This window comes from Stenella coeruleoalba, assembly GCF_951394435.1.
Source record: "Stenella coeruleoalba genome assembly, chromosome: 3".
Classification (NCBI taxonomy): domain Eukaryota; kingdom Metazoa; phylum Chordata; class Mammalia; order Artiodactyla; family Delphinidae; genus Stenella; species Stenella coeruleoalba.
In genome coordinates this window covers 92,436,167-92,558,062 of record NC_137148.1, presented here as the reverse complement: position 1 = coordinate 92,558,062, position 121,896 = coordinate 92,436,167, and the positions used below count along the sequence as shown (strand labels likewise).

At 36.6% G+C, this 121,896-nt stretch overlaps 1 protein-coding gene across 7 annotated transcripts; it reads right to left on the bottom strand.

Moving 5' to 3' along the window:
• Positions 1-634: 634 nt before the first annotated feature.
• Positions 635-83,356, bottom strand: YTHDC2 (YTH N6-methyladenosine RNA binding protein C2). 7 transcript variants are annotated; one of them, XM_079915315.1, is made up of 30 exons: positions 66,468-66,820; positions 64,841-64,931; positions 58,014-58,210; positions 56,492-56,691; positions 51,233-51,399; positions 50,364-50,466; positions 48,980-49,136; positions 45,881-45,988; positions 44,614-44,762; positions 42,722-42,857; positions 38,812-38,938; positions 38,534-38,599; positions 33,346-33,524; positions 32,995-33,091; positions 32,829-32,916; positions 32,662-32,742; positions 30,880-30,962; positions 25,286-25,391; positions 23,707-23,826; positions 23,126-23,398; positions 20,508-20,634; positions 19,256-19,461; positions 18,706-18,901; positions 16,559-16,668; positions 14,900-15,192; positions 10,626-10,800; positions 4,695-4,898; positions 3,762-3,944; positions 2,450-2,537; positions 635-2,321 (listed from the first exon to the last, which is right to left on the bottom strand). In XM_079915315.1, the coding sequence occupies exons 1-29, from the start codon at positions 66,652-66,654 to the stop codon at positions 2,457-2,459; spliced, it is 4,290 nt and encodes a 1,429-aa protein (XP_079771441.1). In that variant the 5' UTR covers positions 66,655-66,820; the 3' UTR covers positions 635-2,321; positions 2,450-2,456. The 7 variants fall into 7 exon arrangements, with proteins under 7 accessions (XP_079771441.1, XP_079771440.1, XP_079771442.1 ...); XM_079915314.1 differs by having other exon boundaries at positions 635-2,537; XM_079915316.1 differs by having other exon boundaries at positions 635-2,537; positions 16,559-16,665.
• Positions 83,357-121,896: the final 38,540 nt, after the last annotated feature.

Below are 121,896 nucleotides of genomic sequence, written 5' to 3'. Positions count from 1 at the left end.
TGAGAGGTGTGGCCACTTGTGAATTATGTGTCCAGTTTTTCACCCTGGTGTTGATTCAGGGGTTAAGTTCATTTGACTTATTCCTTAACACTTTCTCTGTCTCAGGATATAAGGTTTTAAATGGTGAAGAATGAGTCTCTGAGCATAAATTCTTAAATGAACATGCCTTTTCTTGAAGTACTCATTTGAGATTATTCTTTCCTTATTGTCTATCTTTGCTGTAATTGGTAGAGTGAAGCTGGGTTGTTCAGTGGATGCAATAATGCAGTACCATCATGCAGTGTCCTGAGAACAAAAGGTCCACGGCTACATATTCTATTAATAAGCAAAGGATTTTATATAAAAACACGTCTTGGGATTTTACCCATTCCCCTATCGTAATAAGGCAATTTTTTTTTGAGGGGGAGGTATTGATATGAGGCCATCACCTTCTATTGCAATTTAGTATTCTTCAAAGTGTATGAAATTCATTAATATCTCAAGGGGTATTGTTGATCATTGTTACCTTAGTCCTACTATATAGTGTCAGAAATAACAAAATTTTAATGATTTAACAGAACTTCATTTAATAAGTATGTTTAAAGTTCATCTCTTCCAAAAAACAGCATTTTAATTACATTCAAATTGTGTTCATCTTAAATATCAACAAACTCATCATTTACATACAGGGATATATATTAGAAAACAGATGGAAATTAAAACAACTTCTATTTTTTAGAAGTTCTTACTTCCAAATTAGGACACTGTGAACTGCTAAATATGTACCTAAACAAAATGTATCCATTATCAGAAAACCACAACTTGCTCTAATAGGAAAAGAAGTGTAATACGCATATAGTGGAACATAATTCACATAGGCTTAATTTACAGTTATGTTTCAGAGTATAAAACAAACAAAAATCCTGTACCTACAAATACAGGCAAAAGTCACAGCCGACATTTTAAACTAATGCACCAACATATAATGCTCTCCCAGAGAAAGTAGAAGAGTTCCCAAGATTTTATGTTGACCCATGATTTTTCACTTCTTTGTTGTCAAATACAGAAGCAGAGGACTTAGAGTTTTCTTTTTGTCTTTAAATCATATTCATGTTGGTTTTTTGTTACATGGCAATGACCCAACTGCATCATGAGAAGTGCTATCAAACCTGTTCTATTTAGAACTCAGTAACCAAGACATTTCTTTGATTTCTCCCTGTACCTCTATTTCCCTTCAGAAAGCGTCTAAGGAAACTACATAGACAATTGTGGTAAAGAGAGCAAACCAAATAATTCTGAGATGGCAAAGAAATACATGAGAGTTGGCACTAACATGGGTTTACAAAAAGTTATCCACCATTTATTAAACCACAAATGCAAAAAAAGAGAAATCTTACCTGGAAACATAAGTAGAATAAAAAGTACTAGAAAACAAATAGAAGGCATTTAGAATTGTGGCGTTTGGAGGCTTCAGTTTGGAAGACATAGAGAAACCAAGCTACCAGTAACTGTTAAGAGCATTTCTTTTCAACTTGTATAATTTACTTAAATTTTTAACCTGTCTAAATCAACTTTCTCTAGCCAAAACAAAGAGATCATAATCACTGTTTTTATATCAGAGATGTGTGACGACTGTAATGTAGGAGAAAAGAATGTTTGGGACACATCAGGTTAAAAGAGGTAGCACCAGGAATAAAACTAAGCACTTAATCTGATCTGATCAAAGTCAGGGAGAAATTCTGCCTTTCTTCAATTTTTACTGCATTTCATAGTTGCAAAAAAAGAACATCCTTTTTTTTTCTTCCTTAATGTGCCTCAGGTTAAAAATGGCACAATGAATAGTCCTTAATCAGCACACATTATTTTTGAAAGGGACATTTTTAGATTTTGGTCATTTGCTTTTCTTTGCTTGTTTTTTAATGATAAATCTTTAGAGTTGACTCTTCTAAAATGTTGCTCAGATGGACAGATATAGTCAGACCTTTCTTAAAAGTAAACAATTTACTCTGCGTTAAAAAAAATCACCAATAAGAGTTCTAAGTCAGTGTTTCAAACAAATGAAATGTTTAACTTCAAATTAAGTATGTTTAACTGCTATTGTGTTAAATAATGAAACTAACTCTATTTCATTCAATTATAAACATATTAACAAACATATAATCATTCCCTATGATCACTATAAAAATTAAATTATCCTTTTCTCTTTGAAGATGGTGGTTCTAAAGCAACACTTTCAACCAGAAAAGCCCATTCAGAATAACACACAACCCCATTTCAGTTTTTGGAAGTCAGTGCATTCAGTGGTTATGAGCAGGCATGATGTTCTTCTGAAGCTAAGAAGTCTGGAAGGGTTAAAAAAAAAGAAGAAGAAGAGGAAGAAAAAGAAGAAAAAAAGAAAAGATAAATAATCTGAAAGATATCCTTAATGATCACAAATACTGCCAGTACTCAAAGTCAAGTATGGTATAACCTGAATGTCAATCAGTTGTGGTTTTTTCTCCCAATGAAAGGCGTTCCCATAACTGGAGCAACTGTTCACCAACCTGAGGTTCTAGTTCCTAGATAAACCAAAAGTCAGAATGAACATAAAAAGGACTAGACTGAATTTTTTATCATCAAAACCTATACTGATAAAAATGTAAGAAAATCAAATCAAATTCCATGTTTCTACAAGAACATGCTAAACTCCTATGTTATGCATTGCTCTAATTCTTTTCGTTAAGATTCAGAATTGACTTCCAGATTTCCAAGACTGTAGTTAACCTGCAAATATTGCAACTCTCTGTGACAAAATGGTGAGAAATTTCCAGGGAGTTCTTCTGCAATTTTTTCTATCTGGAAATAATGAATTTTGTTTTCATGGAGATTTAGCAAAAGCACTCAGCTTAAACTTCCAAAGGTTTATGGTGATACTTAGCATATTAGATGTTTGGGGTATTTTTCTCAAGAAACTATCTTGGATGACTATAAGGAATGTGACTTATTTCAAAATCATTATTATAGAATAAAAATGAAAATATTTTTATATATTTGAAAAGAGCATTTATAGTCCCCTTGTGACATCATGTGCACTTAAAAGGAACCCTAACACTTTTCATATGGTGATTTGAACTGAGTCACACTTGTTCAAATAAAGTATTAGATGTGACCTTAGGCAAGACTAGATAGATTCTCTGACTCTATTTTCTCCTATAAAATATTTGGCTAATAACTCATTTTAGGCCTAAGAATTGAACTACCTCATATAAAGAAGCTAGCCCAGTAGTCAATATATCAATATATGTTAATTCCCATCACCTTAACTAGTTTAAAATACATAGCAGCATCATGAAGGCAAAGCAAAGCATAATAAAAATAAAACAAGCCACAAAAATATTAAAAGGTTATTATTTATGTTATATCATTAGTTAAAGCCATAAAGAACTTAGATACTGTTGTTATCCTTAGACTTTAGTGAAATTACTTCAGAATTACACTAGGTTTTGATCATATCTTTAGTTAAACAGGAATCTCCAAGAATTGACTTATGAAAGATTTTATATATGCAATGACAGAGCAAAGTCAAATTTACAAAATGTTAAAAAAAACCAGTGAGCTCTGTCAGGCACATTTGAAAGTAGGCTTTTAACTAGCACTTTTACAAATCTGAACCATTATCTCCCCATGTGCACATAGAATATACAATTTGTATTCTTGCATTTGCTCCTCAAACAAATCACTGAATAACAGCCAAACAAAACAAAAAGAAGAGTGGAAGAAAAATATTAAATGCCATTGCATACCTGCCCATCTCTGCTTATCTGGACTTTCTTGTTGTCATTCCAAGGATTGAGTAAATGGTGTGCAAACTGAAAGGGAAGACTTTCTTTTCGTATCCACTCCACCTTAAACACTCCTCCTAGTCCAGCTGAACCCCAGTCCTGACTCTTCTCCCTTCCTATCTCAGAAGACATTCTAGAAAATCCCTGTGGGTAAAATGAGGGGAAATGGTGAAGGTGAGGATGACATTAAGACTCTGAATTCAATTTATCTGAGAAACTCTGAGTTGTTTTTTTTTTATTTTAAGGTAAAAATGTAATATAAAAATAATATATAACAAAAATCCAGAAAGCCACCCATTGTTTTTTATAAAAAGATGAATTAGCAAATTTTAGAGGAGAGACCAATTCCAGCCTTCTAATATAATTTCAAATACAAACAGATATTTTCTAAATAATATATCATAGTTCTAAACCCACATTTATCCATTACAAATGGATACAATCTAACTTCTGGGTTTTTAATTCCAAAAATGATAATATCAAATAATAATTCATTATTTTATAAATTCAGATATACATCAAATAAAGATGAGTTAAGAAACACACTCAGTTTCCTGACAGTCAAAACTAATCTCTTTGGCCTATTTAAAATAAACATTTTATCAAAAAGTCACGCTTCTCATTACTTTTAATCCACCTGAGAAATAGTAAATCTAAAGTTGTCTCAAAAGGAAAAATTGTTTATCTGGAAAAGCTCTGGTAAAACAAGGCAAAAGTAAAGGGATCCCTATACATCATTCCTTTGAAGAGGTGCAATATATTCCTCATCCAAGCACAATGCATTCTTGCATTCCAATGCAATAAAAAGCCAGCTTCTTTTTAACCTCTATGATTTAAATGATCTAATCTGCAAACAGAAGAACAATGCCCTTTTACTGCTTCAGGATGGCTCACCTGGAAATGTCCAGATCCTTGAACAGAAAATATCAAGTAAACCATGCTGCTTTCCCAAAAGGCTCGGTTTAGCTTCCTCTCATTACTAGAGGTTGTAGACCAGATACCCTTCTGTTGAGAAATTTCAAGGTTTCTCAGATTGCTACTCTTCATTATGAAGTATCGAATAGGCATGTTTGGTCTTGGTGAAGGAGATTTTGAGCCCTAAAAAAGGAAGTATAAATTCTTGAAAGGTAATTTGACCTTTCAAAATCAATAGGCTCCATTAAACATCTTCATAAATATATAAACCAAAATATTTTACCAAACAGTCAACAAATGCAAATAGCTCTATCATGCCTGAAAACCTACACAAGGCTCAATCAAAATGAGGTTAAAGAGCCAAAACCAAGCACTCATTTTCAGAGTATTCAAAATCCCTTATCAAGAAAGGATCCTGGGCTTCCCTGGTGGCGCAGTGGTTGAGAGTCCGCCTGCTGATGCAGGGGACACGGGTTTGTGCCCTGGTCCGAGAAGATCTCACATGCCACGGAGCGGCTGGGCCCGTGAGCCATGGCCGCTGAGCCTGCGCATCCAGAGCCTGTGCTCCACAACGGGAGAGGCCACAACAGTGAGAGGCCCACACACCACAAAAAAAGAAAGACAGAAAGAAAGAAAGGATCCTGGTTTGCCAACTTTGATTTACACTCCAAATGTACTTTCAGAAAATATTTTAATAAACTTGCGAAGTCTGAAAACAAAACAAAAATTGCTCCAGCTTACCGCCTTGATACAGTTTCCAGGCAATGCGGGAAGGGAAACACAAACAGAATCCAATGGTCTTACTGAATTGCAGACATAGACCTTAGAGTTTAAAGGCCAAGGTAACTAGATTTTCCATGGCAGTGTACTATATAGAAGGAAGCTTCATGGGAAGAGAACTCCCAGGGAACTGCAGAAGGGGTTCCCAGAAGTTTTTGGCTAAGTAGTGACCTGCACATAGGTAAGAAAAAATGACCCGAGGCCAGGAAAGATCCAAAGGAAAAGAGTTCTTAGAGCTCACACACGGTTGGGAATACTTCATCTTATTCCAGACAGAAAAGAAAGAACTTGTAATACATAGTGCATTAGCCCACAGAAGGATCATACCTTAGTACTGGAACTAAATTAGTATCAGAATAAAAACTGCCCTGGATCCACCCTAACACTGCGTAAAAGCAAATCCCGGAAGGATTACACTGATTGCAACTAACTTAACTGTGTATCAGAAAAATGTCTAACACTATTTAAAGAAATACAACAAAATATAGCAGCCAAACAAAATTTTAAGGAATGCAAACAACAGGAGAATACGACACACAACCAGAAAAAGATTAATCAACAGGAACAGAGTGAGATCTGACAGATGATGATATTAGGAGATAAGAATTTAAAGCAGCTATCCTAAATCTATGTGCTATGTTCAAGAAGGTGAAGGAAACATAAATGTGATGAGTGGGGAAATAGAAGGTATTTTTTTAAAGACCCAAAGGAAGTTCTGGAGATTAAAATATAATATATGAAGTAAAAATACACTAAAAAGAATGCACATCAGATTAAACATTACAAATAAAAATATCAGTGAATTTAAAGATGTAGCAATAGAAATGATCTCAAATGAAGGAAAGAGACAAAAACAACTGAAAAAAATGAAGAGAATATCAGTGACCCGTGGAACAATATCAAGTAGTCTTACATTTGTATACCTAGAGTTCCAGAGAAGAAGGGGAAGAGATGAGATATAAAAAAAATATGAAAAATAATGGTGTTAAATTTCCCAAAATTGACGGAAACTATAAATATACAGATTAAAGAGGAAATATAAAGAGAACCAGACCGAGTCATATCAAAATCAAATTGCTGAAAACCAGTGGAAAAAGAAAATCTTAAAAGCAGCTAGGGAAAAAAAGACAAATTATATATGGAGAAAGAAAGATAAGAATGATAGTAGACATCTCATGAGAAACTATGTAAACTACTAATATGATAGTATTATAATAATGAAAGAAAATCACTGTCAACCTAGAATTATATACACAGTAAAAATATCTTTCAAAAATAAAAGTGAAAAAGAATTTTCACACAAAAGCTAAAAGAATTCATTTCCTGCAGATCTGTACTTAAAGAAATGTTAAAAGAAGGTTTTCAGCCAGAAGAATATGATCCAAGACAGAAATTCGTGTCAATACAAAAGAATAAAAAGCACAGGAAACTGTAAATATTGAGTAAATATACAGGACATTTTCCTAACTTTTGATAAAAAGATAATTGACTATGTAAATAAAAAGCAATACATTGTGGCATTTATAACATATGCTGAAAAAAAATGTATGAAACCAATAACAGAATGGATTGAAGGGTAAAATAAAAGTACATTATTGCAAGGTTCTCAAACTGTAACTGAAAGGGCATAATACTGATTCAGGATACATTAGGGTAAAGTAAAAATGACTTAACTAGTGAATTCTATCCAACATTTAAGGAAGAAACAATACCAAATCTATACATCTCTTCCAAAAAATTGAAGTGGAAGGAACACTTCCCAACTAATCTTTAAGAGTACAGCATTATTCTGATACCAAAACTATCCAAAGATAACATAAAAAAGATAACTAGAGAATAATATCTCTCATAAACAAAGATTCCCTCATTTAACAAAATTTTTGATGGAACAAAATCAAATCTAGCAATATTTTAAAAGGATAATAGATTATGACCAAGAGAGGTATAAACATTAGAAAATCAATGAAATCCATTATATTAACAGACCAAAAAAAAAAAATTGTATTATCATTTCAATAGATGTAAAAAAAAACAAAACACTGAGTATAATTCAATGCTTATTCCTAACAAACCTTCTTATCAAACTAGATCCAAAAGAAAACATCCCACTAAATGGTGGAAGACTTAAGATTTACCCTCTAAGGTCAAGACAAAGAGGAGGGCTCTCAGCATCTTTATTAAATATTTTATTGCAGGTTCTAGCCATAGATATAAGGCAAGAAAAGAAATAAACGGCGTTCACTTTGGAAAGGAAAGAAGTAAAACTACCTTTATTAACAGCATGATTGTCCATGTAGAAAATCCTGAGAAATCTACATAAAAAGCTAATAGAATTAATAAGTGAAGTAAGGTCATAGGATATAGGATAAATATACAAAAATCAAATGTATTTCTATATGATACCAATGAACTGAAACTTAAAATTTAAAAAGAACAACAGCATCAAAAATATAAACTATTTAGGAATAAATGTAACAAAAAAACTGTAATATTTGAACTCTGAAATTCACAAAACACTGTTGAGAGAAATTAAAGACTATCTAAATAAATGCAGCTATGCTTATGGATTGGAAGACTAAAAATTGTTAATTGTAGATTTTCAAGTTGATCTATAGATTTAGTGCAATTCCACTCAAAATACCAAAAAGTTTTTCTGTAGCAATTGACAAGCTTCTTCTAAGTTTATACAAAAGCACAAAGATTGCAGAAGAGCGAAAACAATTTTGCAAAAGAAGAACAAATTTGGAGAAAAATCATTAACTGATTTCAAGACTTACTAGGAAGCTATTATATAATCAAGTCACTGTAGCACTGGCAAAGGAGAAGTATGCAGATCAATGAAATAGAGTCCAATAAGTAGAAAACATATTTATGGTCAATTGATTCTTGACAAAGGTGCCAAGGTAATTCAATGAAAAAAAGATCTTTTCAACAGATGGCTCTGGAACAACTGTATAGGCAAACACCAAAAAATTATCGTTCACCCACCCATATTATAAACAAAAATTAACTTGAAATTAATTAATTCAAGGTATATGAAATAGATCATATACCTATCAATACATGTAAAAGTTCCAACTGTAAAATCTCTAGAAGAAAGCACAGGAGAAAATCTTGGGTTAGGCAAGGACTTCTCAGGACACCAAAAATATGAACCCTAATACAAAAAACAGATGAAACCAAAATAGAAAAAAATAGATTAAATGGATTTCCATCAATATTTGTTCTTTAAAAGACAACTGAATTGCTTTGCTGTACACCTGAACCTAATACAATATTGTAAATCAACTATACTCCAACATATAATAAAAATTAAATTAAAAATATAAAAAAAAATAAAGTAAATAAGCAACAAGGATACATTGTACAGCACAGGGAAATACAGCCATTATTTTGTAACAACTTTAAGTGGAGTATGATCTATAAAAATATCGAATCACTATGTTGTACACATAAAACTAATATACTATTGTAAATCAAGCATACCTCAATAAAAAATTTTTAAAAACACTCATAAATAAATAAAGTGATGGGTTACATGAGAAAAAAAAAAGACACCATTAAGAAAATGTAAATGCAAGCACAGACTACTAGAAAAAATGTTCAAAACATAAAATTAAGACTTGTATCCAGAATATACTAAGAAACGCTTACAACTAAATAAAAAAAGACAACCAATAAACAATGTAAAGAGGTTAACAAAAATTTGCACAGATATTTCACCAAAGAAGATTCAGAAATGGCAAAAAAGCACATGAAATGATGCTCAACATCCTTAGTCACTGGGGAAATGCAAAGTAAAACTACAGTGGAGTATCACTATATACCCATGAGAATGGCTAAAATTAAGAGACTAGTAATGTTAAGTATTGTTATGAATACTGAACAAATGGAATTCTCATAGATTATTGAAGGGAATAGAAAATAGTACAGCTATTTCAGAAAACAGTTGAGTAGTTTCTTGTAAAGTTACACTTACCATACAACCCAACAAACCTACTCCTGGGTATGTACCCAAGATTAGAAAACATATCTACACGTAAAGATTTGTACCTGAATATTATTCATAATAGTCAAAAAGTAGAAATGATCCAAATGTCCATCAATGGTAAATAGATAAACATACTGTGGCATATCCATACAATGGAATACTACTCAGCAATAAAAAGTAATAAACTAATAATACACTCAATAATACAGATGAATTTCAAAAGTGAAATAGCCAGTCATAAAAAGCTATATACATTCCATTTACAGGAAGTTCCAAAAAAAGCAAAATTCCCAGAACAAAGAGTAGTTTAGTGGTTGCCAGAATCTAGGGGTGATGGGCATGTTCTCTACATGACTATAGTACAGTTACATGATTGTACACATTCGTCAAAATTCACTCAATTGTACAGTTTAAATCCGTGAATTTTATTGTGTAAATTATGCCTTAATAAAGGCACTTTAAAATTAAAAACAAAAAAACAAAAAAATCTTAAAACCTAAGAATGCAAATCTGCAAAAACACTGCTTTTCCTCTTACTTAACAAGAGTAGTTCAGCAGACATTTTCACCAGAACCACATCATATAGCTAACGAACACTAATCGAATACTCAGGTACTAACAATGCAGGAAAGTAAATGTAAACATATTCTAGACATTTGAAGTCATTCGTATTACAAATTTTTTAAAAGATACATAGTTCTCAATTCTTTATCAACATTTCCTATCTTCCTAACCCCATCCAGTCTTGTGTTTTTTAATATAACCATTGAATTGGAGAAATCAATTAAGAATTGAAAGAAACTATTGTTTTCAATTCTGAAGGTATGAACCAAAATTAATTTAAGAAAATCTTCTTGTCATTTGTTTTGAACAAAAAAAAGGTTCTAAAGATACAGAAAGGAAATCATGAACTGCCTAGCTACATGCCATCAGTGAATGACCTATTAGGTTTAAAACACCCCAAGATGATAATAACCTAAAATATCTGGCAAGCAGGAAAAAACTAAAATATTTACTCAGTTTGTCAGCTTCTATTTATATCTAGAACAGAGGCCATGATTAGTCACTTAAAAACAATTATTTTATAATTTTGTTTAAATATGTAACATCAGATTTGCTACAAATCCTTGATACTCTACCTTTCCTGAGGATGGAGGAGAAGGACTAGCACAAGGACTTTGATAATTATTGCTGTCTGTATTCACAGAAGACTGATCTGACCTGTCATCAGTGCTTCGTTTAGGATGTAAAATTCCTCTATCTTTGTACTTCTGAGGTGGGTGCAGTGCTGGAGATGGAGATTTCATCAATACTCTTGAGTGAAAATGAGAAAGCAAAGATCAGTTATACATAAGTTCATAATACAAAGCACAGTCCATTTCAAACCAAAGCTCCAATGACACTTTGATTTATGGAATAGTATTTAAAAAGGCAATTTCATTCTTCAATTACATTTAGATGAAAGAGTTGTATTATTACAGTATACTTACAAAAACAACATTTAAAATAATACAAAAATACATTTAAAACAACCTATAAAAATCTTTAACTTAATATTAAATACCCAAGTATTATTCCCTTACAAAACTCCTAATCTCTTTTAATGTCAGTCCAGGAGAAGTCCTTAACAATTATAATGTCTTATATTGATGTTTAATGTCTTTTAACATTATAAAATTAATTAAATATACCTGTGCTAATGGCCTTTCCTAGAATATCACTGACTCCGCTTCCATTCCACTTTCATATAATATCGTAAAGCCAAATACAATAGATTTCAAAAGCATACTAAAAATTACAGTATGGTAAAGTGGAAATAAGACAGGACTAGAGTCAGGAGAGAAGGTTTTTGGGACAGTACTAAATTTACAACTAACGAGGCAGGTGATCCTGGACAAGTCTTAATTTATCTGAGTTTTAATTTCCTTACCTGTTAGATAAAGGGAGTAAATTAGATAAACGCTAAGATTCTTCTGTTTTAAAATTCTATCAATAAATGCAGCAAAAACGGCAGTCAGGAATTTTATAATTTTTTAAAAAGTATACATCTTAGTGGAACAACCAGACATTAAAAAAAAGACATTAAGTACTTCCTAAAGTAGTGCAATATAAAGTTCATAGCACTACCTATAAAACATTCTTGCCAAAACACTGGATCTAATCAAGCCCTGAGAGCTAACCACCATTTTCCATGAAATACATAGGGTATAGCAATAAAAAGAAACCAGTACAGAATGTGGTACATCTAATACCACTGACCTCATTCCCTAAAAAAAGTCAGCAGAGGAACTAACTGCTCTAGATCACAAGAGATTCAAGAAACAAGACACCCTAATACAATGCATGAGTCCTCCCTAGATGTTGTTTCAAATAAATCTATAGTTTGAGAATTGGGGAAATGATTATTTTATTGGGACTGATAATTGGATTTTGATTATGTAGGAAAAATCCCTCTATTTTTAAGAGATGCATATTTAAATACAGAAGGGTAAAATGACATGATGTGTGAGACTGATTTTTGAAATATGTAAACAGAAAAAGAAAGGAAGCAAGAAAAACATAATTGGGGTAGATAAAGCAAATAGGTGAAAATCTTGGTAAACTACTGAAGCTGAAATATGGAATTCACCATGACATATCATTTACTTTGCTATGTTTAACAATATTTATAATAAACAAACAAAACAAAAAAGGCCAAGTCATCAATAGTACATAAACTTCCACTGAGTCTTGCAATTATAATTATTCTGCCTTCAAAACAAGTTAAAATAGCTTATCCCCACAATTTGCTTCTCTTTCAGTAAGTATCTTAGATCCAATACTATTTCGTTCAAAAATGAAATAAAATAGCTAAAACCTAAAAATATTAATGAAAATATATAATGAATAAACATCTGAATAATTAATAACAACTTGATAAATGTAAAGAACCAACTTTTCAGGTTTTTTTCCCTCTCATGAATTGACGTTCAATGAATTATCAAGTTACACCTCTAAAATTCCATCATTCTTTCCCTGGCACTTTATTTACCTAAAAATTAGGTAACAGAACTTAACTGAGTGTAATACCTTATTAAAATAAAAATGATGTTTTCAATAGAACTAAATGTCTACTTTCGTGGTTTTCAATTTGATCTTTGACTCTGTGCTGTATTCTAAGCTTTTCTCTCATACTTGGCTTCCCCCCCAAAATTTCATGCACGTAGAAACAAAACATTCGTGTAAACCCTTCCAACCTAAATTTTTATTTAAGAGGAACAAAGAGTTCTGATAACTCATTTATATCTCATTTTTCTTATAGAAAAGATATGTTTATTCCCTGTAAATGAGCAAGTTATTATTTAGAAAATGACAATAAAAATTGGTTTAATTTTAAGGTGGGATGTGGGTAACTTCTATTTTTAAATAGTTTCTTAAACTTTTAAAAAATAGTTTCAATAAAATGCTTTTATTAAAAGAAATTACCTAATCTATATCTTGCCATGCTAGCATGAAAACTCTAACTATAACTCCCTTTTCTCCAAGAAGTAATCCTAGAAAGATTATAACTTCTCCACTCAAAAATAAATCTTCCTAAGAGTCCTCATTCTATTCCTCAACAAGCTACATCAATTCCAGGCCTTATCTATTAATGCTACCAAAAGTCTAAAAGTGGATGAAATTCTGTATCTCACTGTTCAACAGACAAGAGAATGAAGAATGCAAGGCTACAACTTGTAAGGAAAGGAAAATGGTAGACACTGGTATCACAGGTGGAGAAATGAATTTATAAGATAATCAGTTTCTAAAGCATAACTAATATTACACTTTATAATTCTGATTTTCTTCTTCTGTATTTCCAAATTTTATTAAATGAGTATGTCTTACTTTTATAAAGAAAAAAAAAAATGAAGGGTTTTTTCCCCTAAAACTGTATGTGTGTAGTATGTGTGTATGTATATAGACACATATGTGTGTAAAAAGTCTCTGTGAATATAACAGGTTTTTTACACATTAGTCTATAAATAACTCTACCACATAATTTCTATGCAAATGTATTCTCACATTCTAAACAATCATTGTTCAAGTAAACTTTTAGAACACTCTTTTTAGAAAGTGAAGCGTGTCTAAGTAGAAGATGTGTTTTTTACTATTTTCCTTTCACTTGGCAGTGTCTACATCAGAGAAAAAGGTTCAGGGATGCATATTACGAGAAGGTTCTCTAAGCAATTGGTTAAATTATTCCTAAAATGTAATATATGAAGAACTTGGAAATCACCATGTATTATTCCTTTTCAACTGAAGTCTTAACTGATAACATGCTTTTATGCTTCATTCAAATAAGTAAAATCTGATCAAAAGAAGGCAGGTACTATATACTCCATCTGATCCTTGAAAAACAATAAGCACTACAAATCTTTTATGTTTCCATTGTTCCTATTTTCAGGTTTTTAACAATGAAATCATATTCTTATCACAGAGACTATCTATCATACTGCCAAAATTAGCATTCCAAGCAAGAATTTTGTCTCTGTTATCAATTCTAACCTGGTTTAAAAAAAAAAAATTAACTGATATAAAGAAATTTAAATTTGATTCTAACAAATATTTTTACAACCAGAAATATTTCTGCATCATGACCAACAATTCATTATAACCACTATTATACCACCAAATACATTTTTGGATAAATAATTCAATATAAGAGCTCTCATTATTATTACTAATCATATAATAAACAAAAAAATCACATCTAATTGCTAAATGCTAGAAAGGATAAAAGAAGTTAGCTAAACTAAAAAATTTTGCCAAGACAGTAAATTTATTTACTTTTTTAATATATGTATGCCTCCCCTCAATAAAATGTAAACTCTCTGAAGAAAGAGATTTTGTCTGTCTTACACATTGCCATATCCCTCACACTAAGAACAACAGGCATTCAATGTGTCCCTGTATGAATGAATGAATAAAGTATTTTTCTGTAGGAATACTAGTCAGTGTTATTAATATCTAGGTAAGGCTTGTGGGAAGGCTGTTCTTCTAAATGGCCACAGCCAACACTTCTCGTTGTGAAGTATCTAGGAAAGATATGGCTTGACATATATCAACTAAAATACATAATAAAAAATGTTGCTATCTTTTTCTCAGACCCTAAATTTGTAAATTCTGGAAATTAAACGTTTTAAGCTTTTCCTGACAAAAAAATTTCCTTGTTAAATAACTCAAGACCCCAGGAGCTTGAAATCCTTAATATTATCTAACACTTGAAAGAGTTATCTTTTGAAAGTAACTCTTCCTATTTTATTGCGACCTTTTTGTGTATCTTAGATTATAAGAAAGTAATTTTAAAATATTATAAAAGCATGTGATTCTATGATAAATAACTATTTTCCTAGAGAAAATATCTCGTTTTGATAAAATGTTATGAATTTACCTTTCTGCAGTAGTAGACTCATCAGAAAATTCAATATCTGCTGAAATTTTCCTACTATTATTTGACCTCCAAGATGATGCCAAAGGAAGTTCTTCTGAAGACATAGGCCTTGGCCTTTGGCCAATCCCAGATGGTTGTTGTAAACCTGCAGACTGTTCTTCAGTGCTTAAAACAGCTATAATTGCTCTTATGGTAGCATCATCAACTTGGGACCAAGGTTTGGATGGAGCTCTCATTCGGCGTAAAAATAAGCTATGCCACTTCTGTCTAAGCTGCAGCAATAAACTGGCTGCCTATAATAAAATGGTTTCTTCAGTTCAAATAGATACAAGCAAAATATCTATCACACTTGCAAGACAACTATTTGTTTATTAGTTAAGGTCTAAAACTGTTTCCAAAGAACATGTTTTACATTTCATATCATTTACTATCAATTTCAGTCTTTCTGTTGCATGAAAGAAAGAAAATTTATTTACCATTTTGAGGCACTAGAGACCCAAAATCAAATGAAACACTCCAATGAGAGAGAAAGTAAACAATGTGTGGTAGAGTGTGATTAATACTGGAAAAGTAACAGCAGGGTAAATAAAGAAAAATACATTTAGTTCCATTCATACTTTATTTTTACTGCCAAATGATGATGTCCATAAGGCAGCTGAATTCATAGGTCCAGAGAAAAGCTTAAGCTAGAGATACAGATAAGATGTACCTGGAAGTTATCAATGCATAAATGGTTACTAAATCTACACATAGAGGTAAGGTCCTTAGAGATTGTGCAGAGACAGAAGAACAGAGTAAAGAACAGACTACTAGAGAACATCTAACTAAGGCACAAACACATACAGAAGAGTTAGTAAAAGAACCTAAGACGGAATGACCTCTCTAGATAGAAGAATCAGGAAATAGTAATGTCATAGAAACTAGTGACAAAGAAGTTAGGACAGGGGTGAGGAAGAAAAATGGGGAAGGGCAGAATCAATAAAAACAAGGGTATGGACAATAGCTAAATATGAGAGAAAGGTCAAATTTATCAAGGACAGCAGGCTGGCTTTGATAACCTGGAGGAGACAATATTGACCTTGGCAAGCACAGTTTCAGTGAAGTGAAAGATCGATGGGAATGGAAATGAGACTGCAGTAGGTTGAAGTGATAAATGAATGTATGGCAAAAAAGTAAACCTAGCCAGTATTGACTTTTAACAGTTGATATTGTCCCAAAAAAGGATATAGAATGATCTTTAAAAGTAAAGATGGAATTAAGGGAAGGTTTTATCAAGAAAAATTTTAATTTGAAAAAAAACATTCATCTTTCCTACTCCAGAGAAATATGAAAAGAGAAAACAGGATGAACTCACACCTTTCCCTTATAAACAGAGTTACATAAAATGAAAGGATTTCTTGTGTACCCAATATTCAATATTTTCTTATATACACAAAAATATTCAAATATTACCATGCTCAAATACTGAGCCACACCTAGAGTTTTCAAATCCTCTAGAGAATAAACCCCAATATGGCAGAGAATGTATGAAAACTGAAAAACAAGCTGTATTCTCTCATACTAAGGGCTCAATTTTAAAGATATAATTTTCATCACACTGTGTATCAATTCATACAACTGAATAAAAGAAATCTATCACACTACTAAAAAGCAACTTACCTCTGGCTCTAGTTTGAAATTGAGCCACTCATCAAGTTTTAAAGCTGCCAAATTAGCAGTAGTTCTGTCTTCCATTTCACTATCACTACTGTCATTAGGAATACCATCTGCTGTTCACACATATTGAAAGGAAAAAAAATTCACTTTTACTATCTTATATCACAGACAAAATAGTAAGTCAATATAGATACTCTACATTTACACAAATCCTCCTGATATACTAACAATTTGTGTGGGGAGTTCTCCAAACACAACAGGTCACAAATTAAAACTCAGTATCTGGCCATTGTTTATTTCTCTACTCAAATTCTAAATAAAAGAATTTTTCAAATTTTGTCAAGAACCCTCTTCTTTTTAATATCATTTACTAGCTGATGATTTCCAAATTTGTATTGCTAGTCCAAACTTTTTCCCTGAGCTCCAGATATGGATAATAAATCCACTGACTCAAAAAGAAAAAAATCTTACTTAGGATTCCTTAGCCATCTCAAATTTAACATGTCTAAGAGGACCCCTGTGTAGGACTTCCCTACACAACCTGCTCCTCCCAGTTTTCTGAATCTCAAATAAGTGGCACCAATTATTCAACTAGCTATCACAGCCAAAAACCCAAGAATTAATGATTCCTCCCTTTCACTCACCACCCACATTCGATCCAGCCATTACTAGTACATCCAAAATAATTTTAGATCTATTTCTTTTCATATCAGATGCCATCACTGTAGTTCTGAGCCATCATTATCTATCATAAGACCACTGCAAAAGCCTCCTACCTGCCTCTTCTCTTCCGTCCTTGCTCCTTCAAGCAATCCATTCTCACAGCCAAAATGATTTTTTTTTAACATAAATCACACCATGTTACTCCCTTCTTAAAACCCTTCAACGGTTTCCCTTGCATTTTCCTTTACAAGTCCATGTCTTTCTTTCAACCTCAGATCATCCCACTCTCACCTTCATCACTATGGTCCCAATCACACAATCTTTCTGTCTGTTCCTATATCATTTCCTAGTGCAGAATCTTGGTCCTCGACATCTTCTCCTACCTAGAGCATATTTCTGCATCTTCACATGGCTGATTTCTTCTCATACTTTAGAGCTCAGCTTAAATCTCATCTCCTCAGAGAAACTTGTCTAAGGTCCCTTTCTAAAGTAGGTCACTCCTAAGGAGACCCTCTTCATTTTCTTCAAAGTACCATGCATGTTATTTACTTTTTTGCTATATGTCAACACCCACTAACAGGTGAACTCCTGAAGACAGAAATACTCTGTATATCTTGTTTTCTGTTATATCCTCAATGCCTAGCACAATAACTGACATGTAATAGTTGCCCAATAAATATTTGCTGAATCACCAAATGGCAAAAAATTGGAAACAATCTAGATGTCCGACTATAAAGGAACATTTCAAATGCATTGTCACTATAATGTGATAGAATATTTTCCAGCCATTAATATGAAATATTAAAAATGTTTTTTATATTTTGTGAAATGAAAATAGCAGAATATAAACAGTATGGGTAAAATAACCTAAAATATGTAAACATACAGAAAAAAATGTATAATATTAAAAAGTGTTTGCGTAAGGGTAGTGGGATTATGGGTAACATTTCCTTTAAACAACTACTTTTTTGTTTTCTTTTTAACATCTTTATTGGAGTATAATTGCTTTACATTGTTGTGTTAGTTTCTGCTGTATAACAGAGTGAATCAGCTATACATATACATATATCCCCATATTCCCTCCCTCTTTCGGCTCCCTCCCACCTTTCCTATCCACCCCTTTAGGTGGTCATAAAGCAAGGAGCTGATCTCCCTGTGCTAAGGGGCTGCTTCCCACTAGCTATCTATTTTATATTTGGTAGTTAAACAATTACCTGTTTTTTATGTTAAACTATCATTTAAATTCAAGTGGAAGAAAAAAACAGACTATCAACAAGTTTAATCAAAAATGCACAAATGAATATCAAGTTACCTTAGAAATCAATTTCAAGAACAATGGTACACTTTAGTAATTTTTAATTAGTCTTAATACATCAAAAGGGAGCTAGTACCACATAAATTTTTATAATTTCAAAATTTGTTTGGTTTAGTAAGAAGAAAAAATTTTATTTCAAATAGATTTGTATTTCCTTCAATAATATATTTACCTCGAAAAGATGAAAGTTCCTGAAGAGCATTACTTGCCAACCTAGCTGGTCCACAAAATATCAATACAGTGACAGGTGTCACTGCTGAACAACATCTAATATTAGCTATTCTATGAGCTCTGGTCATTTCATCATAAATAAGCCAATCTGTGGGCAGTGCCTGAATTGCTGCAGCTTGACCATTAGCTGGAGGAATCTATTAGGAAAATAAATTTTAAAACTGTTAAGTAAATTTATCACTTAATTTACTGGTAATACTTTTAAAATGTACAAAGTCCCTCAGCGAAATAGATGTTGTATATTAGTACCCAAACAAAAATTAAAGCAAGTCATTGGTCATGTAGTTTGTACAAAAGTCCTCAATACTTAACACATTACCTCTTCCAACTTTAAGACTCAACCAAAATATTGTTCCAATGTTGAATTATACATACATAACTAATTAATTTCTTAAAGCAGGTTGGCATTGGGAGCATTTTTTTATTGATCTTCAACTATCTAAATTAGATTAGTTTTACCTCAAGGCCTAAGAGCATTCAAAAAGTTTTACCTTTTTATAGTGAGACTGACTGAGAACTGAAGTGGGATGAAACCGTACTTTTTTCTCCTTTGGCCCTGTCAATACTACATTCTCTCTGTCCACGTGGACTAAATGAGGATACATGCCTGCAACCAATGCAGCTTTAACGACAGCCCAGTTCTCAGAATTTGTGTTAACATCTCGAATGTCACCACCACCTCGTGCTCTCACAAAACCTAGAAAGAGGAAACAAACCACACCAACTTTTTCTATTGCACAAAATATACTTTTAAATTTGGGTTTTTAACAAAAAATTGTATAATCCATACAAGTTTAATGATTCAAATGCCACAATAATTCATAAAATCTCCTCTGAAAAGTTTATAATATAGTCAATGTTCGAAGAAAGTTTAAGTTTGCTTAGGCTAAAGTAAGCAGAAGATTCATTGAGGAGTTAGGGACTTCAGAAACAAATACATATTCTTGCAATAAAGTTCTTCATAAGCTGCTATCAGAAACATACTAAAATCATAGCTGAAAACCTAAACTATTCTGCTGAATGGTATTAATAAATCTTGGTTGTGACAGAAACTAATCCTGGAAGTGAAGTCAAGTAAATATAAAGTACTCTTGCTTGAATTTCAAAAGTCCTTCATATTTCCCCATATTTGAGACAACTCTGAATCCTCTGGTTCATTCCTTATATTACTTTGGCACTTCAGCTATTCCATAAATCCAGGCTCAGGTACTTTTCTTCTGTTTCCTCAATGTACTATGCCACTCAAAAAGAAATTCAAAGGAGCAGTTCTAAAATGAAATAGCAAAACTGACATTCTCTTTAAAAAAAAAAAATCAAGTGCCTTCAAGTGATTACTAGTTGTTTTATGTTCCAAAAATATAAAGGCCAGCTTTCATATCAATCTACTTAAATTTTTGTAATTTCTCTTTCATAGAGCTAAATATTTATTAATAATGATAAAATATAACAAGTACAATCTCTAAATTGATTTTTGCCAACAAATATATTATAAATGGCTCATTGCCAACAGTATCAAAAAGCATTCATATATTTCTCAACTATAGCTTCTACAATATCATTTTTTTAATCAACAAACAAAAGTTGAGGTCATGCAGAAGTCTACAAAGCAGTTCATGAACATAAGATATACAACATGATAATGTCATAAAAATAATATAAGATGGTGTTAGTTAACACTAGAAATACTATAACGTATAGGCAACTCTCAGTAGTTTAAATAGGTTCTTTGGAAGAAAACTTTACCTGATGCTCTAAGTTGACCAAGCAACTGAGTTCTCATGCCTATGATTATTTCCAGAGTAGCTTGTGAAAGAAAATTCTTTTCACAAAAGGCTCGCTCCCACCCATCACTTCGAGCCTTCTGCCATGCCTATAAAAATATAATTACATAACAAGACACGTTTCTAATCACTTCTTAGGAACCAAAGTAACTGAAAATCACTACAATAACCACTCAAGGTCAATTCTCCTTTTTCTAATTACTTTATAAAATCTAAGACTATGAAAAACAAAAACAAACTCATAGATACAGAGAGCAGATTAATGGTTGCAAGAGGCGGGGGCTTAGAGGAGTGAGGAGGGTGGATGAAATAAGTGAAGGGGATCAGAAGGTACAAACTTTGAGCTATAAAAATAAATAAGTCCTGGAGACATAATATATAGCATAGTGACTATGGTTAATAACACTGTACTGTATACTGGAAAGTTGCTAAGAGAGTAATTTTTTTTCATTTTTCAACATCAACATTTATTTTTTTAATTAATTTTTATTGGAGTACAGTTGGTTTACAATGTTGTGTTAGTTACTGCTGCAGAGCAAAGTGAATCACTTATACATATACACATATCCACTTTTTTAGATTCTCTTCCCCTACAGGTCATTACAGAGTACTGAGTAGGGTTCCCTGTGCTATACAGTAGGTTCTTATTAGTTATCTATTTTATATATAGTAGTGAGTATATGTCAATCCCAATCTCCCAATTTACCCCTCCCCTCCCTCTTTCCCGCTTGGTAACCATAAGTTTGTTTTCTACATCTGTGACTCTATTTCTGTTTTGTAAAAAGTTCATTTGAGAGAAATATTTTTTTTTTTTGCCTCCACTGAGCGGCATGTCGGATCTTAGTTCTCCAGTGAGGGATTGCACCTGCACCCCCTGCACTGGAAGCGTGAAGTCTTAACCACTGGATCGCCAGGGAAGTCCCTGAGAGTAATTTTTTTAATAAATAATTTTATTGAGACATAATTGACATATAACATTAGTTTTAGGTGCATAACATAATGATTTGTATTGTGAAATCATCACAACTCTAATTAACAGACTAGAGAGTAGACCTTAAAAGTTCTCATCACAAGAAAAAATTTTTTAACTATGTGTGGTGATGGATGTTAACTAGACTTATTGTGGTGATCATTTCACAATATATATAAATACTGTCATTAGGTTGTACACCTAAAACTAACATAATGTTATATGTCAATAACATCTAATTTTTTAGAATAATTTTAAAATAAAATCTAAGACTTTATGACCAAATAGAATTTATCATTTTCAATTTATACTCAAATGCTACGAAAGCCATTGAGTTTATAAAATCCCAATGAGAACAAAGTATCAGGCAACCTAAATACCTAGCTATGTAAAAATATTTACCTTTACAAATGTGCCTGCTAACTTTCCTCCACTGAAGTATGGGAGATTTTCAATTAAGCCATCATAATACCATTTATATCTAAGAAACCTGCCACTTCAGGCCTCTAAAAATAATCTTTATATCACCCTCCTAATCTGTCTGAGAATGGAAAGTAGGATTCCTAGAAATCACCTATATGTAGCATAATGGAGCTCTCTTTGAAAATGAATTATCTTGCTTTGGAATATAACAGAAAGACAAAAGCAGTAATTTACCTTCTCTGTTTTTGAAGGAGCTGGGGAAAAAACAAAGAATAGATAGGAATTCTACTCCAAATCTCCCCCCAGTTATAATCACTCAACTGATCTACTATAATATATGGTATCTAATAGACCAAATTAATAGCAATGCATCAACCACTATTCAATAATGCCCACAAAAGACCTTATAATTACTTTTTTAATTGTATATATTGGAAAAATTCTGTATGCCTGGAAAAGAGTACTTTCTGCAAAAACACAATTTTTTAATGTATAGATACAGCCTACATTCAAGAGAATTGAAGGATAAATAACATGTCTACCTTTTCAAGAAATAACATATTCTTCCCCCACATAGCTGAATTTCTAAATTATATATCATTTCCTTTACTCAGGTTCACTATACTTATCTTTTCTTTCCCATTTATCACTTTCCTCAATTTCTCACTATTATTATCTTAAAATTTTTAAGTGATTTTTGGATTTTGTTTTATAAAATTAAATTCTTAACATAGTCTCTTGAGCACACAAGAAAGGAACCTACTGTAAAAAATCAATAAATGGATATTAAATTCAAGATAATTTTCTTCTAAGTTTTGTTCTATATACTTTGAATAATATACAATGTTTCTTAACTAAAATTTTAGAGCATTCCTAAACAAGATATGATTAAAGATAAGGAATTTGGGTTTATAAAAAAGAAATAAATATATAAGTATAAATAAAAATAAATATATACATAGTTTTACAAGGAGAAAACTGAGAAAATGAAAGAAAAAAGTAGAGAAAAACATGATAATTTTAACATATTAACAGTTTAGGAAGGTATTTTTCTGAGCAATTAATAAAATGTGACTTTATAATGAAACAAAATTAACAGAATCATATCTATTTTTTAATTTGTTACACTTACCCTAGAAATGTGTTTAACCAGCAACATTTCAAAAATAAAATGACAATAATAGTACCTGGAATGCTCTGAGAAGTGCCATGTGGTCACTGAAAGTCCCTGCAGTGAAACGTTTCCTACAAAGCATAGCTGCACGTTTTTGAGAGGCCTGTGTTGGCAGGACAAACGGATCTCGATAGGCTAGTGTGCAGGCAATTGTAAGGATGGGATCCAGACACTTTAACACCACAGCACATAGGACCATTTTACCAAGATGTGGTTCTACTGGCAAGTCAGCCAAATGATATCCAAGTTCAGTGAGATCTTCCCATGCATCCATTGCATCTATTGTCTAAATAAAAGGATATAAAATAGAACTTGACATGACCAAAAACTGTTTAATCAAACCACATACTTAAAAATCCATAAGTAAGATACAAGAACATAAATTTTCTTTTGCTACTGTACCTCATAAAAAATATATTTTGCTTCAAATATATTACGTAAAAATGAACTATACCTACTGTGTTACTATAATTACCACGAGAGTATTATTCAAAATACATAATACGAAGATAATTTTTTTAGGTAAAAAATTAGTTAAGACATATTCTCAATTGGTTTAAATTTCAGGTAAAATGAAACTATTAAGACACCAACCTTAAGCATGTGCACAGCATTTCTTACAATTAAAGTTGGTGGAGGTTCAGGAGCTTTCATAAGGAAATCAGCAATAGGACAATTAACTGGGGCTAAGAGTTTGGTATGTAAACAAAGTTCCTGTAAATAAGAAGAGCAAATAATTTTGAAATACTGACACTTATAATTGATATTTATTTTTCTAAAAATCCTGGGAACTATAGTTTCCCAACACAGACTAGTAGAGTCTCTGATTAAAATGAACAGCAGAGGGAACAATGTCTTTCTATGAAAGATGGGCTCATACTTTAGTGCGAGAATCTTAATAACCATCCTCCATCAACAGTGGGCAATGTCTCCTCACACAGTTCTTATATATAACAATAACAGTCACTGTCCAAAAATCTTTTTTTTCCCTTTATATTACATTCTAGAATCTTTTATCCATTCAACAAATATTTAAGTTTTTGCTAGGTGCCAGGCACCATGTATCAAGTTGGAGAAAAAGAAGAGGATAGGCAGACACTGCCCCCATGGATTTTCACTGTGTGTGAAAAACAGAATAATTATATAATTAACTACTTAATTACAACTGGGATAAGTGCTATGAAGGATACAGGGAACTAAAGACGTAAACACAAGTTCAAGAAAGAGTAGGAGGAGGCAGCCATGGGAAGTCAAAGACAATTTCTCTGAGGAAATGACACTTAAAGTAAGATGTACAGATTAATTAGGAATTAAACAGAAAAGGAATAAGGGGGTGGTTTCAATGGAGAGGGGATAGCACATATGAAGGCCCTAAGATAGAAGGAAACAAAATGTGCTTCAGAAACTGAAACTACTGGTATGAGCAGAGAGAAGAGGAAAGGCAAGAATTAAAAAATTAAAACTGGAGACACAAGCAGGAGAGATAATTTAGGCTTTTGTTAAGAACTTTGCATATCCTAAGAAGAACAGAAAATGGCACACAGGCATGGAGAAGTGGGAAGTCATCCAGGTACCTGGATGCCAAAAATATGACCCAGTGTCTCTTTAAGGTTTGGAAGCCAGCATCTAGCTCAGCACACCAGAGAATCAAATTAATGCACTTCTGACAGTTTTCCCTAGAAAGTACATAGTGTTTGGCTGTTCCATGAAGTCAGAAAACCAAAAGGAAAACAATTCATACAGGCCAGGAAATCTCAGTGAACTCAATTCCAAAACTACCAAGGTAAGATCAGCATCTTAAACTGAGATTTTGGTATTATCTTTTGTACTTTAAATGATTTGTTTTCTACTTCTCATTGAGAATTTAAAAGGTGAACACTCAGGTGGTTGACAGACTCCTAGAATGTTACATTAAAAAAACAATGTATCTATAAACCATACTAAAATTCAAATGCACTCAAGTAATTCTTTTAAATTTTGGAGGTTTTTGAGTTAAATTTTCTTATACAGAAAAAAATATTAGTTATATATAACCACCCTCCATAATATATATTTTATAATTTTATTTTATAAATTGATTTTTTAAAAGCCCAATCAGTATAAGTTGAAATGGTCCCTCTCCTCCCTCACCCACAAAAAATAGCCTTTTAGATAGAGTTAAGTAAATTTCCACCTGTAATGGCATTCTCAAAAGTTCTGGAGTCTGAAATTCCAACATATTCTGGAATCGAAGTCTACTGAACAGCCGGAAACAAATTCCAGGTCTGCATCGCCCTGCCCTTAAAATTGAAACACAAAATTAAGGCTCAAACAAGGAATAAAGACTATAATAAGGAAACTGTAAAAGCAATATGATTTAGGAGACAGAACAATGAACCAGTATCAGGACATGCGAGTCTGAACCTCTACTCTGATACTGATCCCCTAACCTTTGAAAAGGTACTTCACATTTGTTGGACTCAATTATTTCATTTATAAAGTGAGATTCATGAATGACAAGTAATACTACCTGACAAGTAATACTTCTAAGACAATGGTAAAAATTTATATACTCTCTCTCTCTCTCTCTCTCTCTCTATATATATATATATATATACACAAAAATAAAAGTGAGTAAAAAATAAGGCGTGAATAAATATATGGTAATTTAAATTTAATCAATTTTACAGAGCTGATACTAAGCACTGTGTTTAGGCCCACTAAACACAGAGTTGTGGAAGTTATGCATTACACAACTCTAAGGGAGTGTCATTTACCCCACGATCATAGAGACTTGCATAATTTTCTGGAAAGCACTAGAAATACATCTTGAGGAAAAGCAGTCACTTTTAATTTCATCCAAAGTCCCTGTATCAGCTAATAGCAAGGCTGAATATGCCAAGTGACAGAGATACAGAAATATCCCTACGTAGCCTCACAAAGCTCATAATCCAAAGAGACAAACCTAACTATAACACAGTGTGATACAAGTTAGAAAATCTGACATTGTTGGACCATTCCTTCCTTCATCAAATATTTCCCTCACTACATACCCATTAGCTTTCCCACCTATCCAGCCTCCTCTGAAAGATTTCTATCCTTCCCAGTTCTTAAATGTTGATGTTCCTCTGAGGTCAGACCTTAGCCCTTTGCTCTCCTTATTCTGCTCTCTCCCAAGTGATATTAATAATCCTCCTAATTTCAAGTTCCGAGCACCTAGGTCTCCTTATCCTAATTCTAGACCTATATTTCAGAAGGCTCTTAGCTCCATTTGGATTTTCCACAGTCAACTCAAACAACACAACCAAAAATTAATTCTCCCCACATAACCACGCTTCACATTTTCCCCGACAATAGCACCACCATCCACAAAATTTTCATAGAAACCTGTAAGACATCCTTCATTCCACTCTATTCCTTAACCCCCACCCCCTGGACATACAATCACCAATATTACTCTCCTGGATATCTCTTGAATTAGTTACTTACAGGCATACCTCAGAGATATTTCAGGTTCAGTTCCAGACCATGGCAATAAAGCAAACATTGCAATAAAGTGAATCACAAGAATGTTTTGGTTTCCTAATACACAGAAAAGTTATGTTTACACTATACTGTAGTACATTAAGCATGCAATAGCATTACGTCTAAATAAACAACGTGCATACCTTAATTTAAAAAATACTTTATTATTAAAAAACGTTAGCCATCATTTGAGACTTCAAAGTCATAGCCTCTTTGCTGGTGGAGAGTCATGCCTCAGTGTTGATGGCTGCTGACTGATCAGCTGAAGGCTGAAGGCTGTGGCAATTTGTTAAAATAAGACAATCATGAAGTTTGCCACATCAACGGCCTCTTCCTTTCATAAACTATTTCTCTGAAGCATTCCATGCTGTTGGATGGATAGCATTTTACCCACAGAACTTCTTTCAAAATCAGAGTCAATTCTCTCAAACCCTGCTGCTGCTTTATCAACTAAGTTTACGTAATATAATCCTTTGTTGTCATTTCAACAATCTTTACAGCAGCTCGACCAGGAGTAGATTCTATCTGAAGAAACCACTTTCTTTGCTCATCCATAAGAAGCAACTCCTCATCTGTTAAAGTTTCATCATGTGATTGCAGCAATTCAGTCACATCTTCAGGCTCTACTTCTAATTCTAGTTCTCCTGCTCTTTCCACCACATTTGCAGTTACTTCCTCCCTCAAAGTTATCCATGAGGGTTGGAGTCAACTTCTTCCAAACTCCTGTTTATGTTGATATTTTGACGTCTCCCCATGAATCACAAATGTTCCTAATGGCATCTAGAGTGGTGAATCCTTTCTAGAAAGTTTTCAATTTACTTTGCCCAGATCCATCAGAGGAATTACTATTTATGGCAATTATAACCTTACAAAATGTATTTCTTAACGAATAAGACTTGAAAGCTGAAGTTACTCTTTGATCTATGGGTTGAGGAATGAATGTTGTGTTAGCAGGCAAGAAAACAATATTAATCTCATTGCACATCTCCATTAGAGTTCTTGGGTGACCAGGTGCATTGTCAATGAGCAGTAGTATTTTGAAAGGAGTCACTTTTTCTGAGCAGCAGGTCTCAACAGTGGGCTTAAAATAGTCAGTAAACATATTGTAAACAAATGTGCTGTCATCCAGGCTTTGTTGTTCCATTTATAAAGCACAGGCAGAGTAAATATAACATAATTCTTAAGAACCTTAGGACTTTTAAAATGGTCAATGAGCATTGGCTTCAACTTCAAATCACCACTTGCATTAGCTCCTAACAAGAGAGTCAGCCTGTCCTAGTGGCATTTTCTTCCAAGAAATGGCTGCTTTCCAAGGAAAATCTGTTTAGTGTAGCCACCCTCATTATCTTAGCTAAATCTCCTGGATAACTTGCTGCAGCTTCTATATCAGCACTTGCTGCTTCACCTCCACTTTTATGTTATGAAGATGGCTTCTGTCCTTAAACCCCATGAAACAGCCTCTGCTAGCTTCAAACTTTTCTTCTGCAGCTTCCTCACCTCTCTCAGCCTTCACAGAATTGAATAGAGTTAGAACCTTGCTCTGGATTAGGCTTTGGCTTAAGGGAACGTTGTGGCTGATCTGATATTCTATCCAGACCACTAAAACTTTCTCCACATCAGCAATAAGGCTGTTTCGATTTCTTATCATTCATGTGTTCAATGGAGTAGCACTTTTTATTTCATTCAAGAACTTTTCCTCCACATTCACAACCTGGCTAACTGGTGCTAAGAGGCCTAGCTTTCGGCCTGTCTTACCTTTTGACATCCCCTCCTCACTAAGCTTATTCACTTCTAGCTTTTGATTTAAAGTGAGAAAAGTGCGACTCTTCCTTTTACTTGAACACTTAGGTGCCACTGTAGGGTTATTAATTGGCCTAATTTCAGTATTGTGTCTCAGGGAATAGGGAAGCCCAAGAACAAGGAGAGAGATGGGAAATGGCTGATCGGTGGAGCAGTCAGAACACACACAATATTTATGGATTAAGTTTGCCTTCTTATACGAGCACAGTTCGTGGTATCCCAAAACAATTACAATAATAACATCAAAGACCACTGATCAGAGATCACCATAACAAATATAGTAATAATGAAAAAGTTTGAAATATTTCAAGAATTACCAAAATGTGACACAGAGACAAGAATTGAGCAACGCCGTTGGAAAAATAGTGCTGATAGACTTGTTCAACACGGGGTGCACAAGATTGCCATAAACCTTCAATTTGTAAAAAATTCAGTATCTGAGAAGTGCAGTAAGGGGAGGTATGCCTATATTCCTCTTTATTTCAACCACCACTATAATAATTCAGGCTACTCTCATCTCTCCCTTATTGTAAATGACAGGATTAATGAAAAGAGTCTCCTACTGGGGTCCTCCTACCATCATTTTTGTCTCTACCTATTCATTCCTCAAAAAGATGAAAGAATACTATAGCCATGTTATTAAAAAGAAAAAGGAGAGAGAGAAAATACAAAATGGTCCTAAAGGACCAGTCTGCAACTTACCTCTTTCCACTCATTTTTCATTATTCTCCTCTAAACTAAACTCCATCCAAACAACTTTCTTTGTCACTCTTGCCTTTAGGCCTCTGTGAATGTTTTCCCTCTGCAATGCCTTCCCAAAATAACTATTTAATCATATTTGTCTCAGATTCTATCTTAACTCCTCTAGAAGCATTATCTAGTTACAGTGCAGATCACATAATATTAAAATTGCTTAATTTATTGGATTCCAAGATGGACTGCAACATTTCCCCATCTCAAACTTTACCCATCAGACCATAGTTTATTCATCATTGCACCCCTAACACTTGCACAGTGAAGGCTGCCAAAAAACATCTGTTGAAAAAGATGACAAAGAAAATTTCTATAATTTCTGATTTTTATCCCTGATAATATACTATTAACATGGTATAAGTCCAGCTCAATGTGCCAAGCCACACTTGTCATAAGAAGACAACTGACACAATAACAACAACAAATAACAACAACAAAGAGCATTCTATGAAGTTATAAAGTACAGAAATCAATGTATCCACCGTCTACAGTAGGCAGCACTCTTAAAGTCAGTATCTGATGTTTTCTTGTTAGTTAAAATGCAAGAAAAATTAGTCAAGTAATTACTGAAAAATACGACTCTTTTTAATCTTGCCTTTTTAAAAATGAAAAAGTAATGCAAGTATGTGCTAAATAACTGAAATACAAAAAATACAAAAATAAAAATTGTCTCCTTCCTCCAAGAGCCCCACAAATCCTCCTTCTCAGAGTCAACAATCATTGTTTTGTAATGTTTATCTCAGCCTCAACAACATATGTGTCTAAATATACATGCAAACATACACATGCATAGATATTTTTTAGAACAAGAAAATACTAGATACATGTTTTATACCTTACTTTTTTCAATTAATATGAGTTTCTGAAAACTCATTCCATATAAAACACATACATCTACATATTTCCTTTTAACAGTTACTTAGTATGACATTGTGTGACAATAATACAATTTGCTTAATCACTTCACTAGTTATGGATACTACAGTGTTCCTAGACTTTTCACTACTACAAATAATACTGCAAAAAACATTCTTAAACATACATCTTGGCACACATACTATGAGTGCCACATACTTGGCACACATTTATCCTGAGTACAAGTATGCTCAGGATAAATTATGAGAAGTAGAATCCACTGCTAAAGGGGAGATCTGGATAAACAGTTTCAAATCATCCTCTGAAGAAGTCACATCAATATAAACTCCCATCAGCAAACTGTGAAAGCCTATTGGCCCATTCTTTTGTCAACTCTTGTTGTGTGTGCTGTTAAAAATTTTCATTGATGCCAATCTGATAAGTAAAAAATAGTACCTCATTAATTCACATTTCTTTAGGTATATATGAGATATATGTGGTATATGTGAGGTTAATGTAGTGGTCTTTATTTAATTGATTTTCATGGAGCTTTTTATGTATTGTACAGAAATTAGTCCTACATCTTACACTGCTTTTATTTTTGTTTTTTAAGTTTCTTATGTCTTCTGAGTGTAGATCATACTAGACAAAAATTTTTATTTTTAACATAACCTAAATTCAACTTTTAAAATAAGTATTAAAATGGTATGCTTTGCAAAAATAATATAAAAATTAAGACTAACACGAAAGTTTTAACATTTTAGAGAAAGTAGAATATATATTAAATATGTAATACATATGAAAATGTTTCCATTTTATAGGCAATTGAATCAATGTCCATTAAATATACATTACCTGCCTTTTCGCTGTATGGCACTAGCTTTGGAAATCCACACCATTTTTAACATTGTAACAAAATTCAGTGCATCGAAGGATTTCTGTAATATTTAAATCACCTTCATGTTAATACATAAAAGGTATTTAAGAAGAAATAGCAGAAAACATTAGGAACATATTTTAGCACATCGAGTTTAATTCAAAGTCCCCTTTGATTAATTAAAACAGGATACTGATTTTAAAAAAAAATCCAGATTTCTGGTCACAAACATTCTAAGGAAAAAGAATGAAAACTAAACTTAGAAGAGCTGTAAAACTTCCTCATTCTGTGCCTTGCTAAGCTATCTGTTTTTCTCTGCTACACTTGGATAATGGCAGTCAGTTCTCATAAGGCATCAAGATTGGAGAGAACTGATCTATTCCTTGAGGTCATTTTCTATCAGATTTACATCACTGTGGGTAATAGGAGTGACCAGGGAAAGACGTTTTCTGAAATACTTTCCAGGAAGTTGATTGGAAGAATAACAATAATCACTAAAGTAATCCTATTCCCAACTGAATAATTTTTAACCCCTTCCATTTTACCTCCTGCTGAACTACTAATGCAGTTAGCCTATCCAGAATGTTACAAAAGAGAAGGTAAAAAAGAACCATTACTATCCCCATACTTTCACTTCTAAAGTGGAAACTTACGTAGAAAAATATTTTAAAAGAATTCATTGCTAGAATATATACATCAATCATTCAGTGACTTTACACCTTCCTTTTCATAAAATTACTACATAGAGCAAATACAAATGTGTTCTCATAATTGTTTAATTATGGGATTTTTAGAAAAGATGCTGCTTATTTTGTTTTTAATAAAATGTTACATTTAACAATTTTGTACATAAAATAACTTTGGCACTACCATCACAGTTTACTTGATAAATAACACCTAAAGGCAATTAATTTTTTCACATTAAAAATGATCATTCATATCCACTAGAACAGATATAATTTGCTTTCCCAACATGGATAGCATTGCTCTCCTTGAAAAATCAATTACCTCTATCACTTTCAATTATTTCAGTGAAAGGATCGACCAAAATTAAGGATGCTGAGAATTGCTGGGCATTCCAACACTAAAAGGAAATAAATGCTGCCTTTTATTTATATCAGGAATTGGCAGTAAATATTTTAGCCTTTGCAGAGGGGGTCTGTTGCAACTACTCAAATCTGCCACTGGAGTGTGAAAGCAGCCACAGACGATGGGTGAAAAGTAGACATGGCAGTATTCCAACAAAATTTATTTTTACAAAAGCAGGTGATGGGCCCAATTTTACTGCTAGCCATCATTTGCTGAAGCCTGGTTTTATGTTTGTTTGTTTCCTATCAGCATGGTTCTCTTGAACTAAGTATCTTTTGAATACCTACTATATGTGGAGCACTGGAGATATAACAATGAACAAGAGGGACACGGTCCATGACCATGAGTAGAAAGAAAACATACAAAATATGTAATCAAATTCCCACATTGACAAAATTTTCACTGTAACTAGCCAAATCCTTTATTTTATTCCTAATATTTAGTGAGCAGAGGCTAAATTTTTTTGTATAATTTGTTAAAATAAGACAGATCCTACAAACTGAATTGTTTAAGGCAGAATATTTACTTTAGTGAAACCAACATTTACTACGTTAAATTCATCTTAGAACCAGAAATTTTCCCATTAAAATGAATTCTGCTTATAAAAGCATTTACTGTTATGGAACTTAACCTTTGTCATTTAGGTAAAAATACAACTTATCCATACATACCTCTTTCACTTTACCAGAATCAATAACAAAGACAACGTCATTGACTGTGATGCTGGTTTCAGCAATATTGGTGGAAAGGATCTGCAATTGGATATTATGTTATCGTTAATATGAAAGCAAAACCAATGACTAATAAAATGGAAAAAAGAAGATTTTATGAAGCTTACTATTTTTCGAACACCTGCAGGTGGGTTTTTTAATATCTTCTTTTGATCGGATGTTTGCATATTTGAATGAAGCATAAAGACTTGGTACCTGTCGACAATTAAGAGAAATTATACTGTGGTACCTAACTGTTATTTAATGCAATAAATATAAAGCTTTAGCTTTTACCTATGAGTATTGTCAGCGAACCGCTTGTCATCAAACAGGATGCGATCCCTCAGACCAACAATTTCATCATATCCAGGCAGGAAAATCAATATTGCACCTTGAAGAAGAATGACTTTTTTTAAAACATTAAATCTCTTTGTAAAACCAAAATCAATCAAAACAACTAGCTATAATGAACTACATCATGTGTTTTCAAGTACTGATATATTCTAATACTTATAAAATGACACAAGAGATTATTTGTGCATTATTATCAACAAAATTGTATAAAAATTTGTACACACACAAAATACTAAATTTAAGTCAAAGAATATATTTTTGCTTCAGTTCTTTTAGACAATACTTATTTACCAGAATCACAACTATGGCAGATATTGTATAGAAGATGCATGATCAAATCCAAGTCTACTTTTTCATCATCAAAACTATGATGATAAGCTTTCAGGAGCTCTCTGTCTTCTGCACTGAGATCACTCCCATTTGTTTGAACCAAAGAACTTTCATCTAAATTTCCAAATTCCAATGAAGCACTAGAAAAGAAAAACACAGACCAAGTCAAATTTCATTAAAAAGAGTAACGCTTAAAGGCCAATGATTCCCATTATGTCCATGTTCAAATTTTCAATATACTCTAAAGAGGGTAAGTGACAATTAATACTCTATAATGTAATTCATATTTTGGTTTCAAGTATATTACTCAAAGTAAAATTTGGCAATATGTGTTTTTAAAAAAACTCTATCTGAAGACATTTCTCCAAAGGAAATATACAAATAGCCAATAAGCACATGAAAATACATTCAACATCATTAGTCATGAGAGAAATGAAATTCAAACCACAATGAGATACCACTTCACACCCACTAGGATGACTATAATAAAAAAGACAGATAATAATAAGTGTGAGAGAGGGTGTGAAGAAATTGGAACCCTAATACACTGCTAGTGGGAATGTAAAATGGTGCAACCACTTTGGAAAACAATGTGGCAGATCTTCAAAACTGTTAAACATAGTGTTACCATATGGCCCAGCAGTTAGACTCCTAGGTATATAGACAAGAAGAAATGAAAATATATGTCCACATAAAAATCTGTATACAAATGTTTATACCAGTACTATTTATAACATCCCAAAAGTGTAAACAACCAAAATGTTCATCAATTGATGAACAGATAGACAAACTATGGTCTATCCATAGAATGGAATATTACTCAGTCATTAGAAAGATGGTACAACATGTACAAACCTTGAAAACACTATGCTAAGTGAAAGAACCAATCACAGAAGATCACATATTATATGATTCCATTTACAGGAAATGTCCAGAACAGATAAATCTATAGAAATGGGAAGTAGATGAGTGGTTGCCTAGGGCTGCTAAAGTTGGGGAAAATTAGAAGTGACCTCTAATGAGCACAGATTTCTTTCTGGGGTGATGAAAATGTTCTCAGAATTGGCTGTGGTGATGACTGCATAACTCTTTGAACATACGTACTAAAAACCACTGGATTATACACTTAAGTAGGTGAATTATATGGTATGTGAATTTTATCCCAATAAAACTTAAAAAAACACAAACTTTTGCTCGTCATTTACCTTTTCTTAATAGGTTGTTTCTAATTGTTCATTATTATAAACAATATTCTGGAGAATAGTTCATACATAAAAAAAAAACAGTCTACAGGTATCAGCTTAAAATGACTAATTCAGTTATCCTATACTAAAAGCAGGTTGATTATGCTATTTCCCGAAAGCCAAAATCAGTAGAAATTACTGAAATAACCCCCTTGCTTCTTCATCCTGTAAGTGAAAATATAAAACTGCCATCACTAGTAATTATCAATATGATTTCTAGAAAGTTCAGTTCAGCCCAATCTTTCTTAAAGAGCTTAGCAGAAAAATAACATAAGACTGCTTTCAGGGACTTCCCTGGTGGCACAGTGGTTAAGAATCCGCCTGCCAATGCAGGGGACACGGGTTCAAGCCCTGATCCGGGAAGATCCCACATGCCACAGCGCAACTAAGCCTGTGTGCCACAACTACTGAGCCTGCGCTCTAGACCCCATGAGCCACAACTACTGAGCACACGAGCCACAACTACTGAAGCCCACAGGCCTATAGCCCGTGCTCCGCAATAAAAATAAGCCACAGCGATGAGAAGCCCATGCACCGCAACAAAGAACAGCCCCCGCTCGCCACAACTAGAGAAAGCCCATGTGCAGCAACAAAGACCCAACACAGCCAAAAATAAATATTTTTTTTAAAAAAAAGACTGCTTTCAATAGGAAAAATATGAAACTTCTGCAACATTATAATTGTAGTATTTGAAATTTTTAAATGCAATTTAAAACATTCCAAGTTTTTTGTTTTCTTATTTTTACCAGGTAAATTAAGGAGGTATTATGTTCTTTGTTTAATGCTATAAACTTTAGATATCAAGTATCAATAATCCAGCAAACATAATAAATTTAATTTAAATATTTGAAATTTATAGTTGATAACATCATGATCTGTGGAATAAAAAGAAAGCTGACTTAGCTGGGATAATTAAAATATTATCCAGATAACTGTTTTACATGGTAATCTGTAGTACATATTGAGCTACACCTAACACCGTAACAATATCTGGAACATTCGAAGTGTTAGCATTAAAAGGAAGTTCTGGTACAAGTTCTGGTGCTATTAATGAAATGATAATAAAACCCACCACACCAGAATTAGCATTTGGATCTGCCAAGACTTTGAGACTCTACATTATCATTTAATGAAATTAAAATGATAAAACTAATTTCATATTTCAAATGTTTACTTCATCTAATACCCGAGACTTCATCTACAGATTTAAATACAAAAACCCAAGTCAAATAAAACATTTTATATGTTCTTGAATAATAAATGTTTTAATATATTTTAACTTCATACTCTATTATTTTTTTGACAGTCTTATCGGTTGAAAATAGATAAAAGCTATCAGTGTACTATAAAATACATTTCCTTTAAATTTCTTTTAAATATATTTTTTCTTTAAATGTCTAATCTAAACTCTGTATAAACATCAAAATTTATCTAAAATAATTATCTAAAAGAAGAATTATAACAGTTTCATAGGATTTTGGAAGTATTGCCCTTTTTTTTTTGAAATCAAAGTAATACATGTACATAGTGTTAATAAACAAGGGTTTTATAGAAGTTCTAACAAAAACCCCTCTCCACTCCTAGTCACACTGCCTAGGACCTTTTTCAATTCTTTTAGCCATTACTTTTGGTATTTACTGCCGTATTTCTAAGCAACATGCATCTTCTGCTATTTATTGATTTAACAATTTAGTAATTATCTGTGAATCTCCAATTAATGAAAAATGAGGTCACCACCCCCACCCTCATATAGTTTCCACACACACAAACCCATACAATTTTCGTTAAATCTGCATTCAGCTTTACTTTGCTACGTAAACATTATTTACCCCTGAGCTAAATAGTAAACTATGATTACACTCCCTTTCTTCTGTAACTTTTTGGTTTTCCTTGAGTAATTACTGTCTAATTTTTATTTGCTTAGTTTTCTGTGTACTTAGCACTAATTCTTCCCAAAATGTCCAACAAATTCATAAAATCTTTTTAATATGATCAAAACCATCAGGTAATCCTTTTTACCCCAGAGGGACTTTCCTCCTGGAGCTCTCTATCTTCTGTTTCTATGAGACAAGGCCTACTGGGCAGCTGTCATAGGAATAGCCCTGTGCACCAACATACTAAGCATTTCTTTCACCTATCTCCTGTGCTGGATCTACTGTGTTCTTCTCTGTTTTACTTCACCTCCTCATTTTTGTAGGACACATTCTCTAACAGCTTCCTCATAAAAAAATACATAGGAAATAAATTTTCCTATCCTTTTTCTACTATTTTCTATTTTTTTGTCTTTTTTTCCTACTCTGTCAGCAATTTTTTTCAACTTTATCTTGCAACCCTTCTGAATTATTTTTCTGCTATCACATTTTAATTTTCAAGGGCTCTTTCTTGTTTATTCATTCTTTCAAAAATAATCACTGAACATCTATATCCAGACACTGTCCCTGAACAAAGGAGACAAGAAGCTTACTAAATTCCACTGGAGAGAAGAGACAGACAATAAACCAATAAATACAGTAAATAAGTAAATTATATAGTTTATTAGAGGATGGTAGGTCCTATGGACAAAAGAAAAAGTAGAACACGTTAAAGAGGATCAGCTGTGGGGGAGGCAGATTGCAATAGATAGGTAAATTTGGGTAGCCCTCATGAAGATGAAATTTGAACAAAGATTTGTGGTCTGTTCCTTTTTTTCTTTTTTTTAAGCACACTGTTTTCTGGTTCATGAATGTTATTTTCGATTACTATTTTTGAAGTTTTCTTCTGGTCACTGATGCTCAGTTTTATTCAACTTCTTGGGGTTTTTTGTTGTTACTGTTTATTTGATGTTTGAGTGCTTTTTCCACTCAAATGTCTGGTGATCAATCCTTGGCAGTTTGTTTATTTTTAAAGAGTAAAGCACAAAAACCTCCATGTGTACAAGTGGGGAAAATTGAGTTATCTGGTTTAAAGATGGTCATTTCATTGAAGGAATACCAAACCTCTTAAAGTTCTAAATCTTTTCTCTAGGCTTGGTCTGTTTTTCCAGGAAGGAATTCTCAAGTTTTCTGCCAAAGAACATAAGCTTCAAACAGGAAAAGGAGATAGGGACATCAGGGGAAGGGAGTGGATGGTATCTCAACTTTTAGTCTTTACGTAGACTTTCACTTAAACCCCTTTTCTGTTTGATACCTTACTCCCACTCTCCCACTGTACCTGGTCACCCTAAGTCCAAACTCTAAATGGTTTAATTTTTCAATAAACTTCCTACATCCTGCTAAAGTGGGAAAGAGATATCACCTGAGGGCAGGGGAGAAGGGAATCTGAAATTCCAAATATTCCTCATAGAGAATTTCAACTAACTCTGTTATTTTTTTAGCCCTTTCTTTCATTGCTTCATTCAGAAGTAGTTGAATGAGCCTCTAAGAAGTTCAAAGCTTAAAATGCGGTTGTTTCTCATTGGCACTTCCCTCTTTAGGTACTCAGGCTTCAGCTTTCTTAGCTTTGCTAAGTCAAACATCAGTAATCCATTAGCCATATATCATCCAAAAATTTACTAACATCTTTCATCAGTTGCATATCCTCTTCCATTCTCTTTGACTTTGTTAGTTTACACATTTTATATTCCTTCCTTACCATTTTAGTGAGGTTTTGGGGAAATGCAGAGAGACAAATACCAAGTTTAACTGGAGATTCCCCTTCTTCTCTTTTAAGATAAAATAAAAAATAAGGTAAATACTATAATACAGTGGATCTTACTAACAACCTACAAAATAACTGAAAGCTGTTATTAGAAAAACTCCTTAGAAACACACACAAAAAAATCTGGATAAGAGACTATAAATAGCCTTCATTTGTCACATTCTATGATTTATATGGCTAAGTTTTTTAAAAAGGAGTCAGGATTAATTAAAAATAGTATAAAGTGTTACCTGTAAGATTCTAGAAGATCCACAATTTCAGTCTGTCCAAAGTGTTTAGCCCAATCTAAAGCCATCCTGCCAAAATTCAAAGATATCGAATTAAGAAAAAGAAATAATATTCTCAAAATTATAAAACCAGTTACTCATATTTATTCATTCACCCATTAAAGTAGAGATGTATGAGCAATTATTACAAATAGCTTTTAATATAAAGACATATAAGAAATCAAAATAGATATGTGTAGTTATACAAAGATATACAAAGAATGAATGCAATTTAAAATTACCAGCCATTTGATGCTTTAATATGAACATTGGCTCCCATACTAATTAACTGTTCTACTTGACTTGAAAAACCTCGTCCTGCAGCAACCATCAAAGCTGTTGCACTGGTTTCACTATGTCTGTAATCCACTAAAAGAAGGAAAAGATACATAAATGTTACATTCCCAAATTACTTTGGAAAATCATTTTAATTTTCTTGAATGTTAGGAGAATTAACCTGGGACTTGCTCCTTTACCTAAGTATATAACAGCATTGTATAACCTTTAACTCAGTTGATCCAAGAAGACCTGATACTGATGTGTCCTTAGTATAAGCAGGATGAAATAGGTACTATCAGTTGGAAGGCAGGAGAAGGAAAGATAGTTGTTAATTAAAACAGAAAAGGAAAGCTACTAACTTTGTAGAATCCTTAAGTAATCTTCCTAGATATGCCTTGACCAAATGACAAGATATAATTAAAGAATTAAAAAGTTAATTTTCATCAGTATCTGGTAATGAATGCTTAAAAGGGCAAATGAAAAGTTCAAAATGATTTTCTGAGGTCCTTTTGTTTTGCTTTTATTACCCCATCATGTCAGGTTCTTATTATCTTAGATGCTTAATGAGAATAACACTGGCAGGAAGTTTACTTCCCACAAAACCCTTCCATGAGAAAAAAATTAAACTTTTATTGAATTTAAATTCATTCTTAGAATATATTTCAAGCAATGCAACATACTATAATTACTGAGAACTAATTTTCATAAATTATAAAATTAAAAAATTTCAGAAAGAAATCACCACTGAAAAAAAACCTCTGTAGTAAAATTTAAGATAATTACAAAAGGAAAAATTTAATTTTCCATATATACCCAATTATCCTCATAATTTAACAACCCTCTAAAACATGGTATCCGTTATTAATATAAGCCAACGGTTCTTAAGGTGGGGAGAGGAACCTATGGAGAGAATTACTTCAGGCTTTTTATTTCTGAAAACACAGATAGCTATGCCTTACTCCTAGATTAAGATTCAGTAGGTCTGGGATGGCCAGGAACATGCATTATTACAGAGGTCTGCAAAGATTATGATTTGTACTCAATATATGGGAATTACTGTTCAACGGAATATTCAATTAGGGGTATGGATAAGTGTGGGAGTTTGAAAACATCCAAAAATTCTTTAATACTCTTCCCTTCAAGGGGTGGAGCCTAATTCCCTTCTCCTTGAGTGTGAGCTGGACTAAGTGACTCATTCTAGCAAATAGAATAAAGTGGAAAAGATGGTGTGCAACTTTGGAGACTAGGTCACGAAAGGTACCTATAGCTTCCTGCTTGCCTTTTCTTCTTCTCTTCTGAATCACACACTCTGGGAGAAGCCAGCTGCCACATTCTGGGAAGAATAAGGCAATCCTATGGAGAGGTCCAGATGGCGAAGAACTGAGGCCTTCAACCAACAGCCAGAGACAAACTGAGGCCTCTAGCCAACAGCCATATGAGTGAGCCTTCTTGGAAGCAGATCCTCCAGCCCCAATAAACCTTAAGATGACTGAACCCCTGCCAACAGCTTAACTACTACTCCATGAGTGACTAGGAACCAGAACCACTCAGTTAAGCCACTCCCAGATTCTTGACTCTCAGAAACTATGTGAAATAATAGATGTTTCAGGTTGCTGAGTTTGGGAATCATTTGTTATGCAGCAATAGATGATTAGCATCCAGTGTTCCATAGAATGCCTAGTCTTACAAAACCAGCTAATTACTACCTGGTTATACAAGATCACAGAGGGAAATTGATATGATTAAAAAAAAATCTACCAAGCCCAAGGCTTCCTGGATCACATGAAGTATTCTCAACTCTGGTGCCAATTAAGAGTTGAGATTTTAGAAGAGAAATAAAAACATGGGAAGTAAATTACTGTTCATAGAGATACCATAACATTTTAGTTTACTACATACACATGGCCTAAGACATTAGAATACTGGGCTCCGGAAAATGTCCAATAAAACTATAAAGGAGAGGGACCTGGATGGTCATAATGGATGACCATTATCAAAGTAATAGTCTAGTACTCTCTAAAGAAATATCTAGGAAGAGGGTCAAAGATAATACAAAAATACTTTAAAATGTTTTATAAATATTTTAAAGCAACATGTCTCAGAGTTCAAATTTCCTAACTTATGGATAGAAACCTAAATGAAGTAGGCATTGGGCCATATGAGTATCTGTGGGGACCGCGTTCCAAGCACAGAAAACAACAAAAGCAAAGGCCCAAAGGCGGGAATGGGCCATATGAAGAGCATATATGAAGAGCAAGAAGACAAGAGTGGCTAAAGCACAGTGAACAAGGAAAAGAGTAGTAGAAAATGAGATAAAAAAGACTGTCAGAGACTAAATCAGGGAAAGAACTTTGATTTTTATTCAAAGTGTAATTGAAAGCCATGGGACAGCTAAGAGAAGAGAAGTGGCATGATCCAATTTCCTTGTCAAAAGGATCAATCTGATTGTTCTCTGGAGAACAGACTAGTAACATAAGAATAGAAGCAGTTAATTGTCCACTGTAATAGTCCAGGAAAAAATGTTGGCTTTGACTAGGATGGCAGCAGTAGAGGAAGTAAAACATGTGAGATTCGGGATTTATTTAGAAGGTAAAACTAACAAGATTTGCTAATGGATTATATGTGGGGTATGAGAGCAAAGTCAAAGATGATTTTATATTTTGTTGCCTTAGCAACTAGGTGAATGGTAGTACCCTAGAGTTAGATTCAGTGTGCCTGGGATGGCCAGGCACATGCATTTTTAAAGAGGTCTACAACTGATAATGATCACTAAGGGAACACTAAGGAAAAAGCAGGTTGAGAGAGAGGTAGAGAAACAGAGAATCAAGTTGTTTGGGGAATATCTAGTTTTATTCCCCTAACAGACTCCCAACCGGAGATGTCAAGTGGTGAGGTGTATTGAAGTGAGGGGGGAGTTCAGGATTGGAGACGTAAAATTAGGAATCATTTTAAATAAATATTTAAAGCTTCGACTAGATGAGATCCATCTAAGGAGTAAGTGTAAATAGAAGGAAGGTCTGAGGATTGAGGCCTGGGACATTCCATATTCAGAGGTCAAGAAAAAGAAAAAAATCCTGCCAAGGAAACCAAGACATACCAGCCAGGGTGATGAGAAGAAAATAAATCAAGTATGGAATATCAGAAGTTAACTGAAGAACATGTTTCAAGAAAGGAGTGATCAAGTATAGTAATAATAATGCTGAGAAGTTCAAGTGAGGGGATAAACTACTTGACATCTAAATCCCTTCCAGTAATGACCTTTTATTATCATCATTCTACCTTTTGCCTAAAAGCCTTCAGGGTCCTAAAACTCAACCGATTGCCAATATCCATTATAACCAACTAATGAAATCAGAATAAATCATTAGTGAAAATATGTCATGTGACATAACGCAGGTACATGTGAATCAGAACTTGAACCTATATAACTAAAGGTATACTAAAATTTTCCATTTATTGAATGAATAATCTAGAGTTAAAGTTATTAACATTTTTCCCCTGTTTTGAAATAACAAATCTCTTTGAAAACCCAAGATACTCCAGGGGTAAAGGTGATGCATAGGGGGGAGTATATTTATGTTACAAATTTTATACACATAAAAATACTTTTGCATATAACTGTCATATATTCACAGACCCCATGAAACTATTCTGGAGACATTAAGTTAAGAGTCCCTGATTTAATACAATACTTATCTATTCTACTATGCTAATAAGAAGATCCTGATTTGTACATTTGAAATAGTACTCCAAAAGAACAAAATATTGGTTGTGAACAAAAAGTGAATTTTGAATTTTATGAATTAAGCTACACTTCTATCATAATAAATAACTTCAAGAGTAATACAAAAAACTTAAATAAATTATACTTACCACTAACATTTTCAGTTAAAATAAGGTGAAAGACCTGAGCAAAGGCATCAACATCTTTACGCAGCCATATGTCAGAAAGACAAGCATCCATTTCCTTTATTAACCATGGTTCAAGGCAATTCACATCTTTTTCTGTCTTTAAAAAGAAGCAAAGATTATAAATTACTTAACAGCTTAACCTTTGCTTGCAAAGAACATGAGATGGCCATAACGGCCACAAGAACTACTAACCATTCGGTATTACAGCAAAGGCTTTGACATAAAAATTTCTCATCTCATCACAAACATAATCACTCACAATATTGTACCTTGTTTTCACATTCATCTTTTATCTGAGAATGAGCCTGTCAACAAAGGAGTATGATACAGTCACAATATTAACTGTGCTTCTGACAGAATGTTGCTAAATGTACCTGTCTATCAGTGGTCTTATGTCCCAACTGCACAACAGAGGAAACATCACCTGGAGCTTTTCAACACTGAAGCCACGTCCCACCCCAGAGCAAGTACTTCAGAATCTCTGGAATGGAGGACAGATTCCATAGGACTTTAAAAGTTCCTTAGGGGTTGTTACTGTGCAGCCAGGCTTAAGAATCACTAGTTTAGGGACTTCCCTGGTGGCACAGTGGTTAAGAATCAGCCTGCCAACACAGGGGACACAGGTTCGAGCCCTGGTCTGGGAAGATCCCACATGCCACGGAGCAACTAAGCCCGTGCACCACAACTACTGAGCCAGTGTTCTGGAGCCCGCGAGCCACAACAACTGAGCCCGTGTGCCACAACTACTGAAGCCCGCATGCCTAGAGCCCGTGCTCCACAACAAAGAGAAGCCACCACAATGAGAAGCCCGCGCACCACAAAACAAAAAGTAGCCCCCACTCGTTGCAACTAGAGAAAGCCCACACCCAGCAATGAAGACCCAATGCAGCCAAAAATAAACAAATAATTAAAAAAAAAAAGAATCACTAATTTAAATGGTCAAAATGCTGTTCACTGAACCAAATGGATGTTCCCTGCACTAAATAACAATTTTTAAACATTCTTTAAAAGTACACATTCTTTAAAACTATAGTTCATTTGGATGCATCAGAACTTTAAACACTGGGAGAAAACTGCAAGCATATCTGCATTATGTAGCTTCTCATGCTCAAAAGAGTTAAATTCTTTTTCTAAAAAGTGCATAGTCCCAGCCATCTCACTAATCACCAATGCCTTTTTAAGAATTCTAAACCAGAATCAAAGACCAGAAGGGGCCTAGGAAATCCGCTGGTTCCAGTTTTCAAACAGACTCCAAGGAATCCAAAGTAGCAGAAGCCCCGCTTAGGGGTGGGGATGGAGAGTGATGGATGAGCAGGCAGGATTTCTACAAAATATTTCATTTGTAAAAGATATTGTGGCAAAATAGAAGGGAGAAAAGCAGAGAGAAAAAGAAACTGAGGTCTATAGTGGGTAATTGATTTTACAGATTCACATGGCTTTGTGGCATAAACATCAGTCTTGATTACTTGCCCTAATACCAAGAGGCTTTTCTCAGTTTTTTACTAACTTAGCTTATCTTGCATTGCTTAGCTCATAGGTTCTTAAACTTCTGAGATGATAAAATATCTAGCAATAATAATGTATGTATATATACATAATATCTACAACTATTTTCTTCACAAAATTTATAGAAAATATTGAAATAGTTTTAACTCAGAATGAAACAATAAAAGATGTTGCATTATTTGAAAAAAAAAGTGTGCAGAAAATTATTCTGAAAAATGTGTTGTAGTCTAAGATAAACTAAGGGAATTATGCCTTGATAATGTAATAAAAAATATAATCTCATAAAATGTTCTTTAAATTACACAATTTTCCCTCAAAATAGCAGTGTGAAACCACTGAGGTCTTACCAACTGACTGAAGACGGCATCACCACCATCATCCAATAAATCATTTTCTTCAGTTACATTTGGGACAGCTCTCTGCCTCTGAGATTCAGGCTTGAAAGTATTCTCTTGAGCTGAGTACCATTCTGTAAGTGTGGTTTGTTGTCTTTCTTCTAAATTAATTACCAAAGAAAATAAGTAAATACTTTGCTTTTTGAAATATATTTCTTTGTTTAAAAAAATTAAGTGAATCTGAAAATACCTAAAAGTTGGCCTTATTTTAAAGTTACTTTTTAAAAATATATTAATTAGGAACATTCAATAAAATGTGTTATGCTGAACCAAAAGGAGACATGAAACTGTTTTATAAAACCTCATCTATTCATCTACTAGTAAGAAGTTTACTTCTGAATCAGGACATAATTTAATGAACAGTATTTTAGCCATATAACAAATACTGTTTAGATCAATGACTAATATTCATATAGCACTTTGTAGAAAATCATTTATTGAATTTCTACCACCATTCTGTTTGAGACACAAGTTATATTCAATTTTCATCTTCAAAAGTTTTGAGAACCAGAAGTTTTATAATTTACATATTAGTGATTCAGCACTGCACTGTGACACAGGCATTGCTAATTGCTTTTTTCAAGTGAAGAATCCAAAGAAGTTAAGATTATTTGTCCAAGGTTATACTAACTAAACAAAGGAATCAAAGCTTGAAGCCAAGTCTTCCATCATGAATAATGTAATTAAAAGTAAGCAAAAGGAACTTAACCTTAATTCAAAAGCTGAGATATAGTATAAATCATAAGAGCTGTATTAATAGGCAAGTAATGTTAAATTCAAAGTACTGATGCAATTCATAACAATATCAAGATTTGAAAAACTCAACAATTATACCAAAGATGAGCCTGTTATTACTCATATGCTACTCTTTTCACTTCCTCACCCACTCCCCACTCCCACTCTATAACATATGCTGGGGACAGCCAGCACAAATCTTCTGCCTCCTTAAAATAGTGGTTGAATATTTGGATACAGACACACTCAGCCTCCTCAACTCTGGCATCCCCTTTCAATTCCTCTCTATAGATTATAACTTCTAGACATAAACCAGAATGTAGAACTTCCATATGGGACAGTATTCTAATATAATATTCTACAACTATACACAGAGAGAAATACTTTCAAGTGTCCTTGTATCTGCGTAGCATAAGACTGGAGTACTCCAAAAAGTCAATATCAATAGTAATTTTCTTCTATATTTGTTTGATAAAAAGCTTACCTCGTTGTTTTTCCTTTTTGTATTTTAACATTTCTTTGTTTGTGTATCCAGTAGTTCTTAAAATGTCTTCCAGAAACATTTCTTTTACTTCAAATGGTCTTCCCTGTACTAAATAGGAATTTTTTTAAACAGTCAATTTGCATCTTAGAGATAATTCACATAAAAACATGAGATTCTCAAATTAATAAATCTGAATATTAATCCAAAGGCAATTCCATAGGTCAAGTGATCCTCATATTGTCCTTTAAATGTAACTCTGATCTATATTTTAGACAACTGTTCATTTGCATGTTTTTTTCCAGTGTTTACTATTTACTTGATTGTTTGGCATCATGCTAGGCACTAGGAATATAAATGGTAAGCAGAAACAGAGTTCCTCCTGCTCTCTTGAAGCTTGAAGCTTGTAATCTAGCAGGGGAATCTGACATTAATCCAATAATCCAAAACATCAATGTAAAAATAAAGTTGTAAAAAGTCCTGTGAGAGAGAAGTACAAGATACCATGACAGTACATAATAGGGGAATTTGAAGGAATCAAGAAAAGCATCTTCACTGAGAAAAATGAGAACCAAGAGAAGGGAGTAAACAAAATAGCTAAGCTACACAGAGAGGAAAGAGTATACTATGAAGAAAAAAACAGTATGTACAAAGCCCCTATGGTGGGAAAGAGTATGATGTTCTCAAGGAACTAAAAGGCCAAGCTAGTTGGAACATGATGTGAAGAGGGGTGTGAAGAAGGGATTGTAGTTCAAGATGAGGCAGAAGAAATAGATAAGTCTTATTAAGGGTTTAGGTCTTTATTCTGAGGTAAAGGTTGTTCAAAGTTTCAAGCTCATGAGAGTATTTAACATCATCAAAATTCCACTTCAGAAATCTGGCTGAAAATTCCACGTTGGCTGCAACATGGGGAATGGATTTAAAAGAAACCAGAGTGGATGAAACAGACCAGGTAGGAGCAATTACAATAGTTCACGATGAAGAGGACAATAACCTGAACAAGACTGGTGATAGTAAAAATGGAAGGAGACAGACAGACTAGATAGATGGGAAGTAAAATCCACAGAACTCAGCATTAGATTGGATATGGAAGAATGATAAGGAAGTGTCAACCACAGTTCTTGAAAGTCTGGCTTACAAAACTCAATGGATGATGTTGTCATTTTCTGAGGCTGACAAGGAAAGCTAAAAGAAAAACAGGTTGGCTTGTGGGAGCCGGGGTTTGGTCAAATGTTAGGTGCCAAAATGACCTTCAATTAGCAGATACATAAATTTTATGTGCCTTACCACCCAGTAATATTATGAGCAAAAAGTCTTACAGGTTTATGACTTAGGTGATTAGGTCAATGGTATGATTAACCAAAACAGGCAACACAAGAGAAGCAGATTTTTTAGAAAGGATTAAGTATTCAGTTTGGGCATATTAGAGGGGAACTGCTTATAAGCAACGAAGTCCAAAGCTCTGGAGAACAGTTTGAACTAGGAAATAAAGATTCAGGAGTCATCAGTGCAAGAGAAAGTAGAAGGCAAGGTCAAGAATGAGATCTTCCAGGAAAACTAACTGTGCACCCCCAGTACCTAGTAGAGAACAGCATAGAGCAGGAAAGAGAGAAAAAGCAAAGAAATCAAAGAAGGAAGAGAAAGGGGATGGGGAAGGGCGGGGAAGGGCAGGGAAGGGCAGGGAAGGGCAGGGAAGGGCAGGGAAGGGCAGGGAAGGGCAGGGAAGGGAAGGGAGGGGAAGGACGAAAGGGAAGGGGAGGGAAGGGAGGAAGAGGAAAAAAATGGGTCATGGGAAAAATCCTCAAAAATATCAATATTTAAGCACCATGCAAAAGAAGAGAAGCCCACAGAGGAGACCAAGAAAGTACAGGCTGTAATACAGAATGAGACTTAGGATGTAGTTCTGGCAAATAAATTATGGGATACGAGCATTTCACAAAAAAAGGGTAACGATTATGAGAAATACTACGGAAAATATAAGTAAGATTTTTATGTAAAATTAAATCAATTTCAAAACAATACTGGTAAGAATGCACAAATGAATAGCCCCATAAGCTGCAGAAATGTGAATCATTTCAGCCTTTTGAAAAAGTAAAATGACAAAACCATCTTACTGTTAAAATTAAAAATAGATACATTCTTTTACTCAACAATTTCACTTTCAGGAATCTATCCTTAGAAATAAGAGCACCAATATATAAGAATATATGTAGAAGGATGCTCATAACAACGATGTTTATAGTAGGGGAAAGGGAGAATCCAGGACCAATCTAATGTCCAAATATTAAGAAATGGTTAAATAAATCATGGTACATTCATACTAGGAAATATAAAAGCAGTTCTTCAATATAATGAACTACATCTAGAGCTTCTAAACTGGAGAACTGTTCATGATATACTGTCATATGAATAAAGCAAACTGCAAAACATTGTCTATGGCATGTGCCCATTTATGTAAAAACCATTTTCTATAAACCCAATATATATGTATATATTTACATATGTTGTATGAGCATGGACAAGGTGAGACAGGATATACACTAGGCTTCAACATCAAGTAATCTCAGGGAAGAAAAGATATGAAATGAAAGGAAGACAGGTGATTGTGAACTTTTTCCCTGAATGTCTGTACTATTTCACTGAGGTAAACACATACAACTTTTCCAATTTTTGAGGAGGAAATCAATAATTTTTTTAGAGATTGGTGGAAAAACCAGATTTGATTAAAGGATAAGGACAAAATTTAAGTGGCAACATATTTAGAAGTACATGGGAGGTAAACACGGGCATTAAGACTACTCTTTGAAAGAGTCTAGCAATAAAGGCAAAGCTATAGGACAGAATTTAAAGGGGAATACAAAATAAAGCATATCTCCTTTTAAGACTAGAGAACAGGCTCACTACACAATACCAAAGAGTTGTAGATGGAAAAGGAGAGGATGAAAATATATAGATATGACTGATTAAGCATATTTCAGAGAAAACATAAACAGATGCTCTATACATCAGAACATTCCCCAATTTCTATTATAATAAATAAAATCAAGCCAAAAAAGTATTCTTTCATACAAATCCTAGAAGAAATCTGACAGTTTAACTTACTGTATGTCACTGGACAACTCCCGAAATATCTCATAAAAAGATTTACATCTAAGGCAGCACTAGAAAGAACTAGTTTCAAAGTTGGGTACTTCTGCAACAAATCTCTTAACTTTGTAAGTAGAAAATCACTAAATCGATCCCTTTCATGTACTTCATCCTGCAATAAACAAAAACAAAACCATGGAACAGTTAAAATACAAAAATAAAGTCTTTAAAATTATGGAGCTGCTGGGTTTCACACTAATTCAAGTTAAATGTGGACACAGCCAATTAGTGAAAATGTTGTATTATGGACAATTTAGAAATAATCAGACATTAACGACCTACTGTGGGTAACAAAACACTGCCCTTTTTCCCACAAAAACTACAACAAATGCTGAATTAGTGGAGTCTAATTTAATGTAATTTTAATAAATACAAAATCTATTTTAATATGCTTCTGTTAGCATCAGGACCAGGTGCATCCTGTGGTTTGAATGCACAGAACTAATAAGTTTCCAAAAGCTGCTCTATCACAAGCTTATAAAACTTAATCTAAGTTTTCTGACACAAACTGGATAAAAGCTTAGAATTCTTTAACAAGGTGGTAATTCATCTACTTATTTCATCAGGAGCTAGTTAATTTAGCAGCTTAACCATGAAGTTAAATGACTTTAAAGTATGCCTCTAAGATTTGGAAGAGAAATCAGATGACTAAGCACAGAGAAAAAAGAAAACTTTCACCATTCTGGAGAACTCTTAAAATACATGTGCCATTTTCATATATAAAAAGCACTTTTTAAAAAACTATCTACTTATTTTATTCTCACTCATAAAACCTGATGGTAAGAATATCTTTATTTAATATAAAATATTTATTTCTAACAATTGTGGACAATAAAAAGTAACTTGAGGGACTTCCCTGGTGGTCCAGTGGTAAAGAATCCACCTTACAATGCAAGGGACACGGGTTCGTTCCCTGGTCAGGGAACTAAGATCCCACATGCCGCAGGACAACTAAGCCCGCACGCCACAACTACTGAGCTCCTGAGCCTCAACTAGAGCCCACATGCTCTGGAACCCGCACGCCACAACTACAGAGCCCACATGCCCTGGAGCCTGCACACCACAACTAGAGAAGAGAAAACCTGCAGGCCACAACTAGAGAGAAGCCTGCTCCACAACAAAAGATCCTGCATGTCTCAACGAAGATCCCGCATACTGCAACTAAGACCCTAAGATCCGACACAGCCAAAAATAAATTAAATAAATAAATCTTTAAAAATAAAAAATAAAAGTTTAAAAAAAAGTAACTTGATTAGAATAGCCTGTTTTAAAAAAATTGGTTCTCATTTATATCCTATTCTAAAAATTTAATTAGATATTTAAATTTAAATATTCTTACCACAATAACATGTGTCACAGTTGACAATGAACTATCTCCTGCCATCAGAGTACGAAGCAGTACCCCATTGGTGCAAAATGTCAGAAGTGTCTTTGGAGAAACCCTTTTTAAAAAATCAAAAAAGTTCACAATTACAAATCTTTTATGTAATTAAAACAAGGTCATATATTAAATGCTAGTGTCCTTTGTACTTTAATAAGTTACTAATATAACAGTGTACTAGTATATATGCTTTATTAGCAAAGTTATGTGAAATATGTATTTTATGCCTGATAATCTCACAAATTTATTATTACTAACAGCCTTTTATTAATTTAGTAATTATTTTGTTAAAGAACTTAAAAAGATTTTTTTTAAAGATCTTAAACATTTTTTACTTGGGGGAAAAAAGTGTATCATAAATGAGATTAGCTTTTTGAATCACTATATCCAAATAACTGTGAGCAAAGAAATGGTACTACTTCTCAAGAAGGTACTACTAGCATTACTACTACTAATAATAATAATCAATTCAGTCACAACATTTACTGAGTGCTTACTATAAACTTCACATCAAACCTGTGCTCTAGATGCTTTCATTAGCCCCATCTTATAGATGAGGAAACTAAGACTCAAAGAGGTGAAATAACTTGCACTTTATCATGAAACTATGAAACAGGATTTCTATCTACGGCCCAAACTCTTTTTCAAGCTATTTATTTATTCAAAACCTCACTAAGTTTAGACATGAGCTCAATGGCCTATTATAAACTTACTTGGAGCAAAATGATCATCTAACTTTTCAACTAACACATGCTCTATATTTAGTGAAATATAAATATTTAGTCTTTTCTGAGAATGATAAAAAGCTACAGGTGAATTGTCTTTACCTGCTTTCTAAACGGATCTGATACCCAATTGTCTGACCAATCCTTTCTCTTCTCTCTGCAGCAACTCTTTCAGCCACAGCAATAGCTGCTAATCGTCTTGGTTGAGTACAAAATATACGGCAGGGGATACCATTTTTAAAGCAATCATCTAAAAGGAACTGAGGAATCTGAAACAAATTTTAAAGTACTATAAGACAACATAATTGTATATCCAGAAAATCCATGTCAATCAACTGAAAAACCATCAGAACTAAAAAAGTTATGTAACATGTCCAAACATAAAATAATCATAAAACCAACAACTTTCATGTAACTGCTAATAATCAGCTAAAAAATGTAATTTAAAAAGATCTTGTTCACAATAGAAACTAAAACTAAAACACTTAAAAACAGAATTATAAAGAAATAGTTAAGGTTTACATGAAAAAGATTATAAAACACTACTGAAAAACCAAGATTATAAAACACTACTGAGAAACATAAAAGACGGGAATATACTAGAAAAATACAACATATTACTGGATAGGAATAATCAATATTGCAAAAATGTCAATTCTCCCCAAGTTATCCTATAAAGTCAATGAAACAACAATCAAAATTCCATTGGAATTTTTTAAATAGTGAAAAATATAAAGAAACCAGAAATAGCCTAATACCAGGATTGCAGACACTTTTCTATAATTAAATTTAAACAGGTCAGAAAGATTTAAAATAAAAAGTAAAAGTCTTCCCCACCCATACTACTACCAATAGTCCTCTCCATGAAAGTAACTACTGTTAATTTTCTTATAAACTCTTTTGGGGAAAAAAAAAGTTTATACAACTTAAATTATTTGTGTATATAAACAGGTTTTTATTCACACAAAGTCATTATTATACTTAATGTTTGTAATTTGCAGATGTCACTTAATAACACATCAGATCTACCTAATCCATTTTAATAGCTGCACATTCCATCTTATGGATGTGCTATAACTTAACAAATATGACTATACATTAAGTAATTTCCAGTTTGTTTAGGCTTGTTATTTTTGATGCTGTTGCTTACTATTAAAAAGAATGCTGCAGTGAACATCTATCTTCACATACTTACGCAAAGACAAATATATGTGGAGTCAAAGAGTATATGAATTTAAATTTTCATAGAAAAATTATCAATCTGCTCTTCAAAACAATTTATACTTTTACCAACAGAGCAGAAGATGCTGTTTTCCCAACACCTATGCAAATGCTGGATTTCATCAATTTTTAAATTTCAGCCAATCTAATAGTTGAAAAATATAATTATTGTTTTGATTTCATTTCTTTAACTATGAGTGAAAAGGACATCTTTTCATGCACGTCTTACCCTCCAGGATTTTTTAAAATTTGACCAGTTCATTCAGAAGCATAAATGCAAACAAACTGCTAAGAAATATCTAAAAAGAGAAGCTAATAATAATGAGGAATATTATGCTACATACTGTAAAACTACAAAATTCAAAAAGTGAGACCTTGGTGTAGGAACAGATAATTAAAAATACATAACAAAAATTCTAGAAATATACCCAGGTACTACAGAAATTTAGTATTTGATCAAAAGTAGTATGCACCCCAATGTTCACAGCAGCACTATTTACAATAGCCAAGACATGAAAGCAACCTAAGTGTCCATCAACAGATGAATGGATAAAGATGCGGTGGGTATATATGTGTGTGTATATATATATATATATATATATATATATGTATATACACACACATACATATACACACACACACACACACACACACACACACACACACACACACGTACACAATGGAATATTACTCAGCCATAAAAAAAGACTGAAATGTTGCCATTTGCAGCAATATGGATGGACCTAGAGAATATCATACTAAGTAAGTCAGACAGAGAAAGACAAATATTATATGATATCACTCATATGTGGAATCTAAAATATAATACAAATGAGTCTATTTACAAAACAGAAACAGACTCAAAGACATAGAAAACAAGCGTATGGTTACCAAAGGGAAAAGGGAAGAAGGGATAAGTTAGGAGTATGGGATCAATAGATACACACTACATAAAATAGATAAGCAACAAAGATTTACTATATAACACAGGGAACAATATTCAATATCTTGTAATAACCTATTATGAAAAATAATCTGAAAATATATATATATATATATATAACTGAATCACTTTGCTGTACACCTGAAACTAACACAATATTGTAAATCAACTATACTTCAATTTTTAAAAAGTAGTATCTTAAAATCGGGGGAAGGGATTATTAAATGAAAATTATATTGGAACACTAGATACTAACATATTGGAACACTAGATACTAACATAAGGAAAAAAGTTAGATTCCTATCTGATATATGACACAATAAAATAAACTCCAGATGGATTTTTAAAACTACAAATATAAAAGTATTAGAATAAAATATTTGTAGGAAAATGTTTTTTAATCTTGGGGTAGAAAGTGATTTTCTGAGTATGGCATGAAGCCCTAAAAAAAGGCTGACAGATTTGACTAAATAAAAATGTAAAACTACTAATCAAGATACCATAAGCAAAGCTAAAAAAGCAACCAAAAAATTGTGAGAAATTGTTTTTAAGATATATAACACATAACAGCCATGTATCCATAATGTACAAAGCATTATTAAAAATAAATCCAAAATGATTAAACCTAAAGAAAAATAAGATATAAATAAGTAACTCACAGAATATAAATAGATAATAAGCAAACGAAAAGATACTCAACTAAGAATCAGAGAAATGCAAATTAAAACATTATTTTTTGCTTATCAGATTGATAAAGGTAAAAAATAAATTATATCCATTGCTACCTAAGTTTTAGAGAAATGGGAACTTTCAATACATTCAATACTATTTTAATACGATAAGTCTTTTTTGAATTAACAGACAGTAACTAGTTAATCTAGCTACTAAAATTTTAAATGCAATATTTTTGATCCAGCATTTCCACTTCTAGGAATTTATCCTATTAAAACATTCCCACAAATTAGAAAAGAAATATTAGGAATCAATATAATAAAGTAAGTACAGAGTAAGATTCCTGCTCTGCCACTTCCTAGTTATGTGAATTTGGGTAGATTAACATCTGTAAGTTTTAGTTTTTATTCCACATCTGTAAAAAGAGATAATAACAAGCCTACATATCTTGGGTTAATAAGAGGTTTAATTAAGATAACTGTTGTAAAACTTCAGCACGCAGTAAACAGTCATTTATTTTATCACTGTTATTACAAAAATGCTCAGGAATGCTACTCAATTGTTTAAAAAATGAGGTCTATCGCTAGGTACTAACACAGAAAAATATCCAATATCTATTAAGTGAAAAAAGCAAGATGCAAAGCGTATACATATTATCCCATGTTTGTTTTAAAAATAATCTATATCAATACTGTAAAGAGAACAAAAACAAAACAAACAATCCCCCGAAAAACCCAGAAACATATACTCCAAGTTTCTGACAATAAACCAGGGAGAAATATAAAAACATTATATTTTCTATAATGTTTGAATTTTATATAATGAACATTCAAAAGGCAAATAGGGGTTTCCCTGGTGGCGCAGTGGTTGAGAGTCCGCCTGCCGATGCAGAGGACACGGGTTCTTGCCCCAGTCCAGGAAGATCCCACATGCCGCAGATCGGCTGGGCCCATGAGCCATGGCCGCTGGCCCTGCGCGTCCGGAGCCTGTGCTCCGCAACGGTAGAGGCCCGCGTAATGAAAAAAAAAAGGCAAATAACTTCCTAACGCTCCCAAAGGAAAGATGAAAATGGCTAATGATATTAACTTCAAACTGTCATATTTGTATTTCATAGGACAGGAACATTAGTAATTTTACTTGAACTCCTTGAACAAGATACAATTATTTCTTAGGTTTAAACCCATTTAGATTAATAGTTTCTTTTGAAAAGCAAAGAGAATAATATTTAATTCCTAACTAAATTCTCCAGATCTTTTCATACCTAGTAAAATGATACACATAATTGTGAAAATAGACATCCATAATTCCAGTATACAAATATCCTTAGGAAGAACACTCAAATAATTTAAATAAAACCATATTTGTTATATTTTATCAAAACTTTCATTATCTCTATTTGATATAATTAAAATGGCTACAATTAACATCAACTGGCAAAACTTTCTAATACTAAAACAATTATAACAATCTAAGACATCTGAACAGATTCTTTGGCATGACTCCATGGAATTTCACTTAATCATAATCATGTTGAAGAAAAATCTTATACATTGTCTTCATATAAAAATTTCATCACGTTTGTAATTAGTTTTATAGGCTCAAGTTTTAGGTATAACGAGTTGCACTTCTGTGCAAATGATTAAGTCCCACAAGTAAATAACTGATAAAGTTTATAGTCAACCTCTCCTACCACCTTGCCTTATTTACCTAACTTTATGAAACCAACCAATATAAGCATAGGAAATCTTAAGCAACTGTCAAAAGCAAAGCAAATTTATTTGTCCATAAAAGAGAAGAAGAAAATGTAAAATTATACTGACTATTCTATCTGCACCTCAATCAAAAGCAAAGTAATTTTACTGTTTCAACATGCTAACATGTTAAAGAATATAAACAAGAAAAGGTCATATCATTGTACCATGCTTACTTCCAACCTTGTCAGCCTATGAGTGAAACTTCATAACAATGAAGTACTATGATTCTAAACATCCAAGTCAAACATGTCATATTAATCCCACTTTATGTTAACTTTATATTAACACTTCTTGTTGTTATCAATATTACTTTTAATTTAGCTACGTAAAAACACTATGCTAGGCACTTCACAGACATTACCTCTAAACCCCACCTCGAATGGTAGCAACTGTTAGTACCATTTTATAAATGAGGACTCTGGCTTCAAGAGTTACAAGTCTAGCCTAAAATTTCACATTCAATAAATGTGGAAGCTGGAATCTGAACTGAAGGTCAAAGTCCATTTTCCTTTCATGATACCAAATCACAACCTCACCTCTGTTTAAATAAAGCCCTTATGTACTAATTTAAAAATAAATATTTTAAAATATTACCTTTCTACAAATTCTCAAAATGTACTTCCAGTAATAATTTATTTCTGAAATAACCATTAAAATAAACAAAAGTTCCTTTTTTGTTTTTTGTTAAAATACATGTAGTGTAAATTTGATATAAAACTATCACGAGATAAAATAATTTTTTCTTCTATAAACAACAAAGAAGAAACAAACCTGTGTAGTCTTTCCAGACCCAGTTTCTCCTACAATCAAAACTACTTTATTTTCCTTAATTATTTTAACAATTTCTTCTTGTTTCTCAAACACTGGCAGAGACTGCCTGAAAGAATCAAATTCAGATTCTCCTCTTTTCACTGGAATCTGAGATATGCCACTGTTGAGTCGCCCACTTGTCTTGCTCATTTCCCGGTTTTCTTTGAAAATGAATAAGAGAACAAAAAAATTTATGATCAACAATAAAAAGAGTTAAAAAGTAAGTAATTTCTAATGTAATTCCTTTCAAGTGCTTCTTCTCTACTCAGTCTAAAGTTAAAAAGCAATGCCTCAGCTGTTGTACTGCCACACAATATTCTTAGAGAATGTTACACATTTTTATATCAATCAGAAGGCAAATTTCCCAAAAGTATTTCTGGTGCACAATGTTTAAAAATGAACAAAAATCAATCATTCAAAAATCATTAAAAATAAAACCCAATTTTGATATCCTAAAATAATTTTCAGCCTGTTTCTATCAATTATAACACAGAAAATTATAATTTTAGAGTAGGAAACAATGTATATTATACTTATAAATTCTGTTACATACAGTATGAAAACACATGAAAAATAAAAAACCCTCTATGTTCAAAGTTAGCATGTAAGATCATGTGATCAAACAGAATAATATGTGTAAATATAAGGTCCTAATGCTTAACAAATCTCCTAATTGTGCATTTTAGCCAACATCTACATTTAAGCAGATAGGAATACAAAAGGCATGATGTGTTTTATACTCTTCACATAACTCAAAATATTTTTATGTGCATGTATTTTTAAAACTCCTTGATAGCTAGCACCATCCATTTCTACATTCTGCAAACATACTCCACCAATAGAAATTATGCAGATTCTTTCACTGGAGATAATAAAAGAAATAACTTTCTCATTAGAAAAGTTATTTTTCCAAATAGTAAAATTACTTCATTTTATAACCTAAATATATTTATTTATCTACCTTTGAGCAAGTTAATGTACTGAAGACTCTGTCCTGTCTCTTCCCAGAAGCTAAAGTCCCAATTCAAAATCCCACTCATTAGTATGTCACGGCAGCATAATATAGGAAAGTTCAGACTTTGGAGTCACATCCCAGCTTTGTGGTTTACTGGCTGGTTGAGTGGCCTTGAACAAATTTAACTGCTCTGAGCCCCAGTTTCTTCACCTGTGAAATAGGGGAAATTCTTACCTTGCAAGGGTTGCTATGAGGCTCTATGTAGAGTTTAGTATACTGTCTAGCACACAATAAGTGCTCAATAAATGTTTAGCTATTACTGTAACACTTTACAAAAAACCCGAACTTAATGACATGCCTTAACACTGCAATTCATTCCAAAATCTTCACAACTCTTAATCATTTCTAACCAACTATTCAAATTGAGAAATCATATTTCATGTTAGTTTTTAAAAATAAATTTTAAGTGGAAAAAGAACAGTCAAGAAATAATAGGATAAACAAGGAAGCTCCCCAGAAAATACATACCAGCTTCAACTGCAAACACATTTCCTCTTTCTGTTTTAGGCAGAAGTTCAGTACGCTCTTTACTGGTGACAGGAAATCTTTGAATTAGGCTCCTAACAGCATGTTTTGTATTATGAGTCAAATTACAGGTCATCATTGCATGAGCTGTTTCTGATCCATCTTTCTTCTTCACAGTTAGGTATCTACTTGCTCCCTTTCTGAATATTAATAAAAATCATTTATTTACTATATATAGTCAATTTGTTCACATATGATGTATGGCTACTTAGAAAACATGTCTCAAGCAAAACACTGAAAAAGATCAAAATGCTCTGGGATAAGATGCTGGAAATCCCAGAAAATTCAGTAAAGAGGGATTTAATGCTAAACTGTCCACAAGACCATTTTCAATTAAAATTTCAAAATGCTGCAAATCCAATTTTAAATCAGCAAAAAAAAAAAGGCTTACTTACCCTTAAGAGTTAAAGTTTGTCTTAGCAGGCTTCATGGTGGATGAAACATCACCAGTTAATACATGCTGGGAAACATATAGAGGGAGAAAATCAATTTGAACAATAGAATCTAAAATTGATAATGAAAACATTATGGTGGTCCAATTATAACAGTGGTCCAGACTAATATATCCCACTGAATGTTTCTCCAGTATGCTGGTAATGTCACACTCCCATGAAAACCTGTTAAGAAAGCCAAGTTTAGTGGTTGGACCAAAAAAACATAAATCAGCACTACTGATAAGTATTTTCAGATGTATACTGGGGAAAAAAAAAAGTTTTTCAAAGCTTCTGACTCTAGCCTTCAATTATAAGGTAATGATGATTTATAACTGTTCTCAAGTTACCTGATGTAGGTATATTTACTTCTTTAAATGGTCCTAATTATGTCTTTGATGACTTCTGTAGCTTTAGGAGTACTAAGTACAATGTTATACACACAGGAAGTCCTCAAATGTATTTTGAATGGTTTAATAATACATGTCTATAATCTAGTACAATGTAGTACTGTAAAAAGCTTGGGTTATGAAAGCAAACAGACTTGGATTTGAATCCTATCTCTACCACCTACTAGCTGTGGGACCACAAGCAAATTATTTAATAGCTCTGAGCCTAAGATGATGATGATGATAATAATAATAATAATAATAATAATAATAATAATACCTGCCTCAAAAGACTCTTCATATGATTAAATAAGATAATGCATGTAAAGGGCAGTATCTGCTACAAAGTACACATTAAATAAATGAAAGCTATTATTATAATTATAGCCAGGAAAAAATATCGTTTCTTGTACCAAAAAGAGTTACACAAAACATTTCATAAAATGTTTTGCCATTTGTTAATGCCACTATCATATTATAGAAATGAGCAACAAAGCCACAAATACAATGAAAATTATATATATAATTTTACTAATTATAAATTAAATTTTAGAATTTTCCTAATTCCTAAATCTAATTTAAATATTTTCAACAATATCTTCACTATAGAGTGACATGAAACTGAAGATTAACCTATACAGCCTTAGCTATCTAAGTGAGGCTTTCAATTTACCAAGATTTTTAATTTCTGGAAACTCCTCAATGAATTATACCCTATCTATGCCATCATCTACTCCTGGACAAGTGCTTAGTGATGCTTAAATGATGGCATAAAGATGAGCATATTAAAATCTAACTGATCTAGAAATTTTAGTCATTTCCATGGTAAATCAGAATTATTGGATTCTAGAGATGTTCTCTGTAGTAGGTTCTTTTCCCATGGACTTTTCTGAAACCTCAGTATAGTCATGATAGACTCAATCACTCATTCCCCTTCTGTTCCATGAACTTCATAAAATTTTAACTATAGAAGGCCAGAAGTGTGCTGAAATGAGCACTAGAGCAACAGTCAGGAGGCTTGTATTCAGCTAGTAATAATCTTTCAATTAACTAGCTATGTGATCAAAAATAAATCATTTTACTTCTCTGACACAGAATTTTAAAACCTCTAATATTTCTATCAGCTCCAAGATGCTTTAATTTTCGCAAAAATCATCTCAGGAAAGTTTTGCTATATTTCACCTTTAATTTTATTTTATTCATTCATTCAATCATAATCATTCATCATATATTGATTACATACTGTATGCCAGGCACTATGCTAGAAGCTACGATTACAAAGTTGAGGAAAATATACTCTTTCCTCAATAAGTTCACAACTAAAATAACAGGTCAGATTGAAACTTTCCTAACATAGGTTGCCTAATAATAATTCAGCATTAATCTATAACAATAACTCATACTAAGCAAGTGTGAGTACTTAGTCATTACCATTTACAATTTACTAAATTCAGTTTGAACCCAGATGGTGGGACAGAAAGAGAATATCAACTTGATAGTTTTTATGTTTTAGTAAAAAAATTCTACTATTAGTGCTGTTACGGCTCACTCCTACCCCATTCAGCACCACAGTGACACTGATATATAATTAAAAAATTAGTGAAATTTTGGCAAAATATTCACCTCATTATTGTGTGGATGAAAACATTCAATATAGTAGAGTTGTCCTACTATGTAAACTAACACACTGAAATCTCATCATCATGCTTTCATTCCAAGGTAACCAACACTATAATTTGATGAATATCTAGTAGTTCCCTTTACACAGCAAAATTGACTAGAAACTACCTGCACAACATGGAAAAGATTCTAGATAAATGAACTTCACAAGAATTTTTTTAAATAATAACATGTAAGCCCTATATGCCATATTTAAGTATAAAAGTAAATGGCCTACAAATACAGATAAGAACATCATAACTTCTAACTTTCAAAGGGAAAAGTAATCATGCATGTTATAATGAAGTTATGACATTTCAATAGCTTCTTCTTTTTAAAGAAAAATGATGATATAACTAATCAAATTTGATGCAATTTTAATATTAATAAATGTTTCATTTACACAGCATGTTACTGAGTAATCTACCTCAAATACAACCATACACCTTGCTATTCCCCACTTTACAAACCTGAGAACAGTTTAAAAATCTGCTAAAGAGCCAAAATCTGAAATCACTGCTTAAAAAGCTCACAGCCGCCAAGGAGCTAATGCCTCTAAAAAAATACACATTTGTTTGATGTCTAGTATATACTTAATTTCATATCCCTTTAATTTATACTTCCACTAAGCAGACAGATGCAAAGATCTAACTCCAACCCATTTTCTCCTCAATACTGTAATACAAAATTACAAATTTATTAAAGTTTGAATCATACAAATTTGTGCTTTATTATGATTACCTAGAAAATAATAAACCAAACGAGTTATTTTTGTCACTAAACACAATTATTTTCATGTGATGCTATGTTTGTGGTAAATTTTTTTCTTTTTGTGACTTAATGGACAATAAGCAACTTAGAGATGAGCTTTATCCAATATGTCTGTCTTAACTCCTCGCAGTTCCTAAAACACTGTTATGAACTCACTGTGAAAAACAAAAATTAATTAGCTAAACATTAACTAGGTCTGATTGCTGGCTCTGCCACCTGCTAGCTGTGTGATCTTGGGAAAACTATTTAATTCTCTAAGCTCGAATTGCCTCATCTGTTATACAGGCACCAGGTATTGAAAAAATAGAACCTACCATACAAGACTGTTGTGAGGATCAAATAGTCTACTTAAAGCACCTAGCACAATGCCTGTTGCACAAGAGCACTTAATAAATGTTAGCTACTGTTACTATTATTACTGCGCACTGTAGGGGTTTATTTAATGGATATCCAAAACTTCACTAACAGGGTTCATCACTTTTAACCCATTTTCTGTTTTAGCTAGGGGAAGAGAGGTGGAGTGCGGTATGCAATCTTCCATGGCAGGAGGTAAGGGAGGCAGTAACTCAGATCTGAAAGGGGGTCTTGTTGTACGGTAGAGCCTCCTGGTCAGGGTGAGTAGAATAACTGGATATCTATTAAGCAGCACCTTCAGCAATCACAGGATAAAAAACCTGTACTTGTAAAAACCTACTTTCATACACTTTATATTTTCTCTTTCCACAAGTTTTTAACAAAGTTCATCTTGTAAATTTCTTTTTGTCTAACTTGGACTAAGAAGAATAGGAAAGAATTTTGTTTTATTCATGAACAAATTAAAGACTCAAAAAAGTGTGCTCTTAGAACCAAAACACAGTGACATAGGTTGAGGAAAAACAGAACAAATTACAAGGAGGTGAAATTTTGGGTATGGGAAAACTTGACTGGAATGTCTAAGAAAACGTTAGGATATAGTGAAGAACACAAAATGGGGGTGTTACTCCAACAAGAGTATTTTTACCAAAAGATGAGCAATTATAAAGAAAATAATCAATTCAAAGTAAACCCAACTCTCTAAGAGGAGATGAAAAACAAAATCCAACACATGTGGCCTTCATTTTGAAAGAAAGGAGATTTAAAAAAATTAAAAAGTGATCAGAAAAAAAAAACTGTAAATTATCACACAGTAAGTCTGGAATCTGTTTTTTAAAAACCTTGTAAGAAACTCAAAATAAACTACGGGATCACAGAATCTTAACCAACACATAGAGATTAACTCCTTCATTTTTTACATTTAAGAAAACAGGCCTTTAAAGTTAAGGGACATGACCAAAGCTAAAGAACAAAGCAGTGACAGACTGGGATTAGAATCCAGGTTTCTTGTCCTTTCCTCCACACCTCTCAAAATGTATTAAATCATAATACCAGGCACACAAAAAAAAAACAAACACACAACAGAAAGACTAACTTAACAATTATTAACTAACTTAACTATCCTAAATTAACAAAGTTAATTCTAGGAGGTTAAAAATAAAAGATCTTTACTCAAGAGTGAACAGAAAAACCCATACAAGTCAGGTACAAATTCTCATATAAATGAAAAGAAAGGATTTAAGAAATATATTCAAAGTGATTTAGTTCTTTATATATGTAAAAAGAAGGAAAGGCATTTGAAAATGACAAGGACCACTAGAAAAACATTGTACTAAGTTTGCTCAAAGATAAAAAGGGATTGGGAAAGACCTAGGACATTTACTAAGAAGAGGATTTATGGAGCACTAGATATAGGGAGTAGGGATGAGATAATAGGTGGGGTTGCCTTGATTCCCTTAGCATCTCTTTCCTGTTTCCTCTTTCTGTCTCTTCAATGTTTCTTCATCCCCCTTCTTTTGTCCTGATAACTTGCTCTCCCCTTCCCCCCCAAACTTTTTTTCATCTCTGGACCATCCTTTAAAGGATCATGCTACTGAACAAAAGTAGAGGTAGTCTAGTCCAATGGACTCCTTTTCTAAGAGTAATTTCTAAAGGTCATTTCCAAGTTCACTGTTTAGAATTAAAAACCCATGTAACCACAGAAATGATGTAGCTGCAGAACAGTGTGTTTATAACAGATATTTTCTAGTGCAGGCCCACAATCTCTTATCTACTACCCTTAAATCTAAACAGCTCTGAAAAGTGGCAGACTTCTGAAAGTCTGCAGCAACTTCATTTGGCAGCAAAGCCTGGTTAAATTAACATGAAGCTATTTATGATCTTTATTTACCTTAGTGTCAATAGTCATACATTTTTCAGCAAGAAATATAACATACTGCTAATATACCCTACTGCCTTTCTGAAATCTGAAAATCTGCATCTCAAAACATATTTGGCCCAGGCCCTTTTGGACAAAGGATTGTGGCCCTGCGCCTTATTTTTATTTTCAAGTGCAATATTTTACCTATCCAGATGACTATAATATGGGTGGAACCTTCCCAGGATGCCAACACTGGTTTTAGTGATGTTCAAAGTGCACATGCACCTAAGCTACATCCCTTGTCTCAGTCAGTAACTGTATCATCACTATGGTGGACATTCATATGAAAGACATTGCAACCTCAGCTACTTTCACCTTAGGACCTTCTATTTAGTTATTAATATATTTACTTAATTAAGGCTTTGTTTTCCCTCTTCCTAACCTAAAAGCTGGAAGCTGAAATTTCATCTTTTTTTCCCCCAATCTCAGTGGTTCTCAACCAGGAGCAATATTGCTCCCAGGGAAGATCTTGGAAATGTCTAAAGACATTTTTGGTTGTCACAACTGGGGGTGGAAGTGTTACTGGCATGTAGTGGGTAAAGGCTAGGTATGCTACTAAACATCCTACAATGCACAAAATAGCCCTCCACAATAAAGAATTATACAGTCCAAAACATCAATAGCACCAATACTTAAGAACTCTATATCAATCCCATCACTCTTATTCCCAAAATGAAATAACTCCACAGAATTTTAGAGTTCTTCAATATGGATGGCTCAAATGACTTTTCCCCACTATGGATAAGTGATCTTCAAAAAATATTTAAGTTTCCTCTTGTTCAGTTTTATTTAATCAGTTCTAATCATCAGATTCGTGACTTGGTATGAAAAAAAACAACAAGCATGTGTTCTAAAAGCATACCATTATAGTACAGTAGCATTAAAAGAGATAAGTTCTGTAAATAATTGTACTTATTATTTTTAGTCCATCCATTCTTCAAGAAAAAAGTTTTGGTTTCCATACAAGAAGAGAATACCTTTCTCAATGCAATCAACTTGAACTTTTAAACCATTCTCTTTACATCTTAAAATTTACCTCTTCTCCCACTCTCCCCCAATCAGGGAAAACAAAAAAGGGGGACAGTAAGAAAAGCAAAGAGCTGAGTTTGGTACAGACATGAATCAGATCATCTACACACAATATAATTAAGGATGTGAATCTAACTAAAGCAGTAATAACTATTTAGTCAAAAACATTTCTCTTTTTCGGTAAATAATTTTTTCAATTAAGAAAACTTGTCAGCTTACCCTTTACTTTTAGAAACCAAACCAAGAGACTGACTCAATCGATGAATAAAGGCTCTTTCCGTACTGGTCAAAGAAGAAGGAAATTCCATTTCTACATGGAAAAAAACACAAAGCATCATTTGTGGATCGGCAATTTTCCTTCAAGGTACTTCAATACACATATATGTTTATAAAATATGAAAAATCATATAAACATATAATCAAATTATCATATTTTATGTGAAAAATAGATATAAGCATTCCTAGGAGATACTGTGGGTTTGATTCCAGACCCTTGTAATAAAGTGAATATCGTAATAAAGCAAGTCATACAAATTTTTTTGGTTTCCAGGGCCTATGTTGGTTTGTTGGTTTCCAGGGCCTATGTTAATGTTACACTACACTGTAGCCTATTAAGTGTGCAATAGCATTATGTCTTAAACAACAACATACACAATTAATTTAAAAATCCTTTATTGATAAAAAATGCTAACCATCATCTAACAACATGGAGTTGCCACAAACCTTCAATTTGTAAAAAAACACAGTATTTGCAAAGCACAATAAAGTGAAGTGCAATAATGAGATATGCCTGTACTAATTAACCACTGAATGTCTACCAGAATTCTGATATTAATAACATTTAAACCTAAATGTGATAAAGGACCCTGATGTTCACCAAAGATTAGTCCTCTTTTGCTGAAATCTTGAGCTCCTGATGAACATATTTTACTATCTTAACTTACTTGCTTAACCAACAAAATGTTTATTTCCTTCAAGGATGAGGTATGCTCAAGTATTATGAATGCTCAGTATCAGATTCCAGTGTCTTTGCCTTCAAAAACTGCAGAGAATCCCTATTTCACTGTCTCAGACTGGATATGATGCTGTATATTTCTGGGGCTTCACCCCTGTTTAATGAAAGTTCAGAATCACTCTGTCCAGGTCCTTTTTTGGGGGGAGAGGGAAAGACTCTAAGCTTCCAGAATAAGGGGTCCTCTACTTAGAGCAGCAAATCGGAATGAGCTCTCAATATACTGTACTGATCACAGGTCAGCTGCTGGTTCTGCACTGTGTGACCCAAGACAAGTAGCTTTCCAACCTTAAGAGGTATGGAAGACGTTTCGTCTAACAGAACGAGTTTCTTTTTTTTTTTTTAAGTGTTTAGAGTGATACTTCCAGGATGTAAACAAAGCACTACATATTGCCACTGCATTTATTCGTCGAATTTCCTTCTGTTCCTCTACTTCCGAAACTCAAACTAAACGTACCTCGATTAAGGCTACCACCACCTCCTTTTAAAAAAAAAAAAAAAAAGTAGAGGCTTAACAATACCTAAAAGTTGTGGCAAAGCTACCGAAAGGCCTCTCCCTGGGGAAAGAGATGCCTCCTGCAGTTGAGCAACCTGATTTTCGTGCCTTCGGACGCCAGACAAGTGCCCCGTAACCCGGCTGAGCCGCAGGACGCCACGGGGCTCTTCACATCCCCGGGCAAGGCTCACAACTCTGGCCCCAGCCCCGCGCCCGCTTCGCCCGGGCCCGGTGGACCGCCCCCGTCTCCCCTCCCTCCGGTGAGGCAACCCCTTCCCACGAGGGACCGGGCTTCCGGGAGGTGGGGCAGCCGGCGGGGTCCCTGTCGGGAACCTCACCTTTCTGGTCCCCGTATCGGAAACGCTCCAGAGCGATATTGACCGCGATCTTCACCTCCTCGTCTATACGAATGTCCTTCAGCCCCTTGGCCCGGCCGCCTCCCGCAGGGCCACACAGCGCCGGGCCGCTGCCGCCGCCCCCTCCAGGAGCCGACGGCCGGTGGGAGACGCTACTCGGCCTGGACATGGCCCTGAGGAGGTGTTCTCCTCGCGGTACAGCGGCCAGGCCTGCTGACTGACGGCCAACGACAGGGAAAGTGGGCCTCGGGGGCCTTGGCGGGTTCAAACGGCTCCACAGGCTACCTGCGCTGGATCGGGCTCACCGGAAAGCTCCCGGTGTCCACAACAGCCGATGAGGCGCCGGCGGCACTAGAGCGCCAGCCGGGCAGAGAGCGCGGGCGTGATGACGTCACCGGGGCCGGCGCCGGTGACCTCAGCACGCCGACTGTCCCTGGCGTCCTGCGCGCTGCGTCCAAATCTCCAGCTCCCTGTCGAGCTGGTTCTGCCTGTCGTCTCCTGTACCCACGCACCGCCCCCCCGCCCCGTCCCGAGGGCCTCTCGTTCAACCACTTATTCAGTCGCTCGCTATTTGGTTAAATCATTAATTCATTCAGTAAGCATGTGTGGGCTTCTACTATGTGCCCTAGATATACATTGGGGAACCAGACAGAAAGGGCTCCTGCCTTCGTGGATTTTACATTCTAGTGGGGGTAGAGTTGCCAGATTTAGTAAACAAAAATACAGGATGCCCAGTTTATTGGAATTTCAGATAAGGAACACAATTTCAGTATAGGTATTTCCCATGCAATATTTGGGAGCACACAGAGTAAAGAATTATTCGGTACCTGAAATGCAAATTCAACTGAGTGGCCTTATTTTATCTGGCAACCCTATATGGGAATAACAGACAGTAGACAAAAAAATGATTAAAGGTAGTTGTAAGTGCTATGTGAGATAATGGAATAGGAAGATGCAACCCTTTAGTTTGGGATGTCAAGGAAGATTATGAGAATGTCCATTTGCTTGTATACAATTCCACTAACATAAACCTCAACCCAGTCACCCTAATTGCTTCCACTCTAGTCTTCCTATTATCCATTCTCCAGAAAGCAACTAGAGTGATCTTTTTAAAAACACAGTTGGCTTTCAGTATCTTTGGGTTCCTTATCACTGCTTCAACCAACCACTAAACCAAAAAAAAAAATTTTTTAATTCCAGAAAGTTCCAAAAAGCAAAACTTGAATTTACTGTGCACTGCAACTATTTACATAGTATTTACATTGCATTAGGTATTATAAGTAATTTAGAGATTATTTTAAGTACATAAGAGGATGTGTATAGGTTATATACAAATATTACTGCCATTTTATACAAGGGACTTGAACATCCTTGCATTTTGGTATCCTCAAGGAGTCCTGGAACCAATCCCCACAGATAGAGAGACAACTGTACAAGCCAAGTAGGTTAACACCCCTACACAAGGCACTCCAATTGCTCCCCATTGCAACTATAAAACACCCTCAATTCCTTACCATGACCCTGAAGACCCTGCCTAATCTGGCCTCTGTCTACCTCCCACCATTCTCATCCTCACAGTGCTCAAATGCACTAATTTCTTTCTGTCCCTTGAACACAACAAGCTTATTACAGCAGGGGAACTTTCCACTTGCACAGTTTTCTCCTGCACATGACAATCTTCCTCCCAGTACTTCACATAGATGCCTCTTTCTCCTCATATAAGCCAGGATTCCATCCGTTACCTAGATAGGCTCTCCCACATCAACCCATTATCATTTACCACTGTTTGAAATTATTTTGTTTATTTATATATTTATTATTTGCTCTTTTCACTATAATATAAGCTTTTTAGGAGCAGGAACCTTATCTTGCTTGTCACTGTTTCAACAGTAGCTAGAACTGTATGGTCATACAATAAAAATTTATTGGTTTTCCATATTGTAGAATCTGGAATTAAGATTTGTCATCTCTATCCTCTGAAAACTTTCTTCATAATCCTTGGGATCCTAATCAATTTGATTTGCTACTAGAAAAAGTTCTGGATAAGCAGAAATAAGTCCTGTGTCCTGGTCCTGGCATGGTTACCAGTGAACTGTGTAAATATTTTCTACTATGTTGATCCTAATTTCCTTAGCTGTTCGTAATAATGCCTGCCATTTATTAAGTGCCCAGGGGCACTGTCTTTATTTTTCCAATCCTCACAAAACCATATGAAGTAGTTATATTACCTCATGATACAAATGAGTAAACAGGCTGGATGAGGTTAAAAACTGGTCCAAGGCCATGCTAGTGATAATTAATGAGGTAATAGAAAAAAAGCCCAGCTGATCATGAGGCCTAGCTTCATTCCAGGACAAATCATAAATAGAAGATAATACCTGGATGCATCAAATATATTGTGATAAAACTGAAAACATTTTATGTGGGGTAAGACACATATTGCTTTCAATTTCACTCGATAACCTCTTTGTTCCACACTTTATTGGCTCCATCATTTATTAGCTTTGTGACTTGACTACTTACTTTGCCTTCTGAGCTTCTGGTTTCCCATCTGTAAAATGGATATATTTAATATTCATTTTATAGTATTGTGAATTTGACATAATATGTAAGTATTAGGCATTGATCTAATGTGTGCTTCTTCTTTCCTTTATTTTGGAATAAATGCCAAAATATTTGTATTCCTAGTACCTAGTAAACATATGGAATATGTTCATTGAAATAAAAGAGAATATTTACTTAAGTTACATAGCAGTAAATTATAAAGTCAATCAGATTCTACATTATCTAATGTTTTTGCATACTCCTAGAAATTTCTGGTGCTTAGGGTGAACACTGCAATTCTACTTTTTATATGTGCTTCAGAAAAAAATTAAAAATAAGGAAGATATGGAATATTTACAAATGATTTCAAGTTGAACTTACTGTCAGATAGACCTAAAGTTTTTTGTTTTTTGTTTTCTGTTTTTTGCTGTACACGGGCCTCTCACTGTTGTGGCCTCTCCCGTTGCCGAGCATAGGCTCCGGACGCTCAGGTTCAGCGGCCATGGCTCATGGGCCCAGCTGCTCCGCGGCATATGGGATCTTCCCGGACCGGGGCACGAACCCGTGTCCCCTGCATCGGCAGGCGGACTCTCAACCACTGCGCCACTAGGGAAGTCCCAGACCTAAAGTTTTAATCTATGTTTTTGCCACTTTATAGTTATGGCCTTGTGCAAGGACTTAATCTCCCTATGCTTTAATTTACCCATCCATAAAATGTGTGTGATAAAAACACCTATATCACAGCATTATTATGGGAATTAAGTTAGACTGTATTACCTTTATGCAGATGAAGTACTTAGTACAATTCCTGGCTCATCCTTAGCATTCAGTACTAACTAGATGCTTTTGACTTCAAGTAACAGGAAACCAAAGATTAAAAAAAGGCCCAAAATAAGGACATTTATCATCTTACATAGCAAGAAGTCTTAGGATAGGGTGGTTCCAGGAATGATTAGTTCAACATTGTACATCAATGCCCTCAGTCATGCAGAATCTGTTCAGCTTAGCACTCTGCCTCCTAAGAGTGTTTGACACTCCCCTCTTGGTTGCAGATCCAAGTAAGCACATCATCACACAGAACCAGATAAAGGCAAGATAAGTGCCCCCATCTGATGTTTCTTTTTAAGGTAAAGAAAAACTTTCCTAGAAGTCCCAGACATAGACATCCTTATGTCTCCTAGCCAGAACATGGCTAACCCAATAACCAGCAAAGAAAAATGGGATTACCATGAAAGGTCTGGTCTTTTTTGAACGAGGTGGTCACCTAGAAGAGAATGGAGAAAATTGGGGTTCTCATAGCAAGTAAAAAGGGATGGAGAATGACTACTGGGTAGGCAACCAAAGATATTATGGTAGTCAGCAGTGATGTTTGTCAAATATTTCTGGTTTTCTTCCTTCCCAGGGATGTCCCAGAACTATACTTCCTGGCCCTGTTTCAGTTAGGTGGGAACATATGATTAGTTCTGGGCAAGGAGGAGTGAGTTGAAGTGCTATGTTTCACTTTCATGTTGACCTCACTTTTCGCTGCAGTTAGCTGCAAACAACTAACAAAACATGTCTAAGAAAGAAAAGTGAATTTATCTTATTACAAATTATTTAAAAACTACAAAAGAACATTGCTGAGAAAAACTTAAAGACAAACAAATTAAAACATATACTGTGTTCAGGGATCAGAAGACTCAGTAGTGTTAAGATATCAACTCTTCTCTCATTAGTCTATGAATTCAACATAATCCCAATCAAAATCCCAGCACATTTTTTTTCTAAAAAAGTAACAAGCTGATGCTTCATATGGAAATGCACTAAAATAGCCCAAACAACTTTGAAGCAGAAAAAAAGTTTGAGGGCTAACACAACCTGATTTAAAGACTTAGTATAAAGCTGCATTCAACAAGATAGTGTGGTACAGACATAAAGGTGAACAAATAGATCATTGGTACAGAATAGAGTGTCCAAAAATAGACCCACATATATTTGGACAACTGACTTTTGACAAAGGTATAAAGATAATTCACTGGAGAAAGGCTGGCCTTTTCAACAAGTTGTGCTGGAACTGAATGGCCAAATGCAAATAAGATTTTAAAAATAATCCCAAACCTTCCCTCACCCCATACACAAAAGTTAACTCAAAATGGATTATAGGCATCACCTAAATATAAGAGGTAAAACTACAGAACTTCTCGAAGAAAACATAAGAGAAAATCTTTGTGACCTTAGGTTAGACAAAGATCTTTTTAGATGTAACACCAAAAATACAAACCATTAAAGGAAAGAATTGATAAATTGGATTTCATCAAAGTTAAGAATTTTGCTCTTTGGGGGCTTCCCTGGTGGCGCAGTGGTTAACAGTCCGCCTGCCAATGCAGGGGACACGGGTTCGATCCCTGGCCCAGGAAGATCCCATATGCTGTGGAACAACTAAGCCTGTGTGCCACAACTACTGAGCCTGTGCTCTAGAGCCCACAAGCCACAACTACTGAGCCCATGTGCCACAACTACTGAAGCCCACACACCTAGAGCCCATGTTCTGCAACAAGAGAACCCATGACAATGGGAAGCCTGTGCACTGCAACGAAGAGTAGCCCCTGCTCGCCGTAGCTAGAGAAAGACTGCACATAGCCACGAAGACCCAACACGGCCAAAAGAATTTTGCTCTTTGAAAGACATTGTTAAAAGAATGAAAAGATAAAACACAGACTGGGGGGAAAAATTTGCAAATCATATATCTGATAAAAGCCATGTCCAGAATATATAAATAACTCTCAAATACCATAATAAGAAAACAAACAACCCAATGTTTTAAACTGGGCAAAGTTTGAACAGGCACTTCACCAAAGAAGATATATGGGTGGCAAATAAACACATTAAAAATGCTAAATATTATTCATCATTAGAAAAATGTAACTTAAATCCACAAAGGGATGCCACTACATACCTATCAGAATGTCTAAAATTAACTGATTTTACAAAGTATTAGAGAGCTAGTTGAGGAACTGGAATTCTCATACACTAGTGATGGGAAAGAAACCACTTTGGAAACAGTATGGCAGCTTCTTTAAAAAGTAAAACACACAGTTACCATAAAATCCAGCCATTCCATTCCTAGGTATTTATCCAAGAGAAATGGAAGCATATATCTGTACATAGACAAGAACACAAATGTTCATAGTAGCTTTGTTTGTAATAGCCCAAACACAGGAAAGAATCCAAATATTCATCAGCAGGTGAATGGATAAACAAATGGTGATACATGCATACAATGCAATACTGCTCAACTATAAAAAGAATGAACTATATATTGTTACACACAGTAACATGGATGAAGCTCAAAATAAGTATGCCAAATGAAGGAAGTCAGACAAAAAGAGTACATCTATATAATTTCATTCATGTCACACTTAGAAAGTGCAAACTAATCTATAGTGACAGCAGATCAGTGGTTGCCTAGGGATAACAATGGAGAGGAAGGAATTTCAAAGGGACATGAGGAAACTCTTTGGGGTGATGGATATATTCATTACCTTGATTTGGGTGATGGTTTCACTTATGTATACATATATCAAAGCTTTTAAAATTATACACTGTGAATATGTGCTATTGTATGTCAATTATACCTTAATAAATTTGTTTTTTAAAAAAATAACCTACAAGACTCTGAGTCTAGTACTATTTTTTCCTACACAATATCAGAAGGCATATTCCCTCCTTTATAAAAGTCATTCTTGGACCTCCAGATAAAGAGTTGTTGTGTGATCTTTTATGTTTTAAACTGACATATAATTTCAATCCAAATTGAATGATCAAATATTCTGTATTAATTAATATTCCCTTATACAAGGTACGAAATTGTAGGTCTGTTTAGCTCAGATAATTAATTTATCTAAAGTAAACATGTCTAATTATCCACAGAAAAATATCTCGGATATGGTTTTGCTAAAAGGGGAAGAACGGCTATCTTGGAAGGCAGAATATTTTAATTCCCAGAAGATACATTAAGACTTTATAAGAAATTAGAAAGTAAGCCACAGAGAACAGCCATCTCCTTCACTAAAGTAGAAAAGACCACACAACTGCTAATAGACCCATATAGAATTTGAATTAGCAACTCAGTATCAGTCAAAGAATAATTATTGTCCCACCATGTTAGTCATTTTCCTACAGTACCTCACAGGATGTCACAGAGTTACAAATAATGATAATTTAGAAACTAAAACCAAAAACCTAACCCAACAAAGAGACTTACATACATAAACACTCAGATTTTTATTTGTCTTAGAGATTAAGGTGAAGAAAATGTGTCCTGAATTGAAACCTTGAGTCTCCTTATTACACCCAAGTTTTGGTGTTTTCTCACTGACTTCATTATTTACATATCAAAAATATTCCCAAAAAATAATAAAATTGTTGTGCTCAGCCCTAGTTAGATAATATGATTTAATTGGAAGAAATCTAGCTGCTCCTTAATTTTGACAAGTTATTGAGTCTCTCTAGTACTTCTCAAATTTTTCACTTCATGGCACACATAGAAAATTACAATATTTTCATGGCACTGTAGCTATGGCAAAGATGCTAGTGCTCATAAATTTTCATGTTTTCCTCTTCTTTCTAAGCACACTAGACCACATTTCTTCCATATTCTCCCATGTTTCTGTCCCTATTTTTGCCGTGAAATTGTGACACTAAATAGCTAAGTGCCGGCCAGTGGAATGTGGACAGAAGTGATTTATCCTACCCCTCTTGTGATCCTCCCTCTTCTCTAGTCTGCAGCCAGATTTTGGAAGAAGGAATTACAAACAAGGAAAGGGGGAAAGCCAGAATGAGGTCTGTGGTGTTGGACTGGAATTAGCAGTATCAGTATGAAATTATGGCTTTTAATATATATACACAAAGGGATAGGTAAAGAAATAAAAATAACTATGTAAGAATGTATGTGTGAGTGTAAACACTGAGATGGCCTAGAAGCAGACATCCCAATATTATTGTGTACATCTAGCACTCAGATCCTAGTTTCCAAATTCCATTCTCCAATAAAAAGAACCAAGGCTCCCTAAAGAAATGGTTGACTCCAGGGCTGGAACAGGACAGAAACAAGATGAACCTGAAACATTTTTATGTGTCAGAAGGTAAGGAATTGCTCAAAACAGGATACAGGCTTATCAAAAGAACACAGGAGCCAACCTCAAGGAGCTCTTTCCTAGGGGCTAATGCTGGCACAATCTGACTAATAAAATAGAGATAGTATTGGAATATAACCCATAAAATAAAATAAACATCCATGAGCCCACGGTAATATTAATACATAACTGGATGTATGAGTGAAGGAGGGATAGGGCAGCTCTTCCTTACAGAAGGATTCTAATTATAAATGGTGATGGGAAAACTGGACATACACAAACAGAAGAATGAAACTGAACCCCTATCTTACACCATGCACAAAAATTAACTAAAGATGGACTAAAGATTCGCACATAAGACTTGAAACCATAAAACTCCTAGAATAAAACATAGGGAGTAAGCTTTTTGACATTGGCCTTGGCAATGACTTTTTTGGATTAGGCAACAAAAGCTCAAATAAACAAGTGGAACTACATCAATCTAAAAATCTTCTATTCTGCAAAGGAAACTATCAACAAAATGAAAAGGCAACCTATGAAATGGGAGAAAATATTTGCAAACCACATATCCCATAAGGGGTTCATAATCAAAATATATAAGGAACTCACACAATAGCAAAACGACAAATAACCCAAGTAAAAATGGGCAAAAGACCTGAATAAGTATTTCTTCATTTGTATGAAAACATACAAATGGCCAACAGGTACACGAATGGTGGAAATGTAAACTGGTACAGCCACTGTGGAAAAGAGAATTGTTACTTCTCAAGAAATTAAAAGTAGAACTACCATATGATCCAGCAATCCTCCTTCTGGGTAGAAATCCAAAGGAAACAAAACCACTATCTGGAAGAGATATGTTTATTCCCATGTTCATTGTAACCTCCTTCACGATAGGAAACAAAGTGTTTGTCAATGGATGAAAGGATTAAGAAAATATGGCATATACACACACACACACAATAAAATATTATTCACACTTTTTTAAAAAATAAGGAAATTCTATCATTTGCAGCAACATGGATGAACCTGGAGGACATGATGCTAAGTGAAATAAGCCAGACAGAGAAAGACAAACACTGCATGTGGAATTATAAGCACTTATATGTGGATTTGTTTTTTTTAAGAAAGAAAAAAATGTCAAACTCATCAAAACAGAGAATAGAAAGGTGCTTGTCAGGGGCTGGGAGGTGGAAGAAATGGGGAGACTCGGGGGGAGGAAGAAGTCATGTACTAACATGCTTGTGAGTCACTAAAAAGGATCCTGAGGGAGTTCCCTGGCGGTCCAGTGGTTAGGACTCCAAGCTTCCAGTACAGGGGACACAGATTCAATCCCTCGTTGGGGAACTAAGATCCCGCATGCTGCGCAGCATGGCCAAAAAATTTTTTTTAATTTTAATTAATTAATTTTTAAGAAGGATCCTGAGCCCTGCCCTCCTAGAGGAGAACAAAACAGAAACTCCAGATGGTCTGGGAGATCCTCTAAGAGCCTGACCTGTGCAGCTTTCCCAGGTGGATCCCCAAGGAGGCAGCCCGGAAAAGTGGTGGTGTGGCCTGTCTAGGCAGGTGGGGCTCAGTGTGGTGTAGAACAGCAGGGGATTCCTGGTGCCCAAAAGGGGCCCAGAATTGGCAGAGACATACACCAGACCTGAAGGTTTTGTGCAGCTGGGAACAAGGAATGAAAGACTTAGAAGTGACCAATGTTGTTTGACAACAAAAGAGAGAAACCCTTCCCACATTTCCTGATGCCTTGATACCCCTTAAGTCCTCCAGAGTTTAGAAGCAAGCCTAGGGGTGTATTAGGGGCCACTGAACTGACTGAGATTAAGTTAATTACAGAGAAATGAAGTCCTACATATCAGAATCTGTGCAGTGAAATTTGTCCCCACTACCTGAGTTAATTGTGAAATTTCTTCCAGCTCAATCATTTATTACATGTATAATTACACAGATATCAAAAATATATATTTTGCTAACACTCTGTATATCTATCTACATAAAGGTATATTAATAGGTTGGCCACAAGGTGGTACTAGAAAATGATCTTTTGCTCTAGGCCCTCCTTGACCATCACTGGTTTTAATATACAACTATGAACAACTATAATCGCAGTAATCAGAGTAGAGGTTGAGATGGCAGAGACTGGGTTCATGTGAGGCAGTGTGCATATTTAAAAACCATAAAAATAAACCCTTTCTATGATAGTTTCTATTAACTATTTTGTATTCTTCCTCTTTTTCTTATCCACTATCATGTCATCATAGACTATCCCAATTGTTACCTGAAACATCGAACACTATATATTCAGCACTCAGGGAAAAATTTAAATACACATGGTGTTTTAGATCCCAGAGTGTAAATTTTAAATGAATATTTTTACAGGATGTGCCTCAAACATATCTGGGACACCCTTAAACCTCTCCGAAATACTAAAGCTCAGCGCCAAAATGAGAACACAATAGACCAGCAAATGCACTGTGTAACTAAAACAGCACCTGCTATCTCATGCTGAGGATAACCAAGGAGAGGAGGAAGGTCACCTCTTCCAGGTGAAGTCTTGCTAGGTTTTTTTTTTTTAAGTAGATGTAATTTTAAAGAGATGCACAGTAAAAAAAAAAAAAGAGAAGAGGTATGGAAAAGCTCACAGTTAAGAACTTTCTAAGCAAAGGGGTGGTGTCGAAGACAAAGTACCATGTCACAACCCTGAAGACTACCCACTGGGAACAAGGCGAGGCAGGTTGAAGGAAGCAAGGAAGAAAGCAGTGACCTGAGGGGAGACGTGTAAGTCTAGTCTATGGTCTGGCAGAAGAGGAAATTGACTTTACAGGGAAGCAGAACCACTATGTGGCTTGAAGACAGGAGTGATAAAAATATGCCCACTGGCATACATCCCTGTAGAACTGTAAGGAAATGAAGCTGTTAGGAGGCCAGTCAAGAGTAGGCTGTAAAAATCAAGGATTTAGCTGTGATTGTAAGAAGAATCAGATAAGAATCTATGAGAGGAGATGCAGTAGGGTGAGGAGAATGAATGTCCCTAAGTTTCTCTCTCAGGAGAATGTTCGAAAGAACTCAGATATGAAGAGGGAGAACCTGTCTATTTGTGGAGCCCTCTCCTGGAAACCACTTTCTGGGACATTCTGAAGAGAAGAAAACATCAAAGAAACTACTGGCAGAAAAAAAATTTATCACTAAATATTTACTGTTTCCATTTTATTAAAGAATCTAGTTTTTAAAGCTTAGGCCAAATTTACCTTTACATGTAGTTGAAGAAGAATTAGACACATTTTTCTCTACCTTAACAGTATATTTACACTCCACAAAATAATGACTTTATTTTCCCCATGGCACACTTAGTACTTTGTAAATATAATACTTTGTCTCTCACTGATATTTTTCTTTAAAATCTTCACCAGCAAAATCCCGGTAATCACTGAATCTGGGTAATGAGTATAAGAGTTCTCTTTGTACCATTCTCTTTACTTTGGAACATGTTTGAAAATGCTGCTAATTTTTAAAAAAGTCTTTCCAGCTCCAACAGGTGTCAAGTTAATAAACCTACATCACATGTAGGACAGGTTAAGAGAGTAAAAATTGCTTTAAGAAATGCAACCACTTTGTTTGAATAGATCATCTGAAAGTAGTCAACTTCGTCCAAAAGTAGTCAACTTCAGCAACAGCTCCAGAAGAAAGACCAACCTGGTAACCTCTGGTTGAGGAATAATGTTTAAGAATAATGCTTTCAAATGTTTTGAGGATTTTTCTGTCATGCTTACTTTGGCAAACTGGCTCATGGCTAACACTGGAAGGGAAGGGGGCTACATGAGTAAAAGGAGATTGTATTAGTCAGCTCAGGCTGCTGAGACAAAATACCACAGGCTGAGGCTCAAACTAGAAATTAATTTTCTCATAGTGCTGGAGGCTGGAAAACCTAGAATCAACATCCAGCAGGATCCCGTTCTGGTGAGAGCTCTTTTCCTAGCTTGCAGACAGCCACCTTCTCACCACATGCTTACATGGCATTTCCTTGTTATGTGTGTGTGGAGAGAGAGCAAATTCTTTCAAGTCTCCTCTTATGCAGGCACTAATTCCATCGTGAGGGCCCCACCCTACATAGCCTCATTGAACCCTAATTACCTCGCAAATGCTCCATCCTCAGATACCACAGCATTAGGGATTAGAGCTTCAACATGTGAATTTGAGGGGATGCAAACATTCAGTCCATAACAGAGATGGAAGGAATTTCAGAGTCATGGCCTAAAATTCATGTTGACTCCAACTGATTCAACCCTCCCCAAACTATTGTCTATCCTTAATCTCTCTATATTACCTTTCCCATAACAACTAATCCATCACTCAGGGTAGTGGAGCCCAAGAAGTGCACTAGATTCACATTGGTGTTTGGACTCTTCTTCAGCCCCTTCCTCTCCTCCTGCCCACAAGATCTACCTAATGGACTACTTCCATAAAGTTTTAAATCAGTGCTAAGGACTGAATATTCTTCCAGGGACATTTCCATTTTAATAAGGGAGTCTTAAATAGAAATCTCCAAAGTGCAAAGACATAAATCTCTTTTGTGTAATTCAGGAAATGCTATAGCTAGTGAAGAGTTTGCAAATTTGGGATTCCATCTTATTATGCCCTAAATAATCACATAGAAGTAATTATTACTCTCCTTGTGAGACTGACTCTTATCTGAAATTAATACAGTATTGTAAATCAACTATACTTCAATTCAAAAAAAAAAGAATTAGGGTAATGCATGAGCAGAGAACAATTCTGTCTCATTGATAATTTGCCAATATAATGGGTATGGGTGAGTGAAACTTTAACTATGGCAAATGAATCATGGAATTTTAGAAATAAAAGGGACCTTTAGAATTCAACCGAATCATTTTACGTATGAGGAAAGGAAACTATAGCTTAGCTGGATGGATTGTCCAATATGTATGGTTACTTGAAGACTCAAGACTAGAATGCCTTTCTACTACACCATTTCACATCAGTGCTCCAGTTCTACCTCATATCATTAGACATCAAGATCAGCCTCTGGCAGCACAGAGGACCTGTTAATGAGGAGGTAGCTGAGGGGGAGCATTTCCTCACCAGCAAGGTTTTATATTCCTAGCCCTGAGCAAGCAATTCTGCAGGTTTCATGCTGTGTTGGGCCTCAAAGATTAGTTTGTGACTTCCTGTTAGAGCAAACCACATGTGTTGAATTGCCAGCTGTTGCCACCCACCTTCTCTAGTCATAATTCACAACATCGGGTACTTTCTAGGTAGTCATAGGTCTTATTGCCTCCTTAATTATCAATGCACAACTGAAATAATAAGCACAAGTCTCTTCTTACCTACATAGACTTCTGGACAGGTATAACATTAAAGAGATTTGTGGAGCCCATGGAGAAATGCTGGATTTACCAAATATTTCAGACACAAATCTACTGTCTCTCTTAGATCTCTTCTCATTACCCAATGTGACTATGGTTGATATGCCTCTCCTAGAGAGCTTGATCTCTCTTCACTTCAGGACTTGGCTATTGGGAGCAGTTAAGAATGTAGAAAAAGTGTAACCCATTCATTGCTTCCATGTTCGTTTGAGGTTATGGAGAAAAAGGTAATATCAGCCCTTGGATGGATTAATTACAAGGAAGACTATTAAAGGCATTTGAGGTATTATGGAAACTTTCAAACACAAAGTAAACAGAATAGTATAATGAATCCCCAAATCAGCCATTCTTGACCCATTTGTTCCTCCATACATTTCCCGCTCTTATTCAATTTTATATCTATATATAACAACAGAAATTTATTTCTCACAGTTCTGGAGGCTGGAAGTTCAAGATCAAGGCACCATCATGGTCTCCTTCTCTGGTGAGGACCTCCTCCCCAGTTTTTATAGCTGGAGCAGTCTCACTGTATCCTCCCATTGTGGGAGGGGCCTGTTGTTTTTTAAAGTAAAATGTATACATACTGAAATGCACAATTAGCTATATAATTTGGAAATGGATACGCCCATATAACAGACGCCCCTATTATCTCCTTCTGGTCACATTTAAAATATGTAAATGTATAGATAAGGAAACAACTTACAGGTTTTTAGCTTTTCTCATTTTCAGATCATGAAGCATTGCTGTGGATGTTCCTCATTTTGGGAATTCTTCCCTTTAGCCTCCCCTCCTCCTATTTCAACATTGCAAGATCAACCCTTCCAACTCCATTTTTGTTTCAAACACTGTTTGCCTCTGCACGTTGGCTCCAGATTTCTGTCTAGCAGCCTAGGTTTGAGGACCTAAATGAGATTTTCTGTAATTCCTTCATTGGCGTCACCTATCTCAGATAAGACAGCTGCTCCAACCCGCTCCCAGAACCCAGCAACCTAGCTCACTCTTGACTGTTTTGCCCCAGAGGAGAGAGAAATGGAGCAGTCCGGCCTTCTAGACCCATCTGGAAACCACCTGGAACTGAGAAGGGGCATAGGAGGAACAGAAATAAAAAGCATTCTTCCTTGATTAACCCAAGTGTGATGAACAGAAGGTGAATGAAATGGACAGGATTAAGAGAAATGTCTCAAGCCTTTCCTCATCAAAAGAAAGGAAAGAAAAGTAAGGCTTCCTGGCTCAGAGTGTCAGGGTAATTGTTCTTGCTACAAGTATCTTCTCCCTAAGGTTATGTATTTTGGCCAGATATACAACCAGATACACACTCTTTTTACATTGTATCCCCAAAAAAGCAATATATGCACAAAAGAAAAGGTTTTCTGAAACAATATATAAGACTACTAGGCTAAATACATTCAGATGTTTTCTATTTCTTTAGCTCATTTAAAAAAAAATAAACGCTGATCAGCATCCACTAAAATGATTTGGCATTTTATGGGTTGCAATCTAAAGTTTGAAAACCATCGCCCTAGGGGCTTTTCCTACGATGTTGGGTTGGGATGCTTCTCTCTGGGGCTCTTGGTCTCACTGTTTCCTTCACGGGGGGCCAGTTTGAGCCCTCACAAAGTATGGTGGCTCAGCTTAAATCCAGGATACCTAGGCTCCTTACAAGAGATGATATTTAGCTAGGAATTATTTAAAACTAACCAACATTGAGTAACTGCCAGATAGAAGGCTCCCCTTCACAGCCTGCCAGACTCGCCATAGCTGGGGTGGAGGTGGCTGGAGAGCCAGTCATCATCTGAGGTCAGGAGAGAGTGATGACAATGCACAGCCATCAACACACTCAGCCATGCTCCAAGATTCCATGTTGTGTTTGTCATACCCTTTAGCTGCAAGAAGAAATGCAAGCCTCTTACATACAAGAGGTGCTTTGTGTGCAAAGAAAATACCAGACTGCTTCTCCAGAGATTTGAATCTAAATACTGTATAGCTAATTTCCTGTACCTAAACACAGACAAAAAAAAATAGAAAACATTTTAAAGGAGAAGGTCTGATGGTAGCTATCCAACAATAAAGGTCCTGGTAATACTATGATGAATAGCCTGATCCAGTTTTCTAATAAAAAATAATCATAGTTAAGTTTCACTGGGCTCTTCCTAGTGATCCATATGACATGCTTTACATGAATTACGTCCTGGAATTTCACAATATCCCTAGGAAATAAATAACACTACGACCCCCATTTTACAGATGAGGAAACCGAAAGGCAAAACAGTTAAGTAATTTGTCCAAGATCACCCAGGAAGTAATCAGCACAGACAGGACTTGAACTCAGGCTATCTGATTCTGTGTGGACACAGAGATGTGCCACCTAATCCCCCTTCAAGAGAAGACTTGTTGTCCAGCTGCTGGGAGTGTCTTCAGTGGCAGCCTGCAGCTGTCAAACTGTTCAGGGGTTGACTCAGCCTCAAAGAAACTCCTTGACCAGAGTCACAACTTTCTCAGAGCAGCCGAAACCCAGTGACTGATTGAGGTGGAGATATGAAGGCCCAGCCATGACAGACCAACGTAGGACAACTCTAAAAGATCACTTTAACTCCAGAGCTTCCTATCAGATTGACATTAGGCCCACACCAAGCTATACTTCTCCTTTTACCTAATCTTGCTTCCTTTCTCTTTTTCCCACAGTCCTTTCAAGGACAGTCCTTAATAGATATCTTGCACACCATATTCTACCTCCAGGTATCTTCCCTGAGAACCAAAACTGTAGCAAGGAAAAAAATCTTCCCAATGGGCAGAGCTTCAAGTGGTCATCTACTATGTATAGAGAGAAATGGCCCAAGTTAGAATATATACAACTCATAGGTAGCGGCAAATGGTTTAGCCAGCTGGTCAGGAGCATGAAAGCAGGAAAATTGGAAAAACAGGGAGACAAGAAGGACTAGATAGAGACATATGAAAGGACACATGGGAGTGGGCAAAAGATGTGAAAACCTTTCTATCATATTTTATAGTCCACCAAAGAGGATCAACCACAGAAGAGGCACTAAGCAACAAAGTAGACAAAATAACTCAGCCAGATGACACCAGCCAGGCCCTGTCATCAGCCACCCCAGTGCCAGCACAATGGGCATATGAATGAAGCAGCCATGGAGACAGAAATGGAGGGTATGCCTGGGCCCAGCAATATAGGCACCCACTTAACAAAGGCTGATGTTGCTGCTACTGCTGCCAGATGTCTAGCCTGGCATTAACAGAGACTAATACTAGAGTTCCAATATGGCACCATTCCTTGAGGAGATGAACTGACCATCAGTTCACCTGTTGGTCAAGTTGACTACATTGGGCCACTATTAGTTTGAAAAGGCCTGAGATTCATGCTTACACTAGACACATATTCTTGGTATGGGTACGCCTTTCCTACCTGCAGGGCTTCAGCCAGCATTACTATCCAAGGGCTTACAGGTGTTTGCTCTACGGGCATGAGATCCCACATAACACTATGTCAAATCACTTAACTCACATTACTTGAAGCACAGGAAGGGGATCATGATCTTGGGATCCACTGGTCATATCACATACTGCACCACCAAGAAGCTTCTGGAAAGAGAAGTAGAACAGCTTCCTGGAAGTACAGCTAAAACACCCGCTTGAGGGTGATACTTTATGAGGATGGTGAACCCCCCTCCAGGACACAGGATATACCTTGAATCAAAGGCTTCATATAGTGCTGCATCCCCATTAGGAAGACTACATGGGTCTAGAAGCCAAGGGGTGGAAGCAGAAGTGACCACACTTACCTTGACTCCCCATGACCCCTTTGTGAAATGTGTGCCTCCTGTCCACAAAGCTCTTGCCTTTGCAGGGTTAGAAATCTTGGTCTTCAGTGGAAGAACTCTTCTACCAAGGGATACAGATATCAGCAGGCAAGAAGAAAAGTCAACATCTTTGCTGAGGTCATTGACCCCAGTCATTAAGAAGAGGCAGGGCTATAGTTATACAATAGGGGCAAAGAGGAATATGTTGTGTGATTCATTTGGGCACCACTTTCATACTCCCTTATTCAGTTATAATTAAATGAACAAGTGCACAATCAGAGATGAGGATCTGGGTTGTGCCATGAGGTAACCCACTGAGGCCAGCTCTCTGAGGGTAAGGGGAATCTAGACTTGCTAGTGGGGGAGGGGGACAATGAGTACCACTTGGGACCCCAAGACCTGCAGCAGTGGTCAGAATTGTACTTTTTCCCATCACTTCCTCTAAGACTCTCCCAGATTAAGAGACACACCAGAATCCAAGAGGAGCTGTTCCCCAAATAGCTATGAAGAAGTGGATCCAGATGGCTCAAAGAGTTAACTGTGATGAACATGGAGACGCACCACGCAGTTCTTCCTTCAAGAAAGGAGGTTACTGTCCCAGCTTCTAAGAGCTCTGTCAGTAGACAACATTCAGCTGTCAGCCCATCAGGAACCAACTCTGCCGCAGAGACCTCACCAAGGTCACAACCTTCCTGGGGTTTAGATCCAGTGGGATGTGGCTCTCCATCCAATAACTAATTGAGGCAGAGGTAGAAAGGTGCAGCCATTTCATTTTAGTATAGGACAATCTGATGGACCATGTGGTAAGCAGAATGATGCCCCTCAAGATATCTACATCCTAATCCCTAGAACCTATGAATATGTTATGTGCATGGCAAGGGGGCTCATAGAAGGTGGGAAGTGAGGGGCAGAGGGAGGCAAGGACTCTGGGGTTTCTGGCTTGGAAGACTGAGTGGATGATGGACATAATAAGAGGAAGCAGCTGTGGAGAAAGCAAATAAGTTTAGTTTGATGTGTGCAATATTCAAGTAAAGATGTGAACCTACCCAGTGGGAACCTAGATATATAGATCTAGAACTCAACTGAAAGTTATGAGCTGCTGATATATATTTGGGGATTATTAATATATGAAGATACCCAGGGATAATGGGTAAACGCATCAGAAAAAGTAGAAAAGAGGATCCTGGGAAGTGCCAACATTAAAGAGAAAGGCAAAGCAAGAAGGAGAGCTGGAAACCAGGAGAGAAATGTTCTCAAGCTGTGGGATGAAATGATTTTAAGAAAGAAGGTGTGGCTGTCCATGTTGAAAGGAATGGTTCTCATTTTGGTGAGAAATTTAAACAGCTGTGGAAAATTACCACAGATCATAGAGTAGAATACTGTGGAAGCCCATCTGTTTGATGTTTTATTCAACTCAGTACACATGTATTAGACCACTCCCCTATGCCTAACGGTGTCTTGGAGAAAAGTATGATCTAGATAAAGTTTGTGCTCAAGAAGCTTAAGGTCTAAGAGCAGACCCTGAAGTCAAATATAAAAATGACTGCGTGTAAGAAAAACCAGATCTATTGGACTGAATTCTTCAATTTTCATTTGAGTATTTATTTTTTAGATAAAGGCTTTGCCTCTGTTATGTCAAAAATATGACCAACGAATGGAAAGATTAATTTAAAAATTAGACTCTGCAATATCAATTTTCCTTAAAAAAGCAGTTAGTTTGGAGCCATATAGATACAGTCATGATATATTCCTATTTGGGATTATACCACAGTTTGATTGGTCATTTCATTATATAGTAGCAGATCTTGCCAACATTTAAATGCTTCCAAATTACGTTTATTAAAAAGTCATATGTCAGGGCTTCCCTGGTGGTGCAGTGGTTGAGAATCTGCCTGCCAAAGCAGGGGACACGGGTTTGAGCCCTGGTCTGGGAAGATCCCACATGCCACGGAGCAACTAGGCCCGTGAGCCACAACTACTGAGCCTGCGCGTCTGGAGCTTGTGCTCCGGAACAAAAGAGGCCGCGACAGTGAGAGGCCCGCGCACCGCGATGAAGAGTGGCGCCCGCTTGCCGCAACTAGAGAAAAGCCCTCGCACAGAAACGAAGACCCAACACAGCCAAAAGTAAATAAATAAATAAATTTTTTTTTAAAAAGTCATATGTCGTTATTACAATTTTGTTAAGGGACTTTGAAAAAATTTTATAAATCAAACAGTCTGTTTCTGTAGGGCCTATTTCTCCAGTACTTAGATTTATCACATTCCTACATTTTACACTGAAGAGCATTCAAACAGAAATCAAAGAGCCCCATTATTGACTCAATTACCTCTGAAGAAACTGCTGAGAACATTTATCAATATTATGTAAAGGGGAAGGAATGTGGAATCAGGAATTGGGAAACTGGGTTTTCAGTCTCAACTCAATCACTTACTATTTGGGTAACTTTGGGCAAGACACCCAACTGCACTGAATCCGAGAGTTTTTAATCTATAAAATGGTAGTCACAGAATTGCATTGAGGCTATAACAAGGTGTAAAATTCATTATATTAAATAAATGTGTAGAACTGCTCTGCAAACTATAAATTCCTATACAAATATTTATCATATTATCATTACCATTTCCTTGAGAGAAAGGTTAATGTGAAAAAAAATGTTCAAATATGAACCCCCATTTGAGGCTTATAGATGCATACTACATAAGTTTAAATGGTGTATAGAATCATTGCCAAGTTGTAGAGAGAATCACCAAATAACCAATCCCTTTTGGTAGTAAGTGGAATAGAAATAGCCACTTGGGGCATTTTGCTGATCTTAATGACCAGATATCACTCTTTGGCACTTGACATTCATGACAGATATAAGAAATTAATTGATACCTAAATAAATCAATTACGTAACTGAGATCTTAGGATTTTTAAAATCATCCCATATGTAGAATTACATGAATATATGTGATCTATATATGAATGTTTATCCTAGCTTGGAAATAGATGATAGATATAAGATAGATATTATATTCATATAACATAACTCCCTCGATTTTCATCAACATTTTTACCAAATCTTTTAAGAGATTGAAGGAAAAAATAAAGATGTGAACAAGAGAATAGCATTTTGAATAATTTTGAATATGAGGCAACGTTTTTACCACAGAATCTTTGAATCTTAGAGTTGGAAGGAATCCTAGATTTTGTATATACACACCATCCACTAAATTCCTTATCAGTGGTTTTCTGGCCTCTGCTTGCACAGAGAATAAAAAAGTAAATATTCTACAAGGTATCTCATTCTTTTTTTTTTTAACAGTTTTTCTCTTCCATTTTTAAACAAAATTAAGAAAATTCTTCTTTATATTGAACTGAGATATCATCTTAATACTTTTAAAGCTTTCTGACGACATTTTATGGGGCAAGAAAATCATTCATTCGTTCATTCATTGAACATTAACTGCCCGTTACCAGCTGGCATTCATACAAGTAGACCCACTCACAAGCCAAGGTGCAGTCAAGTTGGAGATAGATGTAACTCAATTGTAATTGATTTTGTCCAACACCAAACCCCAGCCTCATCGGAAAATCTCTTTCCCTACAACAAATCTAATTGCCTCTCCTAAAATACTTCCCTCAGTTGATTTTGCAATTTAGTCATTATCACATTTTCCTGTTACTTCCCCAAACCAAATATTGAGGTAAAATAGGGATATCCAGAGTGTAGCAGGCAAACAAAACAATTTCTATCCTTTTCCCTTCTAGATTTTCTCTAGCGCTTTGTAAAATAAAGAGTAAAATGGATAAACCTGTGATCATTTTACCTGCCCCTCAGGACACAGTGCTCTGAAACTTCAGCAAGCATATCTTCTGTTTGTTCTCAGGCCATGTTATCAGAAGGCTATCTGGCCAATCGGAAGTTCACACAACCAGTCAGGAAAAATTCTACACTTTTAGGGGCCAAGGGAGGAGAACTTCTCAAGAGCAGAGGGAAGAGGAAGGAGGCAGGACTCACAGCAGACGTCAGTTCTGCACAAACTAGCTGTGGGATTCTTCCTGCCTCAATCTCCTCATCTGTAAGGGTGGTAATAAGGAATCTTTAAAGCGCCTTACAGTTTAAAAAATCTACAATTTCAATTTTTATTTGAATAAAATCAAATAAATTTGGAAAAAATGCGTTTTCAACATTCCGACGTATGGCAAGCTTATTGAGGACTTTTCAGCTTGTTAATATCTTAGAACAGATTTCTTGACACACATTCAAACTAGATATTATTGGAGGAGGTCGTCGAGTGGATGTGACTGCCTGGTGACCTGTAAGCTGAACCCAGGCAATCGGAGGCTCCCCACGCTCTTCCCTTCCTTGGAATATACATTCCGCCCACCGTTCCCACAGCTGGAGCCATTTTCAGGGATGCAGCCTTGAGACAGTAGTGTGTTGTTGAGACCATGTGGATGGTATACGTGACTGAACCCAGTTAAGACCCCATATAAGCTCATATTCTGGCTATCAGGTTCAGAGATCTACTGGTCTTGCAGCCACCCAAGACAAGCCTCCTACGTAAGTTTTCTTGCTTATGAAAACTGCCGCCTGCCAATCTGGAGTGGTCTTCCTCTTTCTTCAGTTTCTCCTTGTCCTCCATGCACGGGGGCCAGTTTACAAACCAACAGATATATAACATTGTTCTTAATAAGATTTCATGCATGTGATTTTTATCATGCATATGATCCATTATTACAACATACAAGAACACATTTACAAATTTATTTCTCAACTGATTTAGTTGGAATTGTGATTGTTTTATTTATTAGCAGATCTATGCCATCTTATTACCCTGAGGTTTTCAGTGACTTTTAGCTTGTAAGAAAAGCTAGAGAAAATAAGGGAAGATGAGACAAACATTTGTGAATATACATGATAGTTGAATTAAAACTTTCCATCATATTATATAGCATCCTAAAAAAACAGATAGGAAAATACATGAATCATTCCCTTCAATCATTCCCTTGTTTGTTTGTTTTTGCGGTACGCGGGCCTCTCACTGTTGTGGCCTCTCACTGTTGTAACCTCTCCTGTTGCGGAGTACAGGCTCCAGACGCGCAGGCTCCGCGGCATGTGGGATCTTCCCGGACCGGGGCACGAACCTGCGTCCCCTGCATCGGCAGGCGGACTCTCAACCACTGCGCCACCAGGGAATCCCTCCCTTCAGTTTTGAATGGAACATTTAACAATCATGAAATAGAATATCAATGAGTAAAAAAATATTTCCCTTAAGAATATCCATATTTAAATGCATAGATTTTCATGTAACCAATAAATAACTCACTGATAGGAAAGACTGAATTGTTCCTGGTTTTTTAAAATTTATTTTATTTATTTATTTTTGGTTGTGTTGTATCTTAGTTGCTGCACACGGGCTTTCTCTAGTTGCAGTGAGTGGGGCTACTCTTCGTTGTGGTGCACAGGCTTCTCATTGCAGTGGCTCCTCTTGTTGCAGAGCATGGGCTCTAGGCGCACGGGCTTCAGTAGTTGTGGCACACGGGCTCACTAGTTGTGGCTCACGGGCTTAGTTACTCCACGGCATGTGGGATCTTCCCAGACCAGGGCTCGAATCCGTGTCCTCCAGATTCTTAACAACTGCGCCACCAGGGAAGCCCCTGAATTGTTCCTGTTATCATCATTTTGATGAATGATTATATAGTTCTCTGCAGTTTTCAGGTCTTACTCTTGTGTTACAGTTTGTTAGTTGTAACAGATTTTCCCTCTGTAACTGGGAGCTTTCACCAGCCGACCAAGAACCAGCTTTCTGAACTTCTTTTCCTTCTGACACAGCGCTGGGACCTGAAATCCTGTAGTTACACCCATTTGCTTACTGGTCAGGAGAACATATGGTCACAAACCGATTAAAACGAGATTTTCTACAGAATGGGGCTGATTTTCCAAAGTGCAGTGATGCAATTCCCCTCTGCTCCCTATCTGCACCATACCCTCTCTGGACTGGATTTGTGAGAAGAAAATTATTCCATAACGGTACAGCACATCTTTCATTTGAAGAGACTTGAGCAGTTAAGGAAACAGCACCAAAGCAGGTAGGTGTAGATTTTCCTTCCTGTCCCAGGCTTGCCACTGACCTTGGGAAAGTCTCATCTCATCTTAGTTTCCACAGTCGGAGCTGAATAGTTAATGAAGCTCCTCATAGCTCTTTCATCCTGTGACTGACTGTTTATCCCATTTATTCAACTTCTGGTGATTTTCCCTAAAAACTAACTCTATTTTAAAATTTAATTTAATTTCCCCAAATGATCATGCAGTAAATTTGACTTTTTTTGCTTTGGAGTAGAATTCTATGAGATTTAACACATGGATAGATTCTTGTACCACCACAATCAGGAAACTGTACTGTCCCATCACCCAGAAAACTCCCTTTATAGTCACACCCTCACCCCCTAGCCCCTGACAACCGCTAATCTGGTTTCTATCTTTGTCTTTTTGAGAATGTCAAATAAGTAAAATCATACAACAATATGTAACTTTTAGAGACCAGCTTCTCTTAATCAGCATAATGCTTTCAAAATTTTTCCAAGTTGTTTAGTACATCAATAGTTTGTTCCTTTTAACTACTTAGTCGTGTTCCATTATATGGATATACCAGTTTGTTTATGCCTTCACTCATTGAAGGACATGGGGTATTTCCAGCTATTAGCTATTACAAACAAATCTATCAATATTATGAATATCTGTGTGCAGGCTTTTGTGAGAACATAAGTTTTCATTTCTCTATGGTAAATACCCAGGGGTGGGGTTGCGGGGTCAGTGGTTAGAGTCTGTTTAACTTCATACAAAACCACAAAACTGTTTTCCAGAGTGGCTGTACTATTTTGCATTCCTACCAGCAATGTATGAGAGTTCCAGTTCCTTGTCAGCACTTGGTATTGTCAGCATTTTTTCTTTTAGCCATTCTGATAGGGGTGTAGTGATATCTAATTGTGGTTTTGTATTTGCATTTATCTAATGGCTAATGGTGTTGAGCATTTTTCGTGTGTTTATGTTCACTATCCTTATATCCTCTTTGGTAAAGATTCTGTTCAAGTCCTTTGCCCATTTTTTAATTGGGTTGTTTGCTATCTTATCGTTGAGTTTTGACCTTTTAAAAATACATTCTGAATATATGGCCTTTGTCAGAAAGGTGATTTGCAAATATTTTCTCCCCATCTATAACTTGTCTCTTTATTCTCTTGGTGATATCCTAAGCAGAGCAAAAGTTTTTAAATTGCTGAGGTTCAAATTATTAATTGTTTTCTTTACAGATCCTATTTTGGTGTCATTCTTAAGAACTCTTTGCTTAACCCTAGGTCATAAAAGATTTCCCTAAGAAAATAATTTTAAAGAAAGAAAATGTTATATGCCTAAGGACATTCTTTATGGCACTATTAGTGAGCAGTGAAAAAGTGGAAATAATATCATGTTGCCACCATAGAGCAATGGGTACATAAACTATTCCCCTGTCATCATAGGGCCATGAAAAATATTTACGGAGAGTATATAATAACATCACAGGGAAAGAATTATGGCTTAAGTTAAAGTAAGATGCAAATGCTTTGTGCCATATGCCACAATTACAGAAAAAACAAAATACTGCTTAGAAAAAGAGATAAGAAAAAGAGATAAGAGATAATACTGCTCAAAATATTATCAAAGGCTACAGTGATTCCAGGTCTTTTCTATATTTACTTATTTTTTTAAAAATATGTTTATGAAATAAATCAAATTATATTTTATGTTTAAAAATACATTTTTGACATTTTGTCTCTGCTGTGAGACCAAGCACTGTCCTATATTGAATCTGACTGCTCTGTCCTTGAGGGTTGACCAGCTGGCCAAGGGATAGATGTTTGAAAAGAAAGATCTTCCTGCCCTGGCTAGAGGAGAGTTTCCCCAGAGTTGGGGCAGGGAACGTGGGGGGTTGGGCAAGAGCAGGAGTACACCTGATAACACATGGAGACAGAGGTTGTAGCCTCCACACTAGCAAACTCCATTCTCTTTTCTCTCTCCAGTCTACTGTCTCAATTTACTACATTCCAAGGGCTCTGGAAAGAGTCTCCATTTTTGTGTGGATCATAGCGATTCAGCCACTATCGAGGTCCCTCTGTGTGTCAGAACCTGTGTCCTGGAACACCAAGAGGACGGAGGCACAGCCTCCACCCTGTAGAACCTCAGCATCCAGTGATTCCAACTGCCATGCTACACAGGCAAGCTCCTTGTCACTGCTGCAGCTAAATAAGCTCTCCTCTGCTGGACATGGGCTGCAGTTTTCAAAATTACCTTTCACTTAACATCTCTTCAAGTAGCCACACAATTCGCCCTTCATGGTCTCCTGCCCTGAGCTGTAAAATTGTGCTGTGCTTTCTTAAACATAGTTGCCCCATTTCACACCAGGGCATTGATGGCTCCAGAGGAGATAGGTGATCACCATACTCTTCTCCAGGAGGAAATCCCCAGTCCTCGTGGATCAGGAGTAGAACTGACAGGCTTTCTGGGCCTATTTATCCCAATTCCCCTCTTTCCACATGGCAATCTAAGCAAACTGAAAAGCCTCCATCCACCAGGCCTGACAAAGGTAATTTGTTCTGAGTTCCTCTTAAAATCCTTAGGACCCACTTGAATATTTCAGATAGGAACTGCTAGAGCCACCCGCAGTGTCAGAGAGAGGAAACAAAGCACGATGGCACAGAGTCACCGTTCTGAGCCAATGGGCAAACTAGGCTGTCGCAATAGATTACAAAGTAACAGACCTCCCACCAGGGGGAGGCGCTTTCGGACATGACCTGTGGCTACCTACATCTTGGTCCCTTTGACCTCAGAGCAGGGCTGTGCTAATAAAAAAGGGAGAGGCTCATTAGCTCTCTTTTCCATTCATGCTTGTTTTGAAAACATTACATGCCTTGCAGATTACATGATAATTATACTTAAGGGCTGCCAAGGAACTTCAGGAATAATTATCATATGATTTGCAGGTTTTAGAGCTCATGGTAACACTTTGGTGCTGGGAGGCCTTCTTTAGTGAGTCACAGCAATTACCCTACTCTCACAATCTTAGATTGTTCCTTGAGCCCTATGGGAAGACAAGGAGGCTAAATATTCAAAGAAGGCAGGGAGATATGGGGGATGTGAAGCTCCACGGTGGTGGTCCTGACTAGAGGGCCGGCCAAATCAGATCATTCTACTGGAGCCACATGAAGGCCAAGAATTAATCAAAACTAAAACCTGCTCAGGGATCTTTCTTGCAATAGACACAAAAGCGCCTACTCCTTCCTTCTTCTTCCTAGAAGCCTCCAAATGTGATTAAGAGTAACAAGCCAGTCATTTTCACCACTCAACTGAAATTGCTCGTGATAATGTTTCTAACAGTGACCACCGAAGTGGTAAAGCCTTTGAGAATTTTGCCTTCTCAGCAGGTGAAGTTTCAGCGGATCATACCTCTCCTGCGTGATCCCCTTTCCCCCTGTGGCGCTGTAGCCCCAGCTGCATTCTACTTCTCTTTAATTTCTCTGTTGATTCCTTTTACACTGCATCAGTTTCTGTGTTTGACACATAGTAGGTGCTGGGTAGTTGTTTACTAAACTGGTGGTGATCAAATACTGCCCAGGAATTTGTATTGAATGTGTGTGCATTAGCGTTTAAGGAGTGTGTGCAGTGTTAGAGAATGATGTCTTGTTGTGTGCCACTCATTTATTCATCACCCAACACCTATTTAACACCTATTAAGTGACAGACAACAGGCTGGGCACTGGTGTCACCACCAGGAACAAACTAGGTAGAAACAGAATTTTTGCCTTTGGGGAGCCTGGTCTAGTGGGAGATGCTGATAAATAAAAAGGTAATGAAAACAGAACCCAATAAGAGCTATGTCTGGGAAGCAAAGAGCACTGTGGGTGCTTGTAGGACATGCCCCAACTCCAGGCTTGGAGGAGGAGAACAGGTCTCCCCAGATTTTTAGGCTGAGACCTGAAGGATCACTAAGATTTGGAGAAGGTTAAGAGGAAGCATGTTTCAGATGAGGAAAATAGCCTGTGAGGGAGCCTGGAGGCAAAAGCGAGTTGAAAGACTGCAGGAATGAAGGGTGAAGGCCAGGGAAGAGGCAAGTAAGGGACAGATTAACTCAGGGTTTTGTGCATTTAGGAGAATTCAGGAGAATGAATGAGGAGGGTGCAAGCAGTTTGTGTTCAGGACACTCACTTTGACGGGGAACTGGGTTACCGGTTTAGAAGGATCTCATAGAATTGAGAAATACACCAGTTCAGCCACAGTGAGAAGAGAGAGGAGAGATCAGTGCTGGATGAGACTTGGTCTTTGAGGCTTTATAGGAAACTTTGGGAATCTTCACAACTGTGCCTTGTGTAAGATGACAGGGTAGGTGGACGGCCCCTTCCCTTGCAAGATAATTAATGAGTTTCCCACAAGAGGGCGCCCTTGCAGAAGAAAGTCCTCATTCATCCATTCACACCCTCTGTGCCTGAGGCCAGCAACCTCAGAAGAAACGGCCCCTCAGAGGAGCCCAGCAGGAAGACATCCCCTGATGAAGACAGAAATTCCGTAGCTCCCTTAAATTCCTGTGGAGCTGAAGCAAAGGTGTTCCTGTGAGTCCAAAACAAAAGACTCCTATTATCACCTCAGGGCTCTATTTTCTTAAGTCACATCTCTCTTTAGGAGTCTCATACTATTTACAATAGCTCCAGTTAAATTTGTACTTATCCTCTAAGCAATGAGCTGCCTGCCTTTGGCGTCTAGAAGGATTCAAAGTGAACCTTTTGGCTTCTTTCAGTTTTATACCATACACATCGCCATCAGCTCTGCTACAAGACCAAGAGATTGTGTCTTATTTGAGGTGACATACTATAGTCATGTAGGTGTCTCCAGAAATATGCCCGTCACCTTAACGTCTCTTGGTTTCTTAGTGATATTATCTTGGAATTTCAGCCCATTTCCTCAGGAAGTGCTATTAACAGTACAGGATGCAGCATTTAGTCTAATGAGCAGACAACAGTGTGGGTGTTTTAAGCCCAGGCTACATCTTGGCTGACTGCTTAAATTAAAAAGAATAAATGGACCCTAGTTTTTCTTGCCTAAGGACCCCTCAATGGAAAGGCACTCCCCTGCCCCTGCAGGTGTCGACAATAATATACGGCAGGTAGTGAATATCATCTGACATGCTCCTCGCTTGCCCAGACCCTTTCCAAGGCTCTAGGAGGGTCTTAGCAATTTTGTATTGTAATTCTGTTTTTTTTTTCTTAAATGGGGCTTCCCCAATTATATAAACTTCAGGCTGTCCCCACAAAATCTTGATTTCCCCAGATATTATTTACATGAAGCCATACCTAGGACCATCCTTTCAGCAGCAGAACACCTGTCAGTCACTGCTAGATTGACCATGTCTAGGACAATAGCAATTGTTTCAAGTCTCACGCATTTCCACCAGCTTTTCTCCCCTGGTCTTTCTTTAAGGGCCTATTGTATCAAAGAGAAGGAAGGAAGTGACTAAGAAAAGGAAGCTATGCCTAAGTCATTGGAAAAGTGTATTTGTCAAATGACACAACCTTTCCCCAAAGTAGAAGTTTCAGGTGAGGCTAAGGACAGCATGAACTGAAACACGAATCTTAGGAGTTGAATTCCTACTCTTCTGCCTATGGATTGTCCTTTGAGCTTTTACAGATTTTTCCCAGGATCCCCTATATTCCCAAACTCACTTAATTTGTGGTCCATCTACCTCTCTGTTTCCTATTTCCTCTGCACCCCCAGAGATACGCATGCCTCATTTTCTGCATAGCTGGCTTCATTTCCATCTTTGGCACGTGAGAGTGTCTGTGATGGCTGCAGATAAATTACTTCTGTTTTCCTGGAGTCATTCCCATCCCTGCCTGTCTCAGACAGCTCCCTTCCAAGGATTTTATTCTGTGTCATTCCCCTCAGCCACATAAGCTAGCAAAGCTAACGGAGACAGTGAACTTAGCCTTCTTGTCCATCCCCGCCATGGGAAATCATTTCCAACGGCATTGACTCTTTGCAGTGGAAAAGCAGGAAAGAATCTTGTTCTTTGTGGTCTCAAGCCCACAGTGGCAGAGGCTGACTTACTATGAAACTTCCAGCTTCAGGCAAAGAGGGGAAAGAGTGCAGGGCACGTGTAAACTACAGGAATGCCCACATGTGCACACACATTGAAACATGCCTTAGGTTTTCACAGTGATCGATATGCACATGGGTACAAGCCCCAGTTTCAAGCTCTTTCTACATATTGGATATGCTCTTGTGAGGGAGCCCCCCTTTTCTTTCTTTGACATTCAGTTAAACTAAAAGCAAAAACGGCCATCTGTACTGCCTTTGATACAGTAGATTGCTAAAAGCTGTTCCCTGTCAGACCTCTTCTTTCAGCCTTGGCAGGGAGACACATACACATATGACACTTCTCTCATCCACATATGAGACACAGATTTCTACAGGGTCATAGGTCTTCTATAAAACCATCAGGCTAAATACTAAATGCTTCCCAGTGACTGGCTTGCCTTCTATGGCCATAGCAGAAAGGAAGGGCTTCATTTTGCTTTCAGGTTTTCTAGTTTGTGCGTTTGTGTGTTTTGTTTTTGCCGCGGAGGGCACCAAACCTTCTCTCTGATCCTCACTTGTGTTTCACATTTTTCATTAACACTTGCATTTAAGCAGCTCATTCTAATTCTTTCCGTTGTTCCTGTTCTGCGTGAACTATCTGCTGGCAGTTGCCATGCCAACCCCAAATCCTGGGGTCCTGCTGCTAGATCACAAGCTGCCATTAGCATATTTTTATTAGCACCTGATTGCCCTCCAAAGACCTTCCAGTTGCTGAACGCCATTAGCTCAGAGTGTCACGAGATTTGACTGCATATTTACAGACTGGATCAGGAAGAGAACAGGCTGAACTGCACAGCCCTTCTCCAGGCTTAGTTTCCATAAGTGCCAGGTTGGTTCCCTGGGTCTCGTCCACAGGGAAGATCATCACAATTGTGTGGTCCTTGCAGGTATCAGTTCTTGCTTCCTGGAGGTGACTTACAATAATGTGGATGCCAGCATGACCCTCAAGCTGGTGGAAGACTTCTCTCACCTGTATTGCAATATAGGCTGCTCTCCACTGTCTAGGGACACGGGCAGGGGGGATGATGCTACCATCTTGCTCTTTCTAACTTTCACCGAACAGAATGGAGCAGGCAATACTGATCAGAAGTCAGTTTCTCTTCAAAAAAGAGTTAGGGAGCAGAGAGTGAATGAGAAGTGTTTCGATAATTAAGAGTTAAGAAGGCAGATTATTTCAAGGTATGTCCTTAAGAGCTTTTGAAATTAAGTTGCTTTGAAGTTCTGAAGACTCTCAGCAAGCCAGTGAGCTAGGTCAGAGAATGTTGACACCTAAAGTGAAGACAAGAGGAAGTTTAAAACTGCTACTAAAATCTGAAGAAAGCAAAAAGAGTTAGGCTTAACTGTAGGTAAAAACAATTTAGAGAAAAGGGACCTTGCAAACTCAGATGCTTATGGAGACAAGACAGATAAGGCAAATGGATGAAGTGAGATGCTTGGAAGATGATGGAAGGCAAAGGGTCCTCAGTTTCCGTGCTGTAGAAACACGAGTGACATAAGGACTGGAGCGATCGGAGTGCTGACTCTATCCGGAGTGAGCGTCCCTCCTACAGGTAATCAGGAGGGCCCAGTGCTGCCAGATCTTCAGAGAGCTGAAGCAAAGTTAGAAATATATATTTTTGAGGAAAGTTCCAAATTTTAAAATACTGAGCATATAATAATTTGACTTGATTAAAACATTGGGCCACCCAACACTGTGTAGGGCAAAAAAAACCCATTTCTTGTGTTGAATATTGTCCACAAGCTGCCAGTTTGCAACCCATTCTAAAAGGAAGCCACGCTTAATCCTAGAACTAAGATATCATTAAAATAAAAATCCAAATTCCAACTAAGTAACTGTATTTAGATAGAAAGCACGCTAGATGAGGTCGTATGTTGATCTGTATCCCCGGGTAAATTTTCACAAGCTTTAATATTTGGTTCGTATAATCAAGCAATGCTAGAAGAATGGGAAGTTCAATGATCAGTACAAAAGCTCAAAAGATAAGACCAAACAAATCATGCTTGGCTGGTAACATCACAGAAGGCTTCAAGGAAGAGGCAGGACTTTCACTGTCCTTCAAGGATGGTTGGATTTGGAAAAACAGAGATGAGAGGGGAAATTTCTTGGGTAGAAGGCGCAGTGGAACCACAAGTCCAAAGGAAGAAATGATAAGATGCTTTATTCTCCATTGTGCAGAGTGAAACATCACAGAGGCAATGCTGGGCTAAATAAATAGTAAAACAAAATGAAGAAAAACATTACTGTTCACTTACAGTCCTTAACTTCACATATTAGGTCTGAGAGGAGTGAAAAACTGAATTTATCTTGGGAATGCAGACTCCGGTATTTGAATGTGTCTGCCTGGAAAGCTGACAAACTGAAAGGCATTGCGTTAGTGCTCAGAGTATTTACTTAAATTATGTTCATGTGGATACAATTTCAATTTTCTTCAGAAGACTTGTATCTCTTCATTTTTTTATTACCACTATATACTGCCACTGTAATCACAAGCCTGGTTGTGAATTCCATTTGGAAGCCTGGGATCTCAAGCCTGGATTTTCTTCAAAGACTTAAAAGTTTACTTGCCCATCAAGGTCAGTTCTTTGACACTTGCCACCTGTGGTCCTCTAAGGGCTTGGTGGTTTCAACATTAATTTGATTAGTCGATAGACTAAATATTATGATAGTCTATCTGTTGATGGAGAATTTGGGTCTGTTAAGTATAACGACTCTGGCTTTCTCATATAACTTGATTACACATCTGTTTCTGCAGAGCTGCTTCCTACAGCCTTCTCAGGCAAAGTCAGATGCGGGAGGGATGGTGAAGTTAGTTCATCCCCAATCAGGCTATCCTGGAGAAAAGTCTGCAAGGGTGGGAGGGGGCCTGGAAGGGTGCCAACAGGGGCTTGCATAGGACTAGCAGGAGGAAGAAAGCTGATTAAAAGTCCAGTTAAGTCAAGTCAAAAGAATAATAAATCAAAAAGGTCATCAGGCTAGAGGAGCTGAGTGGGACATGAGCCAAAGGATCAAAGTGAGGGTCAGAAACAGGATGACTGGAAACAAAGCCAATTCAGGAACTCACCCTGGGAAAGCTGAGACAATGCTCTGGCATACCGTAGGCACAGATGGGTGAGCCCAGCTGGACAGGACCTGTGTTATGACAGTACCAGAGCCTGGATGGAACCTCCGAACCTGATGGGAAGAAAACAATGTTGAGAGACAATTTTGCAAGCACTAGTTTTGGAGCATTGTTTCCCTAGCCTGTTGAACGAAAGATTTGCACTGACCATCTCTCATGTCCGTGTGAATGACAATGTTCTCTGATGCCATCTGGCTAAAGCACCGTCAGGCTCAGGCCCCTCCTGCAACCAGCCAGTCCTCCCTCAGCCTTTGCAAATCTGTCTCTGGTGAACATGCCAATCATCAGCACTGATCCACTTGAAGGTAACATCTGAGGAGAGCAAATAGCCGGAGCAGAGCCCCAGAACACCCATCCTTCCTCGGCAGGGGAAGGTACCTCAGTTAGCACCTCCTGCAGGAATGAAACGCCTGTAGAGACTGCCTTTCCATATGCCCCAAGATCAGGCCCTAGAATCTGGAGAAATGCTTGTAATGGGAATGTGCCATCCTATAAATTCAAGTACACAGATCAGGCTGAAAGAAAGCAAGGAAAGTGCATGCCAAGTTTGCCTGCGGTCACATAAGCGAGCCTTAGCTGTTTCCTGAAGATAGGAGCTGGAAGTCTCCTGGGTAAAGCTGACTGAGCTCACACATTTCACCCTTGGCCTACTTTATTTATCTTGAAACCACTGAAGCATTCAGTCTAGACCATACAGTATTTCCAGTATCTCCTGTTACTTCTTTCCCAAGCATCTGGTTTTTCTCAGGCCCCACATGACTCACCCTACATGGCCTCGTGCTGGGATCCAAGAACTCCTGCGGAATGTCCTGCCCATGCTTGGGTCACTGCAGACAACTGCTGAAGTCCGGGGTCTGTCCTGCAAGGTGACCTGTCAAACAGTACAAACCTGAGTTTTCTTTCTGGACAGCGAGTTTGGGGCCTTTGACTAGGACTTTATACTGGACTTCCGAATTCGGGGAAGGGAGCAGCCAGGGAGCTCCTGCCCTGGGAACTCTGCCTCAGGCCTGGCATCTGGGAACTTCTTGAGAAAGAAGCCCTGAAACTCCTTGGGAGGTCTCAGCTCGCATACAAATTGGCTTTCACATCGTTCATGTCCGTTGTGTCACAGCGTTTGTTATTTTAGTTTTTCTTCACTTCTACAATGTTTAAAACCCCACCCATCAACAAGTGTGAGTAGCTGCCACATAGCTGTGCTAAGCTAACTGCTTTGGTGAAGGCTTCCCATCTCAAGAGGTGAGATAATAAAAATAATTCATAAAAGGGAACACTGAGTAACACAAGGCTGTGTGTCATGAAGGTATTCACGTGAGTGGCAGACAAGTTCTGTAAAGATGGAGCCTAAAGGGAGAGCAGTGGATGCTTCCGAGTAGAAATAGATTTATAGTAGGCTTTGTAGGATGGGTAGAAATTGAATGGTGGATGGATACTAAAGGCTTTAATGCAAGAAAAATTATCTGAATTTATTCAGATAGATAGAAATAGTGAACTAAGTAAAGCATAGGACAACAGACCAGATTGGGTTGATTTATCATTTTGTCTCATTATCTTGTATTACCTTTTTTATATGATGCAAGATAAGGAATTTGATTTCTATTTGATACAGATTCAGATAATCCTTAGGTATTTACTTACATCTGCCCTTTGGGTTTAAGGATGACACTCCCAGTTCTCATAAACTTTGGCCAAAACACCATATGCTCCTTCAATATCATCATTTTCTTTCAGCCAACAATTTTATGCTATTATGCTGAATATTGTCTATTTGGGATCAGATCCATTTCCACCCCAGGCTTCGCGCAGTCCTTGACATACCACTTTCATATAACATTTGCTTCTCTTGCCTTATGAATGGTCAAGTCAGATAAGTTCCTATTTGTCAATATTTACAAATAGTTATGAATATGTAATTCATATCCATCTTGGGTTTCAGAAAGTCTTAATGTCCTTCTATTATTTATTCTATTTCAAACTAAGAAACAATTAACAGCCAATAACTGACATCCAAAGGAGGTATACCAGCAGCCTCAGGAGACACTGAGGCCAGAAACAGGCTGGTTCTGTTGACTCCCTCAGGGAACTGTCAAGGGGTTGATGTCACTTCACTGTTGAAGACAGGTACCAGAAAAGATAGCCATGGTGGAAACAATGTGAACATTTGGAACCAGAGAATGCTTCACATGGGTAGTGATGTGCTTAATCAGAACTGCAAGTGATGGCCCAGTTAGTCATAGGGAAGTTGATGGCCTGCAGAGAATACACCCAAGCCTTTGCACTTGGACAGCCTACCCATAAAACATGTTCTGACCTGTGCCAGATGGCTCCCAGTTACAATCAAATCTTTATCTCACACAACTTTGGATGTTAGAAGGCTAACATCCAGTCATGGCCACAGGGAAAAGAAAGAGGAATTATGTTAATAAGGATGCTATAGCTTCAACATGCCCAGTGGGGCTGTTTCCAAAAACAGAGGAGGGTTTATAGCAAGGTGTTTGGAACTCACTTGTAGAGAGTGTGCACAGTGGAGCAGGATTTGGAGGATGTACAAGAGCCAGAAATTGTGGCCGACAAGTGAGCAGTTTTGTCTCTCATAAGCAAGACAAGTCCCATTGGGTATAATTTGTCCCTTGGCTGTGTTAGCAAATACTCCTAAAAGTGACAACAGCTGAATTATTGGGACATTTCTGGTACCCTTATTTTCACAGAAGAAGAAGCATTATCCTGTGATCAATGAACATGAAGTTCACTGGGTAAAATTTTTAAATGCTGGACCTGATTCTGGGAGTGAGATATAAACATTCTATCAGTGTATATCCTGTTCTATTGCATTAAGTGCTATATAAGGTCTAGAACAAGTGCACCCCTAAAGTGAGACATGTGTACCCCTGAGTGTCCTTCTGAGATGTAGCTTAGAGATTAGAAGGCTTTGGGAGAATGCTATAGGGTAGAGTTCTGACTGGATGAGTAATACTGCCTTCTTGATTTGACTGCCAAGGACCCTGGGGAATAAGTAGTAAAGAGTATAAGAAGCAGAGATTGGTTCAAGATGGCGGAGTAGAAGGACATGCGCTCACTCCCTCTTGTGAGAGCACCAGAGTCACAAATAACTGCTGAACAATCATCGACAAGAAGACACTGAAACTCACCAAAAAAGATACCCCACATCCAAAAACAAAGGAGAAGCCACAATGAGATGGTAGGAGGGGTGAAATCACAAATCAAATCCCATAACTGCTGGGTGGGTGACTCACAAACTGAAGAACACTTATACTACAGAGGCCCACTCACTGGAGGGAAGGTTCTGAGCCCTATGTCAGGCTTCCCAACCTGGGGATCTGGCAATGGCAGGAGGAATTCCTAGAGAATCAGACTTTGAAGGCTAGCACAATTTGGTTGCAGGACTTTGACAGGACTGGGGGAAACAGAGACTGCACTCTTGGAGAGCACACACAAAGTACTGTGCACATTGGGACCCAGGGGAAGGAGCAGTGACCCCATAAAAGACTGAACCAGACCTACCTCTAGTGTTGGAGGGTCTCCTGCAGAGGCAGGGGGTAGCTGTGGCTCACTGTGAGGACAAGGACACTGGCACCAGAAGTTCTGGGAAGTACTCTTTGGTGTGAGCCCTCCTGTATTCTGCCATTAGCCCCATCAAAGAGCCAGATAGGCTCCAGTGTTGGGTTACCTCAGGCCAAATAACCAAGAGGGAGGGAACCATGCCCCACCATCAGCAGACAAGCAGATTAAAGTTTCACTGAGCTCTGCACACCAGAGTAACATGCATGTCTACCCACCACCAGTCCCTCCCATCAGGAAACTTGCACACGCCTCTTAGATAGCCTCATCCACCAGAGGGAAGAGAGCAGAAGCAAAAACCACAATCCTGCAGTCTGGGGAACAAAAGCCACATAAACAGAAATATAGACAAGATGAAAAGGCAGAGGGCTATGTATCAGATGAAGGAACAAGATTAAACCCCAGAAAAACAACTAAATAAAGATAGGCAACCTTCCAAAAAAAGAATTCAGAAAGATAGTGAAGATGATCCAGGACCTCGGAAAAAGAATGGAGGCAAAGTTCGAGAAGATGCAGCAAATGTTTAACAAAGACCTAGAAGAATTAAAGAACAAACACACAGAGATGAACAATACAATAACTGAAATGAAAAATACACTAGAAGGAATCAATAGCACAATAACTGAGGCAGAAGAACGGATAAGTGACCTGGAAGACAGAATGGTGGAATTCACTGCCACGGAACAGAATGAAGAAAAAAGAATGAAAAGAAATGAAGACAGTCTAAGAGACCTCTGGGACAACATTAAACGCAACAACATTCGCATTATAGGGGTCCCAGAAGGAGAAGAGAGAGAGAAAGGACCCAAGAAAATATTTGAAGAGATTGTAGTCGAAAACTTCCCTAACATGGGAAAGGAAATAGCCACCCAAGTCCAGGAAGTGCAGAGAGTCCCACACAGGATAAACCCAAGGAGAAACATGCCGAGACACATAGTAATCAAATTGACAAAAATTAAAGACAAAGAAAAATTATTGAAAGCAACAAGGGAAAAATGACAAATAACATACAAGGGAACTTCCATAAGGTTAACAGCTGATTTCTCAGCAGAAACTCTACAAGCCAGAATGGAGTGGCACGATATATTTAAAGTAATGAAAAGGAAGAGCCTACAACCAAGATTACTCTACCCAGCAAAGATCTCATTCAGATTCGACAGAGAAATCAAAAGCTTTACAGACAAGCAAAAGCTAAGAGAATTCAGCACCACCAAACCAGCTCTACAACAAAAGCTAAAGGAACTTTCTCTAAGTGGGAAACACAAGAGAAGAAAAGGACCTACAAAAACAAACTCATAACAATGAAGAAAATGGTAATAGGAGCATACATATTGATGATTACCTTAAACGTGAATGGATTAAGTGCTCCAGCCAAAAGATACAGGCTCACTGAATGGATAAAAGACAAGACCCATATATATGCTGTCTACAAGAGACCCAATTCAGACCTAGGGACACATACAGAGTGAAAGTGAGGGGATGGAAAAAGATATCCCATGTCAATAGAAATCAAAAGAAAGCTGGAGTAGCAATACTCATATCAGATAAAATAGACTTTAAAATAAAGAATGTTACAAGAGACAAGGAAGGACACTACATAATGATCAAGGGATCAATCCAAGAAAAATATATAACAATTATAAACATATATGCACCCAACATAGGAGCACCTCAATACATAAGGTAACAGCTATAAAAGAGGAAATCAACAGTAACACAATAATAGTGGGGGACATTAACACCTCACTTAAACCAATGGACAGGTCATCCAAACAGAAAATTAATAAGAAAACACAAGCTTTAAATGACACAATAGACTGGATAGATTTAATTGATATTTATAGGACATTCCAACCAAAAACAGCAGATTACAGTTTCTACTCAAGGGCATATGGAATATTCTCCAGGATAGATCACATCTTGGGTCACAAATAAAGCCTCAGTAAATTTAAGAAAATTGAAATAAAGCATCTCTTCTGACCACAAAGCTATGAGATTAGAAATCAGTTACAGGGAAAAAAAAATAAAAAACACAAACACATTGGAGGTTAAAGAATACATTACTAAATAACCAAGAGATCACTGAAGAAATCAAAGAGGAAATCAAAAAATACTTAGAGACAAATGACAATGAAAACATGACGATCCAAAACCTATGGGATGCAGCAAAAGCAGTTATAAGAGGGAAGTTTATAGCAATACAATCCTACCTCAAGAAACAAGAAAAATCTGAAGTAAACAACCTAACCTCACACCTAAAGCAATTAGAGAAAGAAGAACCAAAAAAAACCCCAAAGTTAGCAGAAGGAAAGAAATCATAAAGATCAGATCAGAAATAAATGAAAAGACATGAAGGAAATGATAGCAAAGATCAATAAAACTAAAAGCTGGTTCTTTGAGAAGATAAACAAAGTTGATAAACCGTTAGCCAGACTCATCAAGAAAAAAAGGAAGAAGACTCAAATCAATAAAATTAGAAATGAAAAAGAAGAAGTTACAACAGACACCACAGAAATACAAAACATCCTAAGAGACTATGACAAATAACTCAATTCCAATAAAATGGACAACCTGGAAGAAATGGACAAATTCTTAGAAAGGTATCACCTTCAAGACTGAACCAGGAAGAAGTAGAAAATGTAAACAGACCAATCACAAGCAATGAGATTGAAACTGTGATTAAAAATCTTCCAACAAGCAGAATTCCAGGACCAAAAGCCTTCACAGGTGAATTCTATCAAACATTTAGAGAAGAGCTAACACCCATCCTTCTCAAACTCTTCAAAAAATTGCACAGGAAGGAACACTCCCAAACTCATTCTATGAGGCCACCATCACCCTGATAACAAAAGCAGACAAAGATACTACAAAAAAAGAAAATTACAGACCAATATCACTGATGAATATAGATGCAAAAACCCTCAACAAAATACTAGCAAACAGAATCCAACAGCACATTAAAAGGATCATACACCATGATCAACTGGGATTTATCCCAGGGATGCAAGGATTCTTCAATTTATGCAAATCAATCAATGTGATACACCATATTAAGAAACTGAAGAAGAAAAAAACATATGATCATCTCAATAGATGCAGAAAAAGCTTTGGACAAAATTCAACACCCATTTATGATAAAAACTCTCCAGAAAGTGGGCATAGAGGGAACCTACCTCAACATAATAAAGGCCATATACAACAAACCCACAGCAAACATCATTCTCAATGGTGAAAACCTGAAAGCATTTCCTCTAAAATCAGGAACAAGACAAGGATGTCCACTCTCGCCACTATCATTCAACAAAGTTTTGGAAATCCTAGCCACAGCAATCAGAAAAGAAAAAGAAATAAAAGGAATACAAATTGGAAAAGAAGAAGTAAAACTGTCACTGTTTGCAGATGACATGATACTATACATAGAGAATCCTAAAGATGCCACCAGAAAACCACTAGAGCTAATCAATGAATTTGGTAAAATTGCAGGATACAAAATTAATGTACAGAAATCTCTTGCATTCCTATACAGTAATGATGAAAACTCTGAAAGAGAAATTAAGGAAACACTCTCATTTACCATTGCAACAAAAAAAATAAAATACCTAGAAATAAACCTACCTAGGGAGAAAAAAGACCTGTATGCAGAAAACTATAAGACACTGGTGAAAGAAGTTAAAGATGATACAAACAGATGGAGAGATATACCATGTTCTTGGATTGGAAGAATCAATATTGTGAAAATGGCTATACTATCCAAAGCAAACTACAGATTCAATGCAATCCCCATCAAATTACCAATGGTATTTTTTACAGAACTAAAACAAAAAATCTTAAAATTTGTATGGCGACACAAAAAACCCCAAATAGCAAAAGCAGTCTTGAGGGAAAAAAACGGAGCTGGAGGAATCAGACTCCCTGACTTCAGACTATACTACAACGACACAGTAATCAAGACAATATGATACTGGCACAAAATCAGAAATATAGATCAATGGAACAGAATGGAAAGCCCAGAGATAAACCCACACACCTATGGTCAACTAATCTATGACAAAGGAGGCAAAAATATACAATGGAGAAAAGACAATCTCTTCAAAAGTGGTGCTGGGAAAACTGGACAGCTACATGTAAAAGAATGAAATTAGAACACTCCCTAACACCATACACAAAAATAAACTCCAAATGGATTGGAGACCTAAATGTAAGACCGGACACTATAAAACTCTTAGAGAAAAACATAGGAAGAACACTCTTTGACATAAATCACAGCAAGATCTTTTTTGATCCACCTCCTAGAGTAATGGAAATAAAAACAAAAATAAACAAATGGGACCTAATGAAACTTCAAAGCTTTTGCACAGCAAAGGAAACCATAAACAGGACCAAAAGACAACCCTCAGAATGGGAGAAGATATTTGCAAATGAAGCAACTGACAAAGGACTAATCTCCAGAATATACAAGCCAGCTCATGCAGCTCAATATCAAAAAAAAAGAACAACCCAAACCAAAAATGCACAGAAGACCTAAATAGACATTTCTCCAGAGAAGATATACAGATTGCCAACAAACACATGAAAGGATGCTCAACGTCACTAATCATTAAAGAAATGCAAATCAAAACTACAATGAGGTATCACCTTACACCGGTCAGAATGGCCATCATCAAAAAAATCTACAAACAGTAATTGCTGTAGAGGGTGTGGAGAAAAGGGAACCCTCTTGCACTGTTGGTGGGAATGTAAATTGATACAGTCAGTATGGAGAACAGTACGGAGGTTCCTTAAAAAAACTAAAAATAGAACTACCATATGGCCCAGCAATCCCACTACTGGGCATATACCCTGAGAAAACCATAATTCAAAAAGAGTCATGTACCACAATGTTCATTGCAGCTCTATTTACAATAGCCAGGAGATGGAAACAACCTAAGTGTCCATCAACAGATGAATGGATAAAGAAGATGTGGCACATATATACAATGGAATATTACTCAGCCATAAAAAGAAACGAAATTGAGCTATTTGTAATGAGGTGGATGGATCTAGAGACTGTCATACAGAGTGAAGTAAGTCAGAAAGAGAAAAACAAATACTGTATATTAACTCATATATGTGGAACCTAGAAAAATGGTACAGATGAACCAGTTTTCAGGGCAGAAATAGAGATACAGATGTAGAGAATAAACATATGGACACCTAGGGGGGAAAGTGGCCGGGGGTGATGGTGGTAGTGTGATGAATTGGGAGATTGGGATTGACATATACACACGAATACGTATAAAATGGTTAACTAATAAGAACCTACTGTATTAAGAAATGAAATAAAATTCAAAAAAGAAAAAGAGAGTATAAGAAGCAAAGTGTGGGCTTCCCTGGTGGCACAGTGGTTGAGAGTCCGCCTGCCGATGCAGGGGACATGGGTTCGTGCCCCGGTCCAGGAAGATCCCACATGCCACGGAGCAGCTAGGCCCGTGAGCCATGGCCGCTGAGCCTGCACATCGGGAGCCTGTGCTCTGCAACGGGAGAGGCCACAACAGTGAGAGGCCTGCGTACCGCAAAAAAAAAAAAAAAAAAAAGGCAAAGTGTACTTGATTAACCACATCAATAAATTTGTTTTGAGTCCCGATACATCTCGAGCCCTGTGATGCGCACTAAAGATATGGAGATGAATGGTCCTTGCTCTCAAGAGCTTACAGAATAACAGAGTAGAGAGATGACAATTCAGACGAGTAATTGTTTTGATAGATATATATATGGGACTAGACAGAAACACTTAGGAGAGTACTCTCCTAGGATATTTGTATGGATAGCAAGTGGGGGTGATCACATCATAGGAGTTAAACCCACAGATAATTGTCTTTCTACACCTTTTGTCTCTGTCCTCTAGGGCAGGGATTGGCAAACCATGACCCCCAGGCCTAATCTGGCCCCCCTCTGGTGTTTGTAAATAAAGGTTTATTGGAACACAGCTATATACACTCATGTACATATTGTGTATGGCAGTTTCAGGGCTACAGTGGCTGACATGCATAGTTTCAACAGAGACCATATGGCCTGGTTATAGAAAAACTCTGCCAACCTCTACTCCAGGCTATGGTCCTTGCCCACCTGACTGAAGCTGGCTGGCTAGTACCAATCTACAATCCAGTATATAGAAAGAAGGAAAAGAGAAAGAAGGGTGAAACAATTTGTTTTAAGGATGTGACCCAGAAGTTAACTTCTGTTCACTTCTCCCTGGCTAGAATTTAGTTACATGTTTTGTAAGGAATTCCCAGACTTCTTCCAGTTTCAGTGATACACAAGTACTCACAGGACTCAGCATACAATTAAATTCATGGCCAAGATTTACTGTAAGAAAAGGATACAAAGAAAAATCAGCAAAAGGAAAAGGCCCATTGAGTGAAGTACGGAGGAAACCAGCTGCAAGCTTCCGAAAGTACTTTCCCAGTCTAGTCACATAGGATGTACTTAATTCCTCCACGAACAAACTGTGGTTAACATGTATGAAGTGCTCTGTGCCAGGAAAGCTCCTTAGAGACTCGGTACCAGGGGGTTTTATTGGAGCTGGTCATGTCACTCTCTACTTGAGAATGTACCAAAATTCCAGATCCCCAGAAGAAAAGCAAGAGGTCACCATAAACTATATATTTATATACAGTTTAAGCATAGTAACCCACTCCTATCAGGGACTGGTGGGAACCCTCCTGAAATTCGAGTTCCCAGATGACAGCCAAAGGTCAGCCTTGCAAGCAGGGCTTCCTAAGGATAGAAATCTCAGGCCCACAATAATAACCCTTTACTGCACACATGCCTACACTCGGCTGCAATGGAAGCTGGGGAATGTAGCCCAGCTAAACTTGGGAGGTTTGATGATTCAAAGAAAAATTAAGAATGATACTGTGAATAATGAGTAATCTCTGCCACACAAGGGAAGGAAAAGGAACAGGGTAGGGTTTCTTAATCCTGGAACTATTGACATTTGGGGCTGGGTTATATTTTGTGGTGGGAGACTGTGCTGTACATGTCAGTAGCACTCCTCTCAGGCCTGACGATCAACAATGTCTCCAGATGTTGCCCAATGTGTTCTGGGGGGGGCGGTGGTCACAGATGCCCCACTTGAGATCCAAGCTAGGGTGTAAAGGCTAGAGAGAAACTACAAGTAGTTTGTTACAGTTTCAGTATCAAGTGAGAGTTGAAGAGTGGCAGGAAATCAGGTGAAGGCACAAGGGTGGAGTCAGATTATAAAGCAGGTTGTGTGCCATGATAAGGGGTTTGGATTTTAAAAAAGCATTTAAAGATATGAGGAGGTACTGAAAGATAGTTAAGCCCAAGGATCCTATTTGTATTTTTCAGAAAGCCGGTTTGACCTACAATTGGAGAATTAATTGAAAGGCAATAGTCTGGAGTCAGAAAGACTAATTAGAAGGATATGTCGCTTATTCAGGTAAGAAATTTTGAGGAACAAAATAAAGATATGGATGTTGAGAATAAAAAAGGAAGGAATTGAGAAATATCATATACTATCAAATATCATATAAGAAAAAAGAGGGCTTGGTGATTGGTGGGGATGTCTCCCGGGGTTTAGCTTTGGGCATCTGGGCAAGTAGGCTACCGTTCACTGAGGTAACAAAGTCAAAAGAAGGAGCATAATATAAGAGGGAAAGGGATCAGATCAGTTTTTGACTTGCTGAGTTTGAAGTGACTGTTGGATTTCCAACAGGAGATTGTTGCTATGAGATGAATAATTTGATGTGCTGGACACTTGGTGTAAGTGGGCAGGGGGAGCTGAAACCTGCACATACAATCAACTACTGTCCATATTTGTTTCTTTACTGAATTTTTAAAACCCAATAGCTTAGTTTCAAATGTGTATAAAACAACTGTTCTATCAAGCTTTTTAGGTGGAGAGGGTGGTTCCCTCATTCACTGTTTATTCAGATGGGTCTTAAATTATGGCAAATTACCAGCTACCCAAACATTTTCATGTCTTCCTGGACTAAGTGTCATTTCTTGGCCACAATGACTATTTTGGCTTTAGTAACTTTTTTAGGGTCTACTGGCATTCAATGCCCTCAAGTAGAAACAATCTTTGCAGGAACTAAAGCACAAAAACTTAGGTAATACTACGTATTCTGTATCTAAGTAGATACAGAAACTACTATTTTGGAGTTAAAATGACTTAAGCAGATGACATTTCATGCTGGTGACTACAGTTTCCCTGTCTGCAGTAGAAGGTATCCTGTGTCTAGCAGAGTAGTTAAATTTGCATCCTGTCAGGCAGGACACGCATCATGTGATGGAATTAGTTGGAGATGAGTTACTTTAATTAGTAATCAAGGCACAAGATGCTAAACCAAAGAGCGCTGATTCTGAGCCCTGCATACCTCAGTCCATAATTATAAGGGAAAGTGCTTGTATACATTCCTTACCAAGTTTGATATGAGAGTAAACAGTGGGATAAAATTCAGTATCTAGTCCTTAATGACTCGAACGCAGATGTTGCCGTTGACAGGAAGAGATATGTTGAGTGTTGTTTCTTCATTTGCTTAGCAAGATTTGACATGTGGTGAGCCAGAATAGAAATTTGAAAAGTTGATTCAAGATGTGTTGAGGGAACTTTGGGTGAAAGAAGTGATAAAAGAAGCAGGTCTGGATATACAACATTATGCTGCAGATGGAAACTTTAAAAAAAAAAAAAACAACCATCCAAGGATTGCCTGTTTTGATAAGCTGGTTGGTAAATTCAGTTACTCTTAGGAAAGAATTTTTAAAATACATAAAATACACAGTAAGGATATCATAACTCTAAACAATGTCCATTGCCCATCTCTTTGCATTTGTTTACATAGTGATCAGTGCTTACAGATGGCCCTGGAAGCTTGAGCTGGGGGAAATAAAATAAGGTGATGGAGTACAGGGTGGGGTTGTACACCACGTCCCCAAATGCCAAATCTTCCAAGTCCTTTTGATTCATATTGACTGTGCTTTTCAATGCTGGCAAAGGCTAAGGAATGTACCACAGATCAGCTAACAAGAAAGATGAGCGGATTCTATTAAGATAGGGGACATTGATATTGGTAGATCTCTTCTTTGATAAAAGAAAATAGCCACTCTTCACAATGTCTGCTGAATAATAATACGGCATGGCACCATTCCAAGCACTAGAGCTTTGTCTTTAATACCGCCCCATCTTAAGCATGAGCCAGTTGAATATCCTTGGACCACCCGTAAGAGCCAGGATTTAATATACTGCTGTAAGGTCCTCTTCTCCCACCAGCCATACTTGCTAATTCCTGAAGGCTTAGTCACTATTTTTGAATTGCCTACCAAGTTTTCCCCTTCCTTGTGACTGTGTTAACCTATTTTACTGTTGAAATTTTTGAGGACAGTGAATTTTGATGGCCCCTGGGATCAATCACCTCCCATTTAATGCATTAGGGTAGTATTCGAGCCAGTACTTCCCAAAGCCAGTGCTCTGGACCTCATGTCTCTAAAATCCATATCTCATGTTTCCATATCCCATTATCAAATTGGCCTACTGGCATTTTTAAAAAAGTATAAAGTCACTAAGCTACTAATAACTGTTGCTCTTGGAGAGGGTTATGCCTTTCCATATATACAGATCTTCCTCAGCTTACAATGGGGTTACATCCCAATAAACTCATCATAAGTTGAAAATACCATAAATCAAAAATACATTTAATACACCTAACCTACCGAACATCATAGCTTAGCCTAGCCTACCTTAAATGTGCTCAGAACACTTTTATTAGCCTGCAGTTGGGCAAAATCATCTAACACAAAACGTATCTTGTAACAAAGTGTTGAATATCTCATTTAATTTATTGAATACTGTACTGAAAGTGAAAACCAGAATATGGGTACAGAATGATTCTAAGTGTATCAGTTCTTGCCCCTCATGATCTCATGGTTGACGGAGCTGCCACTGCCCAGCATCATGAGAAGGTATCATCCCACTTATTCCTAGCCCATGAAAAGATCAAAATTCAAAGTACAGTTTCTACTGAATGTGTATCACTTTCACACTCTTGTTAAGTGTTGTAAAATCGTAAGTTGATCCATCATAAGATAGGACCATCTATATGGTCCTTCATTTGTTCCTACTATAACTATTTGTTAATCATCATTCTAGGCATTGGGAATGTATGGATTTTGTTAGTCAGAGTCCTGAAAGGAAAAGGGAGGCACGCTTAAGTTGGGTGATTTAAAGGAAGTATTATAAAGTGACTATTTACAAATTATCTGTTAGGTGGAGTTAAACACAGGGAAAGGACCAGGGATAGTGCAATTTCCTGGGGCTACTAGGACAGTAGTAAGGAATTCATCACCACCACTACAAAGAGGTGAAAGGAAGGAAACTGAGGCAGGGATACCTGTGTGGAGAGAGCCAACTGATAAGAAGCTGTGACCTTCAGTTAAAGGAAGCCATCAGCCCTTGATGACCTTGCAGAAAGGGCATTGGGAAGAAATAAACATCTCAGACCACACTCTTCTCACATCCATCTCCTTCTGGTGCCTTCCATCAATCAATCCTCCCAGGATACTGCTGATATTACCAATACAGATCTGCTTCTTAGGACCCAGTAGTGTGAGAATGCAGGGGAATGGATCTCAAGGAGCAAAGGAAGACACCGAACATGCTTTAGATGGATGAGACAGGGTTCCTTCCTAGGAGCCTGCAAGAGTGCTTCCCACACTTCAGCAGATGCAAGAATCACATGGAGGGCTTGTTAAATACAGATTCTTGGGCCCTACATACCACCACCGCCCAGCAATTCTGATTCAGTGGGTCTAGAGTGAGGTGGGGAAATTAGCATTTCTAACACACTCCTAGTGTTGCCTCTGCTGCTTTTCTACAGATCACATTTTGTGTGGCACTGGTCTGACATTTTGAGAAAGGACAATCCCAAACCCTAAGGAATGGAGGTCTAATAGTAGAAAATCAACTCTATTACAATAGTCGAAAAGATATTTTTGCCACTTTCTTAGCACACTATTGACAAGCCTGCTTTCAAGGCAAGCTGATCTCGACTAGAAGCCACCAAGGAAGAGAGTTTTGAATTTGCAAGTAAGAATGTAAGGATGGCCATGGGTTTAACTTTTCTCCTCCTAAATACATCTTCCTCTTTAAAGAAGCTATTGCTTCACTCAGAGGAAGCAGGAGACATTTCATTTCCAGTGGACCCAAAGGCTAACCTGTGGAGAGACACCGTTTTTACTATTGAAATATATACATATTATTAAATTTTTTAATTAAAAGAGAATGGAAGTCAGATGATTTCATTTTTTTTAATTTTCTGTAATAATTTTTTCTAAGTGAACTTCTAAACTAAAAAAGGAAAACAAACAACAAAACGGCTATAGTAAGCACACAGAAAAGCATGGGAACTTCTCTCCCAAATATTCTTGGATAAGAACCAAATTCCTTCTTATTTACTCTTTCTTTAGCATTATTCCATGAGGGTGATGTACAGTGTTAATCAGATGAGAGGAGCTGGCCTTTGGCTAGAGTAAGAGAGAATCAAAGTGTTTGAACTGAAACATCTGCTCAGATCAATCACTTTGTATGTGCATAAACTGATGTCTCACTTCAAATGGTCTTCTTATCTCCCATTAGCTACTCCTAATTCTGTCCTTTATCAGTCAAGCTTTTCATTCGAGTATATCAAACTCACTGTCCCACTTCTTTACCTATCATTCATTCATTGCCCATGGACTTCTGACTCCCAACTCTTCCAAAACTGCATTGGCAAAAGCTGACCTGGTTATTTGATCTCTCAGCAGCACTCAGTGCTGAGCGCTGCTCCATCATCTTGTTGGTTTCTGTGGCATTTTCCCTTTTGGGTGCCACCTACATCCCTGATGATTCCTTCTTATAACCCTAGTGAATCTGTTGTGTCATATTGCTCAGTCCCTACACAGAGGCTTTCCCAAAAATGTCCAGAGCAACAACTAAAAACCATTTAGCCTTAGATCCCTCTAAGAATATTAAAGGGAATCTAATTCAGCCACATTTTCCAAAGATTCCTATAACACAAGTTTTCTTAAACCTCACAGCTGGTTTGGAGTCTCTCAAACCAAAATCTCCAAAATTCCCTTCCTGAGCTTCAGAGATGAGACTCTTCTTCTTTATTCTCCCACACTCTTCTTCCATCCATCTCTTTATTATATACATTTATTTGCCCTTTCTGCCTCTGCTTTCCTTACTAATTTGGAAAGGGGAAGAAGCAAGAAATGAGGGGCCAAATACACATTTCTTCTTCAAGCATGGGTGAGAAGTAGAAGAAAAGTGATTAACCGGGGTGATGACTCACACATAAGTACTTTTTTTCCACTACACACTGATTCTCTTTCATTGACCCCTCTTGCTCTGCCTTCCCCTGAAATTCTGGCACCACACCAAGTTTCCATGATTGCATTGCCATGCTGGTTTTTGGTTTTTTGTTTTTAATTAAAATTTACTTTTTTAAAAATATATTTATTGGAGTATAATTGCTTTACATTGCTGTGTTTGTTGCTGCTGTATAACCAAGTGAATAAGCTATATGTATACATATATCCACATATCCCCTCCCTCTTGAGCCTCCCTCCCACCCGCCGTATCCCACCCCTCTAGGTGGTCACAAAGCACCAAGCTGATCTCCCTGTGCTATGCGGCTGCTTCCCACTAGCTATCTATTTTACATATGGCAGTGTATATATGTCCATGCCACTCTCTCACTTCGTCCCAGCTTACCCTTCCCTTTCCTTGTATCCTCAAGTCCATTCTCTACATCTGCGTCTTTATTCCTGTCCTACCCCTAGGTTCTTCATGACATTTTTTTCTTTCTATTTCTTTTAGATTCCATATATATGTGTTAGCATACAGTATTTGTCTTTCTCTTTCTGACTTCCTTCACTCTGTATGACAGACTCTAGGTCTATCCACCTCATTACAAATAGTTCAATTTTGTTTCTTTATATGGCTGAGTAATATTCCATTGTATATACCTGCCACATCTTCTTTATCCATTCATCCGATGATGGGCACTTAGGTTGTTTCCATCTCCGGGCTATTGTAAATAGAGCTGCAATGAACATTTTGGTACATGACTCTTTTTGAATTTTGGTTTTCTCAGGGTATATGCCCAGTAGTGGGATTGCTGGGTCATATGGTAGTTCTATTGGTAGTTTTTTAAGGAACCTCCATACTGTTCTCCATAGTGGCTGAACCAATTCACATTCCCACCAGTAGTGCAAGAGTGTTCCCTTTTCTCCACACCCTCTGCGGCATTTATTGTTTCTAGATTTTTTGATGATGGCCATTCTGACTGGTGTGAGATGATATCTCATTGTAGTTTTAATTTGCATTTCTCTAATGATTAATGATGTTGAGCATTCTTTCATGTGTTTGTTGGCAGTCTGTATATCTTCTTTGGAGAAATGTCTATTTAGGTCTTCTGTCCATTTTTGGATTGGGTTGCTTGTTTTTTTGTTATTGAGCTGCATGAGCTGCTTGTAAATTTTGGAGATTAATCCTTTGTCAGTTGCTTCATTTGCAAAGATTTTCTCCCATTCTGAGGGTTGTCTTTTGGTCCTGTTTATGGTTTCCTTTGCTGTGCAAAAGCTTTGAAGTTTCATTAGGTCCCATTTGTTTATTTTTGTTTTTATTTCCATTACTCTAGGAGGTGGGTCAGAAAGGATCTTGCTGTAATTTATGTCATAGAGTGTTCTGCCTATGTTTTCCTCTAAGAGTTTGATAGTTTCTGGCCTTACATTTAGGTCTTTAATCCATTTTGAGTTTATTTTTGTGTATGGTGTTAGGGAGTGATCTAATCTCATACTTTTACATGTATCTGTACAGTTTTCCCAGCACCACTTATTGAAGAGGCTGTCCTTTCTCCACTGTACATTCCTGCCACCTTTATCAAAGATAAGGTGTCCATATGTGCATGGGTTTATCTCTGGGCTTTCTATCCTGTTCCATTGATCTATCTTTCTGTTTTTGTGCCAGTACCATACTGTCTTGATTACTGTAGCTTTGTAGTATAGTCTGAAGTCAGGGAGCCTGATTCCTCCAGCTTCTTTTTTCGTTCTCAAGATTGCTTTTGCTATTCGGGGTCTTTTGTGTTTCCATACAAATTGTGAATTTTTTTGTTCTAGTTCTGTGGAAAATGCCAGTGGTAGTTTGATAGGGATTGCAATGAATCCATAGATTGCTTTGGGTAGTAGAGTCATTTTCACAATGTTGATTCTTCCAATCCAAGAACATGGTATATCTCTCCATCTATTTGTATCATCTTTAATTTCCTTCATCAGTGTCTTATAATTTTCTGCATACAGCTCTTTTGTCTCCCTAGGTAGGTTTATTTCTAGGTATTTTATTTTTTTTGTTGCAATGGTAAATGGGAGTGTTTTCTTGATTTCACGTTCAGATTTTTCATCATTAGTATATAGGAATGCCAGAGATTTCTGTGCATTAGCACTTGTTTTAAAGCTGGTTTGGGGGTGCTGAATTCTCTTAGATTTTTGCTTGTCTGTGTAGGTTTTAATTTCTCCGTCAAATCTGAATGAGATCCTTGCTAGGTAGAGTAATCTTGGTTGTAGGTTTTTCCCTTTCATCACTTTAAATATGTCCTGCCACTCCCTTCTGGCTTGCAGAGTTTCTGCTGAGAAATCAGCTGTTAACCTTATGGGAGTTCCCCTGTATGTCATTTGTGTAATAAACCATATTAACAAATTGAAGGAGAAAAACCATATGATAATCTCAATAGATGCAGAAAAAGCTTTCGACAAAATTCAACACCCATTTATGATAAAAAGCTTTCCAGAAAGTTGAAAGCTTCCCTAATATGGGAAAGCAAATAGTCAATCATGCCCTGCTGGTTTTTATCAGCTACTCCTGTGATTCTAACTCTCTCTCTGAATGGCAATTGTAAATAATTTTCTTTCACTCAACAGGTACTAGACATCTCCATTTGGATAAACTACAGACTCCTCAATATTCAACGTTCTCCAAATGGCACTTTTCATCTCCACATATGCTTCTCCTCCAATGTTCCTATTGCAGTTGCTCCATATTGCCCAGCCCTGGAAGCTCAGCATCATGCTTGATCCACCCTTGTCTTTCATATACCATCTCAAATCAATCACCAAGCCTTGGGTTATTCAGTTCTAAAAGTCTCTCAGTTCATTGCTCTCTCCCCTACTCTATATTTCTGCTCTAAGATATACCCTTAATATATCTCCCCTGACAGTCTCTTCAGCAATTGGTGCTGGGAAAGTTGGACAGCCACATGCAAATCAATGAAGTTAGAACAGACCCTTGTACCATACACAAAAATAAACTCAAAATGGCCATAAGACTTAAACAAAGACATGACACCATAAAACTAGAAGAGAACATAGGCAAAACATTCACTGATAGAAATCATACCAATGTTTTCTTGGTATGACTCCCAAGGCACTAGAAATAAAAGCAAAAATAAACAAATGGGACCTAATCAAACTTATAAACTTTTGCACAGCAAAAGAAACCATAAACAAAATGAAAAGATAATATACAGAATGGGAGAAAATATTTGCAAATGATGTGACCGACAAGAGCTTAATTTCCAAAATATACAAACAGCTTATACAACTCAATAATAAAAAACCAAACAACCCAATTGAAAAATGGGCCTAAATAGACATTTCTCCAAAGAAGGCATACAGATGGCCAATGTCAGACACATGAAAAGATGCTCATTATTGCTAAATATTAGAGAAATGTAAATCAAAACTGTCACCTCACATGGGTCAGAATGGCCATCATTAAAATGTCTACAAATAAATGCTGGAGGGGGTATGGAGAAAAGGGAACCCTCCTACACTGTTGGAGGGAATGTAAATTAGTGCAGCCAGCATGGAAAAGAGTATGGAGGTTCCTCAAAAAACTAAAAATAGAGTTGACATATGATCCAGCAATCCCACTCCTGGGCATATATCCAGACAAAACTATAATTCAAAAAGATACATGCACCCCTATGTTAATAGCAGCACTAAATAGCCAAGGCATGGGCACAAACTAAGTGTCCATCGACAGATGAATGGATAAGAAGATGTGGTATACACACACACACACACACACACACACACACACACACACACTGTGGAATATTACTCATCCATAAAAAAGAATGAAATAATGCCATTTGCAGCAACATGGGCGGACCTAGAGATTTTCATACCAAGAGAAGAAAGTCAGAAAAAATGAAGACAAATACCATATGATATCACTTATATGTGAGATCTAAAATACAACACAAATGAACATACCTATGAAACAGAAAGAGACTCACAGACATAGAGAACAGACCTATGGTTGCCAAGAGGGAGCAGGGTGGGAGAGGAAAGGATTGGGAGTTTGGGATTAGCAGATACAAACTAGTATATATAAAATGGATAAACAACAAGGTCCTACTTTAGAGCACAGGGAACTGTATTCAATATCCTGTGATAAACCATAATGGAAAAGAATGTGAAAAAGAGTGTGCATATATATATGTGTAACTGAATCACTTTGCTGCACAGCAGAAATTAACACAACACTGTAAATCAACTGTACTTCAAGAAAATTTTAAAACTATATATCTCCCCTGAACTATTTCAACAGTGCCCTAAATATTTCCCTGCCTACAGACTAGCTTTCCTCAAATAAAACTTCTTCATCACTGACAAAGTGACCTATCTAAAATGTAAATCTTATCCTGTTATTCTACACCCTGCTATTTAAAATCCATCAGTGTCTTCCCCATTACTTATAGGATGTGGGTCCTTCAAGATCTGAGCTCTACCTGCCTCTCTCTTTATGCTACAGCTCTTCTAAAAAGTTTGCAGATCCCTCACAAACCAACCTCTACACTCTGGCTTGCACTTTTCTCTCACTCTCTCTCTGAAGTGCCCTTCTTTCTCCACTGGTTAGTGCCCACTCATCACTTTACCTTCATAGACTGAGATAAATGACCCATCTTGGTGTTCCTGTTCCCATAGCATGGGATTAATCACATGGTATTCTCACGTCTGTCCCCAAGGTTGAATTTCTCATAAGTGTTTTGAGGACTGTCAGAGGTAAAGTCCAAGTTCAGTGGCAGAAGGAAAAAAATCACTGGACTGGAAATCATAACAACTCAGGGTCTAAATCAGCTATTAATCTGCTGTGAAATCTTGGACAAGTCACTCCCCTTCTCTGATCCAGCTTGCACAGGAGAGGCTTACACCATATACAATCATAATCTACCATGTTCTGATTCCTCTCTATACCTTCCAACATATAGAGAGAATATATTCCAACATATATAGAGAATATACTCACTTATGTTCACACACTACCCTTTCTACCTTCCCATCATTCCTCTGCTTTCTTTCCCAGGGCTTTATGTAAGATAGTTGTTCTCAACCCTGGTTTCACTGTGGCACTTTACAAGATACAGATGGCTGGCCCTATTCCCAGGGATTCTGGCATTACTGGTCTAATGTAGTACTCCAGCATTGGTATTTTTTTAAAAGCATGCCAGATGATTCTAATGTGCAGATGATTAGCAACCATCAGCATCAAACAGTGATTTTCAAAGTTTTACCCCCTAGGCCAGCAGGATCAGCATCACTTGGGAAACTGTTAGAAATGCATATTCTCAGGCTCCAACACAGACCTAGTGAATTAGAAACTCCAATCTCTATAGGTGAGTCTGATGCACTTTAAATCATTGCCTCTTTTTGAACAGTTCTCTCTCAAGCCCATGACATCAAAATTAGAGGTCACTACTATAGTTTCAGAGCATTATATCCCTGGTGTTTATCTTTAAATATGTTCATTCATACAACCAAAATCAGCTTCAAAGTTGTTGTTTAAGCTACCCTTATGTCTTCCAATAAGGGAGCTTCCTTGACTGGATCAGAGTTAACATGTAAAAGATATATATGAGGTTAGGGCATAGAATGGAATGCTGGATTTATCTTGGAGAGCAGTAGGGCATATCTCTGGCTGGGATATAGAATAGGAGTGAAAATCAGGCACAGATGCTGCCAACATGGGCAGCACTCTTGGAAGTAGGCCCACTGGAACTGGCTACGAGGTTGCCTTTTCTTTCTCTTATATAAGTCTCTGATATCCAACCCTTTCTTTCAAGTCCTGGGATGAAATATATGATACTGGTTGAGGTTACCAGTAAGCCAACATCTAGAAAATTGAATATTTGTCCTAACTGATGTCCTGAGAAATAGAACACTAATTTTAGAGCCACACAACTTGACTGTCTGAACTTGTATCAACATTGATAATATATCAGCTTCATAAGAAGCTTGTTTATACCATTCTTTTATCCTCTAAAGAGAGGGGCAGACAATAACAGCATGAAGCAATTTCCTCACTCTCAACCCATCCTGCCTACATGAGAGGCTGTCAGTCTCTATGGGGTTTAGACACAAATTCCAATCCTAATTTTTTCTTTTTATTTGCACAAGCAATCTCTCTTCCTTAAATTATGGAGCTCTAAAAATGTGTTTATTCAATCATTAATTAATTCTTGAACAAAATGTTTCTATTCAAAAGCAACATGTTTGTTTTATACTCATCACTTTTTAAATTATATCACTTAACATGTGGAATCTTAAAAACACAACAAACTAGTGAATATAAAAAAAGAAGCAAGATGGCGGAAGAGTAAGACACGGAGATCACCTTCCTCCCCACAGATACACCAGAAATACATCTACACGTGGAACAACTCCTACAGAGCACCTACTGAACGCTGGCAGAAGACCTCAGACCTCCCAAAAGGCAAGAAACCCCCCATGTACCTGGGTAGGGCAAAAGAAAAAAGAATAAAGAGAGACAAAAGGATTGGGATGGGACCTGCACCAGTGGGAGGGAGCTGTGAAGGAGGAAAGGTTTCCACACACTAGGAGCCCCTTCGCGGGCAGAGACTGTGGGTGGTGGAGGGAGAAAGCTTCGGAGCCACGGAGGAGAGCACAGCAACAGGGGTGCAGAGGGCAAAGCGGAGAGATTCCCGCACAGTGGATCAGGGCCGACTGGCACTCACCAGCCCGAGAGTCTTGTCTGCTCACCCGCCGGGGCAGCGGGGCTGGGAGTTGAGGCTCAGGCTTCGGTTGGAGCGCCGGGAGAGGACTGGGGTTGGTGGCGTGAACACAGCCTGCAGGGGGTTAGTGCGCCACGGCTAGCCGGGAGGGAGTCTGGGGAAAAGTCTGGAGCTGCCGAAGAGGCAAGAGACGTTTTGTTCCCTCTTTGTTTCCTGGTGAACGAGGAGAGGGGATTAAGAGCGCTGCTTAAAGGAGCTACAGAGATGGGCGCGAGCCATGGCTAAAAGCGCAGACCACAGAGATGGGCATGAGACACTAAGGCTGCTTCTGCCGCCACCAAGAAGCCTGTGTGCGAGCACAGGTCACTATCCACAACCCCCCTTCCGGGGAGCCTGTGCAGCCCGCCACTGCCAGGGTCCCAGTATCCAGGGACAACTTCCACGGGAGAACGCACGGCGCGCCTCAGGCTGGTACAACATCACGCCGGCCTCTGCCGCCACAGGCTCGCCCCGCACTCCGTGCCCCTCCCTCCCCCAGCCTGAGTGAGCCAGAGCCCCCGAATCAGCAGTTCCTTTAACCCCGTCCTGTCTGAGTGAAGAACAGACGCCCTCCGGCGACCTACACGCAGAGGCGGGG

Coding starts and splice junctions, on each gene's coding strand:
- YTHDC2 (XM_079915314.1), bottom strand. CDS start 66,654: ATGTCCAGGCCGAGTAGCGTCTCCCACCGGCCGTCGGCTCCTGGAGGG. Junction 42,858..44,613: donor ATGCCGTCTTCAGTCAGTTG/GTAAGACCTCAG, acceptor TTCTTTTTAAAG/ACAGAAAAAGATGTGAATTG. Junction 33,525..38,533: donor GATCTTCTAGAATCTTACAG/GTAACACTTTAT, acceptor TTTCTTTTCTAG/TGCTTCATTGGAATTTGGAA.